Source organism: Notamacropus eugenii, chromosome 5 (assembly GCF_028372415.1).
Source record: "Notamacropus eugenii isolate mMacEug1 chromosome 5, mMacEug1.pri_v2, whole genome shotgun sequence".
NCBI classification, from domain to species: Eukaryota; Metazoa; Chordata; class Mammalia; order Diprotodontia; family Macropodidae; genus Notamacropus; species Notamacropus eugenii.
The window spans coordinates 394,651,012-394,754,880 of NC_092876.1; the positions used below are offsets into that span (position 1 = coordinate 394,651,012).

Here is a 103,869-nt window from a genome sequence, read left to right on the forward strand (position 1 = left end):
ACGACAGAAAAAACGTGGAATACCACTATCTCCAAAGAGAATTACCTTGAGAGCGATGGAGAGGTTTATGGTAGGTATAAGTAAGTTATGACATTTAACTAATGAGGAACTTCAAAGATCAAGTTTTTTAAAAAAAGTCATCAAGGAAACATATGATAAGAGGAGAAAATGGGCTGGTAATTTGGCAGGAAAAAAGGTGGCAGGTTGAGAGCAAGAGTGCTTTACTGTACCTTCTCAATGTCAGAAAAGATAAAGGCAGACCTCAAACATGTTAAATAGACCCCTTACAGAAAACTTAAGGGAAGCTGTGGGAAAGAATTATACAGGATGTGCAGGGAGAAGTAAGATTTTATCTCCTTGCTTGGAGATAACTTCTGCATCAGACTTTTTTGAGTATTGTGTCCATGTTGTGTATCAATTGTATCCCCTTGTAAGTTCCTTTAGTGAAAAGATTGCTTCATTTTTATCTGTGTATTGCCAGTTCCCAGCTAATAGTAGGTACCTAATATATTCTTATGGAATGGAATTAAACTGCCCAATTACTGAAGCCTTGATTAAATGCTAAATAATTAAAAATAAACTTCCTTAAGTATTCACACCAACATAACCTATAGAAGAGAGTTAGAAAATTTGTTCAGACTTAGACTCAGATAAATGTTGATCATATAGATTAGTCAAGACTTGATTAATCTTCTAAAGGCATTAATTCACCTTGATTTCATGATCTGGATCATCTTGCTTCATTCTATTTACTTCTGAAGAATTTACAGTCATTTCCTCAAAGTTTCTTATAGATAGAATCAGAAAAACAGCATAATAGAAGCTTTTAAAATATTTAGGAAAAGAAATTAGGCCTAAAATTCTAAGAAAACAGTAAGGTTCAATTTACACATTGCTGCCAACTGAAATTTTATCTTTCTTTTCCTTCTCTGAGGGGATGTATTAGTTCAAATTACCAATACTATATTCTTTGAAAGTCTTCATCCAATTTCCTAATAGTATCTAGTTAGAATAAACAACACTTCTTCAACCATGGAGTCATTTTTAATCATCATAATAAAAAGGTTTTTTCAATATTTGCATCTTGTCAAACTTCCAACTCTTCCAAGTTTCTTCTTTACTCCTCAGATGCTGCTGACCCGATTTGGAGTAAGCTATGAAATCTACAAACCTGGGTCAACTACAGGTTTGTTATCTATATCAATGAGGTGATCGCTGATGTAATAGAATCTCTTTACTTCTCTCCAATTAATTCTCTAATCCACTCATAGCAGGTGTTCTTCCTGACCTTTTTACTCCTCAAATTTCTATATTTCCCTACCTCATTCTCTAAGCTGAGGACCTTGACTAATACTTATAAAATAGAGACTATTTCCTGTGAGCTCTCTCACCTCTTCTGCTATCTCAAAAGCGCTTGACCTCCATTCTCATTCTTTCATCTTTTATTCCAGCCTCTAAAAAGACTTCAACCAGGTCATCCCCTCTACATGTATTTTTAGTCCCATTCCTTCTCCCATAATCTTTTTCTCTATGTCTTTTCAATCTCTTTATATATACTTGATTCCTCCATGCCCAATGTGGGAAGGAGCCTTCTAGGACCCTAACATCCCTTATTATCCATTACCTCATATATATCTATATATCTATAGATATATTATATATTACATATGTATCTATAGATATATATCTTACATTAGCTATTCTCCTGTGTTTTTTCCACTTCCCTCTTCTTATAAACCCTAAGCAAAGAGGCAGGGAGAATTGTTTATACTCATTGAAAAAAATTGTATCAGTCCCTTCTGATGTTGAGAGAATACAGTGGAGCACTCTGGCTCTACACCTGATATCTTTCATTCTTGCCAAATTGTCAGCCCATTTTTTCTTCTTATCATATTATTAGATGATTTCTAAAGTCCCTTTCAGCTATATTCTTCTTTAATCATCAGGTATCACTCATAACTACTCTTCTAGATCTGTTCAAGACCAAGGATCAAATAAATGGTGCAGTCCTTTACTCATGTCAGCAGCAGAAAAGTTGGGGAAGTTCCATAGAAGTGTAGTCCTCAGAGAATAGATGACCTTTTATCCATCACTCTTGTTCTCTTAGCTACCACATAAATGTGAAATCTAGGAGGTATGGATTATTGTCAATTTACCTAATGAGAATCATATCTCAAGCATGCACCTTTATTAATTCCTGCTTCTTCCTTGATTTTACTACCTTTTTGTTGAAACTTAATGATGTGACCATAACACAAGGAAGTTTACTATCCATGGTGATGAACACAAACATATGGAGACTCCATGCAGAGCTTTACCCTTGGCAGAGAAATAATAAAGTAACAAAATTATACATACTAGCAATGAAACTGTACATAATAAAACATCTACCACTCATTTACATCCAAAATCCAAGAGATTTCTTAACAGTAAATCCACTGACCTGAACCTAATAGTTATATCCAATGCACAGTACAACCTGATCTGCCACATTCGCATTACCAATTCCTCCTGTAAATAGTCAGTGGAGAGTAGCCAACACAATATAGTTTTGTAACTTAGATATGACCTATGCATCTAGTAAGGTAAGTCTTTAGGTGAAACCTCAGGAATTAGGAACCCAAGGTTGGTCATAGGATGAATCATGGACTCCATATCCAGTGAAAACTGGAACTTCTCAAGGTCACTGTTTTTCAGTCACTAAGAGTGACCTCTGACTATTTGTTTCTCAAACAAAGAGGATAGATTCAGTAACCAGGCCTATGAAGGACAGCCTGCTGGTCAGTCCATTTTGGTGATCTATTCACCACTCTGATCTTTGGGACATTTAATCTATATCTCCTTTTCACTGCTGTCACATCACATAATTTTCTTTTTCATCCTAATTCCCTATAACAGCAGGGCATGAGCAGACTGAGCAGGAGAGTGAATGCACTTCTATGCTCTATTCTGTAAGTTCACCCTTAAGTCCTTTCAATAGTTCCTATCAATTTTATGTTCCTTTAAGCTCTCTTTACCATGCCTCCTGCCTACTCACTAGATTTTTGATTTCTTCTTTCATTTTACATAGGTCTTATATCTATATTCTTTTTTCTAACTGCCATAAACCTTTCAAGGATAAGGAGAGTCAGGGATGGAGAGAGAGAAAAAGTAGTATCACACAGACAAAATCCAAGCAATTCACATCCCTGAATTCCATCATCAAATCTACCACATTCCACTGAATGTTATAGCAGGAAACAGTGGGATTCTATAGAAGACTGAACAACAAATATAGGACTGTTGAAATAATTTGGTCTTCCAGAATCTAGGGCTACAGGAAGCTGCTTAGGGTCAGATAATTCATTGACATTACATAGCACCCTCTAGAGAAACAATTGGAGAAGGAAATGGCAAACCCCTCCAATATCTTTGCCAAGAAAACCTCAAATGGAGTTACGAAGAGTCGACTGAAAAAAAGACTGAACAACAACTTTACCAGGAACAAAAGCCAGCTGAAAAGTTCTAACAGATTGTAGGTCTAGAGCTGGAAGAGAATTTGGAGTTGATCTAGTCCAATCCTGTAATTTTACAATTTGGGAAACTGAGGCAGAGAGAGACTAAAATGAGTTGCCTAAAGTCATACAAGTAACACAAACATCAGTGGCAGAATTGGAACCCTGGTCTTTGGACTCAAGAAACCATATTCTTCCCACTGTAGTATACGGACTCCATCTCAATATGCCTAAGGATCTGGGAAATAGTAGAGAAAGTGCTTAGGAGTACAGCAAGGTAGATCAAGTGATGTATTTTTAAAGCAACTATTTTAAATTCATTCTAGTCCAGCCCTCACTTATTCTCTACTTTAAAGGGGGAGGTACTAAGGTTGGGAGGGGTAAAGGAGTGGGTATTGGGGGGGAGTTAACAAATCTGATTACTATGTATCTCCTCTCCATGGTTATTTTTAAACATTCCAGTCCCTCTGCCTTGAAATCAAAATGATTTTCTTTGACCCAACAATTCACTGTTTTCTCAGTGACACTGCAGCAATAATCAGTAGAATATTGTTACCTTTGTGAGTCTTAAAACAGTGTGATTTCCTCAGACTTTCTAAATGAAACTCTACGTGGAAAAAGCAAAAATTGAAATCTTTTGTTCCTACTTTCTCATTGTTCATTTCCCATTTAATTTAATAATACTAAAAAAAAAACCAAAAACAAGCCTACTCTACAGAATATTTGTTGTTCAGATGTGTCCAACTCTTCATGATCCCTTTTGGGCTTTTCTTTATGTGGTCCTTTTTTGATGTGGTTTCCCATTTCCTTCTCTAGCGCATTTTACAGATGAGGGAACTGAGGCAATCAGGGTTAAGTGACTTGCACAAGGTCACAGAGCTGGTAAGTGTCTGAGTTTAGATTTGAACTCAGAAGGGTAAGTCCAGATCCAGCACTCTGTTCATGGTGCCATCTAGCGGCCCCACACTATAGAATAAAGAGCTACAAACCACCAGCCCTCGAGTCTGTTCTGCTGTGGAACACAAATTCATGCGCAAGATAAATAAGTAAGCATTTCAATATTGTTTACCATCTATCATCAAGAGAACGGCCCCTTTTTGTCCTGTTAGATCATGGATGTAGAACTTACATTCCTCTCCAGAAGACCAGGGTTAACCATCTCCTAGTACTAGCCTTGATGTTCATGATTTCTTTTTCTGTATTTTTCCAGGAACTTACCAGAGGCTCTTCCTTCATCTGAAATAACTACAAACACTTTGTAAATAAGCCAAATTGAACAGATGGGTTTTTTCCTGTACCTTCAAGACAACAGAAATTCTTCTCTGGAGGAGGAAGGATTAAGAATTATGATTCCACTAGAGGAAACATACTATCTCCTATCTTTATACATTTAATTTGCCTTCAGTCTCCACATTTCAGTCTATCCTGGACACTCTAGTTAGATTAATTTCCTGGAACAATATTTCTGTCATGTTATCCCCAAGCTTAGAAAGTTCTCAGGGGCCTTCACTGTGTATAGACCAAAAGTCTTGACTCCTAAGACTGGCAATTGTTTTTCAGTCATGTCTGACTCTTCATGATACCTTTTAGGGTTTTCTAGGCAAAGATACTGGAGTGATTTGCCATTTCCTTCTCCATCTCATTTTACAGATGAGGAAACTGAGGCAAACAGGGTTAAGTGACTTGCACAAAGTCACACAGCTGGTAAGTGCCTGAGGATGAGTCTTCCTGATTTCCAGACACTTCTTCCACTGCATCACTTAGAGGCCCTGGGGTTTATCCTGGCATTTATGGCTCTCTATAGCCTGTTTCCAACCTTATCTCCAAGTATTCTTCTATATGAATCACTTCCAGGAGTCAAACTAATTTACTCACTCTATCCCAGTGTGCCTTACCTGTCCCATCTCCAGGCCTTGCTTTACACTGTTTCCTCCTACCTAGAAGGCCTCCTTAACCAACTTTCAGATGTTCATCCTTCTAAATCCAGTTTAAATTTGGAACTTCTGATGAACTATGATAGAAATACTCCTCCCTTCATTTGACACAACTGATACATAATATACTAATGTGGATTGTTGTTGGGCTGTTGAGAGGGATAGTAGTGAAGGGGGAGATAGTGTGAGTTGATAAAGGTCTGGCCTCATAGTAAAAAAGACCACGCTTCAAGTTTGACTTGACTCTGACTTGACTCTGACACGTACTCTATGACCCTAAGTAAGTCATTTAACCTCTCAGTACCTTACAAGGAGCTCCCCTATACGTATGAAACCTCAGATCTTTTTAAATCTATCTATAAATCTAGCTAGCTAGCTATTCATCCATAAAGTACATATCTGCACACACACACACACACACACACACACACGTGCATGTACACACATATACATTTACAGGTGCAAGTTGATATGTCTTAGCTCTATCTCTTTTTTCTATCTCTTACCCTTTTTATATTTTCCCTCTTCTCTCTTCTCTCCATCTTATCTTTCTATCTCTTTGTTACCTCTCCTTATTTCTGCCTGCTTATCTCTGGTTCTATTTCTACATCACACTGCTGTGGCTAGGGAACTGGCTTTAACGTCAGGAAGACCTGGCTTACCGAATGTGATAAATATGGCTGTCTACACTGACAGAGGAAGCTCCTTAGCTGGAGGTGCCTGCGCTGATGAAAATATAAAGTATCTAATAGATGGTGATATATACATGTAAACATATGTCTGTATCCCATGTATATATTATTTATATATTGCAACATTGTGGGTATATTTCCACATTTATGCCTTGTCTTTGTAACTAGACTATAAATTCCTTGGGGCAGCAACTGTCTTATCCTCCTTAATACTTCCCCCTTATCGTAGCACCCGGTACATGGGAAGGACTAATTAGCCAATTATTTGCTGATTGATAGATGTACCACCAATTTGTGTTGATAAATGATGTTTTTGATCCAGCAGACTATTAACTTGCGTACACTTTGCTTTCATCCTCTGGAAAGTGGAAATAAACAATACATCACCCACTTCTCAGGGTAAATGTGCTTTTCTGTAAATCATACAGGCAAATATCACATATTCCTTCTATATCATTTTGACAATTTAGAAAAATATCGATTTTCTTTTTCTGACTCTCTGAGAAAAGGCTGTTTAGCTGTAATCTCTCTTTCACTTAGGGTTGTATGCCAAGTATATAACATATACTCAATATTTCAAGAATTTATGCTTGCATCAGTGTGGAACATTCCCTCCACTGATGTATATCACAACCTCTCAATAGCTAGGTTAGTAAATTGTTGAATGAGAAGCTATGGCTCCCAAAATTCTCTACCTCTGCCAACCTACCAGTGACCAACTTCTTTCCACAGAGGTAGACTGGTGCTCCAATTGGCTGGACCAGTTTATCCCAGTTTATGGCACCCCGTGGAAAGCACGTTTACACAAACCACCATTTGATACTTCTTCGAACACTTTCTGATAATATTATCTCTGACTCTATGAGCTTGTTATCAATAAAAGACAATGGTTCTATGAGGAAAAAAGACATTATTAGTGAAAAGGGCAAGGGGTGGAATTTGCAACATATATGTATATATACATATGTATTGATTTGTATGTATATAAGTATATGCGTATAATGTACTCAATTCCACCCTACTAAAAGTAGGTAATAAGATGCCTAATCAAGCATTCCCACTGAGGCCTTCGACTAAGTGTGAAGAAGTCCTTTGCACAGTAGAGACTTTACTAAAGAGTTTGTTCAGGTAGCCTGGGGAAACTTGACCATAACCAGGAATCATGCACAAGTTACCAATCTAGATAGAACCATGTTAATTCCAGAGGTTGGGGCAATAGTAATGGCTTAGAACCAGCTAGGGAATGCAGCGAGTGGAACTCTGGGCCTAGAGTCAGGAAGCCCTGCATTCAAAATCAGTCTCAAACATTTAGTAGCTATGTGACCTTGGGCAAGTCGCTTGTCCTCTATCACAGTTTCCTCGTCTGTAAAATGGAAATAATAGCACCTACCTCATAGGGTTGTTGTGAGGATCAAAGCACAGCTTAGCACAGTGCCTGAACATAGTAAGTACCATACAAGTGGGGCAGCTATTGATGGCACAGTGGACTCAGTGCTAGGTCTGGAGTCAAGAAGGCTCTTCTTCCTAAGTTCAAATCCAGCCTCAGACACTTACTAGCTTTGTGACCCTGGACAAGTTGCTTAACCCTATTTACCTCAGTTTCCTCTTTCTTCATCTGTAAAATGAGCTACAGAAGGAAAGGGAAGAACCATTCCAGTATCTTTGCCAAGAAAGCCCTAAAAGAAGTTAGACACAACTGAAAAAATGACTCGACCACAAGTTATCTGTCACCATTGTTAACAATATTATTTCAGACTTCCCCTGAGGAAAAAGGTAGGGCTCAGCTATGGTAGAAAAGGATAATACTGAGGGAGGCTATTCGCTCTACAGGCATCTCAGAGGAAAGAACTTAACCTAAGGGAAATCCCAAGAAAAGGTTACTTTTTTTTTCTTCAGCTTATCCTGGTGCTTATCTATGCATAATACCACATTATATAATTCACTGCTTTGTTTCCAATAAAGAAAATTTTGCCCCAACCTAAGAGGTCAGAAGTTGACTAGAAATAGACATGAATGTGAAGTAGACCAAGAACACAGGCTCTGCTTAAATGTTAAGATATTTTGTATCTGGGGTCTTGGAGCCATAGTGATTGAATTCATAACTCTTTGTCTAAAATAAATTCCCTAAAGCCAAAAAGGAGACAATCATGTAGAACCTGGAGTACTAGACAGGCTTAAAACTAACTGTTTCACTGTAGTCTACGGGGTGCTCAGAACCCAAAAACACAAAGGTACAGGGCCGAGGTCTGCTTGGAAAGAATTCAAACACAAACCTTCTTTCAATTCAAGTAGTGAGTTCATTGTAATACTAATGGAAGCAGATGAGATTCCTAATGAGTCTTCCGTATTTGTGATACCATACAAGCAGGCCAGATTTTGAGAATCTGAGCATTAGATGAGGATAAAGTTGGTCCTTTTATATAGAAAAAGAATGAGAAAATCTGGATGAGATCAAGGAGTGGCAAGTAGCCTAGAAATGCAGCAGCACTAAAAATCAGAAATATACTAGATAAGAGCTTCAAAATCCATTTCATATCATAGATTCTTTTCCCCTTACATTCCAGAAGTCTAAATTAATCAGACCTTTATTAAATACTTACTATGAGCTGGCACTGTGCTAAGTATTAGGTATGCAGAGAAAAAGCAAAGATAGTCCCTGCCCTCAGTGAGTTTACTTCCTAATGGAGAATATTGCAAGGGCCAGTCCTTGCAACATTCACAGATATTCTCTATCTGGTTTTAGTCCAAGTGACCACATGGAAGCTTGGAGTAAACTTGGTTGAGGGGCTAGTGGTATGTGAAAATGAAAAGTATTCCAACTGGATATGGAACTGGGAAACCTATCTGGAACTGAGTAGGTATACAAAAGGAATAACTATCTTTTCATCTCTCTTTTTACTTTGTAGCTGAGAGGAAGCAGAACTACTTTTAACTACCTCAAAGACAGTACAACTTCCAGGTGAGGAGGAGAGTTGTGACAGCTATAAGAACATGGCCAACTCTGTGTCTTGTATTTGTTCTTTAGCAATCTTCAGTAAATGAACCTTCTGAGATTCAAGTTGTCCAAGTGACCTCCCAAGTCTGAAAGATCCAGAGGTCCCATCAGAAGTCACACCAGCTATCAGAACTGAATGATCATAGAAACGGTGGCACCTGAAGTAGTAATAGTGACAGTAGTGGAAGTAGGTACTGAGATATATGAAAAGATGCTCACCCGAGGACAGTAGCACCTTCAGAGAGCAGAATCCTTCACGTGGGGAAGAAAATGTCAGCTATTGACCCTAAAAGGACACCGATGCTGGGAACATAGCAGTGAACTATATATAAGAGGAATTTCATAAATTCCATAAATAAATGGGAAAAATTGCTACCAGAGGCAGCAATGGAAGGTAATCGTTTGCTGCATATGTTCTCTACATGTATTCTTCACTGCTATTTTTCTTTAAGTTTCAACTCATTTTCCTCATGGACATTGTGTGTATTTGTTTGAAACTATGCTGACTGTGTACACTACAAATTTTTGTCATATAATCTCAACTTGGTCCTTTCCGCTACCGAAAGGCAATCCTTTCCCACATCCCTAATCTACTCAGAAGCCTGGGAAATAAGAGCTTATTCCCCTTTTCCACCTCCTCATCCTATAGTGGAAGGTTGAGGAGCAGAGAAGCTTCAGGGAAGGGACATCTTACATGAAGAGGCCTTCCATATTCCTCCTGACATCTTGAGCGTATCAGTGGAGCACTCAGCCTGTACACTTTTCATGCCTCACCCTCTCCATGTAACTAACCTAGATTCTTTTTCTATCATACATTTAATAATGATAGTCTTCTTTATCTTCAAAGATTTTCATTTCCTTTTTGTTGCCTCCTGCTCACACCTATCAAATATCTCTCCATTGCCTTCTTGGAGATATTTATATTCATTTCTTCAGAGACTTTTGTGTTACATGTTTGCAGCTATATAACATCACCATCAGAATACTGATATTTAGGAAAGATAGGCTTCTGTTTATGGGAAAAGTTTAGAGGATAACTCCATTAAGAAAGTTTTGCAATTTCCTGAAGGCAATGCCATCAACTCTCCTCCTATTTATTTCCCATAATAATAATAATTGCTTGAATTTATGGAGCACTTTAAAGTTTATAAAATCTTTTACTCACAGCAATAAAGTAGGTAGCAGTCTATTATTACGCCCATTTTGCAGAGGACACCGAGTCTGAGCCAGGGTAATTGACTTGCCCTTGGTCACACAGCTATATGATTATGTGGTTCAGTCATTTTTTCAGTCATGTCTGACTCTTCATGACCCTATTTGGGGCTTTCTTAGCAAAAATACTGAGGTGACTTGCCATTTCCTTCTCCAGCTCATTTTACAGATGAGGAAACTGAGGCAAACAAGGTTAAGTGACTTGCCCTGGGTCATACAGCTAGTAAGTGTCTGAAGCCAGATTTGTACTTAGGAAGAGGAGTCTTCCTGATGCCAGGCCCAGCATTCTATCCACTGAGTCACCTGGCTAGCCCAGCTTTATGATACCATCTTCTTTTTCACTTTATTAAGGGAAATCTTTTTGTAATGCAATCCAGGGTTCAAGCCTAGCCATTTGCATAAAACTCTTCTTGATGGTAGAGAGGATACTTGATTACTGAGCAAGACTGAAGAGTAATCACTCTTTTCACCATCGTGGAAAGTCTTATGCAAATGTACAGGCTTGAGCCCTGAGTTACTTAAAATTATTTTAGATCCCTGGGGTCAAGTGCTCAGGGCTTACATCCATAAGGTTCACATTGGAGCAAAGTGCCCACTCACTTTCCTGTGATTAGATATGCCTAAAGTGCATTTAGTAGTCTGGAAATGTTTAAACTAACTACCCAGGATTATTTTACTCTGGAAACTCTGAGTGAGGCTATAAGTATTCATTTTCCATGAATACTAAAGATTCCCATCTAGGCAACCTCATTAAGGGTTAATTATAGCTCAGAGCCTTTGAAAAATAGTACTAATCGTTCATCAATCCACAAATCAGCAATAAAGGCACATGTTTTTATTCCAAATTCTCACACTGGCATTTAGTCAAGGGACAAATTTAATTTAAATCTTAAGAACATTAATTCCACTAACATTAATATAGCACTCTGTGGTTCACAAAAACAATATAAACTCCTTGAGGACAGGGACTATTTTTATTTGACTATTTTATTGAATTACCTAAACACATTTTTAATTATTTGTTGCTATTATGGTATAACTGTTTGCACCTGTGATTTCATTGACGTAGTGATTTCCAAGAAGGAAATCCTCCCTTCCCCAAACCCTTACAGATGGATAATTGCTTTTCATCTTAAGGTCATTGAGAATTGCCTGGTGATAAGAAAAAGTTAAGTGATTTGCCCATGGTCAGTAGATTTCAGATGTACAACCTGAAACCATGTCTTCTTGACTCTCAGATTCTATCCACTCTATCAGTCACAGTAAACTGCTTAATGTTTGTGGAAATGATTTTTTAAAAAATGTACTTTTGTATGTGTTTATTATCTCATCGATCCTCATAACAATCTTATGAAGCAGACTGATAGGTATTGTTATCCCCATATTTTATAGATGAGTAAGTAGGAGCCATCTCCAGTCATCGTGATCTATATCCTGCCATTGGACCCAGATGGCTAAGGAGGAGAAAGAGAGGCTAGTGACCCTGCACAGCCCTCTCTTACCTAAATCCAATTCACTTGCAAGTCATGACATCACCTTCCTGATGCCATAGTCCTCCTTGAGAACAAAGGACAAGCAACAAAATATGAGTAAACTGAGAGGTTTCTACTAGTTTGCACATACCAAAACTCAGAGTCAGACCCAGATCTGAATCCAATTCCAGTGATCTTTCTACTACATCATGAAACCTCCCATAGTGTGGTTATGACATAAAGCTACCAATGCATGGCAAAATAAACTCTCATTACTACATAAATCTCAGAAAGAAGTCCAAAAGTCTTCCCAGTGACCAGATTGTAGAGTGCTTAATGTGGCTGTGCTGTTTATGATGAGGAATCTTGGAAGCAGTTTTCGATGCATTGTTTCTCACGAAGGGAGTTGGGGAAGGAAATGTTATTGTGAAATGTGTTCACAAAGTAAAATCACTACGATGACTGCACAGACCTCTCAAGATAAGTGGCACATTTAGTACCTCTGGGGTCAAAAGAAAAGAAACTATGCTTTTTAAGCGTCATCTGAAGTAAGCAAAAAAGCTGAGGGTGCGGGGGTTTCTGTGGTACAGTTGAAAAGACAGTCCTACAGATTGCCCCTGACCACCACAAAGGTTGCAGATCATTGGCTCATAGGCATCGGCTCCCAATTGAGTCCAGGGATACCTCTTCCCATTCAGCTGAACTTCTGCCAGCAAGGATTGGATTTGCCAGATGTAGGGTACCACCCCTAATTCCACGTAGATGCTTTTATCCAATTCTTCTGGTCCCAAACCACCACATCCTGAGGCTGTTCTGGATTCTGAGGCAGCTTCTACTCCTCAACCTTCTACTTCAGGGTGAGGAGGTGGGAAAGGGAGTAAGCTCTCTTATTTCCCAGGCTTCTGAAAAGCCAGTGACTTCTAGGCTTGTACATAGAATTTTTAATCCATCAGAAAGCCAACGCTTGCAGGGTCCTCAAGGGGAATGGCAAATGTCCAAATCTCTGAATTCTGTGTAAAAATGCAACCTTATTAAGGATAATACAAGATTATCCTTACTGAAATCAAATTTCCTGAAAATGAAGAAGGAGGATCACTGGGCTTCATAGAGAAGACAGAAAAATCTTATGTATTTTTATGTGTTCTGAGCACCCTAGGGGCATTTTTGTCAAAGAAATCCTACATTTCCAGCCAGCTACTCTGAGAATAAAATTGTTCTTTATTTAGTATGCATATCTAATTGGATTGTTAAGGCATGAACTACAAATGCAAAGCAAACTGAGCAAATGATGCTGAACCATCCACCAGGCAATTTCTAGTATAGCACCAGAGGTACCTCCTATCATGCAAAAGACCCAGAGGAGGATAGATTCTGGTTACTTACTCTATGGGAACACATTCATGCAAAGCCATAACTCATGAGCTCCATTAATGTGTTTTTCTTTTTTTCTCTGGTCAATCAATGTAACTAGTAGGGAATGAAGTTAGCATTCCCGTGCTTGTACACAAGCATAGACAGACAACTCATACCTCTGCTTCTGTAGGACCACCCAATTCCTATGGCACCATCACTGTGCTAATTCTCAATGGACCTATTCCCTGATAGAGGTGGTATCCCCATTGAGTATATGGCTCAGCTGGTTCCTACTGAACATGATCAAGGGGAGCAAGCACTATGAAGAAGGGACCCACTTTTTTCAATACCACCAAAACCAAGAGCTGACCAGCTACCATCGACAGGTAGCTTCAAGGGCTCTGGGAGTGGCAATTCCCCTACCACAAAACATTGGCCCTACTTCCATTTTACCCCCAATAACCATGATCCTAGGAGGCAACCATTGAGGGGGTAGGGGCATACACCCACACCAAATGCTGATCATCACCAACAGGGCTGGCAAGTCAACCTAAGACACTTTGAAGGCATACAGAAGGTGGCAAGTGCCAGAAAAGTCAAACTATTACCACAACTTTTACTGCAACCTCTCCTCCGACCTCAGTGGAAATAAGCTAGGAACCTGAACCTAAGATCCTTGGCAACAGCAGTGGTTTCAGCCCAATCCCCATAGCCATTATCTTGGGAAACAACCTTAATAGAGATGTCGCCCTGGTGACTCCTTCTCCAGATCCTATAGCCATAGTTATTGAAGACCTTGAAAAGAAAGTTCTTTTTACCAAAGTTCTTGGCACTGACAAATGTCAAAGCACCATTAGAAAACGATATGACTATTAAAGACAGAAGCATTAGTATTTGCCTTGCCATTGCACCCCAAGATCTTTGGGATCTTTCCATCTGACTTGCAGTTCAAACCAATGAGTGTTGTTGTCCCTACTAGAATTTGGGTATCCTGATAGTAGGGAATATATTTTGTATTTGTATCCCCTGTGTTTAACACAGTGCTTTGCACATAGTAAATGTTTAATTGATACTTTTTCATTCATTCATCCATTTGTTCATTCATTCATAATCTCAGCAGGGATTTGTTTCATTCACTCATGATGGCTTGCTGGACCTTCTAGTGTCTCCTGGGTTGAGCTGGGTATCACTCCCTTCTGGGCATAATCTCTTCAGAACCAGCTGTTAGCCATCTCAGATTCGCTCTTCTATAGCAGAGGTATCAAACATAGAGTCAACAAAACCCTCAAGTGAAAGCCAATCTAGATTAAAATGCAATTGCGAAATATTTAACAAAATAAGTAAATACATTTATAAATTTAAATTATAAATTGTATAAAATTAAATTAAAAATATAAATTATAAATTAAATGTTATAAATTTAACAAAATAAAAATGCAATAAAACATAATGTTAACATGTGGTTTTCTAACTAAATATGCAGCTTGCAGGGATCACTATGTATGGCTTAATCCTCCTCTGCTCCCCCATTTCTATTTGAGTTTGGCACCACTGTTCTAGAACATAGTCATTAGAATCTCTCCCTAATAAAGGTAGTCTCACAGCTCGGTCCTCATAGCTATAATTCCTGGCTAACAGAAGTCAGGCAGAATACCCCAGGCTAAGATGATTCTTTTTTTCTTTTCACTCCCTAAGTCTGGGCAGAAGTCTCAACCTCTCTTTCAGAAAATTATCCCACGTACTTAGAATTTCTCAAGAGATTCTCGGGCTTAGCTTAGAAATAAATGTGAGAGAAACCAAAATATAAGGGAAGGAGGCAGAGCTAGTTCTGCCCTGCCTGAAGCCACATCTCTGACTTTATTATGAATATCACAGGGATAGTAGATCCAGAGCTGGAAGCAGATCACAGAGGCTTATCTGTCATTTGAAAAAGAAAAAAAAATTATAAAGATAATTGTTTCAGTGTTATATCCCGGCCAGCATCAACACAAACGAACAAAAACACTTCAATGTCTCTCCCTTCTGCAGAAGTGGCAGAAAGGTGGTTCTGTCTTCCATCATTCTTGCCTTTATGTCCTCAAAGTGGGAGCATCACAGGTAACAAGGAAATAACAACTTCTCTGAGATAATCTGCCTAGTCACAAGGAATTGGCACTGTTAAATAAATGGTTAGTTTATTATACCGGCAGAAGTAGCTCTCCAGTCTCCTTAATTATCCTCCCATCATGAGTTAGTTGGTCATTTCTATGTTTATCCCTTTCAGAATTGTTTTTGACAAGAAAAGGACAGAGGAAAAAAACACTAGTATTTTACATGTCAGAGCTCTTGAAACTATTGAGCGTAGGTACAAGAAAACAGTTACATCATCTATATACATCTGTACATATGTGTTTATATGCATGCACACATGTGCACACATATACACGTGCATATATATAAAATACACATGCATGTGTGTATACATATGTGTAGATACATATACCTATACATACAATATATGTGTATATATGTGAGTATATACATATATATCTATGTGTATACATGTGTATATGTGTATATATACACACACACACTATCATCTTTCTACATGAGAGATACAAGTGCTCTTTCTCAAGCACATAAATAGTTGAAAGTCTTGGCCAAATATAGGGCTTAACTAAATATACTTCTTTGTATAACAGTTTACTGTTTGGTCACTTTCAGTCAAGTCCAACTCTTCATGACCCCTTTTGGAGTTTTCTTGGCACAGATACTGGAGTGGTTCACCATTTCCTTCTCCAGCTTATTTTGCAGATCAAGAAACTGAGGAAAACAAGTATGACTTGCCCAGGGCCACACACCCAATAAATGTCTGAGGCCAGATTTAAGCTCAGGTCAGCCTGTCTCCATGCCCAGAATTCTTTTGGCTGCATCATCATTCACCATATTTAAACTCTCCAAGTCTGATGGAAGAGGGAGAATACAATAGATAGATGAATATTATTTAAGGTCACTTTGAGGGTGTGTCCATTCTGACTTTGTCCTTGAGCTAAATGCAGAGGTAATACTCTGGGCTACTTTCCCAACTCAGGGTTTTTAAAATATGAGCCAAAGTTTGCTCTAAGCAATCAATTTTTTACTTTCATCTTCATTTCCTTCCCCCCCCTGCACCCCCCCAACCCTTAACACAAGATTTAGATGCCCAGGAGCTGAGCAAAACCTGGAAAACCTATCCCTACTCTGCCAACATGAAAACTGATGGTCATAACCATAAAAAACAGACACTCAATAGATAGGGCCAGTTTTGACCACAGTAATAAGGAACATCTGGTATTTCCCATGGCTTTCAGGAAAAGGGAATATATGTTTTCTGGTCTTTTTTCTCCTCTCCTTTTTTGCCAAATGTGGCAGTAGCATAATGTCACAGGAGTCATCAGTCTCAATTTCTCCAGCTCCATTCTTACCTTCCACTTCTCTTTCTATCCAGAAGAAAATTATCATTATACTACACTTAGCTCCTATGTAACTACTGTACTTAGATACTATACATAGCTCATGTTGGGATCTTTTCCTTTTACCTTTTTCCTCAAATGAATGGTGTTTGTCTCCTTCTATCCCAAAATAATTGATGCTCTTGAGGGAATAAATGATTACCTAATGTTCCTACAGCAGGGGTGGGGAACCTGTGGGCTTGAGGCCCTCTAGGTCCTTGGGTGTAGTCCTTTGACCAAATCCAAACTTTACAGCATAAATTCCTGTAATAAAAGGATTTGTTCTATAAAACTTGGACTCAGTCAAAGGACCACACCCAAGGACCTAGATGGCCACACATGGCCTCAAGTCCGCATGTTCCTCACCTCAGCAGGCACTCTGCCTTTTGTTTTTTAGCATTAATAACTGGCAAAGAATACAATGCATTTTGCTTGAAATTTTAAAAAAAAATTATCTCTGTGATTTCATTGATGTAGGGAATCCACGGCACAGATCAGTAACTGTTCTATAAATTATACTTTTAAAGAATTACCTGGGTCAATGTAAAATCAAATGAATTGCCCAGTGTCATAGAAAATATTTAAGACAGGATTTGAACCCATGTTCCTGATGCCAAGTCAAGCTCTATATTGAAAGAACCATACTGCCTTGGATAGTCCAATCAGCTTGCTTAAAAAAAAATTATCAGTGCTTAATAGATTAGAAGCAATTGTGATGTTTGCTTAATCCCTGAACAAGTAAGGAGTGGTCCCTTACATCAAAGTCACCCCTCTAACGTGTCAAAGGGAGACAGACATTAAGATCTATGGTCATTATATCTGAAAAAGGAGCTGGTGACACAGAGACACTTGAAACATGGGAACAACAGGAGCCCTGTTTCTATGGCGAGCTTGCCTATGGCCAGAAGTTGGCAGGAGTCTCCAGTCTGCAATTATATCAGTAGGAATTATCACACAATGAGAACTATGTCTCCTACTAGTTATGTGGCTTCTCTGTGCAATAACGAAGACTGTAACCCTGTCAACATTTCCTGGGTAAGAAGGGATCTAGTCAGGACAGAATAAAAATGAATGCACCAGCTGGGAGCAACAGGAAACTAGAGAGAAAGGGGGTATCCCATGCATTTGGGACAATAAATCAAAGACTTTTCCAAGACAGGAACTAATTTGCTTCTTGAAAGGTTTTAATTTGATTTGCAATGGTTCCATTTTGTTCTCTTCCATCATTTATTTAATGTTCCATTTTTTTTTTGGTGAGCTGGATGCTTGCAAAGGGAGTTCCTGTAAGTATGCTGGATGGTGACTGGTTGTGATTTTTCTAAAGAGGTGAGAAACCCTCCAAACCTGGCCCTTATGTGTTATGAGAGCTTCTGACACTGGGGTTTGAGGACAAAAGCGAGTATTTTTTTTTTCAGCCTCAGGAGGAGAGGAAAATCATCACTAATGTTTCTTTGAATTTATTTTCTTTTCAACAAAAATACCATTTATAAGCAGATATAAGTAGCAGATGATTCCTATTTACTTTCAAGTTAGGAAATTGCTCTAGCCTTGAGCTGTCTACTTGGCTCTGAGATGGTTCAAAAGTAAAAGAACGGATTCTGAACTGAATATAACCAGAGACTTCTTCGGTCAGAAGTCTCTGTAGGTAAGTCCTTATCCAAAGAACAGCTCTTTCACCTTCTCTACCTCCAGGGTATTTACACAATTGTTGCCAGGGATACTTGGAGATAGTCATCAAAGATTTGACTTGGGTAATGATTAAACTCACAGCTAAACACTCTCCAAAAAAGTTAAATATAGGATTTAATTAACTGGTAGAGGGAGTAAAATTTAGGAAAAGTTGTTTTCTTTAAGATCTAGTTCAGAATTTTTCTTTCCTTTTCCTTCCATAGTATCCATCTCTTTTCTTTTTAAACAGAAAAAGCTGCTACGCTTCTTTTAGAAATTGGAAAGAGTACTGAATTTAGAATCAGGAGAGACACAAGGTCATATTCCAACTCTGACTCTCACTGTTCAACCATGGGCAAGTCATTTAGCCTTTCTAAGTCTCAATTTATGCTGAGTTTCAGTTTTCTCATCACTTATGTACCTCCGTTACCATATAGGAAAGAGGGAAGGAAGGAAGGAAGGAAGGAAGGAAGGAAGGAAGGAAGGAAGGAAGGAAGGAAGGAAGGAAGGAAGGAAGGAAGGAAGGAAGGAAGGGAGGAGGGAGGGAGGGAGGGAGGGAGGGAGGGAGGGAGGGAGGGAGAGGAGGAAAGAAAAGAACCATTTATTAAATAGCTACTTCACGCTAGATACCATCCTAAGCATTTTACAAATATTACCTCAATAAATCATCATGACAACTCTGGGAGGTTTCATTATTACTCCAATTTTACACTGAGGAAGCCAAGGCAAACAGAGTTTACTCATGATATGATTTGCTCAGTGTCACATAACTAGTAAGGGTTTGAGGTCAAATTTGAACTCAGGTCTTCCTGGCATTCTATCCCCTAGGCTACTTAGCTACCTTGGTGAGACTCACCTGTTGTGAGGACCAAATGAGATTATATAAGTGTAACAAGTTTGCATGTGTAAATTATTTTGTAAACTTTAAAAAGCTATCTAAAGATATTATTCACATTATTATTATTTTCATTAATATAGTGAAGCATGCCATTCTTATAAAATAAAATATCTATATGAATGTTCAAGATTTCAAGCCCTCAAGGGCTTGAAATGAAGGGTAAGATAAAATAAAGTGTTGGGTTTGATAAACTCTAAGGTTCCTGCCAGTTCTAAATTTATGATACTTTGGCTTAGTAAACTTCCTTTTGCAAACTATTAGATGATCTATCAATGTCTCATTTCATTCAAATCTTGAAGCTGAACCAGTGGACCATCCTGAGCTAGGTCATTTTATAGATGAGGAAAGTGAAGAACAATGAGTATAAATGACTTGCTCAAGGTCACTTAGGTGGTGAATGTCTTCGTTTTTGTCCAATCTTATCTGTCTCTTTGTTGTCCCATGGTCTTGTCCATGGGGTTTTCTTAGCAAAGATACTAGAGTGGCTTGTTATTTTCTTGTGGGTCCCCATTTTACAGATAAGGAACTGAGCAAGCAACTTGCCGAGGACCACACAGCTATTAAGTGTCTGAGTCAGGATTGGAACTAAGGTCTTCCTGATTCCAAGCCCAATGCTCTATCCACTGCACCGCCTTCAAGGCTGAGGAACCTGAGCTTTGAGGTCACATGTGGCACTCTAGATCCTCAAGTATGGCTGTTTTTCTGAATCCAGTCAATATCTACTACTTCATGCTGCGTTTATAGGATATGCTTATTCCAGCCACAGCGTGGAAAGGATATTCAGCCAGGATACAGTACTAAATCAGGTGGATACAAAATCCACCTTGCAATTTTCATATGGAACCACATTGAGTCAGAAGAGTATGTTGACTAACGAATCAGTCTAAAGGGCACTGATCCCTCATGTGTTAGCTTTTTCATGCACCCAAGTGTTCAGGTATTATCAATTGCTCAAGCCCTAGAATTCTAAACTGATCAAGTTTCGGAGACATTTTCCCTGAGTTTTAGGGGAAAAATTGTCTTAAGCAACATGGCAAAGATCCTAGTGAATATTATTCCTCCCATAAAAAAGGCTTGAAACAAGATATTAAGCTAAAGAATGAAGCTGGCATAAAAGCTTGTAAAGGAGGAAGGGTGCTAGCCTTTTCCCATCTATTAGATGAAGTACCTTGTTGGTTAAGTTTAAGCATCACATTTTTACGTACAATGGAAAGAAGACCTATTTCAAATCCAGCTCTGCCACATACAACCTGTATGGCTCTGGGCAAGTCACTCTCTAGGCCTCAGTTTCCTCATCTATAAAATGAGAGGACTGGATTTGGTGGGCTCTAAGGACTCTTAGCTCTGAATCTATATCCTATCATCCTATGTGCTGTGAGCATTAAATAATAAAGATTTACTATGTTTGAAAGAAATAACCACATTCATAAATTGTAAGAAAGTACTTGAGGAAAGAATGTTGACCATCAACAAACATTTATATGGCACCTAAAAGTATAAGGCTGAATTCATAGTTTTATTTCCTCCTTCTGACCTTTCTCTTTTTTCTTTTAGTTAATAAATATACTCTCAGAAAGTTGGTTGACTTTGAATATGCATATATCCTTGAGTTCCAGATGAATAGAAGGAAACCTGAGCTATGCTGCCGTCTCTACGTAGTTAGCACAACTTTGATACTTCAAATGAAGAGAAATGGATGTCAATAAACTCTCATAAAATAACTTTAGGCTTTAAAGAAACTTCTCACAGAGTCAAACTTGAGCTGGCAGCCTCTATATGGAGTTTCTGTTTTACTCATGTACCTCATTAAAAACAGTGTGGGCGTTGATTCCATTTCCTAGGGTCAGAGATGAAAGAGTGATCATCAAGGGACCAGATTCTGGTCCAACTCCCCACATAATATATAAAATGAGGACACTAAGATTCAGAAAGTTTAAGGTTAGCATTACACCCAGGAATTCAACTCAGTCCTCTTGATTCCTTGTTCAGTCTCTTTATACTCCCACTATACTTCTTATACTTTTGTGCCTAAGAAATATAATCTTCTATCAGATGGTAAGCTCCATAAAAGCAAAGGCATTTCTAATCTATGACTTTTATCTTTCTAACTCCTAACATAGCCTTCAGTACGAGCTTGGTGCCTAATAAATAGTGGTTTGATTGGATTGGATCAGATATTATATATGTCATGTTAGAGGTATTGCTGTTTAAAAAAATTTAGTTGATATTTATTTTTATGTTGCCCTCATTTCCAAATATATGACTTCCTTCTGCCCCAGCCCTTGTAACAAAGAATGAAAAAAGGAGGGGATAGGGAAAATAGTTTGTGCTACATATATTTCATCAAGGTATAAATTTACCAAAAATGATCCAAGATCTAAGGGCTTTCTCAGTACTTAAAAAAAATTATACTTGTGAAATAATTTTTAGTAGTTACAAAGTATAGAGAGTATCATGGCATAATGGATAGAGTGTCTACCTCAAAGTCAAGAAGATCTGAATTCAAGTCCTTCTCTGTCATGTACTGAATGTGTGGGCCTGGTTAAGTTTTTCAACTCTTCAGTGCTCTAAGATAGGCAGAAAATGTAAGTGACAAATAAGATATTAAGCTGGATTAGTAGACCGAGCTCCTTACACCAGTGAAATCACAGATCTAAATTCTATCTCCTGGCCTATACATAGTATAAGTATCTAGTTCACTGTCTTCTGGTCAGACCTCATTAAGTCTTGTGACTGACCACAAAGCCTCCCTAGTTTTCCACCTAACCAAAGCATAAAGGGTAAAATTCCATTTTCACACTCTTCTGCATTCACCTGTGTTGAGGTCCAAGAGGTCTGCTCCAACTCTGAAAAATTTCTGCTATGTAGACCACCAGCTCAGGATGGGGCAAGCCTACGCAGGATGTTACCACCACCACCACCAGCACTTATCACCATCATACTTGACTTAGCTGTCATAAAATGCCCTAAGTTAGCTATTAAAACAATGTTAGTTTCAGGAAAGAGGGAAAGGTGAGATACTGTCATCTTGTTTCTTGTCTATGTATCATTTTCTATTCAAAGAGAGAAACTTGTTTTGACTAGAGTCCCTTTAACTAGAAAAGGTGCAGGCAGATGGAATTGGGAAATAAGACAGCTGAGAATGACAGATGTGAAAATAGCTAGCTGGAAACCAGAGAGTATTCTGAGCTTATATTTGGAACTGACTGGCTGCTCCAAAAGTACCTACTTAAGGTTGTCACCCAATCAGACAGATGTGGTTTGGTATCAAGCCAGCAAAAGTAACAGAAAGCCTGTGAGATTAGAGCAATAGGATATACAATGCTAGACTCTATTGAGAGGATTCTCCTGTTGCTTTCCTAAAAAAAAACTGGATTAAGTAATACTTTGTCTATTTATTTTTTTAAAAAAAATTATTTATTTTATTTTTAATTTATGGAATAAAACAAACATTTCCATACTATAGTATAATTTTTAAAAAGATGATTGTACATGAAACTAAATCTATCATGTACAACTTGCAATTTCTTTTAAATATATAATAATGATGTAAATTTCTTTTATTTTTTCCCCTGAAAGCCATTCAAACAGTGAAAGTAAGAGATAACAAATGGAAATACTGACTTTGTACTGGTAGCAATGAAAAATGAAAAGATTTTGAGGTTGTGTAGACCTTTAACAAATATTTATAGAAGGGGATGGCTAAGAATTGAAGGCCAGATAACTACTAATCTTCATTATGGGATGCAGCGCTCACATGGATGAGACTCCAAATAATTCAGTTCAATAGGATTTTGATCTAGAATTGATTAAAATTATAAATAAGCCAAAAAAAGAATAAGAAAAATGTATGAGAGTATAAACCCATTGCCACAAGTTAATAAAAATCACTTTCATGTGATTTATGGCATAACATATGTCATCAAGGAAATAAATGACTCGAAAAGGAGATGAGCAAGCAATGTAACGAGAATGAGAAACCATAGATGTCTGTAATGAATTTTGGTACTCTCAAGAAGCTGAGAAGAACTCAAAGACAGATCTATATAGCATGTTGGGTAATAACAATAGTAATGATAGTTAACTCTTACACAGCATTTACTATGTGCCAAGTACTGTGTTGAGCATTTTACAGTTATTATCTCATTTGGTCCTCAGACAACTCTGCAAACCGGGTGCTATTATTATCTCCATCTTACAGATGAGAAAACCAAAGAGAAGTTAAGTGACTTGCCCAGGGTCACCCAACTAATAAATGTCTGAAGTTGGATTTGAGCTTGTCTTCCAAACTACAGGCCTAATTCTCTTCTCACTTCACAACCTAGTTGCCATAGATCTTTTATGGAGGATTGATGGGAAAATATAGGTCCAAATATGCAGGAAGAGAAGGATCTAGGGCTGTTTGGATCAACATTGTTTGGAGTAACATTTACATTGATAAAATCATACATCTGTTCATGGGTAACCTTGAAGGTAAGGGTTAAAGGGCTTGGGCCTGAAGTATTGCTCTGGAGGATGCCAAGATACAGGTGAATTAGAAGAACTCTTGAAGAACTTTAACTCTGTTATTTCTTGAAATGCATGTAGAAACAACTTCAGGTCCTACTTCTCACACACTGTAGCTGTGTGACCTTGAATGAGTTATTTAACTAGTTCCCTGTCTCCCACTCTTCTATTCTCTTTATTAAAAAAAAAAATTATTTATCAGCCTAATACTCAATATCTATATGACTAAACTTGCTTAGTAATATTTTATAATAAAATTAATTTCAGTAGTAATTCAACAATGACTTTATTAAGATACCATAAATTTTTAGTAATTTTGGATCTCTGTTAGCATTCTTTTTCCATTTGCTTTTTTTTTATCTGCCCAGAACTAGTCTTCGTATCCTAGGTTTCTGATCTGAATTATGCATAATTGTACAACCTTCAGACAACCCATATGTTTAACACTAGGAGAATGATTAAACTAATTGTCAGTCACTGTTGTCATGGAGTATAATTCATTAGAGATGGACAAGCTTGAAGAAAAGAAAACTACAAATACCTCTGAGAAATAAAGAAAACCCAAATGATGCAGGATCAGAGACCATATACCACACATAAAATACCATACAATCAGAAGCCTCCTGGTAGAGGAGTTATGGCTTTTTATAATGAAGAATATGACATAAATTTTTGGACAGGGTCAAAGTTCAGAATTTGCTTTGCATAACTATGAATACTTTTAGGAGGTTTTTTTAATTGCTCAGTTAAGGGACAGGGAAGAAAGATTATGAATGCTCATTTTTTAAATGGTTGAGATAATATCTTTCATATTTGATATAAATCTTCTACTAGGTTATGAATATTCTCCTCTGTTTAACTCCAGAAGGTTTTCCCATGGTAATTACAAAGCTTTCCAGGAACTCAGAAGATAGTGTGGACCCTGATAATGATTATGTTTTTTAATATGTTAAATTTGAAATTAGTTATATATTCAGTGCTCTTTTTTCCAGTTTCTGACATCTTTATCCCCAAATTCTATAAATGTCCTTATTTTAGGGATATATAGATTATTTTCTTTCCCATGATACTTATTAAAAATTATTTTATTTGAATAGTGCGATGAGAAGTCCTCCAGCTTCTTATTTCTATTCATGACACTGTCTCTTGGACCCAGTACAAAGCCTTCTTACTTCACATTTACCACTGTTGAAATCTACGAGGATGTGAAAAGATCAGTTGTATGATATATTACTAAAAATAAAAGGCAAATGTACATGGAATTTAAAATAAATGGTAATATTTCATTTAGACATAGGTTGACTATATACAGTGACAGGTGGTCTTAGATTTTGACACTAAATGGTTTTCCCAATAAACCTTTTTAAAATAACATTTATAATACAAAACACATAAGTAAAAAGCAAAAAAAAATAGTTTTCTTTCAACAATTTTTTAATTACTAGAACAAATCTATAATAACCCTATAAGAGACTAAAGATTTCATTAAAAAAAATTCCTTAATATCCTACAATGTTCTAATATTTATTGGACACATTTTTAAAATATCAAATGAGACCACCACATAAAGTAATTATATACACACTAGGCACTTTCAGTGTAAGATACATATAAATGATTGCCAGAAAAAACATTTAAATAAGAGACAAAATGAGGATGAGTTCAGATTACATGATAGTTTACATATGATTCAGTGTTACGTGGTAATGATACTCTACATTAATGTTTTAGTTGGTTTGGGCATTTTGTTTTGCTTTCAGTCTTTCTCAAGGTTTGAAATCTTTTCAAATGTGTTTTGATCCCAACTTCTTAAGTTGGAGTCTTAAAAACCAATAAGCTGCAGGACAAAGGAATTTGTTCCTTTTAGCTCTGTGGGGCTGATTGGTAAAGTGAGATTTTAACAAGATTTGGAAAATTCTGTGTCCATTCTATATTACATAAAGTTCCATTTATTAATAAACACTTACAGAAAAGCATTCCCCTTTTCCATTCCCCCAAAACAACATGTAGGCAAAGGTAGTAGATGGTAATGGATTCAGATTTGGTCCATTTTTTGTTGAAGATATTGTGAAGAGTTTGGTGCTTCTACTGTTCTAAACCAAGATGCAGGCTCTTTATCATGTATTTGAGCATACCTGCCATGAACACTAAGTACCTCTTTAATTTTCCTTCAGAAATTGATGCCATATACATCTTATCAATTAATCAAAAACAATTATTAAGCACAACTGAACTGCCAGGCACCATGCTAGCTCCTAGAGGTATAAGGAAAAGGAAAGAAACAATCCCCACCCTGAAGGATTCTATTGGTGGAAATCACACATTCATATAAACATTTTAACGCAATTGCTAAGGTTAAAGCATTTTAAAATTCACATGTGATGCTACAAAATTATCACATTGAAGGAAGTAGAATATTGATATGAATTAAATCTGAGTGCTTCTGGCAACAAATTAAATACTAGAAGTTGTAATGACTCAAAATAGTTTATATCTCTAGCTTTTATTTTTAAAAAATCATAAAAAGAATGAAACAATAAGGTTTTAAAATCATAGCTCTAGGGATTTTGTTTTTAGTACTTTGCTAAATTATAAGCTCAATTTAATAATGCATTTAATTTTCTCCTAAAAACTATGCACTAATAGTCACAGAAATATCAGCTGCCAGACTTTGTATCAATATTGGAAATAAGTAACTCAATTTCACTCATAATCAAAGCATACAAAATAAAATAAAAACTCTTTATTATTTGTGTTGGTGACTCTCCCCACAAAAATATCACTGGAATGGGTTATCTTCTTTACTGTTTCATTGTAACCATATTTATATGGATTGGGGAACTATGTACATCTCTCATTGTCCCCCAAAACTGTGCCAGTCAGGCATCATGACACAAACAAATGGAGTTCAATCATTTATATGGTATTATAAATGGTTTTCTAAGGGCTAGGAAAAGAGTGCAAGTTCTCATTTCCATATTAAATGGTATAGCCATTAGATCAGATTTCTTTTCTAAAAATGATTATTTTTTAAAGATTTAAAAGGAATATTTTTTTTAAAAAAGATTACTATTATGCTTCAGGTAAACATCTTTGCATCCTCATTGTATAAAGAAATTTGGAATTCTCATTTAAGTGAATCAGATGTTTTAGGAGAAGAAAATTGTTTTAATAGGTTGGTGGTCCTCATTACACACACAAGCACAGACACTCACACATACATCTACATAGCATATATGCTAAACGTCCATTCCCATTTTCTTCCAGTTCATATGAAAGTCATCGCAGATTCCTGCCTCTTTCAGACATTTTCTGCCTCTGGAAAGGAAGATTGTGAAGAAAATGTCATTCTCTGGAATGCCCAAAATAGATATAATTTACTTAGATTTCAGCAAGGCATTTCACAATTTAAACATATGGATAAATAGAAATGATAGTAGTTATATGAATTTTGAGCTTGTGGAATGACTAAATTACTAAAATAATCACTAGCCTCAATATTAACTTGGAGGGAGTTCTCTGTGTCCTAGGGATGAGCCCTTGGTTCACGGGATCATAGATCTAGGGATGGAAAGAACTTCAGAAGGCATCTTGTCCAGCCTTTTCACTCTGACACATGGGGAACTGAGGCCCATAAAAGTTAAGTGACATTTCCAAAGTCAAATGAATAATAAGTGACAAAGCCCAGATTCAGCCTTAGAATCTCTGACTATAAATCCAGCACATTTCCAGCTAATTCCACCAATTCTTTCCAATAATTTTAGGGAAGGCATAAATGGCACATTCATCAAATTTTCAGGGGACACAAAGTTAGAAGGGATAGCTAAAACATTAGATGACAGATTGTGGATTCAAAAATACCTAAACATGCCAGAAGCCTGGGTTAATTTTAGTAAGATGAGCACAAAATCAAAATATTACACAAATTCAAAAAGTCAACTTTACAGGCATAAAATGAGGGAGTTTTGGATCAGCATGAGTTGATCTGAAATAGAGCTAGATTTTTTATGGTTCAATATAAGTCAAGAGTCTAATGTGGTGGCCCCAAAACCTGATGGTATTTCAGATATTATATTTCATTATAAATAGCAGAAAGTCCAGAAAAAGAGAAGCAATATCTGTCCTCATCGGAGTATATCTGGAATGATATGTTTAGTTCTAGATGCCATATTTTAGGAAGGACTGTAAATGGCTGGAGACTTTCCAGAGAAGGGTAACCAAGATGATGAGAGCCTTCAGAGCTTACTATATGAGGATCAATTGAAATTGGATATGTTTAGCCTGCAGAAGACAAACCCTAGGGGAAATGTGATCGCTGTCTTCAAGCTGTCACAGGAGGCAGCGTGTATCCCAGCATTATGCTTTAGTAACCAGAGTGAGCTGCCCCACTGGGGACCCAATTGGCCAGTTCCAGTTGAGGAATTCAGCTTCCTTTCCCCTCCCCTCTCCTCCCCTCCCCTCCTCTCTCCTCCCCTTCCATCCTCACCTCTCCTCCTCCCCTCTCCTCTCCTCTCCCCTCCTCTCCCCTCCTCTCCCCTCCTCTCCTCTTCTCTCCTCTCCTCTCCTTCTGTCCTCTCCTCTCCTCTCCTACTTCTCCTCTTCTCCTCTTCTCTCCTCTTCTCTTCTCTCCCCCTCCCATCTCCTTCTCCCTCTCCTTATCATACCATTACCTGAGGGTATTCTGCCCAAAAGAAGATAAATTTTGACGGCTGAAGTCTACCTTGATATCTTAGGGTTTATTGGCCAGTTTTCTTTCTTAAAGACCAGGTCCGGTCTGAAACCCAATTCACTCAGGCTTTCATGGATTGGACAGCAATAGGTTCCTGCCCAAGCACCACTTAATGATTTTTTTTTTGGACCCTGATGACTCAGAGCAAATGTAAATAGTAATTGTTTCTCTTTTGGCAAACAGCAACCCTGAGTGTCTCCCACTCCCAGTTTAATTGTTTGTTTGGTTTTTTTTATTAAAGGGGCTGTCCTTTGGCTCTCTTCTTAAACATCCCTAATCACTGAATGGGCATTGCCTCAGTCAAATGAGAACTCAGAAAGACCTTAGCTTAAAAAGGCCAAAGTTTCCCACTGCATCCTGGGCCATCTCCAGTTGTCCTGATCTGTATCTGGCCACTGGACCCAGATGGCTCTGGAGGAGAAAGTGAGGGCGGAGACTTTGTGCAGCCCTCCCTCTCTGTAATCCAGTTCACTTGCAAGTCATGTCATCATCTTCCTGAGGTCATGGTCCTCTTCAAGAATGAGGGACAAACCACATAACCACAATCTTAGTAACTCTGGGCAAATCATATACTTTGGACTCAGTTTCCTTATCTGAAAAATGAAAAGATTGGACTTAATGTCCTCTAGGTTCCCCTTTGGCTGTCAATTTTTAATTCTAAGATTTTAAGTATTTGAAGGGTCAACATGTGGAAGACATATTAGACTTGTTTTGCCTTGTCCCAGAAAGCTGAACTAAGAGCAATGGTTAGAAAGAGCAGAGGGGAAAGATTTGGGCTTGAGGGAAGTGGGGAAAACTAACAATCTACAAATTAGAGTTAGCCAACAAGTGTATGCCTTGAGAAGTACTAGGTTCCCTCTTCTAATAGTCAATCATAATGGCCAGATTATATAGCACTTATAACAATCCCAGGATGTAGGTCCTATTATTACCCCCATCTAGAAGATAAGGAAACTGAGACAGATGGAGGTTAAGTTACTTTCCTAGAGTTATATAGCTGGGAAGTATCTGAGGCTAGATTTGAACTCAGGTTTTCCTGATTCCAGGTTCAGTGCTCTATCCGCTTTGTCAGCTACTTGCCATATCATACTTATAAGTAAAAACTAGATGAGCACTCACTAGGGATGTTTTAGAGAAGCTTCTTATGTAGGAAGGTGTTGGATTGCATTTATAAAAAGGATTTCTTTTTCTGGGAATTCCCTGAACTGGTTAAATCACAGGTGTAGATCCCCTTTCCCCCCAAAGCACAAATCAAATAAAGATGATGGGTAGATGTTAGATTTTAGAAGCCCTTGTGAACTGGAGAATAATCAAAAATAAAGATAAAACCTATCTATAATGGCATAATTTGTCTTTGTAAATTTATTTAGGAAAATATGTGAGAAGTCTGACTTCAGTGAGACATGACATTGCAGTCTTACTCAACTGCCAGCAGAGGGAGACCATATTGCAGTTTACAGAAGACTGAGGCCAAGACTAAAAAATTCCAATTTAGGGACTCAAACTGTGGCATCTGATCACTGTTTTTTCTCTGAACGCGATTCTTATATCTTCACATAGGAAAATAAAGATAAGATCTATAACATCCTAGGAGAGGGCCTGTGTTTAAATTTTTAATTAATGTTGCTCGGATAAAGCACCACTTTCTTTCTGATCTATGTTTTAGAGTTGTCTTTATGGATTTCAAATAAAACTAAATAGGAATATTGTGGCCCAGTACAAAGCCCTTCAGTGCAGCTTCTGGGGAGAGCAGAAAACGCCTCTTAGGTGCCTTAGCTGGTCTGCTAAACTAGGCAGCAGAAAGTTTCTATTTCTTTTGTGAGATTTTGAATAAAAAATTTCATTTTTTACATGCACTTTTTAAAATGAATTATAAATAAATGAAAGATTTCACAAAAAAAATGTTAAGGTTTTTCTTTGGTATAGCTGAATGTGAAAAGTATTGCTACTCACATATATAACTATACTAATGGAGAGGTGGAATGATAGGGATCCTTGGAGGCAGAAGGCCAAGGGTTCCAGAAGACCCCTGTTTATCACTTACTATCAGCTAATTGGTCAATAAATAGTCAATAAAAAATTATTAAGCTTCTTTTATGTGTCAGTCACTGTGCTAAATGTTGGGGATACAAAGTAAAGCAAAAGATGACAGTCTCTGCTCCCAAGGAGTTCACTAATTAATGCAAGAGACAATATCCAAATAACTCTGTACATAAAAACTATGGACAGAATAAATTGGAGATAATGAACAGAGGAAAGGCACTAGAATTAAAAAGGACCAGGAGAGGCTTCCTATAGAAGGTAGAATTTGATCTGGGAGTCCTAAGGAAGAGATAAGGAGGAAGAGAATTTCAGGGTTTGGGGAACAGACAGTTTGGTTTTTTGTTTTTTTTTTTTAAAGCCAGAAGTTAGAGACGGAGTATCTTGTATGAGGCATAGCAAGGAGTCAAGTGTCATTGAATCACCAAGTACAGGAAGGAGGGGTGGATTAAAAGGAGTGTAAGGTTGAACTAGATCACTTCTAAAGTTCTTTCCATTTTTAGAACCTTGTTCTAGGTTAGGTCAGTATTTCAAAACAACCTGGTAGAAAAATAATAATAATAATTCTATGGATGAGAAAAACATATCTAAATTAAAATATTAAAGATTTTAATCATCTTTCATTGAATTGCATACTTTATTTTACTTTTCCTCCTTCAATTCTAGACCTAGTAATATGGTTATGGTGTGTCTGACCAAGACCTGGCCTAGTAAACTAAGGAAATTCGTTGCCAGGTTGAGCACAAAGTGGTAAAATTAAGGCCACAGAAACTTTTAAAGATCATCCATTGAGTGATAAAGAATTTGTGATCTGCACCACTGAAAATCAAAGATTCAGCAAGTACTGAAAAGGGTGAGAAAGATCTGTGTTCCCATTCTGCCTTTAATGTTTACCAAAGTTGGTATCACACAAGCTAGCCGCATAACCATCTCTTGACTGCAGGCATTTTCTTGGTCTGTCCCTCCTGCCTGGAATGGTCTCCTTCCTCTGCTCCAGTGGCTGTCCTCTCTGGCTTCCTTTAAGTCCTAACTAAAACTCAACCTACAGGAAGCCTTCCCTAACCCCTCTTAATTCCGGTGCTTTCTCTCTTTTAAATATTTCCTATTTATCCCATGTTATCTCCCCCTTTAGAGTTGAGGCAAGGACTGTCTTTGGCCTCTTTTTGTATCTTCAGCACTTAGCACAGTACCTGACACACAGTAGGCACTTAATAAATGTTCATCGAATTAAATATTTTTTTATGTCTTCAACAAATTTTGATGTGTATTTTCTAAATATACTTACCCATAATTGTGTCACTTTAATTCTGAACCTCATTTCCCACTCTGAATAATAATAAAAGCAGTATTTGTATCATACTTTTAAAGTTTACAGAGTACTTGACCTGAATCATCTCATTTGATCCTCATAATAACTCTGGTCCCCATCTTACATTTTAGAAACTTGACTCCTCTAGAGAGCTTAGGGCTTTGAATTCCAAACAGAGCATTTTGTATTTGTTCTTGGAGGCAAGAGGAAGTCACTGGAGTTTATTGGGGGAAGGATGAGAGGGACAGAGAGTGACATGATCTGATATACATTTTAGAAAAATCACTTTAATAGCTACATTAAAAATGGACTGGGGTGAGAAGGGACATCAGGCAAGCAGACCCATCAGCAAGCTCTTGTAAGCTCATCCAGGGATGAGGTGATGAGGTCCTGCACTAGAGTGGCGGCAGTGACAGAAGAGAGAAGGGGGCATTTTTAGAGATGCTGAAATCAATAGGCCTTGGCAGCAGATCAGATATGCGATGTGAGAGGTAGTGAGGAATCTAAGAAGACTCCTAGGTTGTGAGCCTGAGGGCCTGGGAACAGAGTGTTGCCCATTGTTGTCATGGTTTGTCCTTCATTCTCAGAGGACCATGACTTCAGGAAGGTGATGTCATGACTGGCAAGTAAGTTAGATTTAAGTGAAGGAGGACTATGCAAAGTCACTAGCCTCACTTTCTCCTCTGGAGCTGTCTGGAGTGTCAAGTCAGTGGCAAGATGGAGGCCAGGATAATTGGAGATGGTCTTAGATGCAGACTGAAAAGGGCCAAGTTTTCCCAACTGATTATTTCCAATTGCCCTGGTCTATATCTTGCCACTGGGTCCAAATGACTCCAGAAGTAGAGGTGAGACAAATTACTTTCAAGTCATGGCGTCACCTTCCAGATGTCATGATCCTCTTTGAGAACAAGGAGAAACAGCCTGTGTCACCCTTTACTATAATAGAGAACGTAGAAAGGGGGAAGAGGAATAGCTTAGGAGAAAAGATAGTGGGTTCTCTTTTGGACATAGTGGATTTCAGATATCCACTGAACACCAAGTGAGAGGTGTCTGAAAGGCAGTTGGAGGTCAGAAGAGAGATTTGGACTGGAAAGGTAGATCTGTGGATGGTAATTAAATCCTTGGGAGGTGATGAGAACACCAAATGAAGCAGAATAGAAGGAGAACGAGAAGAGGTTCTGGGACTGAACCCTTAAGGATATTTATGGTTAGAGGGCATGATCTGGAGGAGAATCCAGCAAAGGAGACAGAAAAGGAGTGGTCAGAAAAGTAGAAGGAAAGCTAGGATAGAGTTATGTACCAAAGTCTTAGAGAGAAGAGACTATGAAGGAGGAAAGAGTGATCAACAATGTTAAAGGCTGCAAAGAGGTCAAAGAGAATGAGATTGAGAAAAGGGCATTGGATTTGACACTTAAGAGAACATTAGTAACTTTTGAGAGAGGAGTTTTGGTTGAATTTTAATGTTAGAAGCCAAATTATAGGCGTTTAAGAAGAGAGTGAGAGAAGAGAACGTGGGGGTACCTATTGTAGACAGCCTTTACAAAGAGTTTAGCTAAAAAAGGCCAGAAGAGAAATAGGACAATAGTGGTCAGGAATGGAAGGAGCAAGTGAGGACTTTTGGGGGAATAAGGGAGACATGGGAATGCTTTTTAGGCAGTAGGAAAGAAGCCAGTAGAAAGGGAGAGGAGGGAATGTGGATGACAGAAGGGGTTATCTGTTGGAGCAGATGGGATGGAATGGGATCATTTAAACAAGTAGAGGGGTCAGCCTTGGTAAGGGGTAAGGCCACTGCAAGTGAAACAACGGTGAAGAATGAGAGAGTGGCAGAAGGCATTCATGTGACAGGAGATGAAGAAGGGGGAGCTTATGGCAAATGGTTTAAATTTTTTTTCTGTAAAATATGGGGCAAAGTTCTTTGCTAAGGGAGTTGGGAGACAGGGAATCATGGGACGTTTGAGGAAGGATGAAAGGTTTGGAAGAGCCACTGTGAACAGAGGACTAGTGAGTTGATTAGGGAGGTATAGTAGGATTGCCTAGAAGCAGTGAGGGCCAAATGTAACATAAATTTGTAAAATCTAGTTTGGGGCTCACCATTTGTTCGGCAGCAGTTTCTCCTCCGGTTGTAAGCAAAATAGCTGGTTGCTGCTCCAACAAGTGATACCACAACCACAGAAACAATGGGAGAAACAATTCTAGCTATGGAATCACCTGTGATAAAGAAGAAAAGTTATTGGGGTTTTTTAAGTTCAACAAGATGGAAATTCTCTTGTTACTCATAAACAACATTCTAGCTACCCATGTGACACTGAAAAGAACAAAACAAGAATTATTTTTAAAACATGACAAAAATTTACTTTAAAAAATAGTTATAGAAAACTACAGGGGATGAATAGGAAAAAAAACCCTAGAGCCCTGCTGTCCTTGCATGGCCTTTTGAAAGCCCTTCTATTTAATACATTTTTCACTCCTAAAAGATTTTAGAGAAGGTCTTTGCAGGAAATAGAGAGACATTAAGTAGAGTCTTAGTCTAACCTTTCCAGCTCTCAGTTTCCTCACTTGCAAAATGAGGAAAATAATCTCAAAGAATTCTTTGAGTTCTATATACAATGATATGATTTGCTGTATATGTATTTAGGTAATGCAGAAAGGAGTTCATCAAGTTCTAAGTATTAAGTGTCATTCTATGTCAGACACTTTCTAGGTGCTGGGGATTTAAGGATAATGAATGAACAAACAATTCCTTACTAGTAATGATCTTATATTCCAGTAGGGGAGATGAGTACTGATAACACTATATACAGCATAAACATAAAGTTAATATATGCATATGTACATGTGCATATATGTATATATGCATATGTGCATGTATGCATATGTGCATGTATGTGTACATGTATGTGTATATATACCCATATATTAGCTAAATACAAGGTAGTTTGGGAGGGAGGGCACTTGAAGTTGGATATCAAATTTGGCTTCATGTAGAAGGGGTTTGAACTGTACTTTAAAGGCAGAGAAGGACTCTGGGAGATGGTAGAGGTAAGGAGGAAGGGCATTTCAGGCACAGGAATGGGGAATACAAAAGAAAGAAGACAAGGCATGAAGTGCCACATGTGAGGAACTTTAAAAAGACTTGATTGACTGGAATTATAGAATGATGAAAGAGGAGTATTGTCAACCAAAGTTAGAAAGGTAACTTGGGAATAAATGGTGTAAGGAATTAAAAGATTAACGGGTGATTTTATATTTTATCCTCAAGAGAATAGGAGGCTAATAGAATTAGTTGAATAGAGGAGTCACAGGTTATATGTGTGCTTAAGGAAAATCCATTTGGCACCCATGTATAGGATAGGCTCAAGTGATAGATGTCATTCCCCTTTCATTGTAATAAACCTGTATTTTCCATACCAATACTTGGTGACAGTTTCTTCCCCTTATACAGTAGAAATGAATCAAGTAGTTTTTCATTTACCATGTGTGTTTCCATAATTCGAATACCCTCCTCCACCACCTAGAAAAGGAAAAAAATGTGACTAAAAAAGAACTCTAGAAAAAAAAAATAATTACAGCTAAACTACATCCAAAATACTATCACATGACAGATGACAACACAAAAATACAAAAATGTAGAGTTAATTAGTCAGTAGTTACCAAAAAAAAAAAAAAAAACAATGAAGAACGTATGCATTCATTCCACCACAGGGCCTGCAAAAAAGCATTAATTTCAGAGGTGTGCTGGGGCCAGCTCAAACTGGCTCATGAGATCCAGCTGCTAAATTTTCAGTGTAAACATTTACTCCTTTGAAAATCAGCAAAGGTCACAAATCAGGGCTTGATTTGTTGTTTTGCTGAATGTCTAGACTTGAGAAAATGATAATAATGCAGATTAAACTTGTCCTGAGCTATTTTGGGGGGGTGAGAGTTAGTTGTTAGACATTTAACAGCACATCTCTTTTCTTAATTCAATCTTTAACACTATTTCAAAAGAATTGATTTACCATAAGTATTTCCATAATGAGAATTGGGTTTATATCCCCCTCCTCCTGTAGGAGAGAAAAATATTCCATTAAATTGAAAGAGCATACGACTTTGCAACCAACCCTTCTCTTGCTCATGCAGCATGCACAGTCCCAAGCAACCTGATGTAAAAGCTGAAAAATTGGTACATTTTCTTTCCAAAAGTAAGTAATTAATTTCACATAACAAAATAATAAAATATCAGCAATCATACCTTAAGGTACAGCTTTGGAACCACCAAGAAAGCTCTATATGATTTCTTTTTGGTTTGGTTTGTTTTTGTTTAGTTAAAGAAACATTAGAAAAATGTAGTTGTCCAAGTAGTTTTAAATGGGATAACTAGGAGGAAAAATGCAATACCTAAGACTGGGAGTTTCATTCAGAGAGTTATTTATTTATACTACATATTTATGTCAATTCCTTTAAGAAAAATTCAAGATAAGGAAGAAAATTTGTGAGTAACACTTAAAAATCCTAAAAACAATTATAAAAATGAAAATAATTGGAGTGACATGTGACATGGAGTGACATACATTGTTGGTCGAGCTAGCTGGTGGATTTGTCCAATTGTTCTAGAATATAGATAGGAATTATGCAAAAATAAAAACCATTAATTTATTCCTACATTTTGACTTAGACATATAAAAATATTCTTTTGGGTATAAACCCCAAGAAACTTAAATAAAAAGATCCCATATATACCAAAATATTCATAGTAATACTTTCTGTGATAGAAAATAATTTGAAACAGCTGATAAATAAACAAATTATGATATATTACAAAATGGAACTTTATTTTGCCATAAGATATAATAAATGTGAAGAATTCCAAGAACCACAGGAAAGCTTGTATGATGAACATGTAAGCAGAATCAGAGGAACAATATACACAATAATCACAGCAAATTAAATGAAAACACTGAAAGACAGCCAATATTTGTTAAATTTTAATGGCAAATGTCTGATAGGGGATGATGAAATATACCTTCCTGTTGTCCAGAGGTAGGAATGTAGATTGGGAATGTGGAATGTGGAATGCAGTATATGTTGTCCCATTCAGGGGCTATCTCTACGGGTTTTACTTAAGTGTTTTTCTTTATTACAAAAGAGGGTTTCATTATGAGTGGGATGAATCATTACTAATAGGAAATGACATGGTTTAAAAGAAACACGTCAATAAAACTTTTTTTAATCTAAAAATGAATGTAGCCATTACTTGAAAACATTATATCTGATAATGCAGAAAGGTAACTGTTTTTTGAGGAAAATTGCTTATTTGTAAAAGCTTTTCTCAGACACAAGGGGATTTTTTTTTTTTAATCAAACTGTTAAGTAGTATGGTGCTGAAGAAATGTCATTGAATTGAGAGTCAGAAGACCTGAATTCCAATCCTGGCTCTGCTACTTATTACCTGTGTGGCCTTAGCCAATTTATTTAACCCCACCCAGGGCTTCATTTTCTTTATCTGGAAAAGGAAGGTTTTAGACAATATAACTTCTATGATCCCTTCCAGTTTTAAATATGTGATCTTATAATAGTGTGCTAGGACACTGGCCACTAAAAGCCAGTCTCAAGAAAACTAGAACTAGGAAAATGAGATAATATTCTTGCTCCTTTCTCTCCTTTCTCCTCAGCGTAAGCATGTCCTCTTTTAAGTTAATTGTTTGGACTTGGAGGAAGATGAAGGGAAAAGGAAATTCTCTCCTTCAGCATAGGGGATGAGAGGAAACAGCCAAGACTAGTAATGTTTTAGTAATGTAAAACAAGTTTGGTCACTTCCCAAGTTGAATCGTGTTTTTACCAAGAACAGTTGACTCACCCTAATTTATTCAGGCTTTTGGGATTTAAGTTTTTAGTCATAATCTTAGGGCTAGTGTGGTTTACGTTTCTCATGAATATTACAGAAGGGTGGAAATCCTTTACAAATGATCTAGGACTGGGAAAGGAGAGTGCTCCTTTTTTGACAACAGAGCTAGAATTAAAAAAAGACATTTTCTCAGAAAGATGTTCCTAGGAGAAGTTCTATAAAGCCATTGCCACCGCTATTTGTTCACGACCAAGGCAAAACTAATAAGTCATAAATAATAAGATAGTCTGATAGCAGTCCTGTTCTGATTCTAAGGGCAATAGCATATCTTATAAGTTTGGGCCATCCTAAGGAGCCTGATGATTCTTTTACTTTTTTTTCAAGAAATAGTACTTTATTTTTTCCAATTCCATGTAAAGATAATTTCCATACTCATTTTTAAAAAACTTTGAATTTCAAATTTTTCTCCCTCCTTCCCCTACTTCCTCCCTAAAATGGTAAGTAATTTGATAAAGGTTATACATGTGCAATCATGTAAAACATATTTCCATATTAGTCATGGCATGAAAGAAGAAACAGACCAAAAGGAAAACATCACGAAAAAAATAAAGTGAAAATAGTTTGCCTCACATGACTAATGTGAAAATGTGCTTAATAAGAATGTATAGAAACCATATAAGATTGCATGCCATCTTGAGAAAAAGAGGGAAGGGAGGGGGAGAAAATCTAAGACTTATGGAAGTGATTATAGAAAACTGAAAACAAATAAATTAGTAAAAAGGAAGAAAAGAAAATAGTTTGTCTCGATCTGCATTCAGAATCCAACAGTTCTCCCCCTGGCTATGAATAGAGTTTCCCATCATGAAGGACAATTCTTTTCTTAAGAATATTACCATGTATCCATAGTTATGAGCAATTTGGGGGGAAAGTTTAGTAGAAAGTAATCTTTGGCTCAGTAGAAAATTTATTGGATGAGTTAATTCATTTTTAAATGACAAGCATAAATATTTTAAAGAAGTGTGTGTGAGAGAGGGTCTGGGGAGTAACACCTACTAGCAAGCCCTGCGTAGAAATCATGATCTAGAGGGAAATAATAAATGGCTTATCAAGAAGAGAAACCAGGAAAGCTTTCTTTTCTGGACCAAAAGGGTTTTTGATCTACAAGGTCCTGGAATGCCATGTGGTCTGTAGTAGAGGTTTAAATACTTTCTTCTCTCAGAATTTCAATGAATATCTCATTGAAACATATTTATAACCACTTGGGCATACAAAATATCTCTGAACTTACTAGTTCTAGTAGTTTTGTGTTGGTAAAGACTTTTTTGATTCTATCTAATCTAAATTTAATTGTAAAATATGTGACCCATTGTGCTACAGCATCATGGCAAACCAAAGAAAGAATGAATGGAGAGTGCAGATGTGAATGGTGGAGAAATGAACAGAGAAAACAAATAAAATACTGGACCCTCAGACATGCAATGTAAACCCAATCCCTGATAGGAAAAGCTCATATATAAATGGAAACTTTAAAAAAAAAAAAAGTTCCATCCTCTCAAATCATGCATTTACCATGATTATTGTAATTGGAGTTATAGCCCCCTCTTCCTGCAGGAAACAAAAAATACCAAATTAATGTGAGTTTACTCAGATGAAGCCCAGAATTTCCAGCCAAAAAAAAAATTCCTAAAGTAAGGGATATGCCAAATAAGCTAAGCCTGCTGATTCAACAAAGCCCATGAGTCTTTAAGATCAACCCAAAAGAGAAGCAAAGATAATTAATTGCCAGAGACAGAAAAGCAACAGATAAGAGATCTCAAACTCAGTGGATGGCCCTAGAGAAAGAGTTAGTTCTTTGTAAGGGACAGCTCACTTCAGCTGTTGGTCCTACAAAATGCTGTTTCACCCAGCCTTCCCAAGTCATACTTTTACCATGAGTGTTGCCAAAATTATTGGAATGATATCCACCTCTTCCTGCAGGAAAGAAAATTGGGACTAACACTTGAAACAGAAATACATGATTACATTTATAATAAGTGTTATAAGATCTCCAAATCAGCGGGTCTCCTAATTTACAGTTTTATATAATTTCAAATTTATAAACTTAGAGGGTCTGATGTTAAATTTGGCTTATATTATTTTTAATTCTTTAAAATAGAAATATCTGTGATTTAAATACATTTGATTTTTGAATAAAATATTTTTACAGAGAGGAAACTGCCCCAAATAAAAGATAAGAATTATCTTTCCTAAGGCAATTTCTAGAATACGATTTTGTACCCCCAAAAATGTTATTTATCTTCAATGTGACAAAGTCTCAGGATTAATTAAATAAGAAAACACCACACTTTTGAAAATAAGATTCTAAGTGTTAAATATTTGATTAGAGCATTATGTCTAACAATAAAGGTGCCATTCCTGCTCTTTATTTTATTAAACATGGAATTATTTACTATGAGTTTTAATTTTTACTATGAGTTCTAATTTTTCCAGGTGGTAGAGAAAAATGTGTCCATCATTATTAAAAAGGAACCAAAAGTTTAAAAATTATTATTTCCAAAGTCCCTGTTGTGTTATTGACTTTCTCCAGTTTAAGAGCTCCTCCATATGTCATATATCAAGTAGACACATAGACACTAAACCTCAAAGCACCAGAATTTAAACCTTCTGTAGTGTCATCATCGTCATGGTCATCATTGTTCTTAAATATTTGTTGATTGTCCAGCAGGCACTAAATAATAACTAGAACTTACAGAGTGCCTTAAGATTTACAAAATGCTTTATAAATCCTATTTCACTTTATCCTCACAACAATCCTGGGAGATAGGTCCTATTATTACATTCATTTTACAGATAAGGAAACTGAAGCAGGCAGAAGTTAAGTGACTTGCTAGCAAAAGTCTGAGATTGAATTGGAACTTGGTTTTTTCTGACTCCAGGCTCCATTCTCTATCCACTGATCCATCTAGCTGCCCTAAATAAATCTCTTTTCATTATTAAAGGGAATCGTGCTATAGTGATATCATCAATTAGATCTCCAGTCTTACATTTCCAGTTGCCTTTCAGATATCTCTGACTGGATGTCCAGTAGACATCTTAAACTTAACATGCCTAAAACTGAACCTCCTAAACCCTCTGCCCCTACCAAACTTTCCTGCTGAAGGCACCATTATCCTTTAGTCCCCTAAATTCACAGCCTCAATTCCTCACCATCTCTCACCATACCCCCATCCCATCCCATAGCTAATCTTTTGCCAAGACATGTCAATTTCACTTTTGCACCATGTTGAATATATCCATTCTCTCCTCTGAAGCTGCCGCATCCTGGTTTAGACCTGCATCACATCACACCTGGGGTACTCCAAATAGCCTGCTGGTTGGTCTGCCTGACTTAGGTTTTTCCCCATTCCATTCCATTCTCCATTCAGCTGCTAAAATGATATTCCTGAGAAGCACAGGTGTGACTGTATCACCCCCAAATACTCAATAAAGTCCACTTCAGTATTGTAATGGTAATTTAAGGTTAATGGTGGGGGTTGGAGGTAGGGGGAGAGTTAAAGATCTTCCAAGACCATTAATAGGCCTCAATACCTCTTGTTAATTTCTACTGAGGCACTGAGTCAGAGAGTCCTGCCTTTTGGCTCTTGAAAAGTGTATAAATACTCTGAGGTGAGGTTTTGTTTGGGGCCTTAGTTTTTGGAAGAAGGTTTTTATGCCAGATGAGACTCTGGGCAACCACTAAGGAGCCTACTCTTGCCCTCCCAACCCCACTGATCTTTATTTCTCTGTATTTTCCCCAAAGTTCAGGGTACTGACTTTTTCCCCTGAACTGTTTCATTATGTGCTTGATTAAAGTAGATTGTTGACCCCTCCAAAGCTGCTTTCCTTTTAGAAAAGTAGATCTAAGAACCTATATAGTAGACCCTCCTGTGTATGCCAGGGTTCTTTCTATTACAAGGATCAGATACAAAATCCTTTCTTTGGTGTTCAAAGACCTTCATAATGTTCTCCTCACTGATGGGGTGCTTGGGTACATGTGCTTGGGCCCCAATTCTAAAATCACATTTCTCTTTAAAAATCACATTTCTCCCTAGCCTCAAAACACTATCCCAGACAGTTTCTCCACAGCCCAAGGACAAAGCAAACCCAGCAACAACCGTTATCTCCCTTCCTGCTACAACAGCCAACTGCACCTATAGAACTTATTAGTCTGAACCATCTATATACTGACTAAACTGACTGTGCACTGGGTCATAACATTTACTACTCACTGACCATGCAATTGTATCCTAGACTTGGACATACATATACTCCCTTATACTTATCTTGTCTAACAAGACATTGATGAGAGCAACCAGGTATTTCTGATCCAGTCCTGACCACTAGTTGACTTAGTGATGTTTCAGGTCTAAAACCACACCTCCAGGCAGCCCCCTCTTGGGCTATTGCCCCATGAACTCTGAGTAAAATGTGTGTGTGTGTGTGTGTGTGTGTGTGTTCATCCTTCATTGCCAAAGAAGACCATGCCATCAGAGAAGTAATGACATGACTTGCACTTGACTTTGTTTTGAGTGAGGGAGGGCTGTGCAGGTCACCAGCCTCACTTCTCCTCCAGAGAGATCTAAATCCAGTCATCAGGATGACTGGAGATGACCCAGGATGAGGCAATTGGGGTTAAGTGACTTGCCCAAGGTCACACAGCTAGTGAGTGTCAAGTATCTGAGGTGAGATTTGAACTCAGGTCCTCCTGACTCCTGCACTGGTGCTCTAGCCACTGCACCAACTAGCTGCCCTCTGAGTAAAATACCTGCACAGTAGATACCCAAAGTGCATGTTCCTTTAAGAACTAACCACTCCTTAACCACTCCCTAATCCTTCCCTGAATCACCTGGTTAGCATATTATCACATGTATCCTATAGAATATCCTATATAAACTTTACCTGCACCCCTCTAAGGTTGCAGGCTCCCAAAGACCTCTTGTCCGCTGAAAAGCATAATAAATCTTTACCTTGACCTCAACAATGCTTGGAGTCCGCGAATTTCTTCCAGGGGGCCTGCCCCTGGCACCCTGGTCTTTGTGGGGGTCTCACCACCCCTCTTCCAGCCCTCATCACCACCACTAGCTTACCTTTACAGTCTTCTTATTCATTACATTGGTCCCAAACATGTATATGCTTTTAGATCCAATGCCATTAGCCTGCTTGCTATTCTATGAAAAGATACCCCATCTATCAGTCCTGGGCATTTTCTCTGGCTGTCTCCTATGCCTGAAATCTCTCCCTTTTCCTGTCTGCCTGCTGGCTTACCTTGGCTTTCTTCAATCTCAGCTAAAATCCCTCCTTCTCCAGGGAGCCTTTCCCAATCCATCTCAATTGTAGCACCTTCCCTCTGTTAATTATTTCCCATTTTTCTTGTGTATAGCTTATTTATACATTTGCTTATTGTCTTCCCCCAGTAGACAGTGAGCTCCTTAAAAGTAGAGACCATCATTTTGTCTTTCTTTAGATCTCTAGAACCTAAGACAATGCCTAACATATACTAGGCAGTTAACAAATGCTTACTGACTGACTGAACACAGTATAAGTAATGTTCCATCTATCATCATACCTGCCGGAGGTCTAGGTCTGGGTGGGGGGCGCCTGTCATCCAAATCTAAATCATTAATGTTACCTGTTGATATAAAGCAAAATATAACATGTAAAATTATCGTTTTTTCCACAAAAGAATGAAAAGACAAAATGATCAATTTTACTTTTTTTTATTATTTCTGAAATAATGGCGAGGCACAGGGTTATATAGACATACTCATTCATGTGATAGATCTTTAAATCTTTATTTGGCCCCTCTCTGAGTCTTTTCCTTTCTAGGATATGCATTCCTGCACATGGTCTCTCTCTGATACTGTTTTCAGGTTTTTCACTACCTTGTTTGCCTTCTGCCTTCATTCTATCAATTCCCTTCTTAAAATGTGGCATTTAGAAATAAGTATGATAAGTAGTCTTATGAGCTATAATGGGACTATTATCTCCCTTAACTTTAGTTCTATCAATGCAGCTAATAACTTTTTTTGACAGTCACACTATTGACTTTCACTAAACTTGTAGCCAACTAAAATGTCTCTCACATTTTTAAGAAAAATTTCAGGGATCAGGTGGAACAGCTAGGTGGTACAGTAGATAGAGCACTAGACCTGAATCAGAAAGACTGAGTTCAGATCTAACTACAGACACTTACTAGCTGTGTGACCCTGGGCAAATCACTCAATCCCTTTCTTCATAAAACTGGAGGAGGAAATGGCACAGCACTCCAGTATCTTTGCCAAGAAAACCCATGGATAGTCCATGAAAGTTCACTGGATAATAGAGTCAGATAAGACTGAATGATTGAGTAATTGCTATGGAATCATGGTACCCATTACCCTACAACCGTTGTACCTGAGGAGAGAAGTATCACTATGGCAAAAGCTCCTGAAGTTGTTCCACACTGACTGAGGTCCTAGCCTCTAAATACAGGTTCCCATTCCTTTCAATGCAGACAATGCCTAGCCTTGGCCATGTCATTGTATGCTGTCCACCATTGCCATCCTTAAAATCAGTTTCTTCTCAGCCCCATGGGTTCTGAATCCATTCCAATTCTTTTTTTCCAAGATCTACATCTCCAGCTCTCTTGAATTTCCACACCAATGTGTCACTGGCCTCTCAAACTCTTCATGTCCAAAGTGAATTTCATTATCTCTCCTTAACTTCTCAAAATCTTTCTATTTTTGCCACGAGCACGTTTCCCAAGAGCACAAGGCTTCAAATTCTTTGCCCTGTTTCTCTAATTTATTGTGTAACTAAGTTTAAAATGTCCGAATCAGATAAATTTTTTTTTAGAATTCTAATTAAGAGCTTTCATCTCTGTTTTCTCTGTTCTGGTGTTTATGCTGTATTGGCATAGGACACTAGGTACTAGGAGCCAAATCTCCATCTAGACAAATAGTCTCTCCCAGGCCAGAGCTCAAGGAAATTCCCAACTCGTTATCTCCCCTAAATACTTCACTCATTCTTCTAAATCTCCCATAATCAGGGCCCTCCACTCTCACCTCATTTGGTCACTTACATAAACTGAATTAACACCTAATAAGACCTTCAAAAGGCCCCCAGAGCAGCCCCCATAGCCTCGGTGCACTACTGTTCCTCCTTTTTTTCCATAAAGATTCCACAATACACTGGGTTTCTATTGTGTGTGATAGGAGAGGAGAAAGAGGATTGGTGGTGAAGTCCAGTAGGATATCAGGACTCTCACCCTAAGACCCCTTCCTTTTTAACTCCTTTCTTTTCTTACTATTAGGAGACACTTTGTTTCCCAGTTAAGGCCCAGCAAGCAAGCTGTGTCCTGAGCTTAGCATAACAACAATCCTTTTCGCTCACCCTCTGGATGAATTCTGCTGCAGCAAAATCACAGAATTGGTTCAAACCAGCCCCAGGTGGTTCCCTGAGCTTGGACAAGCACCTTCAGGAACCATGTTCTAGGCACAGCCCTGCTAGGAATAGACTTTTTGTGACTAGCAAACTCACTTAATTGTTTCTGTTACTCCTCACTGCTTGGTTCTTTATCTAGTCACAATTATATTGGTTAAGGCTTAGCCTCACTGCATTGTGTTCTCCAAATTTTATTTTAATAATTAGTTCCTATAATTTTTGTTCTCTCCTGATGGGTTGCTGAAAGCTAGGGTAAGATTTTCCCCCATGGCACCTGCCAAGCTGCTCCTGTAGGTGCCTAGATTGAAGCTAGGTTATCAGTCCTCTGAGATACACACACCCAACTTAGATGGGGGAAAAATGGGAGCTCGCACAGGAAAAGGAAAATGGGTTAGAGTTGGGTTCTAAGATATGTGTCGTTTGACAAGATCCACAATTGGCCACTGCAGGGGGAGTGTAATATGATTCATCCCTGTTCTTATCTTGTTTAATTGATTCATCTTATTATCTTGTTTATTCAACTGTAATTAATCCATATCTGGCATATATTTCCTTTACTTTTAGGTCTGAGTTTGGAGAAAGTTGCAGAGAAAAAAATAAAACTATTCTGTCATTTTACTTGTCACATAACCTCTCCAAACTTTTTGCTTTTTAAATTATTACAATTATTCACAAGCAGGCTAAAATTTTATATAGCTCACTGGAAAAAATATTAAACTATTTTTGAAATGCAATAAATATAATAGTTAACACATGTAATCCTATAACTCTTACCTCCAGGATTGTCATACCTTCCAGGCTGAGGACGATAGGGTGGGTTGGGGTTAGGGTAAATACCTGTTGGAAGATTAATACCAAAATTTTCGCTTTTTAAATGATTACAATTATTCACAAGCAGGCTAAAATTTTATATAGCTCACTGGAAAAAATATTAAACCATTTTTGAAATGCAGTAAATATAATAGTTAACACATGTAATCCCTATAACTCTTACCTCCAGGATTGTCATGGCTTCCAGGCTGAGGATGATAGGGTGGGTTGGGGTTGGGGTAAATACCTGTTGGAAGATTAATAGCAAAATTTTAGGGGGAAAAGTGTTTCAAACATTTATAGCATACAGATTCAGAACATTTAAATATTAAGATTTTGGGATTTTGGTGCAAAATTGTCACTTAAAGATTACTCAGTTAAAAAATCATTTAACCAAGTTTAATCAGAGCCGAAAGCTTTGGGTTGTTTTTTTTTTTTCATTTTTATTCCTGAAGGCTCTAAGTCTAAATTTCACAGCAAGGAGATAGTGTAATTGCCTACAATTAATGTGACAGATGCTACCAGCATGAAAGATTTGAACAACTGCTTTAGGGTTATTATAAGTGACAGAATAATTCACAAAGAATAATTTGAGTCTCTTTCTCATTCCCATCTCTACCCCTCCATAAGGTTAACTGAAGTGGATGAAAATGAAAAATTCCCAGAGTATATATACTGTTCATCAGTAAACACCTGCTTCTACTGTTTGGGTAAACTTTATTTTTGGCCACCTTCTATCCCAGTACTCCTGCAGAGTGATTTCTTTCCATTGTTTTTTGCTTTGTTTTGTTTTTTATTAGCAGTTAAAAAATATAAAATAACTTGGAACTGGGAAAAGTGACCAAAACCATATATTCATTTTTCTGACAAAGTAATTTAAGAAAAAAAAAAGAAATATCATTTCAATATTTCAATGATCCATGATTTCTTTCATTAGAGTTCCTCCTTTACCCTATATAGATGGCAAATTTGATAGGTGGTCTTTGGGAGTTCTTTTGGCTCAAAATACCATTAATCAATCTGTGGGCAACCTGATACCAAGCTATAAGAAGTATCCCAGTTCTGCCACTGGTAATCTATGTGGGCAAGACACTTGAGTCCTCTGCCTTGGTTTCTTCAACCATAAAATGAAAGGTTTTTTTTTTTTTAATTAACTGACTTCTAGGGGCTTTTCTAGTTCTAAATCAATGATTCTCTTTATTATCCATGATTTTTATCATGTGGGACTCTCCCTTTACATAAAGGAAATCATAAGATCAGGATTGAAAACCTTCCCTGATTTAATTGATGTAACCTAAAGGGCTGCCTGATACCACAAGAGTATAAGTGACTTGTTCATAGTCATCCAACTAATAAAGACCTACCTACATCACAAAGTTGTTCTAAGGGTCAAATGAAAGGATATTTGTAAAATGCTTATTAGCACGTTACCTTGCACATAGTAGGTGCTTAACAAATCCTTGTCCTTTTTGTTCTCTTAAAGATCAGAGGTATGATTTGAACCAACTCTTTCTGACTCCAAGCTCAATACTATGCAACCGTAATGTTGCCTCTCTAACCATTTCACTATTCTTTTTGAAACGTGGAGACCCTACATAATGTAGCACCCTATGGACTATTCTTCCAACTTTTCTGTGGCATTCACAGGCCAGGGAGGGAGGCTGCTATCTCAGGTTCTAGAAATAAATCTATGGAGTCATCTTTTTAATATTCTAGCTCAATGGTGTCAAACTCAAATAGAAATATATCCCTTCTAGACACATCTTGATTTAAAAACCACAAATGTGCATCACTATTTCTATGTTGCATTATACTTTTTATCAATTTTGTTGACCATTTCCCAAATTTTAATCTGCCTCAAGCTATACTAGGAAGTTTTGAGGAGCATGTATTTGACCCCTTGTGTCTAGATTTTAAGTCTTCACCAATGCGAATTAACCCATTAACAATCAGCCAGTGATCTCAGTGATCTGTTAGCAAAGGTATTTACTCAAATGTCATTGGAAGAATAGTAGTTCCAAAACCTTTCTTCCATAAAACTGGGGTCCAGTCTCCCACAAATATACTCAGTTTCCATAGGAAGGGTGAGCTCAAAGGGTGTTCAATAGCCACAAGGCAAACATATAGGATACGTATGTGACAAAGACAGCTCTAAATTCCTGTAAATTCAGGGTCTAGAAATCTTTCCTCTCCTTGTACAATCTTCTTGCTGAGTTGTCAGAGTCTCTTCCTCTTTATAGACTCACTCTTAATTGTCAGGGATCACTCTTTTTTTGAAGCTGCTACTTGGGTGAGTATTTCTTTGTATCTTTTTCTAGAGTGTGTCTCTGTATGTCTCTTATATGGATTCTATTGATCTAATAGCTCCCCTTCAAAATTACATGACTGATTTTAGCAAGGTAAAGGGTGGGATTAAGGGGACAGGATTAGGGAGAAGAGATAATTGTCTTCTTTTCTGCTAGGTTTAGAGTCAGGAGGACTTGAATTCACATCTTATCTCATACACTTATTATCTGTATGAGTCTGGGCAAGTCACTCAAATTCAGCCTCAGTTTGCCAACCTACAAATTCTTACCTAGAACTTAGTCATTGAGTGGGCATTGTCTGAGCAAACTGAGACCTAAGAAAGACCTTAATTGAGAAAAGCCAAAGTCACCCAGTGAATCCTGGGTTATTGTCAGTTGTCTTTGACTTTTGTCTTGCTACTGGACTCAGATGACTGGAGGAAAGAGTGAGGATGACAACTTTGTGCAGTTCTCTACTTCACTTAAATTCAATTCATAACCAAGTCAACACATTCCCTTGTGTTCTATTAGACAGCCTTTTTACACTAGGATGGTGGTGACAGGAATACGATAGTGGGACCAGATGGGGATGGTCAATAAAATTTCAGTAGAACTTAAAGAGCATGGTAGCTGATTGGCTATAGGTATAAGGGGGAGGGGAGAGTCAACGAATCATAGAATAGTAAGTTTTGCTCCTGAAAAGCTGAGTAAATTGTGATGCCACTGACAGTCAATCTGACTGAAATAGTGAAGTCAGAAGGAAAAAGATATCCAGGGGAACAATAATTAAAGCCTGGCTTTAGACATGTTGAATTTGAAGCACCAATGAGGCATTCATGGATTTCCTGTAGGTAGAGGGAAATGTGGATTTGGAACTCTGAGAAGAGGAAAGGGCTAGAGGTGTAGACTTGGGAGTCATCTGCACAGAAATTGCAGTTGCAAATGTGTGGCAGAATAAATTTTTTAAATAGGAGATCAGTGATAGCAAAAAGGCCAAGGACAAAGGCTTATGGGGAACATGAACGATTGTTCATGTTCAAGAAACAAGAAGTATGGGATAAACAGCTGGTGAAGGAGACAATGAAAATAGAGAATTATGGAAAACCAGTAGTATAGTGTCCCTTATAGAGTATCTGGCTAGTAAGAAATTACGTTTAATAGCACTATATGCCACAGAGTAAAAATAAGGACTGGAAAAAAGATTACTGGATTTGGCCACTAGGCAGTCATTGGTGATATTTAAGAAAACAGTTCATTAAAGTAGTTATTGGTTGGGATGAGGGTTAGGAGCCAGGTTTGCATGGTGTTGAGGAAAGAGTAGAAGAGTATAGGAGGAGGGAGACAAAGAAAACTTCAATGAATATAGTGGCAGAATGAGTAATGGGTTGAAGAGTCTAGAGAAAACTTAGAAAGAAATTGGAAACCAATAGGAAGAAGTCAATAGATGAGAAAAGAACAAAGACACTTAGAGAGAGAAGCTGACAAGGTCATCACCATCCTAGTGGCAATAGGACACAATAAGGAAGAAGGAATGAAGACCTACCAGACAGGGTTGCTGTGAATATGTAAAACACTTTACAAATGTTAAATCATTTTATATTAGCTATTATTACACCACTAGGTGGTAAAGTGGATAAACTACTGCATCTGGAATCAGAAAGACGAGTTTTTCTGAGATCAAATCTGGCCTTAAATACTTATTAGCTGTGTGACCCTAGACAAGTTACTCCACCTTATTTGCCTCAGTTTCCTTATCTGTAAAATGAGAACAAAATAGCAAACCACTCCAGTATCTTTACCAAAAAAAACCCAAATGGGGTCGCGAAGCGTCAGACACAACTGAAATAACTGAACAATAACATTATTACACTAGGAATTATGGGATGGGGTCACTCACTTAAAGGAATACCTTTTGCAGCTGTTTCTACATCCTTTAGGGCATTTCCTCATAAGAGAATCTTCCAGGTATCCCTAAAATTCATAGATGTAGTCCGGCACCTACTCCACTGACTCCTAAGGGCTCCCTTTGGCTAAATCAATGTAATAAGGACCTAATTACTGCTTCTTATGCCTAACTTCCCTTGGCTATTAGCATTGTTGATGGACACTTTGCTACCCTCTAACTATCTGGAAGAAGTTTATAATCATGCATGCCCTCCTATCACCTAGCACCAGCTCAACTCAGAGTGTTCAGCAGTAGGAGTAATCATTGGTTACATTATATACTAGAGTGCTGTCAAAAAGTTTTGAGCATTTTAGGCCAAAACATATGACCTCAAAATCTGGCAAGAAGCTTGAAATGATGAGTTTTGCCCCACTATGCCACCTCCAACCACAACCAAACACCATAGAAGAAATAAGAATGAAGCAAGCAAGGACATAGGGAAGATGCACCCAGATCTATCTCTCTTGACCGGAAATACTAGAAATCTCAGAGCTATGAAACATGAGGGAATACTGTTTTCTTTCCCTTTTTTTCTGGTCACTTTTTCTGCCAGATGCAGCTGTGGCCCACTAATAGTGCTACTGGCTCCTCTGGCTCTACTTGCCATATCAGAGCTCCCAATATTGTCTTCAGGTCTGGTGCTACTGTTGTCATCTGTTCTTCATTCTCAAAGAGGACCATCACATCAGAAAGATGATGCCATGACTTGCAAGTGAATTGGATCTAAGTGAGTCACGGCTATACAAGGTCACTAGCCACACTTTTTGATGGCCCCGTATCTGGTTCTAAGCCAATATCAGCCATGGTGTTTTCTTTCTTTATCCTATTCTTTTGGTTTGGAGGTAGTAGGCCATGCAACCTTCTGTGCCATAAGTCAACCCACTAGGATCCTAGGAGAGATATTGATTTCTAATTGGACTCCGTCCCATTTGCATGAATGCTCACATTTCTGAATTTTATGGTTACTGTTAAGAGTTTATATTCTTAATTTTCTGTAGAGTTAGACATTTTCACAAAAGTCTGTGCTAGTCTTATAGGAACTCATTAAGTGCTTCTCTCCCCTCTGCCCTCCTACCCCCAGAAGAATGGAAAGCTATGCCAGTTGTGAGAGATATACAGTAAACACAATACTCTATTGACTACTTGCTAAAAGTAGGAGTCATTTGAATCTTCCTAAATCCCTTTCTAGTTCAGTGGTCACAGCAACGATATTGCTTGGCAGGCTAAGCTATAGTCTCTAATCACAAATACATATTTTAATGCTGACATACTTATAATCCCAGAGTTTTTAGGATATATCCTAGTGTTTGATGATGCATATTTGTTATGAGGGTTTAATTTTTATTTTTTTATTAGTCAGTGAGAGGAGGTAGGGGGTAAGAGAGAGAGAAAATAAATGCCTATTAATTAGATAGAAAATCAAAATTAAATTTGAGGAACAAAATAAAATAAGACCCAGAAACTCAAAAATAAGAATAGTTTTGGATCATAAAGTATACCCTCTGTTCACCTCAGTGGGTCCCATGGTCATTACTGCATTTTAGTACTAAATATTAACTGATGGTTATCATGAATGAATATATGGAGTTTGTACTATGTGCACAGCACTGTTTTAAGAATTGGGGATACATAGAGAAAAGGAAGACAGATTCTCTTCTCTCAAGAAGTTCACATTCTGATGGGTAAGACTATGCATAAGGAAGGTTTCAACTACTTCCTAGATAGAAAGGGTTCATGGTCCCTAGAGTATAGTAACAAAGCTGATAATGAATGCCTCTTTTTTAATAGCTTATCTGCCCTGTGAGTGGCAGTTAGTTGGCAATTGGTGGAGGTGGCTTGCCCCTTATCCATAGGAATTGCTCCCTCTGGTAATGGCTTTGAGGACTAGGATGGAAGCAGGATCTAGGGAGGTCCTATCTCAAGGATGCCCTTCCAAGGGCTCCTTCATTTGTGACAATTGGCTACCAGCTGTTGCTAGTGGTGATGAGGAAGGTGAGCCCCTTCTCCACAATGATTACTTTCCTCAATGATGGCTATGGGATCCAGTGGCCTGGGCAAGACTGCTATTCCTAAGGTTCTTCTGTTCAGGGTCCTGGTCTCTTTCTATGAGTGTTTAGGGAATATGGTGGTCAAGGTTGTGGTGGTGGTTTGATTTGCCATGACATATTGCCTCTTGTCTCTCCCTCAGGGTGTTCTGACCCTGAGTCGTCATCAATAAGTATGACACAAAGAGGTATATACTTCAATAACTATAACACAAGATGAGGTGGGATGAGAAAGTAAGAGAAGTACAAACTAAGCATTATACTAGGATGGGAGGGAAGTATCCTTACCTATTAGTGGTTGGGGAGGAGGATACATAGAGAAAGGATGAGTAATCTGAAAAGACTTCATGGAGAAGGTATCATCTGAACTGAGCTTACAGGGTGGGTTCAACTGGTAGAGAGAGTAGTAGAGTAGAGCACTCAGTGCTTAGGACACAGAGGTGTGAGATGTATATAAGAGAGGACAAATGGCCAACATGAAAGCAGTGTAGACTCTACCAAGGAGAGCTGTGTTGGATAAGTCTGGGAAGTCAAGGTGGTGTGTGATTACAGGTAGCCTTGAATAACATGCTAAAGAATTGGAATCTTATTGGATAACTTTATTTAGTATTTTTGACTATATACCTCAAGTACCTATGACAATGTCTGGCATTAGAAGGTACTTAATAAATGTTTGTTGATTGATAGGCACTAAGGGTTTTGAGTAGAAAAAATAATGAAATCACATTTGTGTATATGGAAAATTAATCTGGCTTTAGTACAAAAGATAAATTGGAGAAGGAGTCAAATTAGGAAGACCTACTTAGAAGCAAATAAATTGACCAGACAAATAATGATGAGGTCCTGACTCTCTTTGTGAGAGTCACAAAGGCAATAAAAAGAAGAGATAGCTATGAAAATGTAGGATCAACAGCACTTGACATGTGATTCAATAGTATTTGACATGTGACTAGGTACATGGTGTTATCATTGACGTAGATAGGATGTCAGAAGTGGAAACTTTTTTTGGAGAAAATGTAAGGTTTCCTTTTGAGATAATACATTCTTTTAAAAATTATTTTTAATTCTAAAATTAAACAATAAAAAGTGTACTTCTATCAAGCATTCTATATGAAGGAGTGAATCCCTACTTCATACTGCTTCTTTTTTTATGGTATATTACAAATTCCACATCATTTTCAAAACTGTCCTTCTTATCTGTGCTCCCTTTTGAACTTCCTGATGCTCTTTTCTGTGCATTTAAAAAAAATGTTCCAGTGACCTTATCACTATTGCTAAATCTCTAGTTGCCCCCCCCTCCCCAATAAATATCAAGAAGGTAGGAGAGGGGATGACTATGACAAATAAGTGTAGTTAAGCAAAGCAAATCTAAACAGTGGCCATGTTGAAAAATTATGTCTTTTTCTGTGTCCATCAGCTCTCCATCAGAATATGTGTAGCATGTATACAGGTTCTCTGGAGATGTCATGGGTCATTGCTTTGATCAGAATAATTAAGTCTTACAGAGTTATTTTTATTTAGTGTTGCCATCCTTGTATAAACTGTGGTCTAGATTGTATTCATTCCATTTTGCCTTAGTTCATACTACCCAGCTCTCCTTGGTATAGTCTACTATATACTCTACACTGTATATTCCACACTACACACACACACACACACACACACACACACATGAATCAGAAACTTTGTTTTGGTTCCAAATTATTCTCTCTCTGATATTATCTTAATAATGTTTCTTTCTTGAATCTGACATATTCTCATACCAAACTCTACATGTGTGTGTTAGTCTCTCCTTTGTCCATTTCAAAATAGCCAGAAGGGAACATAAGATCTCAGATTTAGAGCTAGAAAGGACCATTGAGACCATCTACTCCAACCCTTTCATTTTACACCTAAGGAAATTGAGTTCCATAGAGGAAAAGTAACTTGCTCTAGTTCACACAGGTAATAAGTGTATAACCAGTATTTGACATAAGATGCTCTGACCCTAAAATTTGCACTCTTTCTATTAGACCATGCTGATGATACCTCAACACCCAGTCATACTGGATAGTTTGGACATTTTTAGAAGTGACAAAATAGTAAGAGTTCATTTCTGAGTGTTATATTTCTAGCATGCCAAAATTCTATGCTATGCAATCATCAGATCAAGTCATCAAACAATTTATTAAGTGTTTACTGTGTACCAGGAACTGTGCTAAGTGGTGAGAGTCAAAGAAAGGACAAATCTGTCCATGTCCTTAAGAAGCTTACGTTTTAGTGAGGAAGACAATTTGCAAAAAGCTATGAACATTCAAGCCATATGGGGATGAACTGGATGTCAAGGTTACATCAAATACTGGACACATTCAAATGTGTATCTATAAAAACTGCATTCTATAAATAGAATTTTTTAATGTTTTGCTTCCTAATTCATACTTTTAAGTAATTATCCTTAGGAGCAATCCCTGGGAAAATACTCTGATTGAGAATTTGTTATATTTTGTATAACAAAATATCTTTTGTTTGTATTTTGAATTGTATTTGAGATTGTATTGTATCGCATTTTTATTTTATTGAGAAATATCTTCTTAGTACACACCAACATCATCTAATTCAAAATTTATTCCTTAAGAAAAGTATAATATAAATTACTTTAAAAAGATTTTCTTCCATCATCTTACCCCCAATTTTTAAAAAATGATATATTCTAATTCTTAATGAGTCCTGAAAAGGGAGAGAAGCAATTAACCTACAACTGCATGAGCAATGCTTGAAGAAAAGTCTAATTTAAGTTTCTTTGATAATTCAGGATAACACCATTACTTCTGTTCTCCACTAGGCTTTTTGTTCTTTTCAACTAGTTTATCAGAGATTCTTCTTTAGAACTCCAACTCAAAGGGTTTGATGATACAGTGGAAGTCCCAACTACTATGTATTTTCCATGGTACTTCCCTTCTTAAATTATCTAAAAAGATCTTCGCTTTCATTAGCCTGGGGAACTCCATGACAGGAAGCTTCCTCCATCAAAACAACCAATCTATGAGTTGGGGAGTTCCCTGAGGCACTGAAATGTTAGTGATTTGTCCATAGTAACCCAGTTGGTAAGCAACACATACAGTTTACAAACCCATTCTCCCTAACTACACATCTAATGCTGTGGCCTCTAGGAAGTGCTATGCTTCCATCTTTTAAATATTTTTATTAATTTAATAAAATATTGACTAGACCACTGTATCTTTGTGATCATGTGTGAGTACTTTACCTAGAAGGGCTGTTGGGAGAAGGAATTTAAGAATTGATGACATGAAATTAATATTTCGAAGACTGGAGAAAAGGAAGCATAGAATATGTGAATTGCAGACTAGAATCACAACCTGTGGATTCCTATTTCAACCTTTTAATCAGGACTTCACAAGCCCTTTCTCCTTAGTAAAAAAGAAAAAAATTCTATTTCTCATAGAAATATATAATATAATAATATGATATAATATATATTATATTATGTAATACTACAAAATGTATATTATATAACATATAATATTATTCCTTATAATAGCAGGTGAAAAAATGACTAGGAAGGAACTTCCTAGGAACTAGTTTGGAACTTTAAGAGGACTGCATAATTTGAAAAGGTAGGAAGATTGGTATGGAATTTACATTTTAAAGAGGGAGTCAACTCAGAATTTCAAGCAATATGAAAGACTTCCTAACTCAGAGCTGCCCAAAAACAGAGTGGACTAGTTTGGGATAGAAGATACTACCAAACCATTCTCTTCCCAGATTCCTAAATGAACCCTTCTCTGGGATGTTGCGGAGGGGATTCCTGTTCACTTATGAATTGGTTGAGATGCTGCCTCATACTGAGATTTTATGAATCCATTATTCTGGTGAGAAATGATTTTTATCTATTTCATTTATTTTCCCATCTGTGTGATATGTTGTTACTGTTGAGTCATTTCAGTTATGTCTGACTTTTTGTGACGTCCTTTGGGGTTTTCTTGGCAAAGATGTTGTAGTGGTTTGATGTTTCATTCTCCAACTTATTTTATAGATGAAGAAACTCAGGCAAACAGGATTAAGTGACTTGCCCAGGGTCACACAGATAGTTTCTGAGGCCAGATTTGAATTCATGAAGATGAGTCTTCCCTACTCCAAGCCCAGTGCTCTATTCGCTGTGCCAACATCTTTAGATAAGCCTGTATTTGATAATAAATGATGGTTTCTCCTTTTATACAGTGGGTTATTGTTTCCTTGAGCTAGACTGTTTTAGAGACTCCCCCTCAGGCTTAATTAACTAAAAGTAAAATAGGCTAGCTATTTCATCACCAAAGCAGTCAAGCACTGAGGATGGGAAATACATATAAATATAGATATAGATATCTATAGATAGATAGATAGATAGATAAATAGATATGATTAAATATATAATTAAATTAATTAAATATACCTTTTAATTCCATACAGCACCTAGTACAGGGCTTACAACCATACCAGGCATTTGAAAGTTGCTTTTTGAAGGATTTTAAGAATTTTGCTTTCTTTATTTGACACATTTCAGGGAAATTTCAAGTACATCTCTTCTGACAGTGCCACCACCTTAGCACAGGTCTTAAGCCTGTACTATTACAATAGCCTGCTGGTGATTCAGTCTACCTCAGGTCTCTCCCCACTCCAGTCTGTCTTCCATTCAGCTGTCAAAGGAATCTTCCTAAGCACAGACCTGATCACATCCTTCCTCCTAACCCCACTCCCCATTCACTAAATTTCACTGGCTCTCTACTAACCTACAGGATCAAATATAAAATCCTTTGTCTGGCATTCAGAGCCTGCATAACCTGTTTCCCCTCTCCCAACCCTTTCATTCTTCTTACACCATACACCTCCTCCCTCTCCCACTTACTCTATGATCATTAGCCTCCTTGATGGTCTTCACAAAAGAACCATTATCTCTCAACTCTGGGGCATTTTCACTGGCTGATCCCCATGTCTGGAATGCTCTCCTTCCTCTTCTCTGCCTCGTGATTTCCCAGGCTTCCTTCAAGTGCCAACTAAAATCCAAACTTCTATCAGAAACATTTCTCAACCCCCCTTAATGCTAATGCTTCCCCTCTGTTGATTATTTCCAATTTCCTCTCTATAATGCTTTCTTTGTACATAGTTGTTTTCCCTCATTAGATTGTGAGTTCCTGGAGGACAGAGACCATTGTTTGACTTTTTGTTGGTGTGTCAGTATAGTGGATAATTAATGAATATTTATTTACCGACTGATTTTTTTTTTATAAATCCGGTTAAAAAAGAAATTTGTTAGGAGAGCATTTCAACCTCTAATCGATGGGGCGGGGGGTGGGGGGGGCAGCAGGGAGACAGTTTACCAAACAACAATTTAAAAAAACATAAGGTAATGCCAAAATCTACTTTGAAAGTGGTTTCAATTTTAAACTGCGTTCATTTAAATCCAGAACAAGTGATACGGTAATCCTCTACATTTTGCTCTGGTCCAATTATATCTAAAAAATTTTATTGAATTCTTGGCATTCTAGAGAACCTAGAAAGGAGGCTAAACAAGAAAGCTAACAGTATGGAAAGTATTTTATATGAAAAGTGATTAAGGGAACTAGATAGTCTAATCTGAAAAAAAAAAAAAAGAGGCAGACCATGATAGTTGCATTGAAGTGCATGAACAGCTATAAGATGGAAGAAAACACACTCATTTCTTTGTGTCTTTAGACAGTATGCAGTTGAAAAGAGTATAGGACTTGGAGCCAGAAAGATATGGGTTTGAATTCAACCTGTGACACTTACTGTGAGAATGGATAAGTCATTTAACTTCTCTGAGCCTCAGTTTCCCTATTTGTAAACCAGGGATAATAATATCTCACAGGATTCTTGTAAGGCTCACATGAGAGGCAAATAATTACAATCTGAGAAAAATTAGCTCATTTTAAGCCTAGGGGATGATATAGTGGCCTCTGAGGTCCATGTGCTTTCTTCTTTTATAGTTTTTGGAGAGTCTATTTTAGATAAAAAGTTATGAGTTCAATCACAAATGCTCTGAGCCTCAAGTCAGGAAAATTCCTAACATAGAGACAGAGGTCATGCTCTTTAATTCAAAGTTAATCCCTGAAAGTAGGCCCTTTCCAGGGATCCATTTGTTTTGGCCCTTTCTGGAGAATCACATGTGCTGGCTCAGTGCAGAAAGACTTTATACTCTGAAATGATAAAATATCCTCCATTCCAAGAGGGCAACAGTAGGTGAGAGAGGATGAGCATAAGCCTTGACCTCAGCAATTCAAACAGTTTGAGCGAACCCAGAATCAACTCCGTGACTCTGTGTATGGTCTAATCATGTAGTTCCTATCTTTTACGCCGATAGTGGCTGGCTCTTTCTCTATGTAGTTTCTTAGGGTGACATCTATTCTCTTCCATCTCCCCTGACCCCCAAGTTTATGTCTGACTGTGGGTTCTACCTTTCGTCTCCCTCAAGATAGGAAGGCTAGTCTATCAATAACCGTTTGGCTGCAGTCCATCACAAAGATAGAATAATTTCTCAGGGGTATAAGTGATATCAGGGCAAGCAAGCAACATTGTCTCAGCATTCTGTTATATCTATGCATCTATGTCCATATATGCACACTATATGCATGTATGCATGAGTATCTACACATATAGTGCATACACATGAATACAGGCATATTCAAAATATTGAAAAATAGATGAAACTCTTCTAAGCAATGCAAGGATCTAAGACAATCCCAAACGACTCATGATGGAAAATGCTGCCCACATCCAGAGAAAGAACTGTGGAGTCTGAATGCAGATTGAAGCATACTATTTTCTCTCTTTTTTTGTTATTATTTTTTCCTTCTTTCTCGTGGTTCCTCCCATTGGTTCTAATTCTTCTTTACAACATGACTAGTGTGAAAATATGTTTAATATGAATGTATATGTAGAACCTATATCAGATTGCATGCCATCTTGGGGAGGGGGAGAAAATTTAAAACTCAAAATCTTATGGAAGTGACTGTTGAAAACTAAAAATAAATTAACTTAAATTAAAAAAAAAATATTGAAAAGCTGGAACATATCCAAAGGAAGGCAATATGAACAAAGGCTCAAGATCATGCCATATGAGGCTCAATGGAAGGAACTATATATGTCTGGCCTAAAGAAAAGTCTTAGGAGGAACAGTCTGAAAATGTTTCATAGACTTTCATATGGTAAAAGGATTAGACTTCTATTTAATTCCAGAGGGCAAAGCAAGAAATAATGGATAGAAACTGCAAAGAGGTGATTTAGGCTTTAGATGAGGAAAGACTGCCTAATTATCATTTAGGTGGCACAGTAGATTGACCCTAGACCTTGAGTCAGGAAGACCTGAGTTCAAATATGGCCTTAGATACTTACTAGCTGTGTGATCATTTAACTTCTGTCTGCCTCAGGTTCTTCATATACAAAATCTATATCTATATCTCAAGGTTGTTGGGAAGATAACATGTGCTAAAATTTGTAAAAGGTTTTTGCAAAGCTTAAAGAGCTACATAAATTCTGCCTATAATAATTAATACTATTCCAAAGTAGTCAGGACTGCCTACACACAAGTTAAGTTTCTCTTCACTGGAATTCTTCACAGAAGGGCCAGATAACTGTCAGGTTGTAAGGCCAAGCAAAGTAGAATCTTTTGGTGTTTTTGTTTTACTAAAAGTGCCTCTGATTGAATTATGGGATTAAAGAAGATCTTCTTCACACACGGATGGGCCTGCCCATTGAGCAAAGCTTGATTAGGGGAGTTGTTTTGTAGGAGGGTCCCAAGTATGTTTTGCTTTTTCTATTCAGGCACTGAATCAGAAGGTCATGCCCTCTGGCTCTTAAAAGTGTATAAATACCCTGAGAGTGAGGTTCTACTTTGCAGTTTGCTGACTGGAAATGTTCATTCTACCAGAGGAGGACTCCATGGAGCCGCCAAGGAGCCGCCGGCTTTAAAAACCCAGATGTTGGTGCTTCCCTCTCCAGTAGCTATGGTCAGATCTGTCTGTTGATTTTTGATGTATGTATCAGACAGAGGAAGCCATGTCTGTTGATCTTTGATTTCTCTGTATTTTCTTGGAAGTTCAGGGTGCTGACTCCCCAAAATAAGGTGAAGGATGTATGTGTTTGATTAAAGGAATGACACATGTGCTTCATTAAAGTGATTGTTAGCCCCTCAAAAGTTGCCTTTTCTTTTAGAGAAGCAGATCAAAGAACCTGTGATAGCAACCCCCCTGTGTATGTTGGGGTACTTACTGACACACAGGTGTATGCTGAAGATGAGGCTCTTATTCAGGTATAAACTCAAGACTATTTGTCCCATAGATGAGGTCCCTCAGAGATTCAGTGATTCTGTCTAAAATTCTACAACATGCAGACATTTATTTGAAAGAGAGAAAGAAAAGTTAGGTCCAACTCTTCAGGACCCCTTTTGGAGTTTTCTTGGCAAAGATACTGAAGTGGTTTGCCATTTTCTTTTCCAGCCTATTTTACAGATGAGGAAACTGAGGCAAACAAGATTAAGTGACTTGCCCAGGGTCGTATAGTAAATTCCTAAAGTTAGATTTGAACAATAATAGCATCTGTCTCTCAAGGTTGTTGTGAGGATAAAATATACTAACATTTGTGAAGTGTTTTTCCAAAGTTGAAAGCACCATATGAAATTTTAGCTATAATAGTGCTGTTCCAAAGTTGCCAGAACTGCCTCCAGATGATTTAAGTTTCTCTTTACTGGAATTCTTCAGGGTTTTCTGATCCCAGGTCCAGTCCTGTATTCACTGCACCACCTAGAAGTTTTATTAAGTATTTACTATCCATTAAGTTAATTTTATGTACATCTTGTTTGAAAAGCTCAATTCAAATATGTGACTGTAAGATGTTACCCTTCTTTAGTACAAACTATGCATATATATGTGTGTGTGTGTGTATACACACACACACACACACACACACACACACACACACACATATATATATATATATATATATATATATATATATATATATATACATATATATATATTACACTTTAAAATATTTTCAAATAGCTAAAGATACAACCCACCTGATCCTGGCTTCTTGGTAACAGGGTTAGGTCTCCTTGTAATTTCATCTATGATTAAAAGAAAAGAGAGAAATTGAAATAATTAAAAATTGAGTTTGTCAGTATTTTAAATAAGTAGTTTTCAAGTAGATGACTTATTTTCTGGTATTGTCTAGATTCTCAGATATTCTTGATCAGGACAGGGTTGGAACAGATGACCTCTAAGGTCCTTTCTAAATCTGAGAATGTGGTTTTGGACATTAGTGCAGTTAAGTTGGAGCAGAGGATTAAGTTAGAGAAGCTTGGCAAACCTATGAGATGTTTCTCACTCATATTAGAGTCTGCATAGAGGTGTCAGAGTCTTGCAACTTCTAATATGTATACATATATTTTATATATGCATATGTATGTGTGTATGTTATGTGTATACGTGTTTATGTGTAGAGATACCTATACATAATGCATACGGTGCATGACACACACACACACATATATATATACATATATATATATACACATATGTATGTATAACAGGATACTAGAGACAATATTGTTTGCTTGCCCTGGAATCACCTCCTTATTTATATCCCTGAGAAACTGTCCTAACACTGTAGTGGACTGAGGCCAAATGGCTATTAACAGCCTAGCCTTCCTATCTTGAGGGAAAGGAAAGGTAGAATAACAAGCAAACCTACCAGAAAGGACTCAGGATATTCTCCCAAGAAGGCAGTTTTGTTGTTGACTTTTTGTTGCAGAATTATAATCAGCCTAACTCTTTGTTGATGTGGAATTATGCAATCAGCCAAATCTTTTAGTATTTTCAGCATTGTACAGGGGAAAGATCATTTGTTCTGGAGTTAGAGACCTGCATTCAAATCTAGCTTTAGACAGGTACTATTCATGTGACCTTGGGAAAGTCACTTGTTCCTGTGCCTCAGTTTCTGAACCTGTAAAATGAGGGAAAAGGTCGAACTAGACAGTTTCTGAGGTTCCTTCTCTATTTCTAGGATCCCCAAATTCTGTACCTTAGACTTCAGGCAATCTGCAGCTCCCCAACTCATCATTTTATTTCTCTCCTCAGTGCCTTTGCCTATGCTGTCTGCATGCCTAAAATGCTCTCTTTCCTCATCTTGATCTCTTGGATTTCTTCCAACTTCTTTCACGCTTCGATTCAAGTGCAACTTACTATAAGAGGTCTTTTCTGACACTACACTCATTTGTTAGTGCTTACCCTGCCCCCCAATAACTTTCTGTTTATTTTATCCATCTATGTACCTATTATAACCCTCTCCCAGTAAAAACACTTTTACAGCAGGAACATTTTTTGTATTCCCAGCACTCAGCACAATGCTTAGTTACGTAGTAGGTGCTTGATAACCCCCTTTTTAATTTAATTGAAGACTTCCCCAGAGATCTATAAGTAACTAATAGACAAATACACCCAGGAAACACTCCCTGTTCATCTGCATGGGGAAAACCACTAGGGAACATTCCATCTGCATTATTCTGCCACAGACTAATGTTACTACAAATTTGCTACAGACAGTGCTGCTCTTCGTCTGCCTCTTTCAAACGTGTACAGCCATATCACTGTGGTATAATCAGTCAATTTTCACACCAATCCCTTTCCACACCCTGCTCCCACTACCTAAGGGCTGTCTCAGAGTTTGAGAAAGTTTGGTATCTTTGTGAGGGCTATTAATAATAGTTACTGTCTAAAAGCCAATCTGTGGGATTGTGTTAACAGTGAAATAAAAAAAAAAAAGAACATTGGACTAGAAGCGAAAAAACCTGGATTCTGCCTCTAACTAGATGTGTGATTTTTACAATGACTTATAATCATCTGGAACTTGCTTTCCATATCTAGTAATAACAGCTGTAGTACTTCAAGATTTACGAAGCACATTATGTGTTATCTCATCTGATCCTCACTATAATCCTATCAGCTAAGTGTTATCTGTATTATCTCCATTTTCAGGATGAGGAAACTGAGGCTGGGAGAGATGAAGTGACTTGCTTAGGATCACATAGCCAGTAAATGTCTGAGGCAGGATTTGAACTCAGATCTTCCTGATTCCAAATCCCGGCTCTATCTACTATGCCACCTAGCAGCCTAATCTATTACAATTCATTTTATAGATGATCACTAAGATGCCTTCTCTATAAGAAAGCAGTCATTTAAATATATGTGTCTATACAAATACATACATATATACATATATGTATATGCCTGTATATATGTGTGTGTAGGCATATGTATATATCTGTGTATGCATATAATAGATTATATGTGTGTGTGTATATATGTATATATATGCATGCATATATATGTGTATGTGTGTATATACATGTGTGTAGATAAATAGATAGATAGATATACGTATATAGATGTATGTCTGGCACATACACAAAGAACACTGGCAGTGTTTCCCTTCTCCTCTCTCCCCCCACCATGGGAGGAACTGGAGAGCCTGCTTCTGAAAGAGTCACATGATGTGTAATAGAGATGCCTTGGAGAGACTTTGGAACATAGACATTCTGTACCAGAAATGTTTCCAGTAAGAGGACAGGAGGTACTTTGATTGACTGCAGATGCATTCAAAAAGGACTAGTGCCCAGAGCACTGGACATTTTGTTTTCGGCTCATTCTTCTCTTTGAAGCCATAAGCACTCTTATGGCTTTTGGATGCAGAATTATAATTGGCCTAACTCTTTTTTGATGTGGAATTATAATCAGCCAAATCTTTTAGCATTTTCTGCATTGTACAGTGGAAAGATCACTTTGTTCTAGAGTTAAAGGCTTGAATTCAAATCTAGATTTGGACATGTTTTAACTCCTTACCTGGCAGAGTCTGATAAGAAACTGTGCCATAATGGGAGAGGCATTGGACCTTCTCCTCTCAGAGACCATCTGGCCCTATGAAAATGAACCTTGGTTCTTTGCCTACCTCAATATTTATTTCAGTTTTAGGTGAAGGATGTTAAATGAAGTGCTGGAACCTTAAGATCAGCAGACTGAGTGTCCAGGGCTTCCAGAGTCTGGATTCCCAGCATCCCTTTGTCAGCTCAGCCTGGATGCCCCAAATACCAAGAATTGACATTTTGGGACCCAGTCCAGTGGTTGCAGAGACTACAAGGTAGTCGTGCCTCATCCGGATAAGATGATAACCATTGTTATGTGGAACCTGTGCTGAGTGATCCTATTCTCCCTAGAAACCTATGTGGGATAGAGCTCCCTGAAACAGTGGGAAAAATGTTTGTTCTTGCTTATGTATTTGAATTAAATATCCTTTATAAAAACTAATTGTTGTTCAGTGGTAAAATGGCATTGGGAGCTGCTCACTGTCACCTAACAGCAGGATGGGCGTGACCAGTAAGAATTTGAGCAAATAGCAGCAGAGAAAAGACATCCCCCAAAGCCCTGAGGATACGCCTAGAACCTGAAAGGGTGGCTGCTCTCTCTGGGAAAGTGAGCCAGAGCTGATTAATATAGAAACAAACATATACATACACACATGTATGTGTGTGTATGTGTACACACATGTACATATATGCAACAGATATGTATATGTGTATGTATACATATATGTATATAGTCACATAATATCCATAATGACTGCAACAAATCTAGCTTTACGAAGATCAATTTAATGATTTTAAACACTGAGTTCACAAGATCAAATTCATAAATTAATAGAAAACAGAACAATTAATACTGTCCAAGGAAGAGTTTGTTTCATAAGACATCATTGTTATAGCTTTGTTTTTCCACATCCTCATTCTAAATTTCCCACAATAAACATGGACTGGCAACCACAGGCAGATTGGATTTGTGGGAAAGTCCTTTTATTCTATCCTTAAAGGTGAAGCAACAAGGATAATGGGGGAGGAGGGAGAGGCAGGAAACAGAAACATAGAGACCTCATCTCAGCATCTGATTGTTGCAAACTGAATAACTAGAAGAAGAGAAAAAGATTAGATAAAGTAGAAATAGAAGTCTAAGATACCACTGGTTTTCCGGTCCAAGAAGACCATGGCCCACAACTGGCTAATCGTAGGCCTGTATCATAACGAATTTCTTAGTAAGCAGAAAGAAAAACAAAATGTAAGAGACTCAGCTGTGTGCACATGAAGTTATTGCATAGGAACCTAAGGAAGAGTTCTACCAAAAAAACAACTTTAAAGAGGTAAAGGCCAATAAAGGTATTCAAGGCTTGCCTGTATTTTACACAATCCATAATGTGATTCCAGAGGAGGTCCTTCTCTAACTTCTACAGTAAACAGTAAACTCTGATTCTTGAATAAGGTACATAATAAACTTATTAATGTTGGGGGAGGTCGAGGAGGGGGACAATCCAGTTAATTTGTTTGTGTATAAAAGATACCAATGATTACAAGTTCAAATGAATGGGCAGGAACGAAACAAAAAGAAAATGTGGTAAACGTAATGGAAAAGGAGAGGTGACAATATCTGTATAAAATGTATCCTGGAAAATATAAAATTAGAGAATGAAGGCAGTTCAGGGGAGTTCATTCTGCCTCCAGTGCAGATGGGGTGTGAGACTTGTGCTTTCTATGAACTCCTGGTGTTTTTGGAAGTTCAGAAATAGGGACACCCACACCTAACTTCCTTCTTCTCTGGAGAATAACTAGTCCAATTGACTGGGAAAAAAGGATACGATGAAGAAATGGAGGAGATAAAGAAAAGGAGAAGTATATTGAGAGCAGGTAATGGAGGACTTTAATGGCCTGACTTTAAATGTCAGAAAAAGAGTTTGGACTTCATTTAGCACAGGGGTGGGGGACCTGCGGCCTCAAGGCCATAGGACTAGTTCTGTGAAGTCTGGATTCAGTCAAAGGGCTGCACATGAGGACCTAGAGGGCCACATGTGGCCTTGAGGATGCAGGTTTCCTGTCCCTAATTTAGTGGATGACAGGGAGCCACTGAATTTGAGCAAAGGCAAGTCATGATCAAAGTGATCATTTGTGAAGCCAAGGCACAAAGCACAGTGGTTAGAGAACCAGACCCAGAGTAAGGAAGATCTATTTAATTCTATCATTAATATATGCTGTCTAAGGTGACTGTGGGCAAGTCATTTAATTTCTTGGTATCATCAGAGAATTCTCCAAGACTACAAGTTGTCAGACTATTGTTGATCTGCTTTGGAACAGGGAATTTCCCTCTACCAATTAAATCACAGATCCAGACCCCACCCTACCCTACTCCCACTCCCAAAGAGAATTTAAGATAGGTTGGAGTGGGGGTTGAATACAATTTAGAAGGCTGCTGTAATCCTGCGGGTGGAAGAGGGTTTAGGGGTCAGCAGACTGATTCACTCCCTAATCACCAGGATTTCAGTCAGATAACATTCCTTGAAATAATGGACAATTCTCAAGCAAGATGAAAAACTTGATTTTATTTATCTCTGAGAATTGTAATACAAAGGTATGGTCGGAGGAGGACAAAAGTTATGTCAATACTTTTCCACCTGGCCCCTGAGAGGTAAAAATCATCCCCTTAAGGTGAAGTCTTTCAAGGTCTTTGAGCAAAAATCCATTTTCCAAACCAAGTGAATGCTGTCTTGAATTTCTGAACAGACGAAGTCTGCTATGAACCTCAGAATCTGAAACTGGTACCCAGGCTGTATAGCTTATGACAGCTTGCAATGAACTTGCAGCAACTTCACTCACTCTAAGAAGTGGCTAATTTCCACCCGTTCCTGGACATCCATTCATTTATTCTTGCTTCACTCTACAGCTATGAGATAGTCTTGTGTGGTCATGTCCTGAATACTGAGATTCAAACCCAAGCACTGTTGAGCCTGTCCTTTAGACTATCACAATGGGAGTGGAAAACATGACAACTTTTGACAAACTGATGGTATATATAATTTGTGGATGTTGTATCTGATGACTCCTTAAATGTCTTCACACTCTGAGCCTGGGATACTAGAATTCTATATTCTTTGGTAAGATAATTACTTACCAGTATCATCAAGTGCATCTGCTAAATCGAAGTCATCTTGACCTATTAGAAAAATAAATATGGTTAAGTCAAATCTTTTTTTATTTTTTATAATTTACGTGTTTTCAGTTTTCAACAATCACTTCCAAAAGTTTTAAATTTTGTCAACCCTCCCTCTCCACTCCCTCCCCAAGACAGCAAGCAATCTTATATAAATTCTACACATACATTCTTATTAAACACATTTTCACATTAGTCATGTTGCATAGACGAATTAAAACGAATGGGAGAAGCCATGAGAAAAAAACAAACCAAAACATAACAAAAGAGAAAATAGTCTGCTTGATTTTGCATTCTGACTATAGCTTTTTCTCTGGATGAGGATGGCATTTTGTATCACGAGTCCTTTGGAAATGTTTTAGGTCCTTGTATTGCTATGAAGGGCTAAGTTTATCAGATACAGTCCTCAAACACCGTGGCTCTTACTGTGTGTAATGTTCTCCTGGTTCTGCCCATTTCACTCAGCATCAGTTCATATAAATCTTTCTAGGTTTTTCTGAAGACCATCTGCTCATCATTTCATATTGCCCAATAGTATTCAATTACATTCATACGTCACAACTTGTTCAACCTTCCCTAATTGATGGGTTTAAGTCAGATCTTGATGGAGAAAACTAAACTTTTTTTTTTTCTGTTGTTATATTCATTAACCAATGTTTCACTGAATGATTCATTTACCATTTCTTTATCATGTGTGAAGCACTGTGAAAGGAGGTAAGGGAATGTCTACAGTTAAAGATTTGAAGATCCTTCAGTGAAAATGATAATGTGAATTAGAAAACTATGCTTCCCTCCTAGGAAATTAGTTTCTCTTTCTGTAGGGGAAAGAGTGATGGAATTACAGTCAGAGGAGGTAGATTCAAATTCTCTCCCACTTGTCTGACTTTGAACAAATTATTTCCTTTATGTGTGACTCAGTTTCCTCATCTGCAAAATAAGGTTTGACTAAGATGACATCTTAGTTTAGGTTTAAATCTATGAGTTCATTAGCTTGATTTTGATCTTATTCTATGTCACTTTGTGATAACCTGCAGGCCAATATTCAACTCAACCAATATGTATAAGGCAAGGACTATGTGTGAGGCACTATATTAGATGTTGGGTAGGGTATACAAAAGCAAAAATGGAACAGTTACTATCTTCAAGAAGCTTTTGTCCACTGTCTTGATTCAATCTTCTGCCACTACTCCATTCGTAACAATTCTTTCTTTAATAACTCTTAAATTTTAACATTTCTTTTTACCATTCCACACAGGAATTTGAAGTCTTTAACATCTGAAAATTTAGATACAACCATAACCCCTCACTTCCATATTCATGCAAATTATAACTGTATTTATAGAATGCTAAACATCTCAGGATCTCAATCTAATAGATTTCCTCATTTCTACCAAGTATGAACTAAGTGGCAAAATCTATTTTATAGTCTGGACAGGGAATTGTTAAAAAATTATGGACAGAATCATTTCAATGCATTGGAGTCTAACTCTAAACTCTCTAAGGACAGAGACAGTCTTATCTAAAGCTTAAATTAAAATGCATTGCTTAATAAGTGGTTCTTGTTATTTTTCAATCAACAGAGTTATCCTATGCATCCTAGCACCTTCCTACATGGTAAGATCTTGACTTTGAGCAACTTATAGGCTAGACATATTAGTCACTAAATAAAGAAAAGCATTGACTGTAAATGAGAAACCAGTGTTTCTCCAATATCTAAGCTACTCTCAAGAGTTAGGTTAGGCATTTGGGGAAAGTGCACCTAATCTTAGAAGTTCTTTCCCTGGGTTTTGTAAGCTTTAAAAAAAAATGTGTATATCTGTCTATCTATCTATCTATCTATCTATCTATCTATCTATCTATATCTAGAGAGAGAGAGAGAGAGAGAGAGTTGTATTTCAACATATTTGGTTTCCTTTGTAATTCTTCATATTTGATTTTGTGCATTTAAAAACATTGTTAAGAGAAGGGGCCCATAGATTTCACCAGACTGCCAAAAAGGTTCAGGATACACACACACGCACACATGCGCACACACACACACACACACACACACACACAAAGGTTAAGAACCAGTGTCTTAGAAGATATTTTCTTTTAGGGAGGAGAGATGAATAAGCATTTACATAGTGCCTATTATGTGCCGGTCTCTGGACTAAGCACTTTGACAAATATACTTTCATTTGATCTTCACAAAAACCCTGTGAGATAGGTGCTATTATTATTCCCAACTCAACCTGACTCTTTTCATTATCAAATTGACATATAGCATCTGGAAAAAAATGAGGAAGGAAGGAATTAGGGGAAACTGATTCCTAAGAAATAAAAATTTAAACATTAAAGTAAAACTTTATTATTTTGGCCCTAAAGAAAGAGGGAAGAGGCAGGAAACAGGAGCTCAATATGAATATTTCATGAATAATCATTTTCTCTTTTATTTAAACAAGCATGCGTACTAAATGCAAACAGAGAAAAGTCATTTATCTCTTCATATAAAATCAATAACTACTCAATTATAAGCCTAGATAGGTTGATCAATTCTTGCCTCTTCAGTGTGTTAAAGTGCTTCATACAGAAATATGAAGCAAGCACCTTCACATTTCTGTAATCTTACTGTGAGAGCCTTTTGAAGTATATGACAAACAAGGCAAGATAAATATTTAAAGAATTTGTTTACACATATAGTATTCGAAAACACTTGCTTTAAAAGTAATGACTAAAAACAGAATCTTTAAAATAATTCTACTCATAGCATTGCTTTTCTTAGGATTAAACTTGGAGTAAGTTCATTCCTCTGGTTTAGAAAATAAATTCTATATCTATCATCTCCTTCCAACCAAAATTATATAAAATCCCAAAAATGTTAGTACAACAGCCTGCTGATGAGACTACCTGTCTCAAATTTTTCTCCACTGTAACCCAAAATCCATTCAGTCACTAAAGTGATTTTCCTAAAGTAGAGGCCCAATCATGTTCCCTCCCTCCAATTCAGTAAACTCCAGTGACTACATTATTGCCTCCAGGACCAAATACAAAATGTTCTGTTTGACATTCAAAGTGCTTCATAATCTATTCCTCTACTACCTTTCCAGTCTTCTCATACCTTACTCCCCAGAGAGTACTCTTTGATCCAGTGGCCTCCTCACTGTTACACAAACAAAACACACATCTCTGCTCTGGTCATTTTTTCGAGCTGTCTCATATGTCTTTGAATATTGAATATTTACTGCTCATTCTGTGTCTTCCTCATTAAGTTTCCTTCCCCTGTTGTGACTACGGATCTCCCTGACTTCCTTTCAGTCCCAACTAAGATCTCACCTTCTACAGGAAGCCTTCCCCAGCCTCATTAATTCCAGTGCTTTTTCCCTGTTAATTATCTCTTATTTATCCTGTATGTAGCTTATTTTGTACATATTTGTTTGAAAATAGTCTCTCCCATTAGATTAGAAGGTCCTTAAAGGCAAGGACTGTCTTTTACCCCTTTTTCATCCCATCCCAGCACATAGTGGGTGTTTCATAAATGTTGAATTATTTACTGTTTACATGAATTTGAGTAAGCATGTAAAATGACAAGGAAGTCCTTTCTTGCTGGTAAAAGTAGTATATAATCCTATGATTTAGGATCAACTCAGTAACCAGATAATGAAATTCTGAAGTTGTAACCAAGAGAGGCTCCTGAACAAGTAGGGGTTTGTGTGGGGTGTGGAGAAAATCATTAGGAGAATTTTAAGCAAAGGAACTGGAATGTGATTATGAGTCACTTTGGGTGGAGCAGATGACTACATTATTTATGCATGCCACAAGAAATGTGGAAGCACCACTGCTCCTCCTGATCTGAACTGAGGCTCTGTATGTTTACGCAGGCCAGCAGATAATACCAAAGTCACAGATGGTCTTGATGCTTTGGAAGGAAAGCATTTATTCTGAAGCAACACCTTCTAGGGGACCAATTCAACCCCAGGTTTCTTGTACATTGAATGTTAGATTTTAAATTTTTTTATTTTAAATATTTTTAAATATTCAAGTTAAATTAATTATATTATTAATTTAATTTTTAATTTTTAAATATTTTACCACATTCAGACATGTTTGGACTGATTTTTCTAATGAGCGGAGGCAAGAATTTGGACAGTCAGAATAGCTAGTTGCATTATCATTAATATTCTTTAATTCTTTAATTCATTCAACATTTATTAAGTACCTATGAGGGAATGGGATTCCTAGGCCTCTGTTATCCTTTTTAGTTCTAAATCTGTAACTTAATCATTCTCTGCAGTAGAACCCAAATCAGTAAGTTAGGTAGGCTTTTCAAGAGATTCAAAGTTTAGAGATAAGATACAGGATCCATTCTCAAGGAGCATAGAGGCTAACTGGGAAATATGGCAGGTAGGTGTCAGGTGTAACAGATAGCTGCACTGGATTTGGTGTCAGAAGGATCTGGAGTTGAACCCTTGCCCACACACTTAGTAAACTGAATGACTTTTGAGTAAATCCCTTCTCTGAGCCTTAATCCCCTCATCTGTCGATTGCCACTCTATGTAAAAGTGCTTTGCGAAATTTTAGAGTCAGCAAACATTTCTTAAGGACTTTCTGTGTGCCAGTTACTGCGTTCACTTCTGGGAAGGCAAAGGATGGTGCCTGCCCTCCAGAAGTTCACCTTCCAATAGAAGAGCCAATATAAAAACAACAACATAGATACAGGTATATAAAGCGTAAATTGACTAGAGGGTTTGGGAGGGCTAGGAAAGACTTCTTATTCTGAAGGAATTCAGAGGTGCAAGGAATTCCAGGCATGATGTGTACGTAGGGGCAGTGTCAGCCTATATGAAGAGCAGGAAGCAGGCTAATGTCTATATATGGTGTGTGTAGGAAAGAAAAGCACTACAGAAATTTGAGTTATTTTTGTTATTATTGTAATACGCATACAACCAACTTCTGCATTCCCCCTTCCATACTTTTGTTTGTGCCTTATTAAGTCCCAATTAGGTACTATGTGCTGGAGATAGAAAAGCAAAAGGAATTAGTATCCACCCTCCAGGAGCCTTATTGGCTTTTTCTCCACTTCATGTACTCAGCTTTCGTCCAATTTCTTTCATGAAGTTTCCACCGACAGCCCCAACCTACATCTACCTCCTACTGCTCTTTACACATGCATTATAGTATGCATTGCTTGAACTATTTCAGATAGGTCTGAAATAGCATCTCCTGGTTCTTCTAATGAGGATGGTGAAAATGATAATAATTAGCACTTATATATTGCTTTCATAAATGTTTCCAAAGTGCTTTACAGATATTACCTCACTTTTCCATCACAATAACTTTATGGGGTAGGATCTATGATCATCCCCATTTTTCAGATGAGAAAATTGAGGCATTCAGAGGTTAAGGGACACAGAGCTAGTAGTAATGTGAACTCAGGTCATTGTGACTGCAGCACTAGTCTTCTATCCACTATGTTTTCTTGCTATCTATATCTGGAAGGTGTATATTTTTTCCTAATTGTAGCGTTAGACTAGGTGATGAATGAGGAGACTTCTACCTCAGGAATTCAGTTTCTATGATTCTCCATCTCTGTTGTAGGTTTTGTCAGTTGCCGAGCAGGGCAAAGACAAAGTTTACCTCATAATCTTCACTACTCCCTGCCAGAAGCAACTAGTGGTACATTGGATACAACTCTAGTGGACTCTAGATAGGAACACCTGGGTCCAAATTCAGCCTCTGACACTTGCTAGTTGTGTGATTCTGGGCACAAATGAATAAATTAATGATGATATAAAATAGAATTAATAAACTTCGGAGTGTAATAAAACTTAGTTCTGAACCACAATTTGCCTCAGTTTCCTCATCTGTAAAATGATGACAATAATGGCTTCTACCTCTCAGGGTTATTGTGGGATCAGATGAGATAATATTTGTGAAGATCACTTAGCATAGTACCTAGTAGATAGTAGGTACTATATAAAAACTTTTTCTCTTCCCTCATAAGACCCAAAAACTGTTAACTAAAGTAAGTGCCTTCAAGAGGGTGGTTATTGACAAGGAAGATTGGGGACGATCATGAAGAAAGCTTCCATTTTAACTGGACTTTAAAAGGTGAGTGGTAATGCAATAAGAAAACTGAGTTGGGGTGTGAATATTACCAGGGTAGCCAAGAGCATATACAAAAGTATAGAGATGCCATAGAGCGTTGCTGTTGTGGTTTTTTTTTGGGGGGGGGGGGACTGGGAGTGGGGATAAAGAGAAGGTTCATATAACTGTAGTTCTATAGTAAATACAGAGGAATACCGTAAGGTAAAGATGGAAAAGGATAGGGAGATTCAGTTGTGGAGGGCCTTGAATTCCAAGCAAAGAAGTTTGACCTTGGTCAACAAGCAGGCAACAGGAAGACTGACAACGTACTGAAATAAGCTCCCATCATTAAAAATTGACTTCAAGAGTCATAGTCTTGCACTCAGAACAAGAGACAGGGAACTGGAAACCAAATCCTATCCTTTTGTTTTCCATCAATAAGCTTGGTGATCTTTATTCAATTAAACAAATAATTCAGTTCAGCAAGCATTTATGCAATTCACTATGTACAAGACCCTGGGCAGGATACCAGGGTACAGAGACAAAAATGAAACAGTTCCTGTCCATAAACAGCTCAGATTCTTTGGAATCAAATGTTTCTATTAGCTTGATTCCTCAGTTCCTAAAAGAAATAAGAATATTCTCAAACAATATTGTTGCTTTATTGATCATTATTGATTTTGACATTTAATATCATGAGAATATAAATTTTTAGAGTTGGAGAATGTCAATATTGGACAAAAGCTTGGAGATCATTTATTCCAACCTCCATATTTTATTGATGAAGAAATTGAGGTTTAGAAAGGATAATAATACTTGACATTTATATACTGCGTACTATGAGGTGAAATAAACAATTATTAATAACCAAAGATTTGGGGAGATTCAGAGTTTCCCTTTTTTTAAAGTCCTGATTTCAAAAGTTCAGTCTCTTGAAGGATTCATTTGATTGGCATGGTCCAATCAAATTGGACCATAATATTGGATTAACTTTCTTACCAGATCTTACCAGATCCCACCCAGGTGGGGAAACCATTGTGCTCTGTTCAGTTCTGGGTGGGAAAAAATAATTTGAATAGATTGTCCAAGGCTGGGGGTAACTTAGAAGTGAAAGACATAATCAGACTTGATTTGAATAGATTCAGTCCCTCACTGTAATATTCATTCTCTCATTAATTGTTAACCAATCAGGGTTGATTGCCACCCTCAGGAACACTTCTTTTCCAAAGAATTGATAAGACTGAGTCTACCACCATGATTATCTTTGGTCTCAGAGAGAGACAGCCAAATGACCATTCTTTTATTAGTAAATATATTGGAATTATTAATAAAATGATTAAATTACCCAAAAACTATGTCTCTTGAACTTTTTAAACACCACAGAGGTCTTCTAATCCCTGTTATTGGAGAAACCAAGCATGGCAGATCTTTTGAACTGAGGAATTCTGAGATGCAGAGAACCATGCCAATCAAATGTCTACACTAAATTTGGCACCAATATGGTGAGCTCCACGAGCAGGGAACCAACCAAACTGCCTAAGGAGGGATGAACTGGAAACAAAACCAGTGGCGGAACCACCTTTGTCATTGGGCCTCCACTCTGGGAGAGATAGGGAGAGACAGTCTTTTTAATTTTTTTTTTTTAAATTTTGATATTTGTCCTTAGTTTTAAAAATTACATCAAAGGTTTTTACATATGTTATCCCCAGTGCCTAGCACAGTGTCTTATGTATTACAGATACCTAAAAATATTTGTTCACTGACTGATATAAGACTGACCTCAGAGCTGCTCGCAGGAAACAATAATATGGAATCATTTCTCTTTTCTATAAATTCAGAACTTTGTGTTTAGTTATTGAGATGGAATTACATCATAGGGAATAGATTTAAAGCTGGAAGGGACCTCAGGGGCCATCAAATCCAACCTACTCATTGGTGCTTTATTAAGGTTTCTTGAATGAATCAAAGTTAAACGTCCTTTTCCAAACTCACTGGAGTTAGAGGTAAATTTAATAAGTTTATTACTTTGCCACAGTTAATAAATGAAAGAGTCAAGATTAAAACCTATGCTCTTACTCAAACTTCATCTCTCTTGACATTACCTAGTGCTTTCCTCAGTATGATTAATAAAGCTGGGTTCTGATAAAATTCACTTTTGTGAAAATAGTCTTTCTAGACCCTCCAGTAATGAAGTTTCTCTGGATAGAGGTCAAGCTATATGTACCTTCAAAAAAATATGCTAAAGTCATATTCCAATGTCTTCCTAGTAGGATATTTCATTATTGTAATGAATACTTATATCCCTACTAATAAAGTGAGATTGTAAAAAATTTTGCAAATTTAAGCAATTCAATTGCTATCTGTAATAAAGCCTTGAAAGCTGCCACTGACAAATAAAGAACAATAACTCTATGAATAAGGTTAATGAACACATAGTGAAAAAATAAAAGCATAGGACAGCTAAATCATCAATTTTCATTGAATTTTTTAGTTTGTATAGGAAGAAAAGAGTAACCTATTGAAAGCTCAGAGGAGAAAAGGAAAGAAGTGAAAAATATCGCTACTGACTTTTTTTTCCTGCTAGCTGAATTTATTAGCAACTCAATGTTAGTTTTGTATTTCTGTCATGTCTGACTCTTTGTGATACCACTCAGGTTTTCTTGACAAAGATACTGGACTGGTTTGCCATTTCTTCCTCCAGCTGATTTTACAGGTGAGGAAACAGAGGCAAGCAGGGTGAAGTGACTTGCCCAAGGTCACGCAGCTAGTAAGGGTCTGAGACTGGATTTTAACTTAGGTCTTCCTTACTCCACGCACTGACTTCTATCCACTGAGCCACTTAGTTGCCCTAATGCTAATTTACATCTGATTTCATTATGTCACTATATTCAAATTCAATACCAAAATTTGATGACAGATGTAAAAATTATCTTCTTCTTATGTATCCAAAACATCTTGTTGATAAGTATTTGCATTTTCAACAATTGTTTGTCATTTTTACCCGTGGGATTTGAATTACTTTAGTATTAAAATAACTTATCAATTGAGATCTTGTCTACTGTGGTCCATTGTTGGGCACAAGGCTATACAATAAAGTCACTTTGCAAATCTTATTGCCTATATTGGCAATACTTTTCAATGTTTCTACAAAGAAAGTCAAGAATTTTACATATCTATTACAGAAATCTCATTTGGATAGGAGTGAAATATCATTTCAATCAGAATACTATTTAAATTTCCTACTTCTCCAGTCTCTTCAAACTTTATTCCAGGTATTCTACAATCCAGCAACATTGACCTATTTGCTATGCCTTGAACAAGAAGCTCCATTTCTTGACTGTATCTCTTTTCTTTGACTGTCCTCATGTTTAGAATGCTGTCTCTCTCCATATCCAACTCCTGGACTTCCTGGCCTCCTTTAAAATATCAATTGCATCTTTTACAAGAGGTCTTTCCCACCCCCCACCCCCACCTCAGTTCCTTCCCTCTGACATTGCCTTCCATCCACCCAGTATATGGCTTGCATTTGTACATAGCTTTTTGCATGTCATCTCCCCCACTATAACTTTTTGCAGACAAGAACTGCTTTTGTGTCTCTTTGTATCCCCAGTACTCTGTACAGTATCTGGCACATAGTAAGGGTTTAATAATGATTATTGCTTGACTGACTGATTCAATTGTTTCCAAAAAAATACATAGGTTCTCTTACAGTTCTAACTGGTTCATTTGCTATGTGTGCTATTTGGTTGAGTTTGTGTGATCAGTTAAAGAAAAATAAAGGTTGACATTAATTTGATTTACTATTCAATTTATTTCTAATTGTTTATAGGGACAGCTGGCTTCAGGCATTCATACCTGGGTTCAGATTTCTACCTCTGACATTGACTAGCTGTAACCTCTCTGAGCGTTAGTTTCCTAATCTGTAAAATGGAATAACAATAACTTACAGGGTTGATGTGAGGCTCAAATGAGGTATTACTTAAAATGTAAAATGTCATATAAATGTCAGTTACTATAACGTATGGGTCATACTTCTACTATCACAGATCCCAGGAGAGACTTTAGAGGCTGGGTAGGGAAGGGCCTTTCCATTTAATGGAGCCATGATCAAGGACATGATTTCAAATCACTTCTAGCCCTTGAGACGAAAGATGAAAATAGAGAAGGAAAACAAAACCCTTTGGAGATGAACTGAAAGATAGAAGAGGACTTTTTAAAGATGCCAGAGAAGATGTAGCTTCAGAAAGCCGGAAGCTCCCACACCCAGAGCTAAGGTTGGGGAGCAGGTTCTAGAAGGGTTGAAACATCTAGCAATCTTGCCAAACTACCCTAGCTTGAAAGCATAGGCTTGAGTCCAACCTCCAGCACAGATAGGATTGAGCTGACACTGTACACAGGAGCTTAAAGAAGAGGTTGATTCAGTAAGATGTAGGAAACCAAAAAATATTAAGGCTGAGTTGTTTCTCTGTCCATATGCAGGGAAGACCAGGATTACTGGTTAAGATCTCTGTAATCCTGTAACATCATGCTATAGGTTTCTTTATTGGGGAAATATATAGGTGTCTTTATTGCCCTTTAAACAAAAGAGCAGAGCAAGAGAGAAGGGGAAAAAAAGCATGACTCCTTTGCTGAAGATGAAGTAGTAGGTGAGGAGCTCAGTTAGGCAGGAGGTAATCGCAGTGAAATACTGATGAGAGAAAAATAGGGTTTAGTGGCTACCACATGACATACTAGGAGCTGACACAGGGAATTCCAGTAGAGTTGTCCCAAATGTAGATGTCCCCAAAGCCAAGGGATCAAGTTTTTAGCCTCTATTCACCCTGTGGAAAGGTTGATACTAGAGACACAATATGATGTATCAATCAATTCTGGTCAGTCCATAAACAATTATTAAGTGCCCTCTATGTATAAGGTGATACAAAAGTAACAATAAAATAATTCTTGCTCTCAAGGAACTTAAATTCTATTAGGAAATCAACAAATGCTTAAATATGTGCATTCAACATATAAGCCAGATAGATACAAGGTAAATTGGAGGAGCAGGGGGGAGGAAAGGGAACTAACAGATAGCAGGATCAGAAAGGATTTCAAGTAGAAGGTGTCACTTGAAGACAGTCCCAAAGGGACTCTAAAAGGCAAAGGTAAATAGGGAGTCACAAGAGATCATCTTCCAGGTATGGAGAACAGCCAACACAAATGCAAGATGGAAAGTGTCTTGGCTTTATGTTCAGGAAACCTGGGTCCTGATAATTACTACTTGAGTAAGCTAGGGCATGTCACTTAACCTCTGTCTTAGGCTCAATCTATTTATCTGTAAAATGAGCTGGTTGGACTAGATAACCTTTGAGGTTTAAATCCCATGATCCTAAGTCCATGTCAGAGAACAGAGAACAGAAACCCTGGAGATATGTGGGTATCATCATCTCTTAGAGATTCAATTGATCTCCAGAGTGAGCACCACCAGTAAAGGTTTTAGAGACTACTTGATGTACTACTAGTTTTTATTCTGTTGAAAAACCTGTTTACCACTTTGTAGCTCACTGCGGAGACTCACATCCTACTGTGCTCTGAAGAGGAGCACCAGATTTCAAGTAAATTGGATATTTTTCTTCCAGTCTTAGCAAAATAAAACCGAGTTACAGAAAGTGTTTATTTACCAGAGTAAAAACTCCCCATTACACTTGAGGGCAAGATGGCCTCTGCTGACACCAGCAAGATTCATGATAATTTTGTGTTTGTATTTGTTTTGGCATTAAAAGAGAATTGTGAGTGTTTTCTGGAGAATTAGTGCTCTGATTCCCCTCTAAACTGAACTGCTCCATCATAAATCACTTTTTGAGAAGGATAAGCAACTCAAAACAATCTAGCCAAGACCACCAGGCATTTAAGCACTTCCTGAAACAGTCATATCCAGTAGTCAAAGGTGGACATGCCAAGTGTGTAGTTTATGGTAATAAAAAATTAGAAAAAAAAGACTTTAATAGCTCCTTCTCTGTCCTGAATAGCTCAGGAATAACAAACATTGCTGAAAGTATTTTTGACTTTGATGCGCAGGCCTGAGTAATGCTGTTCAGCTGTTGCCAAGAAAGCCCTTTATCTTGACTTGAAGTGTTTTAAAGATTTTGTAGGAGTGTTTGCATTTTAGTCAAGCAGACACAGAATGCATCCTTCATTACAATGACCTTGAAGATTCCTACTCATTATAATTTTTTTCAATGACATAGTATGAGGAATAATATTTCCCTGTCCTAGTCTTTTTAGGAGCAAATGGCCAATGAGAAAAGTGTCATGACCTTGAACTCTGGAGGAAAACTTGATTTCAGTCTTGTGATTTTTTTCTTGGGAACATTCTGTAAATACCTTTCTATATTACATAACCATCAAAAGTACAGTCTTCGTATTTTAATACAAAATGATAAAAAGGCAAAAACCAATACACAGTATCTCAGTTTGGGTCAGTGATGCTAACCCTGGAGCCTCAATAAGACAACTTGTGCCTTTCAAGGTTATGCAGCTGGTTCTGCTGGCTAGACCTCACTGCTGATTGGCTAAGCAACCCTTGGCAAATGAAGTGACCTTGATCAAGTAGTTTGATTTCTACAACAGCAAACATCATGAGGATGCTGTAAGAACTAATAAGTGGAAAGGGTATTATTATTATTCTATCACATTCATGGAGCAACTCTATGCCGTAGTAACTATGGGGGGAGGTAGGTATGAAAATGCTGAGTGGAAGATTAAGGAAACATAAAAATTGGATAAATGCTTTGGAAAATATGGCTATTCAGTATAGTTTCTTGTACAAAACACAATTAGATGCTGTGTTTGGAAAGATGGATAAAGGTTGTTGGATTCATTTATATGAATTTCAGTTTTCAAATTTATGTGAAGCCCATCTCTTGTTCAATATCATTTCAAGGCCATTCAGTTTTAAGAAGCAAGATGAATTAAAGGTAAAATGGATATGACTCATTTTTTTTTTACTTTTAGTTCTTAAAAATAGTAAGCAATGACATTAATGTGATTTTTCTGACCTATACATCATGCTTCTATTCAGCCTTGAAAAACATGATTTTAGTCAATCAACAAATATTTGTTAAGTGATTACTATGAGCCCAGCACTATGTTAAGTGCTGGAAATATGAAGACAGAAGTGAAATAGTCTCTGCCTCCAAGGACCTTACCTGGGGCTACCAAGGGAATCAACATAGCCTGTACATATATATGTATAATTATTTACAAAATATAGACAAAATGAACAGAAGGTTATTTGGAGGAAGAAAGCACTTGCAGTTCTGGGGATCAAGGAAGAATCCGTGGAGAAGATGATACTTGAGTTGGTAGCATTTGAAGAAACCTAGGAATTCTAAGAGGTAGGAGTAAGAAATCATAGAATTCCGGATATGTAAGTCATTTAGTGCAAAGGTACGGACTTGACAGATCACCATCTGTCATGAGTGAGGAACAAAAACCAATTTGATTGGACCATAGAGTGTGGGAAGAGCAACACTGTGTAAAAAGGCTAGAAAGGTAGGTTGGGGCTTATCCTATTCTCCAGAATGTGAATTCCACTAATTTGTTATTAATTGGGAAATCAGGGCAGCTGGGTGATGCAGTAGATAGAGTACTCTACCTGGAGTCAGGAAAACCTGAGTTCAAATCTAGCCTCAGATACTTATTAGCCATGTGACCCTGGGCAAATCATGGAACCCTGGTTTCCCCAATTGTAAAATGTTGTTGTTGTTGTGTTCATCCTTCGTTGCCAAAGAAGACCATGCCATCAGAGAAATGATGACGTGACTTGCACTTGACTTTGATTTGAGTGAGGGAGGGCTGTGCAAGGACACCAGCCTCACTTCCCCTCCAGAACCATCTGAATTCAGTCACCAGATATTCATCAGGATTAATAGAGATGACCCAGGATTCAATGGGAGATCTTGCCCCCTTTAGGCCAAGGCCTATGCAGGTACTCACTTAGGGTGAGGTAATGCTCATTCAGTGAATGGGCCTGTTTAGGAAGTAGTCAGGGGATGGTCCCTTTAATGAGATAAAGAAAAATAACTAAATCAAGCTGGGAGGGAAACAGCAACAGTTACTACTGATAATCACTCTTAAGCCAGGAGGGTCCAGAAAACAGTCCTGAAGTGGAGCTTGGGCAGGGGCTAGTGCTGTACAATCTATGAGCTTCAGAGTGCAGTCTACTGTTTCATAAACCCAAAGACTCCAGTTTCTGGGATAAGAACTCACTATTTCACAAAAAGTCCTGGGAAAACTGGAAAACAGTATGAAAAAACTAGGTATAGACCAACATCTTACACTGTATATCAAGATAAGATCAAAGTGAGAGCATGATTTAGACATAAATGGTGATGCCATAAGTTAATTAGGAGAACAAGGAATAGTTTACCTTTCAGATTTATGGAGAAGGGAAAGAATTTATGACCAAACAAGATATAGAGAATATTATAAAATGCAAAATGGATAATTTTAATAACATTAAATCTAAAAGGTTTTGCACAAACAAAACCAATGCAACCAAGACAAGATGGAAAGCCAGTGTTTCTCATAAAGCCTCATTTCCCAAATATATAGAGAACTGTCATATTATAAGAATACAAGTCATTCCCTCGTTGATAAATTGTCAAAGAATGTGGACTGACATTTTTCAGATTAAGAAATTAAAGCTATCTATAGTCACATGAAAAAGTGATCTAAATCTCTGTAAAATAAACTAGAGAAGGAAATGGCAAAATATTCTAGTATATCTGCCCAGAAAACCCCAAATGGGGTCAAGAAGAGTCAAGCATGACTGAAACAATTGAACAACAACAAAGACAAAGTATTACCAACGCTCTCTTTTATCTAAACCTCAAAGTGCCACATAAATGAGTTATTGCTACTATTATTACAGAGTAATTATATTATAACAGTAAACTATATAATACTTGTTATAGTAAACTATTATATTGGAACTTGGAAAAGTATATTTTACACATAAAAAAAGGATTCATTGAAGGTTCTCTCTGAAATTTTTCAGGTAGGAAACCTCTGTTCCTTTGGGATGAGTTTAACAAGGTAACTCTTTAGAAAATCCTTGGCTTTTTCTCATTTGACTAGTCAATAAGATATCTCTTCTAGAGCGAAAGCAATTCATAAACAACTAACTCCCACTTACACAGTATTTTTAACTAAGCAAAGGATAGCCAGCCTTTGCTACAAGTCAGTAATCTACAACTCCTAAGCAAGAAGAGCACCTCTTACTCTCTGGTGATTATTCCCTTTTATTCCACAGAGTTGGAAGATGTAGTTCAAAACCTGATACCACTCTACTCGTGCAGATTTGTTTCACATTATCCTTTACTCTCCCAACAGACTGGATCAGTCTTGCTCCTGACAGAGCTCTTCCTTTGCTTGTAATAACCTTATTCCCTAAGCAAGTTTGGGATTCCCTCTCTTCCTTCTTTTCGCTTGATAAATTCCTACCTTAATTTTAAAGCCCATACCACCTCCCTTTTGATATTTCCCTAATCTTCTTAATCACTCACCACCTTCTGACTCAGACTTCACATATCGCTTGGATTTGTAACTTCTGATGTACTAAAGCCAGGATCAGAAAATTGTGATTCCTTGTTACCTGTTTATGTACAGTCTGGTTGCTGACAGCTTTCTATATCTTAAAATGAAGTTTAAAAATATCAAAACCATTCTAAGCCTGAGGAATTTGGCCATTGGGTCAAAATTTGTAGTCCCCTACACTAAAGTTTTTGTCTGTGTTGCATCTTATCCTCACACTAGACCATCAAATCCTAGAGTAAAGGGGGTTATATCCGATTTAAACTTTCAATAAGCTTCAGGACACAGTACACTGCTCTGCATATGATAAATGCTTAATAAATGTTTGTTGTTATAATTGGCCAACATCCTCACTGTTTGCACTTAATGTGTTTCTAATCATTATACTTTTCTTAAACAGGTTAATCTACTCTCTGAAAACAAATAATAAAAAGAATGGGGGAAAAATGTATGTCTAGGTAAGTGACTTTTCATCCTGAAACCCTTGGGAGGAAAACCTCTGGGATGATTTTATTAAACTTTTTTTTACTAAATGGAGCTTTTACAACCTATTTAAAATTAAAATCCCAAATGCAGAGTGTTTGAGAAAAAAATTGTCATACACAAATATTTACAGACAAAAATTTTGAAATAAAATAATTAAAACTAAGATATATATGTACATACATATAATACACATATAATATATTTAACACTCACATATCCATCTTTATGTATGTATATGTATATGTACACCATGATCAAAATGAGGGTGAGGATTTTGGAGTACCCGAGTTTTCAAATTATTGGCTTTCCAGATAAAGTGGCTACATATTGACCCAGTTATATTAAATGAACCCCATCCCATAAAGAATGTCTTTGGTTAGTTGGCACCAGGTTAGGCAAAAAGTTCTTAGGTATGCCCAAGGTTTACTTCAGATATTTCTTCCAGCTCTAGCATTGGTTTGAGTTTTAAGGAAGGACTCCCATGTGGCAAGGCACTCTTCATAGTAGCCAATATTTTTCTCAGCCATATCTGTAAATGCCAACTTGATATCATTTAGTATATTTTGTTTTCATCTGTCCCAGCTTTCAGAGCATTCCACTTTATTTTCTATTTTTCTGATCTGTTTTGTAAGCAACTCCTTTTTAGCTTTTTTGTATATCAAAGCTTCAACTCTGGAATCCAGTTCAGCCTGAATTTGATCTCTTCTTTTCATAACTTCCACCAATATTTCATTACAAAGAACATATTCATGTACAACTGGAAGAAGTATCTTGGAAAGATCAAATATTTGTCTTTCAGTGGCATTATAACACTTGTGAATGTAGCTGGCCACACCTTTCAGGGAGTCAACCAGATCTTCTGATGTAGACCACCAGGTATAGATTGGTCCATATTCCTTCATTTCCTCAAAATACTCCTTTTCTTCCTTGTAAATTATGTGAGATATTTTGTCTATTAAGTTTACCTACTGGCTAAATGTTCCCACATAATTATTCATTTCAGTGAACTCATCTGTGACATTTTTAACTCCTTTCACTGAAGATGCTACAGCTCTGTCAGCCCCATCCTGCTAAGTAATCCAGGACCTTATTTCTTGAGCAAAGAGGGTTTATAGGCTTGTGTAATAAGAAAAACTTTGAAATCTTCATTAAAGTTGGAAGATCAGCAATTCAATTTAAGAATTTATGCAGTGCCTTTTTTCAAGTCTCAATAAAGTCATCATTAAACCATTTCTACCATGCCTTTCATTATGAATTTTTCAGGCAAAGGAGAACTAAGGAGGGTGGGATGTACTTCTTCAAGTTTTCCCTTTAACCAAAGAAAATCTAGATAACGTCTTTGAACTTCAAATTCGCTAGAATCAAATTCACCCTGAGATGTCTTAGTTGTAACTCTGTAAATGATGAAAGTTTCAATTGTGGCTTTCAGGATTGACTATAATGACAAGGTCCATCAAGTCTGGCTCATCTTCAAACTTATATTGGTTTATCATGGATAAAGTGGATGCTGTCATCAAAGGACTAAACAAGCTCATGTCCATCAGGAAGGCACTCTTTCTGAAGACCTCTGCGTCATCCTTATCCTCATCTAGGTCCAGCACCTCTTGTTTCAACAGGACTACTGCTCTGTGGCTCCTGCTGGGGCTCTCCCCAGTGCTGCTGCCCACCCCAACACCGTGGTCGCTACCGCTGTCACCCCTCTTGGATGATTTTAAAATGTGAAAATAAAAGCTGCTCTTGTTTGAGCCCTTGGGAATAGGTTTTAAAAGAAGAAATTTTTGGTAAATCTCATAATCTCCCAGATTAATCATGCTAAAACATACAAGGTTACAAATAATATACGATCTTACATATTTTGAATTGGAAGCAAGTGATTAAAAATTACAAAAAACAATCATATAGATAAGTGAGGAAAATATACCTATTTGTAATTCAAATAGAAACAAAATAGGAATTTATTTATTTCAGGGCCAAAGGAGAGATTTTTTTTTTTACTTCCATAACTTAGTCTCTTGCTGATTAGTGACTACATTTGTAGCTCCATTTCCTAGTTCTCTAATGGGTTTTTTAGTTTCCACCCATCACGAAAAATATAATAAGTAAACTCTCTCCATTTTTTCCCCAAGTCTCTTACAGATTGGTATATTACACTTAGCTAGAAACCGGTTTGGAGAAAGGAGAAAAAAGTTACAGAAGGGAAGTCCACACCTAAACAAACATCCCCCAAATTATATCACACCTGTTACCTTGAATGTGAATCAGAAGGCACAGGAACATGAGGAAGGAGATTTTCTGCCATTTTTCCATGGTCTTCGATGGAGGAAACTTCAACAGCTGCTCATTCCAAATAAACAATATTCAAAACCCCTCCCACCTTTGTGGATGTCTAGTCTTCAAGGGTGGATATGAGAGAAGGGGCGAGCTATGTGGCAAACAGTTCTTTAGGTAGGGAGCGTTAGGGAGAGCCACATTCCGCCTTCACCAAAATCTCATAGACTTGTCAGGAATATTCTAAGTCCAGGTAGCCAAGGAACAAAGGGAGGTACAGGTATGTGCATGCTTTAAGTATGCGTGGGTAATTAGCTTCTCAGTATGAGGTGTCAATCAGGTTGCAACTTAGGCTTAATAGAATGGCATGTCTTGTCATTAAAGCACCAATGAGAAAATGGGGCTTCTGGAAGCTGGCATAGCTTGCTCCTATGCCTTGCCTCCCTTTTGGAAAGGGGTGGTACTCCAAGTTCAAAGGCACTTCCCCTAGAGCTATGGCACGAACATACACAACAACTTCTTAAGTAGCTTGCAAAACTCCAAGTGATTCAATATTCCCTTTTGGGAAGAACTGGGAGAGCAGCAGCCTGGTCCGTCTAACTTTGGATGGGCATTAGGATCATAGAGTAAGTGCTGCAAGGGACTTTAGAAGTGTTGGACACCCCACCCCAACCCCACCTCCATTTCTCTTTTTCTGTGTTTTCATGAGTTCATTCAGCAAATCATAATGAGCTCTTTTTTTGCATTCATTTGTACTCTTCCAGTTACCCTGGGGGATAAAAACAAGTAAAAAATTGGATCCTACTTTTAAGGGGATAATTACCTAATTAGGACCACACACAAGGATGAAAAAGTTAGCTATCAATACTAGTTAGTATTTACGTAGTACCTTTAGATTTGAAAAGTGCTTTACAACTATTTTTGACATTTTGTCCTCACAACAATCCTGGGAGGTAGATGCTACTATTATTGCCAATTTACAGATGAGGAAACCGAGACAGAGAGAGATTAACTGACTTGCCTAGTGTCATACAACTATTAATAATAATAATTAATGACTGACATTTACATAGCACTTACTATGTACCAGTTGTGATAAGTGCTTTACAATTCTTTTTATTTTTTTAGGAAATCAGAATTAAGTGACTTGCCCAGAGGCACAGGGCTAGTGTCTGAAGTCAGTTTTGAACTTGTTTCCTCCTGATTCGGGGGTCAGTGCTCTATCTCCTACACCACATAACTGCCCCTTATAATTTTTATTCGATCCTCACAACAACCCTGGGAGATAGTGCTGTTATTAACCCCAGTTTACAAACGAGGAAACTGAGACACACAGAAGTTAAATGACATGCCCAGGGTCATATAGCTAATAAGTGTCTGAGGTCATATTTGATATTAGGTTTTCCTGACTCCAGACCCAGCAAGTATTCTAACCACCAAGTCACCAAGGTTTTCCTAACAAAATAAGGAATTGCATGATTATAAGTGATATACACAGTAAGTTCTTTAGGAGTTCAGAAGACGGAAACATGTTAGTTTAGTCTTATGGAAATTTAGGATTTTACTTGTAGGAGAAGAAAGAAGTCCATTTTAGTATGTTGCAATGTTGCAAGCATAGACTTGGAAATACGAGAGGCAAGGAATACATATGAGAGTATGTTTTAGAGACCATAGACCAATCTGGTTGGCATAGAGGGCTTGTGAAGGAGAAGAGTGGGATACGATGCTATATATAAAGTAGAATTCGATAGTATGGAGTCAGACCGTGAACGGATTTGAATAAGAACAGCAACAAAAATGATAATTAATACACCTTATCAGTCAAACGCCTGGCACACAACAGACACTTAATAGGTGTTTATTGACTGACTAGAACCATCTGGAACTGCTTTACTCAGTCTGGATTGTTAGGTTTTTAATGGTAGCACTTACACCTTGCAGGCAAATATTACACATCTGGACTTATTTTATTGTTCTGTCGATTGCCTAGACTTGAGAAAGTAACGTGGTGTCAAAGAATTGGAAATTGTAAGGATGGTCATCCATTGAGGAATGACTGAACAAGTGATAATATATGATTTTAGTGGAATACTACTGTGCTATGAGAAATAATAAGCTCAGTGATCTTAAAAAAAACATGTAAGGGCTTACATGAAATAATGTAGAGTAAAGGGAGCAGAGCCAAGAGAATGTTGGATACAGTAACAACAATACTGTGTTAAGAACCACCTTGAGTGAGTAAGTGATTTTGACTATTATAAATAGTCAACTTAACTACTAAGGCATATGAAGAAAGATGCTGTCTGCATCCAGAGAAATAACTGATAAATATAGAAATAGAATATATATAGGATATATAGAATATATATATAGGATGATTTTACACATGTGTGTATACATACATACATATTTACCTCTATTGGTAGCCATCTCTAGGGTCGTGGGGGAGGGGAAGCAATAAAAAAGAAAAAAAGAAATTTACATAATTTAATTATATATTTAAAAGGTATAGTAAGTTATAAATAATATATTTGTAATTTCCATGCAAGAAAAATATTAATGGAGAAAATATTAATAATGCAGATTAAATTTAAAAGTATAGCATGTGTACCTTTTTTTTTCAGGAGAACAGATTGTTAAACATTTACCAACACACCAAGGCAGCCCTTTAACATTTGTAAGGTACTTTAAATATATTTTCTAATTTGATCCTTGCAATAATGAGTGAGGTAGGTGCTATATTTCCCTCATTTTACATACAAGAAAACTGAGCCTGACAGATCATGAGTGATTTGCCCAGAGTCAAACCTGCTTGTAAGGATATGAGGTGGAATTTGAGTTTAGGTCTTTCCAACTCCAAGATTGCCATTCTACACACCGTATTAATTCCAAATTAAGGGCTTTGAACAGACCAGTGGTTTCCAGGGGCCTGTGGCTCAAAAGACCCTCAAGGGAATTTGTGGTATAGTTTTAAGGGATATGATCCACCAATAAGGGCATGAAAAGATCCTACACCTTCCTTACAATAGTAATGAGGCTTGTCTCCATCACAACCATACCTAGCCTTCCTTCTCTAATGCACCTTCACTAGACGCTCTCAACCTGCTTTATTTTTTTAATTAATAGAATAAAACAAGTCTTTTTTTATAATATAGTATAATTTAAAAGTGATTGCACATGGAACTACAAATCTCTTAGGTGTAACGATATTCCTTTTAAATATAGAATAAAATTAACACGTAAATTTCTTTTTTTCTCTTTTTTCTTCCTTTCCCCCACCCTAGTGATGACTATCATTAGACACAAATATGTGTGTATACCTTTGTGTGTGTGTGTGTGTGTGTGTGTGTGTGTGTGTATGTAGCATCATTCTATACATACTTCCATTTATAAGCTCTTTCTCTGGATACAGATAATGTCTTTATATGTCCACCTGCTTTTTAAGCTCCTGTTTTCTTCACTTCATACCTGGCTTTTGACCCCTAAGGACAGTTATAATTCACTTTCTACCTGAGTACCCACAACAATAGTTATGTAGGTACCATTGGAAAATTCCTCCATTCATAGCCCCTTGCCCTGTTAGAGTACATGGTGACTGCAGTAGATGCCCCTTGGAAAATAGGCTGTGCACTCCAGGCAAATGAGAACTTTACCTTACCTTCCATTTTTATCTTATACATGTATATCTCTCTGTGTGCATTTCATATATATATATATATATATATAGGTAGTACATGCTCAAAATATTTTACTGAGAATTTCTGAGTGAACTGGAGAACTTCCTGAATCACCAGGTTTGATGTACTATGCACTGTAGTGACAAAGCCAAAGACATGATAGATGCTAGGAACAAGGAGCAACAGGTGAAGAGGCAGCTAGAGTCCTGTGTGACCAAATGTGCTGATGACCACATGTGCATCATCCCCACCATGACCAAGAAGATGAAGGATTCCCTGGCATCTATTGTGAAATAAAGTCATTGTCAATAGTCATGGAGCAGAAGAATAGGTTGACTTGCAAAAAATGTATGGAAAGTTTTACCTTTCAGTGAAAATTTAAGAATGAAAAAAGTGAGGTTGGTTGCATGGAGGCCTAATAGTACCTAGACCCATGTCATCTGTGAAATTGACCACTGTTCTACCTGTTGAAACCCTTAATGGCTTTTAGCTGGTTGGGAAGTATTCCATTCCTGGTAGCAGAAATAGCCCTGTATGTTTATAGGTATTAGTAGTTCTTGGCCCCAACCTACTCAAGCCCCTGAGGTAGTCGCCCACTTTTGTGTGCTAACTTCATGTCCACCTGATTGAACTATTTCTCATAGACCATAAAGGGTAGCCGTGAGTTCGCTACTGACAGGAAGGGCCAGGGTCTCACATTGCTTCCTGGGACATTTCCAGTTGTCCTGATGAACATTATGCCACTGGACCCAGATGACTCAGGAGAAGAAAGTGAGGTTGTTGACCTTGCACAGCCCTCCCTCCCTCAAATCAAAGTCAACTGCAAGTCATGTCATCACCTTGATGTCATGGTCCTCTTCGACAATGAAGGACAAACACAACAACAACAACTGATAGAAAAAGAGAAATATAGTTGCGTTTTTCTCTCCAGTACAAGAACCTGGCTTTCAGAGGGAAGTCTGGGAAAAGAGGGTTAGAATTAGAGAACTGAGCGGCTCCTTAGTGATCTTTGCTTTGAGGAGAACAATGCTTCTACAAGCTTTCAGCTGGCACCCCAAGCAGGAGCACAAAAGGGAAATCTCCCACCAAGAATGAAAAGCTGTGATTCCTTCACATTAGCTTCTCTATGTCTTCTGCTCAGGTTAATTTTTCTTGCTCTTCTGGAAGGCACTGAGGGGCAACACTTGAACTAAAATGTTTTTGAGACTAACATGAAACCGTTTTGAGTTAAGGCCAAAGAAAAACTTTTTTGCTTGCAGAACAATCTTAAGTCTCTTTCTTAAGAGAATAGTAGATGGCTGGTTTTGTGTATAGTTTTCCTGAAGCAAAAAACATGTAAAACCTGATCCTGCCCCTTCTGATCTGCTCTCTTCATCAGGAACAACTTGTAGAGAGGACCTTCATAGAACAGGAAAGCATAGGAAGACAACTCAGACTTCTGGGAGATAGGCAGGTGACATGGGAGAAATTTTGCTTCCCAAGAGCTCAGGAGGCAGCTGGCACCAATTACCTAGTTATCAGTGTTGACTAAAACTTTGAAGGACATCTTGGTACCAGGCATTGTTTTGAAAAAATCTTATTCTTTTTGTAGCAGCGTCTTACTGAATGCAATTAACAGCTTTCCTATTCAGTTTCAAGTCTATTTCATAGTTTTCTACTGGTTTGATTAAAAAATAAGTACAGTTTGCTTTTTTTCCTTCAAAAAATTAAATAAATAATAAATGTATTATTAGAAAAAGAAAAAAGTTAAGAGTATGTATAATACTGAAAAACTGAAATGAAAAGGTTGGACTAAGGGGGAAAAACACTACTTCAGATACTTACTAATTATATTGATCCTAGTCAAATCACTTAACTGCTCTCAACCTCAATTTCCCCTTCTGTGAAATGGGAAAGAGTTAGGGGGAATAATAATATCACTTACTTCTCAGGGTTTCTGTAAGGAATGAATGAAATAACATATGCAAAGGGCTTTGCAAACTTAAACATTGTTTAAATGCTGACTTTATGCTTGAAAAATAAATTCACCTTCACACTTCCAATAAGTTAGCACCAGATGGTCCTCTCCTGATCTCTCAAGTTTTTCCTTAGTTCAGTTCTTTCTATTCAGTTAAATAAACAACCATTTTGTATCTACTATTTGTAAGTCACTGTACCATGTGCTGAGAATATAAAGACCAAAAATGAAAAACAAAGCAAAACAAAAACCAGAGTCTGTTTCCAAGGAACAGACACTCAACTGAATTCTTTCTCACCTACAAAATGAATTTGACAAAATTTTCATTCTGAAATATTGTGGAGCCAAATTAAGTAGAAACATTTAAGGCCATATTTCCATTCTCTTCTCCTTGCCTTCATGTTGTATGAGATGTTGGAGAAGGGAGAGAGATAAGGGACAGATAGAGGGAGAACAAGAGCTATCTCATTTTAATCACTTCATGAAAACCCTGCTCACGTCACGTACACTGACATCTTCTATAAGGAAGCACATAATGCTCCACAAATATTGCAGTCTATTAAGAGGAATATATTTTTTGATGATGATGATGATGATGATGATGATGACAAGGGGATGATGAGCAGTTAGATAGCAATGGATAACATGAGGGACCTAGAATCAGAAAGGCCTGAGTTAAATCTGATCTCCTGTACTTACTAACTGTAAAATCCATGGCAAATCAATTAACCTCTGCCTGCCTTCATCTATAAAATGAGGATAAAAATAGCACCTGCAATTCTGTGTTGTGGTGAGGATAAAATGATAAAATATATGTAAAGTATTTCACAAATATTAGCTATTATTATGAAAGTTTTAAGATTGCCAAAGTCCCATGGTTATGCTCTAAATGTAAGGGATTGTGAATTTGTTCTTTTAAAAAGGAGCATGTGTCAGGGATGATCTCCCTTTAACAGTCCTGAAGAAAATGAAATCTGTAAATCGAGAGTATTTCATGCATAAGTGGATAGAGACTGGAAAAAAGCATCTGATATGGATCATGGAATTAGACAATTATTACTGCAGCACTTTAAAATGCAGCATTTCTGAGGATAAGGGTAAGTACATTTTTTTGGGAATAAACTCAGTAATGCCAAGGATAATACAGGGATCTGTCCACATTCTTCTATTCCATTAGAATGTGATATATATTTTGTATTGTTGAGCAAAGACGAAGCCAAGTAGCATTCACTACAAAAGTTAAGACTATTCTTCTTGACATGGTGTTCCATATAAAAGATTAAAGAAATGTTATTAAATGTGGTTTCATTTAATGCAATCTACCACTTTCTTTTAAAAAAAAAAAGACAAAAATGAGGAACTAAAGAAAAATGGTAGGGTATCCTAAGAGATGAAATTTGTAATTATGGCATTTCATTACCAAGAGCAAATCACTAAACTCTTTGTAAAAGTGTCTCATATGTAATTTAAAATAATTAACTACCTTGCCACCCTGATGGCCTCATTTTGTAAAACAAGACGGAAATTGGCAGAAATTAGTTTCAGACTTGACATCTGTAAAAACCTCTGTCTTTTGTTTCATTCTGACATCTCTAGACAAGAAATTATCTTAGAGAATCCATCATGAAAAGAAAGTAGATCCCTTGAGGAGAAATATTTTTTTAAACTGTGAAGAACTTCAGTCCTAAACAGATTTCCCATCTCTTTACTTTTAAAGTTTCTCTGGAGAGGACTCAGGGTCTAAATGGGAACTTGATCTTCATAGACCTCATTAATAATTTTATTATGCATTTTGTTTTTTAAAACTACAACTCTTCATTTTTCTATTTCTAAAATGACCACAGTAGTATTTAAAGCTACTAAATTCAAAGGCATAGGGAAATAAAAGTAACTACCTGCAAAAGACTTTGAATTCCTCAGCTTATAGGGTTAATGAGTATATGAAAAAAAAAATAAATCCAGGTAGTGATGGTGGTTCATTAAAGACTCTGTGTAGGTGACTTTGTGTCAGATAAGCTTATTAGGAAAAATGGTTCTTTCTCAGCATCTTGATGCTTGATTGCCCCATTTTTTGACTTACTCTTTGCCAATAGTTTTATTGTACAAAAATCTTCCCTGGTATCTGATCCATTTTTCTTCCTTGAAATATTTTTTTTTTATTTTTTAAATAAAACTAGGACACTTATAAGCATTTCCCTCTCACCCCCAAATTTTCTGGATCTATGTATGACTTGTTTTAAGAAAATCAAAGATATGGCTAACCTAACTTTGAAAAGTGTTCAAACTGAATGGGATTGTTCATATTATAAAAAAAGGGGGATTCTTTGCTTTTCAAAAGATTCACAACAGGATCTTTTTATTATGTTAATCAATATTGACATAGTATTTTAAGATTTGCAAAGTGCTTTATGTATTATCTCATTTTATCCTTATAACAGCATTAAAAGGTAGGTGAGATTATTATCCTCATTTTATAGATGAGGGAACTGAGGCAGGCAGAGGTTGTGACTTGACCACAATCACACAGCTAGTAAATATAGAATGTGAAATTTGAACTCAGGTCTTTACTCCAAATCCCATATTTTTCTGTTATACTACCTGGCCTGAGATTGATCCCCATTGTAAGCCTGAAAACTTTTTGAATTTGCAAAAATTTGAATCATACACCTTCCAGGTACACATCTGTTGTGCTTTTCATACCACCTTCCCTCTCTAGTTTCACCTTTCTGCCAAGAACTGAGAAGTACTTTTCATTATGTCTTCTGAAGTCAAGAATTAGTCACTGTATTGACTTAATTCTGTGGTCTTCCAAAGCTATTTTCCTTTCCATAATTGTGCTTATCATGTAAATTGTTCTCCTGGTTCTGCTTACTTCACTCTGTATCAGTTTTATATATCTTCCTAGGTTTCTCCAAATTCATTATAATCACCAGTCTTAAGTACTAATTACATTGCTTTCAAACACCACAATTTGTTTAGCCATTCCCTAAATGATGAGTCAGAAAAGTTCTTTTGGAACTTTTTGCTTACTGACAGTCTCAGAATATGGTCCTGTAATATTTAATATCTATTTGATCTTCTTTGTATTGTGAACTTAACATCAACAAACACGGTCATTTCAATACACAGTGAAGAGAAAAAGAAATTATATATGAAACTAAACTTTTATATAGTTTGTTTTAAAAATAAGCTTATATTGAATTTAACTAAGAACTGTGCTGCTTTGTCTGCCCCTTTCTGACCTACCTTGCCTCTTCTGCATATATTTTTTAAAAATCATTGATCTTTTTTTTCTTTTAATATTCAGTATTTTTATGGACAACTTGGGTAAAGAACTAGAGAACACATTTATCAATTTACAGATAACTCAATTCTGGAAGGGGATCCCTAATAAATAGGGTGACAAAATAAAGATCTCAACTGGGGTGTGGAACCTGCGGCCTCAAGACCACATGTGGCCCTCAGTGTCTTCAAGTACGACTCTTTGATTGAATCCAAACTTCACAGAACAAATCCTTTTATTAAAGAGTTTTGTTCTGTGAAGTTTGGATTTAGTCAAAGGGTTGCACTTGAGGACCAAGAAGGCCACATGTGACTTTGAAGTCACAGGTTCCCTACCTCTGAAAGAGATTCTATGGTACCAAGATGACATTTGGTATAAATAAATGTAAGATATTGTATGTAGGTTAAAAATGAACAACTGCAAGATGGAGAGACCTATATTACCAGTCTACCATTTGGAAAAAATAATAACTAGGGAATCTTGCCCACAGTGACAAGACAATAGTTGCGATATTTGACTGTGAAACAAGGTTATACAATTAATTTGCTTTAACAGAAGTAGATTTTCAGAACAAGGAACATAATCATTCTGTGAATTCAACTGATGACATCTGAATTTCCTCTATGGACATTACCTCATATGAGGTACATTAGCAAACTGGAGGTCATTATAGGAGGGGAAACAGAATAGTGAAGGATGTGAAAACCACATAATACAGAACATAGTTGAAAGAACTAAGCATAATTAGTCTAGAAGTAAGATGACATGAGGTGGGGTAATAGCATGATAGTTCAAGTGTTTGAAAGTCAGTTATATGGAAAGGGGATTGCATTTATTTTGAGTAGCTTAGATGAGAATTGAGTGTTGGTTAGACAACTCTTATTCAACATCAATTCTAGCTCTAAATTCTATTAACACAGTAAGGACTTTCTAGATAGTGTCTGTTGCTGTAGTATATATTATTACAGAGGGAGAAAGCAGAGAAATCAAAGAACTAAAAAGAAGAAATTTGGGCATATATTGGACACAAAATCACAATCCCTGAATCTGTCCATCAAGTCTTCTACACTTCATCTGTGAGAAGAGGATAGTAGTATAGTCTATACATAAGTGATCAGCTCTATGGAGTGTTTGTACAGTTTTATTCATAGTTATATCCAGCTAGAAACCATGAAGTAGTCATCTTTTTCTGGCTCAGGTACAATTACTCTTCACAAAGGATTAAAATTTTCCAGCAAACATTCTCTTCCCATGAAGAAGTCCCAAGAAAATTAAAGAAGCCTTCTGGATCTCCCTCTGTCACTAAGAGTTTATCCATTCAATGTGCATCATTTATTACCTGTATATAAATGACTCATTTCTATATTTGGTGCTCTCATCTCTAACATTCTTTCCAATCCTGTTTTTCTAGGTGTTTTTAGAACACTACCAATGGTACCTTAGAACTTAACATGTCCCCAAGCTGAAAACATCACCTTCCCCCAAAATAAATTGCTTTTCATTTTTTTTCCCATGACTGTCAATGGCTATAGATAATAGTGTGTTTGGTTTTTGTGACCATATTAGAGGCCTATTTTGTGGCTCTCCATAAGAGAAGAGGTTTTATCACCCTGACTAGCACAGTGTTCTGCACACAGTAGTGAATTTACATTTATGTAATGTTAAGTTGTTCTAGCATCTTTTCATTGCTAGTAGTTATCAGCCTTGAAATTTTTCATGTATTTTATTTCCTCTCAATCCATCTTTAAGTGTTTCCAATGCCTTCTCCATGATTTTACAAATATACCCCTTCTTTTATTCTCTCAGTTACTATCCCATATGTGGTCTTCATCTTTGCATTCAAATATTTTATGCTGTCTTTTTTTTTTCTATTTTGGTGAGATAACAGGGGTTAAGTGACTTGCCCAGGGTCATACAGCTAGTAAATATCAAGTGTGTGAGGTTGGATTTGAACTTCAGTCCTCTTGACTCCAGGACTGGTGCTCTATCCAGCACAACACCTAGCTGCCCCTAAACTGTCTTTCCATAAATAAAATGTATAAAATTTTGTTACTGTGTTGTGCAAATTACTTGGAACAAGCAGTGATTTCAATATGGTTTATTCAATATGGTTTATAGGCTGACTTGGAAGCCTCTCACCAGCTAAATCCGATTGAATTGGCTTCCCCGTCTTTTGTTATTTGGGTCCTACATTTTGAGGTATATGCTCACTTGGTTGCATTCATGTTGCATTAAGAATGGGTATTATTCTAAGGAAACATGCAAAAATTAAGAGTTAAGGAAGCAGCTACTTGCATGGGTTAAGTCAAGCATTTTAAGGATCACAAAAAGGGATCAGTCACACTGTAGTGCCAAAGAAGTACAGGCAAAAATTAAAAACACCACAAACTGAAATTATTGAGAAATCAGAAAACAAAGACCTTGAGAGATACTTGCCAGCTGGAGAAAGTGTTGCCAGTGCATCAGTAGTGAAGCATAGGCTTCTTGCAGCTGCAGCAAGAAGACCAGTTAAAAATATAGAAAGAAGTAAAAGGGCTCCTTATTTTGGATCCAAATCTATTCCAAAACCTCTGGTAGAAGAAAGTCAGACAAGGGTGAAAGATTTGGATACCTTCATCAGAATGTAGCATATCTACTTCCCTCCCCACCCCGAAAAATATTTTTTGTAGATTTGTTCCTTCTAATGAACCAAGAATACTTATTTTTCTTTTTTTATTAAAAAAGTTTTATTCATAATTATTATTATTTATTTTTAGTTTTAAACAGACACTTCCATAAGATTTTTAAGTCCCAAATTTTCTTCCCATCTCTCCCCTCCACCTATTCCAAGAGAGCATGCATTCTTATTACTCCTTCCCCCTTCTCCTGATTCCTCCTTCCTTCCTTCTATCACACCCCTCTCTTTGCTTATCCCTATCCCCTCTATATTCTTGTAGGGCAAGATAGATTTCTATACCCCATTGCCTGTATATTTTATTCCCCAATAGCATGTGAAAACAATTTTTAACATTCATTTTTAAAACTTTGAGTCCCAACTACTCTCCCTTCCTCTCTCCCTACCCATCCCCACTGAGATGGCAAGCAATTAGGAATAGGTTATATATGTGTAGTTATACAAAATACTTCCATAGCAGCCATATTGTGAAAGACTAATTATATTTCCCTCCATCCTATCCTGCCCCCCTATTTATTCTATTCTCTCTTTTGACCCTACTCCTCCTCAAGAGTGTTTACTTCTAATTACCCCCTCCTTGCATTTGCCCTTTCATCTATCATCCCCTCAACTCCCACTTATCCCCTTTCCCCCTACCTTCTTGTAGTGTAAGATAGATTTTCATACCAAATTGAGTGTGCATGTTACTCCCTCCTTAAGTCAAATCTGATGATAGTAAGATTCATTCTTTCCCTCTCATCTGCTCCCTCTTCCCCTCCATTGAAAAAACTTTTTCTTGCCTCTTTTATGTGAGATACTTTGCCCCATTCTAGTTCTCCCTTTCTTCCTCCCAATATATTCTTCTCTCACCCCTTAATTTTAGGTTTTTAGTTATCATCCCTACCTATTCAATTCATACTGCGCCCTCTGTCTATATAATCCCTCCAACTATCCTAATACTGAGAAAAGTCTCAAGAGTTACAAATATGATCTTTCCATGTAGGAATGCAAACACCTCAAGTTTACTAAATTCCTTATGATTTCTCTTTCCTGTTTACCTTTTCATCCTTCTCTTGATTCTTGTGTTTGAAAGTCAAATTTTCTATTCAGCTCTGGTCATTTCAACAAGAATGCTTGAAAGTCCTCTATTTCATTGAATGACTATATTTTCCCCCGAAGTATTAAACTCAGTTTTGCTGGGTGGGTGATTCTTGGTTTTAATCCTAGCTCCTTTGACTTCTGGAATATCATATTTCAAGCCCTCAGATCCCTCAATGTAGGAGCTGCTAGATCTTGTGTTATCCTGATTGTATTTCCACAATACTTATATTGCTTTTTTCTGGCTGCTTGCAATATTTTCTCCTTGACTTGGGATCTCTGGAATTTGGCTACAATATTCCTAGTAGTTTTCCTTTTGGGATCTCTTTCAGGAGGCAACTGGTGGATTCTTTTAATATCTATTTTACCCTCTAGTTCTACAATATCAAGGCAGTTTTTGTTGATAATTTCCTGAAAGATGATATCTAGGCTCTATTTTTTATCATGGTTTTCAATGTTATGAGATATTTCACATTATCTGCTATTTTTTCATTCCTTTGGCTCTGTTTTATAATTTCTTAATTTTTCATAAAGTCATTAGCTTCATCTTTAAGGAATTATTTTCTTCAGTAAGCTTTTAGATCTCCTTTTCCATCTGGCCAATTCTGCTTTTCTAGGGCATTCTTCTCATTGGCTTTTTGGATCTCTTTTGACATTTGAGTTATTTTTTTAAATAACTATTTTTTTAAGTGTTATTTTCTTCAGCATTTTTGGGAGTCTTCTTTAGTAAACAGTTGACTCATTTTCCATGATTTTCTTACATCTCTCTCATTTCTCTTCCCAATTTTTGCTCTACTTCTCTTACTTGATTTTCAAAATCCTTTTTTGAGCTCTTCCATGGCCTGAGACTAATTCATATTTTTCTTGGAGGTTTTGGATGGAGGAGCTTTGACTTTGTTGTCTTCTGTTTGTATATTTTGGTGTTCCTTGTTACCAAAGTAAGATTCTATAGTCTGATTCTTTTTCCAGTTTTTGCTCATTTTCTCAGCTATTTACTTGACTTTTGAGCTCTTTGTCTGCTTCCAGTGGGGGTGGAGTATACTGTCAACTGCCCAATCCCCCCACAATCTGTGGGCCTAGAGCTCCAGAAAAATTGCTGCTGCTGTTGTGGCCTCCTCTTCTGCAGGTTTCTTCACCCCTTCCACCACTCTGGGGTTGGGGCCTGACCACTCTGCTCTCTCACAGAGGTCCCAGAGATTCTTCCCACTGACCTTTCAATTTGTCTTCAGTGTTTTGGGACTGTGAAGTCTGGAAACAACCATAGGTGCCCAAGATTCAGTCCCCCCAAGGCCTTCTCAGGTCCTGTCTGTACTGGCATGGCCCACACTGGACTGTGCTCTGCTTCCAGCATGGCTTGATAGACACTTCCTGGTGACCTTCCATGCTGTCTTGGGCTAGAGATTTGCTTCACTCCATCATTCTGTGGGTTCTGCAGCTCCAGACTTTGTTTAGAGTCATTTTTTATAGGTATTTGGCTGGGTTTGGGGGGACAGTGCTAGCAAGTCTGACAAATACTTATTTCTGAGGAGGGAATACTAAATTTTGGAAAATATTTGAGTATATTGACAGGCAGAATTGTTCCAGAATGATAGAAATCACCAAATGGATGTGGAATATTGCAATATAACTGTACACGATGCCACAAGTCAAGAAAGTTAAGGAATTTATCTACAAGATTGAGGTATAAATGATTCTGTCATCTTGGAACTCACCCAGTTTAATCCCACTGAAAACTTGTGTGCTAGAATCAAGACTAGAATTGGAAAAGAATGGACTCTTCTTCAAAAATATAAATAATCTCCAATGTGATAAAGAATCAAGCATTAATAAAGCATCTACTGTATGCCCAGCATGATGTTAAGTGCTTTATGAATATTAACTCACTTGATCCTCAAAATAATCCTGAGGTAGGATTTTTTTAAACCCCATTCTATAAGTGAGGAAACTAAGACAGATAAATGACTTGCTTAGGATCACTCAGCATCTGAAGAAGGATTTGAATTCAAGTCTTCCTGACTTTAGGCCTAATGCAGACTTCTTAAATTTTTTTCCACTCATGACTCCTTTTTGCCCAAGAAATTTTTACATGACCCCAGGTATACACATATATAAAATAAGTATACAAATCAAATATTTACTGATTATAAATCATAAAGAAATTTATTTTAAAACAATTCTTTTGTACATATATACTTTTACCATTTATCAAAAATGAAAGCAAATTTGCATACTAGTAAGATGGATATGCTTATTTATTTTTTACATAAAGAATTAAATATTGGTGTAATATTTGATACTGCAGGATGTAGGATATCTTCAACATTTTTCAGAGTTGATCAATATTTTCATTTTATAGTCATCAATGCTGCTTCCCATAAATGCATAGTACAAAATGGCAGAAGTAAGTTTAGGGCCATTTCAGACATTGTTGGAAATGCTGTCCTAATCCCAAGCCAAAATTTGTTTCACAATATTTTAGAAAACTCAAATTTCAAACCTCTGTCACTTGATAACTCAGCAAACTCTTCTTGAACTTTTAATGACAGATGACTGACATTTTTTATTTCAGTTGAGTATGGTTCATGATACTTAGCTTTTTAGAATCAAAATTTGAAGGGAAGTATTTCTGAAACTGTGTCCTCAGGCACTTCAGATGATCAATTATAACTCTTACAATTAAATCTTTGGGAAGGTTATTTTCTATTATAAAATCATCTGTAGCTGTAAACATTTCCAGAGAATGATTTTTCACCCTCTTCTTTCATGTTAACATTTTTAGTAAAACTTTCAAGCTTCTCTTTTAACATAGATGTTACAGCTTTTTTCCTTGAAGCAACATGTTTAAATCATTGAGTTTTTTTAATATTCAACAAATAACAAGGTTTTGAAAGTCACAAGTCATTACGAAAAAAATTAACAAAATTGGATTTCTGCTAAGTCAAAAATGTAACAACTTCATCTTTCAATTTCAATAATCTGTTTAAATTTCACCCTCTCAAGAGCCAACTTACTTCTGCTCATAGTAACAAGCTTTTGTAATCTAAGTCCATGTCTTAAAGGTTTGAAAACAAATGGCTATTAATGAAGTTAATTATTTTGATAGTATTGTGAAGCACAACATCTGACTCTGGTGAATTTTTGGCTATGCATGCCTCCTGATGGATCATGCAACGAGTAAAAGTGATATATATGTTCATTGCCACCAGCTTTAACTTTTGTTACAAATCTAACATTCTTGTCCATCATTGCTCCAGCATCGTCTGTACAGACTACAATGTAATTTTTCCACTCTAAACCTTCATTTGTGAAAAATTCATTGATTCTAAGATATATATATCTTCTACTCTTGTGCTCCCTTCCAAAGGGCAACAAAACAATAATTCCTTCATTAACATATCTTAAAGTAACAACTCTGACGTTATAAATAGTGGTTATTTTATATAACTGAATTGCAAACTTTGGGCTTAATCCTTAAGTCTGGCAATAAACTGCTGGAATTAGTCATTACTAATTTCAGAAATTCTTTTGGAAACAGTATCATTCAATAAAGGAATTTTATGAATTTCATCTCCATACTTTTTCCCATGAACTGTTTCTGACATTTTAATAGCAGCAGGTAACACAAGCTCTCCTATTGCATAGGGCTTTTTAGTTTTTGTGAATAAATAAGAAGTATTGGAAGATGCAAGTAAATATTTTGCATTGATAGTAATGAATTTCTCAAAACATTGTCTTTATTTGAAAAATTTTAAAGTTAACCAAAATATTCCTTTAGTTTATTGCAGTATGGTGCATTGGTATTTAGATGCCTTTTAGTTTGACTGGTTTCATGCTTTCCACAGCCAAAACTTCATTACAAATTAAGCAAAGAGATTATTTTTCCACACCATCATCACTATTAGAAGTTAATCCATATTGCAAAACTTATTTGAAGTTTTCTTTTTCCTAGTCAATTTTGTTGTTCTACAACCTGGTAGCAAAGACTCTGCCACATTGTCCTCAGTATTCATTGTCCTCTTCTGTCTAAATTTATCCACTTATCCATAACTGAAAAATATTTTTGTCCTAAAATATAAATATTGCTAATAATTTTTCAAATAAATACTGGTTTTAGTTTATGAAATCACATTTTTTGTGCTTATTTTTTTTTTAAACTGATGCTTACACTTACATTCACATATAGTAGGGATGGTGGAGGCACATTATTAAAAGGCTTTTGTTTTTATTTGCTGCAATTAAACACGTTTCTGTAAGGAGATAACAGGAATTTTTAAAATCAAGCATTCTAACACATACAATCCTAAAATGTACTAATTTGACACTTACATGTTGAAGAATGATGACAGGAAAATATTAACTTTTTATTTTCTATAATTAAACTATTATTTCTTTAAGAGCAGAAAATTTTGTATGTACACTAAAAATACAGCAATTCATAATATACATCTCCATTCTGAACCGAGGTATTTCTGGCAGCAATTGTTGGTAATGTATAGCATGATGGCATGCACAGTGCAAAGTGTGTATGTTGTGTGTTCAGAACCCAGAAGGCAGTGAAGTTATGCAATGCAACATGGGCAAACAATGCCAAAAACACCTCAGAGTCATCAGATGCTTGATTTTGAATTATTTTTGCTCATTGCATGTTCAGAAACCCGACCCCATGTGGCGTTGTGACCCACAGTTTTAAGAAGCTTTTACTACATCACCTTCATTTAAGAATGTGTCAAAATTTTGTGAACTCAGTGCTAAATCATGTGAGGTAAATGATTGCAGAAAAGGGAATACATATAATATATTGGAAGTTTTTTATTAATGTAAAACATTTTTAGCAGCAAATTTATTTTACTTTGTTCCTGTTAATTTGCCTATCGGTATAAAACTATTCTAAGTTGTGAAATATGCCTATGTGTTTTTAGTTAAAAACAACAGGAATACTGAACCATTAAAAAACAGATTTACAAATTACTTTGTATGCACAGAATTTTCCAAGTAAATTAGGAAATACTTTCATAATTATAGAAAAAAATTAATAAACCAACCAATCACCATATTGGCACTGCAAAAATTTAATTCTGAAGACAACAGTGTTATGAAATGAAGTATGTAACTTTCTCCAGGGGCTTCTGTCAAAAGAGATGTGCTCATCCTTTGTTGCTGAACAGGACCATGCCATCAGAGAAGCAATGACATGACTTGCACATGATTGTGTTTTGAGTGAGGGCGGGCTGTGCAGGTCACCAGCCTCACTTCTCCTCCAGAGCCATCTGAATCCAGTGACCAGATATTCATCAGGATGACTGGAGATGACCCAGGATGAGCCAACTGGGGTTAAGTGACTTGCCCAAAGTCACAGCTAGTGAGTGTCAAGTGTCTGAGGTGAGATTTGAACTCAGGTCCTTCTGACTCCTGCACTAGTGCTCTATCCATTGCAGCACCTAGCTGCCCTTGTCGAAAGAACAATTTAATGTGAAATATTTTCCAAAGGTAAGGGCAAACTCTTGATGTCTGTATAATTTCCGTAACTTCAGAAATTCACTCCTTCCCAAAGTTCTAATTTGTTACCAGTGATTCTATAGTTCAGTTCTCTCT

The 103,869-nt window shown here is 37.1% G+C and overlaps 1 protein-coding gene and 1 pseudogene across 2 annotated transcripts; both read right to left on the reverse strand.

The window, feature by feature from the left end:
* Positions 1–25,204: 25,204 nt before the first annotated feature.
* Positions 25,205–85,888, reverse strand: XG (Xg glycoprotein (Xg blood group)). Of its 2 annotated transcripts, XM_072614484.1 has the most exons (12): positions 85,588–85,888; positions 67,178–67,219; positions 61,213–61,260; positions 46,052–46,114; positions 45,832–45,894; positions 43,202–43,264; positions 39,520–39,567; positions 39,166–39,201; positions 35,771–35,815; positions 35,245–35,283; positions 33,864–33,980; positions 25,205–27,012 (listed from the first exon to the last, which is right to left on the reverse strand). In XM_072614484.1, exons 1-12 carry the CDS (start codon positions 85,646–85,648, stop codon positions 26,996–26,998), a joined length of 642 nt encoding a protein of 213 aa, XP_072470585.1. In that variant the 5' UTR covers positions 85,649–85,888; the 3' UTR covers positions 25,205–26,995. The 2 variants fall into 2 exon arrangements, with proteins under 2 accessions (XP_072470585.1, XP_072470584.1); XM_072614483.1 differs by lacking the exons at positions 39,166–39,201; positions 39,520–39,567 and having other exon boundaries at positions 85,588–85,887.
* LOC140503604 (sorting nexin-7 pseudogene) lies at positions 82,507–85,152 on the reverse strand (annotated as a pseudogene).
* Positions 85,889–103,869: the final 17,981 nt, after the last annotated feature.

Coding starts and splice junctions, on each gene's coding strand:
- XG (XM_072614484.1), bottom strand. CDS start 85,648: ATGGAAAAATGGCAGAAAATCTCCTTCCTCATGTTCCTGTGCCTTCTG. Junction 67,220..85,587: donor CCTTCTGATTCACATTCAAG/GTAACAGGTGTG, acceptor TTTTTCTAATAG/GTCAAGATGACTTCGATTTA. Junction 39,568..43,201: donor CAGACCTAGACCTCCGGCAG/GTATGATGATAG, acceptor TCTTTCCTGCAG/GAAGAGGTGGATATCATTCC.